At 39.0% G+C, this 121,158-nt stretch overlaps 4 protein-coding genes and 3 non-coding genes across 8 annotated transcripts; 1 reads left to right on the plus strand and 6 right to left on the minus strand.

Moving 5' to 3' along the window:
- Positions 1-19,133: 19,133 nt before the first annotated feature.
- On the minus strand, positions 19,134-32,581 carry ttc26 (tetratricopeptide repeat domain 26). Its single transcript, XM_036570616.1, has 17 exons — positions 32,110-32,581; positions 31,470-31,616; positions 29,480-29,572; positions 28,218-28,332; positions 28,061-28,110; positions 27,301-27,446; positions 26,102-26,273; positions 25,294-25,471; positions 24,523-24,578; positions 23,644-23,697; positions 22,907-22,970; positions 21,711-21,799; positions 21,195-21,278; positions 21,008-21,077; positions 20,694-20,800; positions 20,138-20,271; positions 19,134-19,592 (listed from the first exon to the last, which is right to left on the minus strand). The coding sequence occupies exons 1-17, from the start codon at positions 32,110-32,112 to the stop codon at positions 19,481-19,483; spliced, it is 1,674 nt and encodes a 557-aa protein (XP_036426509.1). The 5' UTR covers positions 32,113-32,581; the 3' UTR covers positions 19,134-19,480.
- Positions 32,582-32,712: 131 nt separating this feature from the next.
- On the plus strand, positions 32,713-32,785 carry trnar-ccu. The gene has a single exon. It is a non-coding gene; the product is annotated as a tRNA-Arg (tRNA).
- A 1,401-nt stretch (positions 32,786-34,186) lies between these two features.
- On the minus strand, positions 34,187-40,269 carry rpsa (ribosomal protein SA). The gene is made up of 8 exons (XM_036570617.1): positions 40,150-40,269; positions 38,225-38,396; positions 37,430-37,548; positions 35,959-36,204; positions 35,752-35,880; positions 34,923-35,091; positions 34,438-34,479; positions 34,187-34,344 (listed from the first exon to the last, which is right to left on the minus strand). The coding sequence occupies exons 2-8, from the start codon at positions 38,355-38,357 to the stop codon at positions 34,250-34,252; spliced, it is 933 nt and encodes a 310-aa protein (XP_036426510.1). The 5' UTR covers positions 38,358-38,396; positions 40,150-40,269; the 3' UTR covers positions 34,187-34,249.
- On the minus strand, positions 37,206-37,351 carry LOC118808740. Its single transcript, XR_005007302.1, has one exon. It is a non-coding gene; the product is annotated as a small nucleolar RNA SNORA62/SNORA6 family (small nucleolar RNA).
- On the minus strand, positions 38,533-38,678 carry LOC118808739. Its single transcript, XR_005007301.1, has one exon. It is a non-coding gene; the product is annotated as a small nucleolar RNA SNORA62/SNORA6 family (small nucleolar RNA).
- A 5,586-nt stretch (positions 40,270-45,855) lies between the features above and the next one.
- slc25a38b (solute carrier family 25 member 38b) lies at positions 45,856-60,231 on the minus strand. 2 transcript variants are annotated; one of them, XM_036570618.1, is made up of 10 exons: positions 60,006-60,231; positions 59,778-59,902; positions 59,094-59,224; positions 56,744-56,803; positions 54,458-54,582; positions 53,698-53,782; positions 51,984-52,163; positions 51,068-51,236; positions 49,186-49,352; positions 45,856-47,059 (listed from the first exon to the last, which is right to left on the minus strand). In XM_036570618.1, exons 4-10 carry the CDS (start codon positions 56,792-56,794, stop codon positions 46,937-46,939), a joined length of 900 nt encoding a protein of 299 aa, XP_036426511.1. In that variant the 5' UTR covers positions 56,795-56,803; positions 59,094-59,224; positions 59,778-59,902; positions 60,006-60,231; the 3' UTR covers positions 45,856-46,936. The 2 variants fall into 2 exon arrangements, with proteins under 2 accessions (XP_036426511.1, XP_036426512.1); XM_036570619.1 differs by lacking the exon at positions 56,744-56,803.
- Positions 60,232-63,192: 2,961 nt separating this feature from the next.
- myh9a (myosin, heavy chain 9a, non-muscle) lies at positions 63,193-116,022 on the minus strand. Its single transcript, XM_036570621.1, has 41 exons — positions 115,618-116,022; positions 107,570-107,901; positions 104,667-104,823; positions 103,113-103,140; positions 102,886-102,979; positions 100,091-100,111; positions 99,267-99,359; positions 99,036-99,099; positions 97,775-97,873; positions 96,502-96,645; positions 95,706-95,801; positions 95,157-95,428; positions 94,394-94,567; positions 93,501-93,674; positions 93,291-93,405; positions 90,995-91,185; positions 90,247-90,368; positions 89,991-90,060; positions 88,766-88,926; positions 87,876-87,984; positions 86,361-86,492; positions 85,538-85,744; positions 84,196-84,333; positions 83,209-83,332; positions 82,535-82,706; positions 80,802-81,014; positions 79,710-79,854; positions 78,572-78,778; positions 77,541-77,645; positions 76,558-76,710; positions 75,680-75,928; positions 74,603-74,815; positions 72,131-72,343; positions 71,290-71,451; positions 71,051-71,179; positions 69,568-69,656; positions 66,991-67,114; positions 66,496-66,704; positions 66,081-66,189; positions 64,830-65,002; positions 63,193-64,431 (listed from the first exon to the last, which is right to left on the minus strand). The coding sequence occupies exons 2-41, from the start codon at positions 107,894-107,896 to the stop codon at positions 64,320-64,322; spliced, it is 5,889 nt and encodes a 1,962-aa protein (XP_036426514.1). The 5' UTR covers positions 107,897-107,901; positions 115,618-116,022; the 3' UTR covers positions 63,193-64,319.
- Positions 116,023-121,158: the final 5,136 nt, after the last annotated feature.

The following is a 121,158-nucleotide window of genomic DNA, read 5'->3' on the forward strand; positions in this document are numbered from 1 at the left end:
TTTATCACAGTAAATTAATTCATGAACTAATATTTAATGCATCAGGAAATAATGAAGTGTATGTGCCAATAAAGAACTGAATCAAATATGAAAAACCATTAATAAAGGCAGTCATTAATTATTAACATAGTTCTAACTCAGTCTGTTAATTTACAATTGCAATTTACAAGACAAGGGCTGGACTCAGTTTCATGCCCTCGCAATGTAATGCTGATTAATAATGTAATAATGTGCCAGGAAAAAAGACAGTATGTAAGGATACATTTGATAATGATATATGATACAATTCATTGCTTAACATGTCTTAACATGTTACATTACATTACATTTATATATCATGTAACTTGTCTAAATTCATCATTAATTCATCATGATGTGCCCCGCCAAGTAAAGTCATGATGGAAATATGTATTTACAAATCATTAATTAATACATCCATCTATCATTCAATTACAGCGAGAAATTATTGATCAGTGAAATGACTGAAAAGCACTACACAGAATTATCAGCGAGGACATTTATTGAAACACAATTTTAAACGTCTTGCAGTAAAACTGAGCGTCATATGAGAAAAAAACAATATCGCTTAACTAACATTATGCATTTCATGTCAAATCAGCGCTGCTGAAACACCGAAACAGAGAAGTTTGAAAAAACTAAACCGGCTCCACAATCGTGCCGGACAAGCATAGACTAAAATTAGTCTGAATTTTTCGAGGTGAAGCGGGTGTACAGAGTGAAGCGGGTGTACAGAGTGTTTTAATACTGTCTATCCTTAAGTATTATTCTGATTTTCCCAGCGCGATTCACGTCACTAAGGCTACACAGCCCACAGAGTATTTATGTTCAGGCATAATTTCAGTCGCACACAGAGGGGCTGTCACTCGACACGTGCTCTGCAGCACCGTTCTTCTGTTGGATATGAGTAAAATGTTAGTTCAGTATTAGAAACAATTACTGAAACAGGCAGAACAAAAGAACGACAGTAAATAAGGTTGGATAGTATTGAATCAGCACAGACGCTAGTCTTTCTGGTTACATCCTGTCCACATTTAATTAATGATGTATTAATGTATTACTGACAATGTGTTAATATATATTTACACCATGACTTGGTGGGGCACATCATCATTACTTAATGCTGAATGTAGAACAAATAGGCTATATATTAATATGTTAACTAATGATATTAACTAATAGAATGTAATTCTAAGGTAAAGTATGACACAACACCAACAAAATTATACATTCTTCAATATTCTGAGTATGTTTAGTACCTTTTTTGATATTGTTTATATGCCTATAATGTGGATAATGTACAAATACGTTAAGCCATAAATTTGCTAATTTATCATTACATAGCCACTTTTGTCCTGTTGCATCATTATTGATTAAATAAATAAATAGCACATTGTGCGATTTTTCAATCTGAGCTCAGCCCCCAAACAATTTTAAAAATATGTAATATCGCATTTTGGTAACCATGTTTAACCTGCTGGATGCAGCCACTGATTTTCCTGCAGATGAGTTATTAGACTATTGTGTTATTTTAATTTGTGTTAACCTACATCATCTCCAAACAAACATTATGTGTTATAGAAAGGGCTTTAAATAATATATTAAGTCATGGTATTAATTAGTTAGAAATATGTTAGTACTTAATAATTACTTTTATTAATGACTATTAATGATTTATACCTGATACAGTTCTTTATTAATGTATACGCTTCATTATTTCCTGATGTATTAAGTATTAGTCCATGCATTAATTCACTGTGATGAAAGCATTAGTTTAGTATCATGCTTATTTGTGGATAAGCCAGTATTGTAAAGTGTTATCTATAATATTAACAGATATATAAGTATAATCTTAGCATTTACATTTCTGGCTGCCTCCTGACACAAAAATGTCACAACCCCCCCTAGGTTACTAGGTGTGACACCAATAACAGGAGAATTTTTTATATGTATAATAATATACCCAATTGCACATATGAATTTGAAATATGTTTTGATGTTGTGGTAAAAAAAAAGCAGAGGCTTCATTAATTATGAATTGAAACATTTTATTATTATTATTTTATTATGAATAACAAATTGAAAAAAATCTGTGTGAGAATAAAGACAAAAATAGTGAAATTTTGGCCTACTTATGTATAACTTTTATACTTTTTCTAACAAGTATCTCATTTTTTCTGATTTTAATTTTTCTACATCGTTTGGGGACACCAGCAAATGATGAATGGACCGACAGGAATGCTTCAAAATTGCTGTTTCAATTTAAGTCTGAGATCATGTCAAGAGAAGATGTTTTAAATGAAACCACAGGACAGCAGATCAGTAAACAATATGGATTTATTACATACATGTTGCTTTTACATTACATGATGGTTTTGTTTCACACTTGGACAAATACAAAATGTCCAGTAGGGTCAAATCATAAAATCATATTTTTTTCTCCCAGAACATTTCATTCACATTAACAAAAGTCAATATCGATTTGTTTTTGTAAAATTTACTACTTGCATTTACTTTAGAAATCAATAAGATAAACCATACAAGAAAGAAGCTCATACTCAATTTAACATCATGTGTTATAAATGCAGTGATTCGTGAGACAGTTTTAAAATCTAAATGAAAAAGAACTTAGAAAAAGAAGAAAAAAACATTGCTACAAACCATCAATCATCCCACAATTACTTCGTCATAATGTAGAAGTTATAAAACATTCGGAAAGTACAGAAGACTCACTTTATGATTAGAAAGTGAGGAACATTTGGAGTTTTTGTGATTTACACTTTTTTAATCAGAATTCCGTAAGGACGGATAGAAGCTTCCACGATCCTCTTCTCTTCTGCTGAGGTTCCCTCAGGAACCGGGATGAGCCAGTAGTCTTCCTCATCAGTGAATTTCCTCTTATTAGGGTTGATCCGGTTCTGCATGATGACTCTGTAGGTTTTTCCAGTTTTGCTGGAGGTGAATTTCTTGAACATTGCGTACGTATCTGCAGTCTCGATATCAGGTGTTGAGTAGATGCCTCGGCCATAAGTCTTGCCAGGTCCTGCTCTGTAATGGGATCTTGTGATGCCTTTAGCTCCTTCAATGCTGGTTCCATGGAAGGAAACTGGCCACTCACCAGGTGAAGAGTGACTCCTCCATCCGTCAGAACCCAGCCAGGCGTTTCCATCAGAATACTTATTTTTCACGTTCAGAGCGAAGCGGTACCACCCCCAGGGCCGGGTGTACAGTTCTCCACCACGGGAACACTGAGAGGAGTCGGAGCCATATCTGAAATCAAAATCAAATTGTGGGTCTAAGAAATTCTCCAAGTCCACGAACAGCTCCCTCCTCAAAGTTGAGGCTTCTGTCCGAGAGCTACGAAACAGCTTTTTCAAAAATGAAGGCAGTCGAGAAGAAGTTGGACCAGCAGTTACTGATGGCCAAGGGAGCATATATTCCTTTCCAAAGACATTGGACAGAAAATTATCAGTGGTCAGTTCATCAAGTGTGGTGTGCCATCCTTTGCATCCTTTGAGATGCCTCACCTTGGCTCCAGTGACAGCCGAGAGAGCTTCCAGAATAACTGTTCTGTCTATGTCAGGCATGGTTCATAGTTAGTTTCAGACTGAAACGAAAAATACCAAGTGCCACTTTTTATGCGATCTCTGAACTCCTGGAAGTGGTGCTAGTTATTTACAACAGGGTTATAAAACATCTAAAGTGTTTGCTTTCACTTTGATAACAAAATGAAAGTATGTTGTTGAAATTGCTTTTACAGGAACATGAACTACATAGATTCTCATTACAAAACTTATTTTAAAATTGATAAATCATTAAAATTAGGACTTTGTTACAGCTTTGAGACATCTACAATAAAACAGTCTTCATTTCCCCCAACATTACGAGGGTCCCTCTAATGGACTCGCAAGTTCAAAATCCTCCATAATTTTTCATTAGGATTTGGGGGCCATATTACAGAAACATCTTAACTCTGAGATCTGATCAGTTTAGTCTTCATGACGACTTCAGTACAGTCTAAATTTAGGACAGTAGCTATTACAGAAGTTCCTAACTTCATAATCTTATCATTAACTCCAGATAAGAAAACAGTATCACACAAACATCCTAACTAGACTAAATCTCCTAAATACTGTCCTAACTTTAGGATAAACCCCACCGGAGCCCTAACTTCTGTTTAAGAGTCTGTTTCCATCGTTTTTAGGCAGCATAGTTCACTACTAGCATAATGAGGCTACATTAATTTATACTGTAAAACGCTGCTTTCACTGTGAGATGTTTTTTTATTTTTTCTAACTCTGTTTTAAAAATCTCAGACACTGCAGACTCGACCTCCACCGTCCCTCTTATTACCTTTGTGTGTTAATGTTGATGATGAAATATTACAGTGATGGTGGTGAATAATGAGGAGACAGAGCTGAACGTGTGTCTGTTTATTAGGAGGAATAACGTTAGCGCACTCAGCTAAAGTGTTCGGGAAATGATGACTGAAACTAGGAAGCGGCGATGCTTCAATAGACAGCAGCAAGACTGTTGACTTTGATCGAGTAAGTTAAGATTTCCTAACTGGAGATAAGATGCTGTAAGATAAGATAAAATTCCTATATTAAGATCAGATTTGCTTCTGTAATCAGAATTTGTGTAAAATCTTATATTGACCTGTCAGATCTTAAGTTAGGAACGTAAAGAGAGGAAGTTTCTGTAAGGCTGCCGCTGGTCAGTAGACCAGTGAGCCCATACAAAAATCTTCACCTTCTTCGGAGACCAGTCTGGAGTTATTCAGCCTGCGTGTTTGTGTCTTGTTGAATCGTCCATCATCTCTACAGATTCAGTTTCTTAGGTATGAGATATCAGTTACGAGATAATCAATGTTATGCACTTCATCTGTGAGTGGCTCATCTTTGTATATTTAATGTACTTTTTCTTTATCAGTCTTGTTTTTTAAGCTTATCTTTTGTTTATGGATACACACTTTTTTGTTCGTATTTATAAGTACAAAGTCAAAAGTAATTCTCTATGTAAATTTGAATATACTGGAAGTTTACTGTTTATTGTATTGTGTGTCGGCTACAGCTCTGTGTTAAATCCAGCACTGTGTTCTGGACACACAACACATCTGTGACAAGAAGAAATGACAGTAAAGCTCATTTTGACTGTCGACTTTCAATAATAAAGTCACTCATTTTTCTCTGTACTTTAATCTGTACATGTCTGCACTCTTGACGACGTTTGTTTATGGTTCAGAGGATAAAGAACTGTCATCAGTAGCACTGATAATAATCTACACTACTGCTCAAAAGTTTGGGGTCACTTCTCATAATAATAACTGTTATTCATCATCATCATCATCGTTAACCGCTTAGTCCAGCTATGGTCGCGGTAACTGTTCAAGTAACTCATACAGTATAAATTGAAATGCTGTAAACTAATCACCAAAACAACACTTTATTCACAGTTTACAGTGTTTTGGGAGCAACATAAAGTTAAAATGTGGAAGATTTCATTAGGAGACCATCAAATGCATTTAGAACCATCCAGTGTTCACCTGTTAAACCATTAGCAGCCTTTACACTGTGATAGCAACTCATTAAAAACACATTACAAAACCATCAGGAACCAGCTGAAACACTTAATGGTTTCTATGTTTTTTTCAGCAGAGATCATTTTCTGTTTATTCACAAATCACTTTGAATATCTGTAATAGGTGAGATTTGGTTATAGGTTTTCAAATATGAGTCATTGTGGGTGTCGGTTTCTTCATCAGTTCATTCTCAATGCTGTACAGATTTATCAATTATCATAAAATCACTTACAGCTCGTTTATCATACAAAACATCTTCATTTTTACAGCTTCATACAAACTGACTGAACCTTGTAAGATATTATTTTCATCATGGAATCATTTTACACACACATCTTCAAAAAAACTGACTTAATATGAATGAAATCAGTGACAATAAACTTTTTAACAGTGGTGAACATGTACAGTGCTGCTGTAGACGGAGAGCTGGTTACTGTAAAGTTTATTGTACAGTGTTTGTGTAGTTTGTCTATGTTTATTGTATTTATTGCGTGTCGGCCACTGTTCTGTGTTAAAAACCTTTTGCTCCTCTCTCAACACAACTGTGATGAGAAAGAATGACAACAAATAACTGATTAAAGTATTAAAGTATTAAAGTAACAAGTAACAACTGTAAAAACCTTGTTAAGTAATTAACAAGGTTAATTACTTGCTTGTTAATTCTCTTCTTGTTACTTCTTTTCTTTTTTTTGAGTGCCTTGCTGTCCCTTTGCTGCTGTAACACTGAGAATTTCCCCATTGTGGGACTAATAAAGGATTATCTAATCTTATCTTATTTAAAAGAGTGTAAAGGTGAACATAAAGGTAGATTACGCGAAATGTGCACTTTTGTGCTTCTGGTAATCTACACAGATGATGGGAGGAGTTAAGAGGAAGAGCAGAGAGGATGAAGATTTGCTACAAACAAAAACATTCTCAAAATTCTCTTATGACTTTAGACAAACATCAAAGATCAGTAGATGCATTAAGCAGGTATTTGAATCAGTGATGAGACTCTTCTTTCCTGGAAATCTCAAATGAATGTTTGGGCAATTTAACTGAACCTGTTCTAGACCCTATATACTCATTACACTACCCAAAATGTTTCACTAGTGACTGTTTCAATGGTGACAATTTCAGCTCATTTTGAGCTCAAAAAGGCAGCCAGTTTATTTATTAGTTTATTTGTCCCATTTATAGGCCACCTTGTTGACACTTTGCACAGGTTGCTTTGGAAGAAAACATTAAAAAGGACTAGAACCAAGGTGTGAAATACAGGGGTCCTGAGGGGTCCAGAGTGTCTCAAAATTAAAATTTGGGGGGGTTCCTGAAAATAAACTGATTATGACGTTACGCTGTCCATTCAGGAAAAAAAGACACTCATGTACATCCAGGATGAACTCTGACTCTTCAGCTAGTCCAGGCTATTCATATACAAACACCATGTTGATGTATAGTGAGAGGAAACCAGTATTCAGATTCAGATTTTTGTTTTTGTTATTTAATAAACTTAAAGTGCATATATCTACTTCAAAGGAACGTTTGACCTTGTACTTACGATTATGAACAAAAAATTTATTCATAGGTATAAATAAAGATGTGCTTAAAAACACAAAAGCGATGGGGAAAACGGTATTTCAACACTATATATTAAATTATATTTCAGCACCCTGCTACTGACTGGCACTGCCATGGGAGTGGGAGGCATGGCCATGAAGAGCAACTGTACAAAGAGGCTCGTGGGAAGCACTGCATTTGTGGTAAATGAGACATTTAATGTAAATAAGCTGTTGTTAGCTTAATGATGTGTATTTGTGTGTGTGTGGTGGGGGGTGGGGGTGGCTGTCAGTGACATCCCCTCCAGTTAGGCCGTATGTTATGAGCCTTTCTGCCTGATGTTTAATAAAAGAGCATTCACTTTTAAAGTTTCCCAAGTCTTCTTGTTCGCTGATACCACACTGGTGTCAGAAGCAGAGGCAAGGTGAACCATGGAAAAATCCTAGCCCAGCCGAGGATGGAGGAAGAGGAAGGTTCAGCAGTGGACCATGGCCGGAGGATGGCGGCTGGTGAGGACCTGCCTGGGGAGCAGTGTGGCGGCCTGGTGGTTGCTCGCAAGCCTTCCAGCAATGCGCAATAAGTTGTTGACAGTTTAAAGGTGTGTACATGTGTTATTTGTTGGTGCAGTGTTAGTGCCTACCATCAGGAGAAAGCGTATGGCTAGAAATGTGCATGTGAGGAAAAGAGAAAGAAGAAATAAAAGAGTGCTGAAGTACAATAAAGTGAAGATCTTATAAACCAACAAAAAAACCTCAAAAGGAGCGCAGAGTGCAGTAGAACACATTTTAAACAAACTCAGCTAATTAATTATGACATCATTAGTTGTGGCATTTTGGAATTCGTGTTGCGGATTCCACCATACAATTAAAGCAATAGAACATGAGAGGCAGTGGGTTACGGCGATTTTATCACAGGGGAGGGTGTTCTTTGTGTAACGAGGTTAAAATATATCTTTGTTAAAATTCCACAAAAATCCTATTTTTCTGAATTATTTGTTTTCATGTTACATATTTTACGCATCTGTACTGGGGAATTTATTTAAATTTATTTTTAAGTTTTTGTTAATTGTGTACTGTCACTTTAAGAGTCACGGTATTGCTGTGCCTCAGCTGCAGCGCCTTCTGCGAAATGAGAGAAGGGGGCCTGTACTGGAGGGAGGGAGGGAGAGAGAGAGAGAGAGAGAGAGAGAGAGAAGAAAATAAGTTTTCAGCCCCTCAGTTGAAACAAAAACTGGTTCTTACTTCATCAGTACATTCGGTGCTGTGTTCGAGCAGCATTAGAGTCAAAGATGAAAAGATGAATCCATTAACAGCAGAAGGGTTTTTTTGTGCTGCCTAAATTTTAGGACCGGAACTATCCGTTTTATAAGAGTAAATCAATAACATTCACATAACATCACATTATAACCACCTCCTTGTTTTTACGCTCATTGTCCATTTTAACAGCTCCACTTACTATATAGGTTCTATAGGTTGTAGTTCTACAATTACAGACTGTAGTCCATCTGTTCTTCAGTGGTCAGGACCCCCATGGACCCTCAAAGAGCAGGTACTATTTGGGTGGTGGATCATTCTGAGCACTGCAGTAACACTGATGTGGTGGTGGTGTGTTAGTGTATGTTGCCCTTGTCAGACCACCTTGTAGATGTAAAGTCAGAGACGATAGCTCATCTGCTGCTGCACAGTTTGTGTTGCTTATCCTCTAGTCCTTCATCAGTGGTCACAGGACGCTGCCCACAGGACGTTGTTGGCTGGATATTTTTGGCTGGTGGACTATTCTCAGTCCAGCAGTGACACTAAGGTGTTTAAAAACTCCAGCAGCACTGCTGTCTGATCCACTCGTACCAGCACAACACACCCTAACACACCGCCACCAAGTCAATGTCACTGCAGTGCTGAGAATAGCTGAGAATAGCGGTTTCAAAAATACTTCACAAAACTAGTCACATTTCTGGAATGGAAAGATTAATGAATATGTTCTCTACACAGTTATTATAGATCATATATAAGAAAATAAGCTGGATCTAACAGGGCTGGCTGAGTAAATGCTGGGTCAGAGGGCGACTCTGTTGTCTTTGGCCCATTTCTTCATGATGTGGATGATGTACTCCACTTGCGGGTTCCCTGTGCTGCGCAGCATGGGCAGCACCTCCTTCAGAGACTCTCTGCAATAAATGAATACATGAACTAATTAAAAAAAATGAATTAAATCATGTGATTCATTCAAAGGTCCTTCATATGTATGCTTTCTCTGATAAGCAGATTTAAAAGAGGAGTCAAACTGACAATTTTAGCTACACTTCATGTCAAAAGTTTAGGGACTCCTAGCATTTTTCATCCAAATAATCATATTTTCCGTAATTTTAAGGAAAAAATGACAATATTAAAGTCTAATCGGGTTTATTTATTAGCGACAGTGCAAGCTTGGGAATAAAGTCAAATGCCACGCCCACTTATCCCCATGTTGTGATATCAGTACTCAAACCTTTTCAGCTTTGGACCAAAGAGCTTTGATATGAGCTTTGAACAACAGTTTAGGAAAGAAAACTATCACATTGTTTAAAACCTGCTCTTCATACCAAAAAATGACTCTGATGAACATGAAGATAAATATATATACAAAGTATTAGCACAGAGATGATCTATGATGAATTAAACCTGCACAGGCAGTTTCAGAAAGAGCACAAGCCTTACATTTTCTCAGTGTTTTCTCTACTCCTAACTTCGAAATCACAACAGATTAGTCCATGTTAGCGAGTTTCCCGTCTGCTCCCACTCCACAGTTGGCTGTGTGACTTGGCCAGTTCAAGTCCAGATATAACTTTGACTAGTAGTGTTAGCGTTACCTCTGTTGTATTTTAATTAAGAGCTCTATTTTGGGTTCAGCTGTAGCTTTACCTCCCTTGCTGTTCGTCGTTTAAGCTAAAATATGAACCCTTTACCTTACATACTTCACACAGCAATAGTAAAATATAGCTGGTCATCCACATAACAGCAGGATGCTCGTTCATAACATCCTTTACAGCTATTCATGTGGTAAACAGGTACTAATTTTTACAAACAAATGGGGGCAACATGAGACAAAGCGGTGCGGCAAGCAGCCCGGTAAGTGGTGAAGTCTTCTCTAAATGTAACTTATTCTGAATTTTTGTGGTATTTTATTTGTTTTCTCGTGATAAAGGATCACAAATAGCCTATAGTTTGCAGTTTAGGTCCATCAGTAACCATTTTTACAGTTTTTGGAGGACCAATCCATTAGCATGCATGCTAGCAGATTTTGATCAAGATCAAGCTGCTCTTCCAAATAAAATACATTTTTTTATTTTTCTACACCATTTGAGGACAACTGTTCTCCCTGTGTGAAAATAATATTATTATAATTAATATTTATTTTAAATATGTATTATTTTCAACATGAAACTCAGTTTAAAGTCTGAGAAACCACAGCACAGCAGATCAGTGAATAATTTATTACATACATTTAGCTTTTGCATTACAACATCTTTATGTTTCACACTTGGATAAATACAAAATGTCCAGTAGTGTCAAATCATGGTGTTGCTTTTCTCCCAGAACATTTAATTCACATTAACAAAAGTCAAAATTGTGATTAGTTTTTTTTTAAACAGTTTATAAATGCATATAATGAAGCCATAATAGAAAGAAGCTCACATTTAGTATGCAGCGACACATAAGATCTTTAAGATCTACATGAACAAGAAATAAAAAGTTCTTCTCAACCAACAATCATCAAAAATGATTATTATTTCTTCAGATAGAAACAGATTATAGAAGTTAGCTAACATGCTGAAAGTCCATAAAACTCAATTTATGATTATTACTTGTTTACAAGATTACAGATTTGCGGACTTGTTTACACTCACATATGTACCCTCAATTTGGCTTCCCTGTTTGTGACATCTCTGCTGAGCTTGTGCTTTGTTATCTGACTTTTATAGCACATATCACATGGGATAGAGCAGCAGCTACTTGTAGTTGGGAGGATGTATGCCTTGATTCAAAGACAGTAGAGAGAAAATTAAGAATGGTCAGCTCATCAGGTGTGGTATGCCATCCTTTGCGTTCAGCGAGAGGCCTCACTTTGGCCCCAGTGAGGGCCGAGAGAGCTTCCATCGACTGTTCTGTTGATGTCAGGCATGATTCACTGACACTAAAAATACTAAGTGCTGCTTTTTGTGGTCTGTGAACTCGTGGAAGTTGTGCTAGTTATTTACAACAGGGTTATAAAACATCCAAAGGCTTTTACTTTCACTTTGATAAGAAAAAAAGGGCATGTAGTTGAAATAAATATTACTGTAATATGAATGATACTATATATATCACAATACTTTGTTGCAAAACTGTTGTTTTACAGTTACAACTTTGAGATGTCTATAGTAAGAAGTAATGAGCTTTGTGGTCCAGTTTTTGCCCATTACTCTCAGCAAATAGTCTTTATTTCCCCCCATGGCTACGAGCGTCCCTCAGACGGCCCCTCAGTACCTGAGAGAACTTATCTCTCAATGCTTACTATTAGTACCTAGAATTAATGGTGTTACATCAGGGGGTAAATGTCCTTTTATACAAAGACCCCCAACTTTGGAATAATCTTCCAGTCAGTGTTCGGGACTCAGTCTCAGTCTTTAAGTCAAGTCTTTGTTAATTACTTTTTCCTGTTAGATAGAAGGTGCAGATCTATTGGTTCATGGTCATTATGGTAAACTGGGAGTGTTGGTTTGGTTTCATCACAATCTGAGTATCTTAACCTGGATTAATCAGAGTCTGAGTATCTAAACCTGGATTAATCTGAGCCTGAGTATCTAAATCTGGATTAATCACAGTCTGCGTATCTAAACCTGGATCAATCACAGCCTGAATATGAACACAGTTGTGTTCACAACTTGCAGGTGTTGCTGATGGAAGTGAACAAATCTTTTATATCGAAACATTTCAGCATTAATAAACTCAGATTTTGCTCAAACACTCCATTTTAACCATAGATATACATAGATGCTGGATTGGGTCCAGCCAGACACGTCAACAGTGCTGTCATTTTGGGACGGTGAGCATCACTGCCGGCCTGCATTCAGTACCATTACAGAGCGGCAGTTTAAGAAAGATACTGTCCACACTTACACTATTTTTAGAAATATTGCACTCAGAAAGTGGGATAGGATTATATAACAGAGAGAACGCAGCAATACACACTCATGTTTGTGTGATGTTTGTGTGTAGATATGGCCGTGTGGTTGGTGAACCAGAGAACCTGCGGTTGTGGCTCGTATGACTGTTTTTCCTCTGGTTTTATATTAAGCGTATTTCATTTAATAGCCTAAACAGGTAAAATCTGTGTAGATATTTATAATAGAGTAGCACCTTCTTACACATGGCTTCTCTGTTTGTGACGTCTCTGCTAAGCTTGTGCTTTGTTATCTGATTTTTATATCACATATCACATGGATTTGCCTCGTTTTGACCTGCCAGCCTGTGATGAGATGATTCTTGAATTGGCCCTAATAAAGCTATTATATATAGTAACATTACAGGAGAGAGCAAGAACATTCTTAACACTTACATTCTTAATTCTTCTTGTAAGTTAAAATAAAGAGGTTTTATTACAATAGATTTTGTAACATTTCTGTTGGTCCATCGTGAAATTTACACGCATGTAAAGGGCAGCCGGTGTCCTCAAATGATGTAGAAGATAAAAAATCAGAAATCAGATACTTGGGACAGCAACTAAACTGGCAGAAGTATCAGGACACATACACATCACACCTACAGGAGCTTTTATGAATCCCATTCTAAATCCATAGGCATTAATATGGAGTTCATTACGCTTTGCAGCTATAACAGCTTCCACTCTTCTGGGAAGCTTTCTACAAGATTTTGGAGTGTGTCTGTGGGAATTTTTGCCCATTCATCCAGAAGAGCATTTGTTGGCCCCATGACCGCTTCATGGCAGAGCTGTTGTTGCTCTGTATGCTTCCAGTTCACAATAATAGCACTTACAGTTTCACAAACTGACTTGTGGAAGAGGTGATATGTTTAAAGTCACTGAGCTCTTCAGTACAGCCCATCCTACTGCCAGTGTTTGCCTATGGAGACTGCAAGACTGTGTGCTTAACTCTATCCACCTGTTAGCATTGGGTGTGGCTGAAACACCTGAACTTAATAATTAGGAAAAGTGTCCCAATACTTTTTGTATACATATGTACATTATTTCTACATCACACTTACCTACAGTGCCACGCTCTCTGTTTATTACAGTCCATAGAGTCTTATAATAAATTAACTAAAATTATGAAACCTTCCTGAAACTGTAACAGAGCCATTAAAGTCTCACACTGTGATACGCTTATTTTGAAATATCCTTATTTTCCACCTGAAAAGCTGCTTCAATTAAAGTCTGAGATCAAGTCAAGAGAAGATGTTTTAGATGAAACCACAGGACAGCAGATCCATGAATAACATGGATTTATTATATACATGTTGCTTTTGCATTACATGATGGTTTTGTTTCACATTTGGACGAATACAAAATGTGCAGTAGGGTCAAATCATTATGTGTTGCTCACAGAATTCACATTAATTCACATTAATAAAAGTCAAAACTGTGATTTGTTTTTGTCAAAGATACTACTAATGTTCATTTTAAACAGTTTATATGTGCAGATGAAGCCATAAAAGAAAGAAGTTTGTGCTCAATGACATTGTGTTAAAAATGCAATGACATGTTAGAGTTTTAAAATCTAAATGAGATTAGAAGAAATTAGACAAAAAACAGTTCTCAACAAACAAACATCAAAAGTTTAAGTCCAATTATTTCTTCAGATAGAAACGTATTGGAGAAGTTATCAAACAAACTGAAAGTACATAAGACTCACTTTATGATTAAAAAGTGAGGAACAGTTGGAGGTTTTTAAATTACACCTCCTTAATCAGAATTCCATACGGACGGATAGATTCTTCCACGATCCTCTTCTCACGCGCTGCTGAGGTTCCCTCAGGAACCGGGATGAGCCAGTAGTCTTCCTCATCAGTGAAAACTCTCCTCTGAGGGTTGATCCGGTTCTGCATGATGACCCTGTAGGTTTTTCCGGTTTTGCTGGAGGTGAAATTCTTGAACATTGCGTACGTATCTGCAGTCTCGATATCAGGTGTTGAGTAGATGCCTCGGCCGTAAGTTTTGCCAGGTCCTGCTCTGTAATGGGATCTTGTGAGGCCTACAGCTCCCTCAATGCTGGTTCCATGGAAGGAAACTGGCCACTCACCAGGAGAAGAGTGACTCCTCCATCCGTTGGGACCCAGCCAGGTGTTTCCATCAGGATACTTATTCTTCACCTTCAGAGCGAAGCGGTACCACCCCCAGGGCCGGGTGTACGGTTCTCCACCACGAGAACATCAGGAGTGATGTCTGAAATCATAATCAAACTGTGGGCCTAAGAAATCCTCCAAGTCTACGAACAGCTCCTTCCGCAAAGCTGACACTCCTGTCTTGGGTTCTAGATCCTCCCACTGAGAGCTTAAAGACAGCTCATTCAACAGTGAAGGCAAAGACAGTAGAGCAGAAGCTACTTGTAGTTGGGAGGATGTATGCCTCGATTCAAAGACATTGGAGAGAAAATTAAGAATGGTCAGTTCATCAGGTGTGGTGTGCCGTCCTTTGCGTTCAGCAAGAGGCCTCACTTTGGCCCCAGTGAGGGCAGAAAGAGCTTCCAGAACAACTGTTCTGTCGATGTCAGGCATGGTTCACTCAGACTGACACTAAAAATACTAAGTGCTGCTTTTATGTGGTCTGTGAACTCGTGCAAGTGGTGCTAATTATTTACAACAGGTTATAAAACATCTAAAGTCTTTTGCTTTCACTTTGATAACAAAAGGGCACGTAGTGGAAGTAAACATTACTGTAATGTGAACAATACTATATATACAATAGTACTTTATTGCAAAACTGTTGTTGGCAGTTACAGCTTTGAGACGTCTACAGTAAGAAGTAGTGAGTTTTGTGGCCTAGTTTTTGCCCATTACTCTCAGCAAATAGTCTTTATTTCCCCCAATGGTTTGGGGAAATGGAAGATCCTTCTGATAGAGTCACAATTTCAGCTCTAAAAATTCGAAATTAAATCTTTAAATGGCCCCTCAGTACCTGGGAGAACTTCTCTCTTATTATGAACCATCATGCCTACACAAGGTGCTGGCTTTGTATTAGTACCTAGAATGAATAAAGCGACATCAGGAGGGAGAGGCTTCTCATACAAAGCCCCCCAGCTTTGGAATAATCTTCCAGTCAGTGTTCGAGACTCAGACACAGCCTCCGTCTTTAAGTCAAGGCTAAAAACCTTTGTTTAGTTGAGCCTTTGGTAATTAGTTTTAGATAAACGCCTGTCAGATAAAAGGTGCAGATCTGGGGGTTCATGGTCATAGAGTATTGTGGTAAACTGGGAGTGTTGGTGCTGTCGTCCTGCTGGTCTCACACACTCACTCAGGTTTGTTGATGGTGGAGTGGAGGGACGCTGACTGTTACCTTCTAGCTCACTCTTTACAGAACTAACTCTGTGTGTTTCTTTGCTGAGTTGAGCAACTTCCCATCCTGTGCGTCTGATGCTGTTCTTCTTCTGCCCTGATCGAGCACCCACTGCTCACCAGCCTTCTGGACCAGTCTGACCACCATGGAGTTTCCTGCTGAGCAACGTTGTACAAACCTTACCTGCATGAACTGACTCTCCTGATGCTGCTGCTGCATTTTTAATCGTAGACACTGCTTCTCCTGCTTTTCTCCTTTTTCCGTATCTTATACTTATGATCAAATCTCATTCTGTGCTGCCAGTGTCGACTGCTGCTTTGTACTAAATGTAGCACTGTGTTCTAGAGAAACTACATTTTGTTCCTCTCTCAACACATCTGTAATGAGAATAAATGACAGTAAAGCTCACTTTGACTTTGACTGTTATACAATAATAAAGTCTTTGATTTGTCTCTGTACTTTAATCTGTACACGTCTGTACTCTATGTTTGTTTATGGTGCCGAGGATAAAGGACTGTTATCAGTGGGCACTGATAACAATCTGCATCACCACTGAAAAGTTTGGGGTCACTTGTCATAATAATAACTGTTATTCAGTAATAACTCATACAGTGTAGATTAAAATTCTATAAACTAAACACCAAAACTTAAACCAAAACTTTATTCACAGTTAAGAGTGTTTTGGGAACAACATAAAGCTAGAATATGGAAGTCATATTAAATAATCAGCTATATTTTTCTGTTAATTTATAAAAACACTCTAAATATATGTTCAATTAGTGAAATTTGGTTATGATTTTTCAAATATGAGGGATTGTATGATCAGTTCAGTCTCAATGATTTACAGATTTAGCAGTTATCATGAAATCACTCACAGATATTCATTTTCACAGCTTCATACGAACTGACTGAAACTTGTAAGAAATTAGTTTCATCATAGAATCATTTTATACACACATCTTCAAAAAAATTGGTTTTGGTTTTATATGAACAAAATCACTGGGCCTCATTCACCAATGTCTCACTAAGTTTGTTCTTAAATGTGTTCTTGAGAAAGGTGCTACGTCAGATTCATGACATTTTCTTAAAGCAGAGAACTGTTCTCACCTTTGTGCTCTTGAGTGGGTGTAGATTCTGTTCTTCGGAGAAGGAACGACAGTAAAGCTGATTTTTGACTTTTGTACTTTTGTATTTTTATACTTTTGTACAGTTTGTCGATGTGTTGACTATGTTTACTTTCAATGCACATCCAGAACTGAGGCAGAAGAAATCTTCTTTATTTTCACCATTACACTCTTTTTAAGTGTTTTATATACTTCTGTTTTCTATGTTAGGGAGAACAGTCATCCTCTTTCTTACTGATGGAATTTCTTCTGCCTCAGTTCTGGATGTATGTTGAAATTAAATGTAGTTGACACGTCCACAAACTGAAAGTACAAACGTCAAAGTGAGCTTTACAGTCATTCCTTCTTGTCACAGATATATAATAAACTCTTCGCTACAATAACCAACTCTCAGGTGGGACTGCTGTACATGTTCACCACTGTTCAAAAGTTTGGGATCACTGGGCTTCATTTACCAACCATTCTCAAAAAGAAGTTTCTTCTTAAAACCTACTTGCGCAGTTTTGGCAAAGATTCTGACATTCACCAGTGTTTTCTTATTTGGGATTTGTTCTGTAAGAACAGAATCTACACACACTCAAGAGCACAAAGGAGAGAATAGTTCTGCGCTTTAAGAACAAAATATGACTCTTAAATAATCTTTTGGACCCCCTGAATGTCTCCTGATCAAAATTCTGGGGGGTTCCTGAAAATAAGCTTATTATGATGTTATGCTGTTCATTAAAGAAAAACAGACGCTCAAATCCAGATTCAGTGAAGCTCATTCTTTATCTACTTCACCCACAATCAGCTTCAGTCTTTGGTGTTCTTGACTAACTAGAGCTGCAGCACTGCTCTGCCTCAGGGTGGCGCTGTAGCAGACTGGTTCACTCAGTTGGTCCTTCATAGTCAAAAACTATAACTCTGCCCGGCATCCTCTTAAAAACTTTACAATGTGCTGCAGCAGATCTGTAAATCTGAGAACTCACCCAGCTTCCCAAGAGTTTGGTGTAAAGAGTGACTGTTCCTCATTTCTCACACTGAAGACAGAAGAGGAGATGAGTAAGATCTCAGTTAATGTGAGGAAGAGCACATCACCAAACTAGAACAGAGCATTTACAGAACAACTGATAAACTACACATTTTGTTGCGATTGAAGCATCAGTGCCGCTATGGTGAGTGAGTTAGCAGCCAGACAACATGGGACCCCCGAATACCAGGGGGATTTCACACACTGACTAGAACAGTGCGGAGTGAAGCAGGAGGTCTTTGTTTCAGATCTAAAGGTAAGCAAAGGACAGAAGAACAGAAGCGTTTGGGTGGCTGGTGACAATGTTCAGAAGAACTTTAAGTCACTACAGATATGAAATCTTTCGTTCTCCACAAATCCTTCTTATATTTACATTTTAATCAACAAATAGTTTCACTGGAAGACTCATGAATACAGTATCAGACCAAGCAAAAATGATCATGTACATCCAGGATGAACTCTTACTTTTCAACTAGTCAAGGCTGGTATACAAACATGGTTTTGATATATAGTGAGAGAAAACAAGTATACAGATTCAGATTTCTGTTTTTGTTATTTGTGGCCATGAAGAGCGACCATACAAAGAGGCTCTTGGAAAGCACTGTATTTGTGGTAAGAGAGAGACATTTAATGTAAATAAGTTGTTGTTAGCTTAAAGGTGTGCACAAATTTGTGTTATTTTATGTCTGGGATGAAGGTTGAGGGTGGCTGGTGACATTCCCTTCAGTTAGGCTGTATGTTATAAGCCTTTAAGCCTTTCGGCTTGTTGTTTAATAAAAGAGCATTCACTTTTAAAGCTCAATGTTTCCTGTGTATTCTTCTTTGCTGACACCACACTGGTGTCAGAAGTAGGACAGTGCTCCATCAGACTGGAGAGGAATTGTGCTTGCACAAACTCAAAGTGAACAGCGGAGAAGACAGAGCTTAGCCTAAGATGATGGAAGAGAAAGCAACGCGGCGAGGCACAGTAGCGCTGCGTGGCCAGAGGATGTTAGGCGGCATGGACTGCAATTGCCCGCAACCCTCCAGCGAAGTTGTTGTCAGTTTAAAGATGTGTACATGTGTTATTTGTGTCATACTTGTGGCACTGTGGAACTCAATCTGTTGCAGATTCCAACATACCCATTTATGGGTAAATTAAAGACTTAAACTAAAAAAATTGTTCAAAGCATAAATATTCTGAAAATGAAAAACAGATATCACATCTTTTCCTGAAATTATCTAAAAAGCGATGCATGAACGGAGTACGTTACGCGGTTCAAGCTGTATTAATTGTGAGAGAAAAAGAAAAACATAACAGGGATAATAACACCTCTGACTGATGACATGCACTAAGGATGTCCGTATCATCAGATGTCCAGAATATGAGGCCAGAATGCACAGAAACACTGTCCAAAGAGCAAAACAAATATTATTTGTATCTGCATTTAATGTGTAAAAACCTCCCACAGTCTTTCTGTTTTACAATACACAACCATAAATGTGCTTTTTTTGCAAAAATATGTGTGTTTATGCTGCTTTATAATAACAAAGTGCATGTAACGCATCTGTTTCATAAATACTTTTACAAAACTGGTCACATTTCTAGAATTGAAAGATTAATGAATATGTTCTCTACACAGTTATTATAGATCATATATAGGAAAATAAGCTGGATCTAACAGGGCTGGCTGTGTAAACATTGGGTCAGAGAGCAACTCTGTTGTCTTTGGCCCATTTCTTCATGATGCGGATGATGTACTCCACTTGCGGGTTCCCTGTGCTGCGCAGCATGGGCAGCACCTCCTTCAGAGACTCTCTGCAATAAATGAATACATGAACTAATTAAAAAAAATAAATTAAATAAACTAATTAATTCAAAAGACATTTATATGTATGCTTTCGCTGATAAGCAGGTTTAAAATCAAACTGACAATTTTAACCACATAAAAGTATCACAAAATCACCAGAGATACACAGCCTGTCAAAAAAAATTTCAAACTTTTTAATCCAAATTATTGTTTCTGTCAGAGGAAATTGACCATATTAAAGTTTAAACAGGCTTATTTAGAGGAAAACTATATCAAATGTGTAAATATCTGTGCCATTATCAGTGACAGTTTAGGAAGAACACATTATTTAAAACCTGCTCTTCACATCAGGAAGATATTTTGATGAACGTGAAGATAAATATATACACAAAGTATTAGCACAGAGCTGATTTATGATAAACTAAACCTGCACAGGGAGTTACAGTGTAAAAATCCTAATTTTAAAAGAAGGCAAACTGTCTGATATTCACTGTGAGTGGCTGATATGTGCTGTTTTTCATGTTCTGCTTTCTGAGTGTGGTCTCTCTCTAACCTGGGTTCTCTTCCTGCCAGGATTAGCTGGAATATTCCGACGCAGGCCCCCCGCTTCCCCTCCCAGTACTCAGGGTTCGGGTCCAGTCTCTCTAAAACATCAAACGCCTTCGCTGCATAATAGAACTGACCCATCTGCATAGAAACAACAAAGCACGGGTCAAAAACTCTGATACACCATTAACCTCCACTGCACATTACATCTGTTACATCATATACTGAGTCATATTGCTGTAAAATACCCTGTACAGTTTACATTCTGAGCACATTTATATCATGCAACACCTGCGCACAATTTCCTCTGTATCTATTATGTGTATATTCCCTGCACATCCAGTTTACATGGACATATCCAAGAAGTAATAACCAAAAGTAGTTATTGAATAATTTAGATTAAATACTGAAAAATTCATAGCAGATACTGAATAATTTATACTAAATACTGAATAATTCACAGTAGACTGAATCATTTATTGTAGATACTGGAATAAAAACTTGTAAGTTGTGTTTACAGCAGTTGGCTGTGTTACTGATGTCAGAGTTCAGCTGTACAGAACCTTGTAGCAGTCGTTTGCGATGAGCTGCAAGAGGCTGAAGGAGTCGGACGAAGTTTCCATCTTCAGGTAAAGTTCCCACGCCAGCCGGGCTTTCTGGTTCATTATATCTAAAAAATAGTGTACATATTTCTATATCAGAAGTGGACGATATGTTTTCATTATCATAAACAGTTTTGTCACAGTGCTCTTCCTAATTCATACTGTGAAACATGGTGTTAGGTTAGCAGTGCAGCCTTCAGAGTTTAATCAGAATTCAATAAATGTACAAAAATATCTATATAGAAAGAATAAAGACTTAGATAAACAAGACGTACAGCATCGGGCCAGCCAGCTCAGATACACATAATCATTCTTAATCTTTTCACTCTGGATCAGCAGGAACACCTGTTAACATTCAGAGGCAGGTTTAAGAAGGAATCACTCATGCACACTTAAACAGAACATTTTTAGTTTAAAGATTAATGTAGATTGGTTTCTGTGGTTGATTAGGGCCTACGTTACCTCCTCTGCCTCTTTGTAGCTCCCTAAAGCAGCTTTAGCCTGAGCGTAGTTGAAGTTAAAAGTGTCGTCAGTGTAGAAGTAACTCTAGAAACAGAAACAGGATCAATGTTTATAATTACTGACAAATTCCATCATTACTATTGATACAAAGGCTAATAACACTGATGCAGTAATATATTACTATTATCATTATTTTCATTAATTATACTATAATAGTAATATATTACTAATACTAATACAGAATTACAGTGAGAAAAAAATAAATAGGAAGTATGCACAAATGCATTCTTGCTGACGAATTAGGGCATACTTCTATTTCTGTTGCTCTATTAGGACGGTATTTTTTCATTTACATGGTTATAGTATGGTGTAGCTTATTTGTTATTTTGTTGATATGTTTTATTTTGAGCCAAAAAGGTGCTATGAAACTAAAACATGATTTGATATTGATTTAAAATATGATAAAGTATATCATTATTATTATTATTATTATTATTATTATTATTATGAGCTGACCTTGACTGAGTTGAGGTAGATGAGTACGTCCTCAAACTGTTTCAGTAAGAAGAAGCAGGAGGCCATACACTGCCGACCTGGGATCGTGTCTGGAACAAAACACCAACAGACAGGCTCAATAAACTCCGCTACTCCATCAGCATCAGGCTTTTTAATAAGCTGTAATTCAGATTCCACAGTTTATAGCCATAGTGTATATTTATTTTAAATTCATTTTTTATTACTTTCTTTATTTATTATCATTGCAATTATACTATTATACTACTTATTTCTTTTCTAATTATTTCACATTTAAATGCATATTTCTTTTTACTTTGTACACTTTCAACGTTATTTTGCAGCAATGTAGCAATTCACAAAAAAAATCTGAATTCAATTAGAATTCCATTTTGAATTCAATCTGAATTCAATTCCACAAGCTAATATGTTAGTCATGATCTAATGCACTAGTCATGACTTAATATTAGTCACATTCTAAGGCTCTAGCTAGCCACAAGCTGTGTTAGCCATGATCTAATGCACTGCCCATAGGCTAATATGTTAGCTTCGATGTAATGCAAAAGCCATGAGCTAATGCTTTTTGATCCATCGCACTAGCCACACTAATATGTTATCCATGACCTAGCCATTAGCCATGAGCTAATATGTTAGCTCCAATCTAATATTTTAGTACCAAGCAAACATTGAAGACACAAGCTAAGAAGCTAGTAACAATACGATGATACGATATGATGTGATGTGCTGCTTTTTAAATGTAAGTGGAGGAACTGTTTACAGCAGGAGTGGACAAAGGGCTGGAGTCCAGTACAGTTAGCTGGTTTCCCTGCTGTAGCGCTCCAACTGAAGCTGGTAATTAAACGCTGAGGTGAGTCAGGAAAATCACCAAACTGTGCAGGAATCCAGCCCTCCAGGACCACAGCTCCTCACCACTGACTTACACAGCAGTGTTACATTCAATAACAACACACAAGATTTTTATTTTAGCCAAAAAATGAGAATTATAATTGTTTCTAATGGTCCAAAATGGATGCAGTTAATCACCACCTTCAGACTGATGTATTTTCACACCCATAGAAACTACTGTTTGATCAGAGCTGTAAGGTGACCATACATGGCCATCAGAAATGTGCTTAACGCACAGAAAAGCCTGTTCAGTGGAGCAGCGCTAACGCTGCTATTGTTAAAGATGACATTACCACATTCACTAGCTGAACCGCCAACCAGCTGGAAAAACTGCTGGGCAATCTTTAAATGATCTCTCTGAAAGAGAAAACACAATAAGACTCAGATGAGAGTCCATCACAGTGTAAATACATATCAGTAAATCTCAAGTAAAGATGCAGAGCCTCCTCAATCCTCTCAGTACATCTGCACATTTTCCTTTTTCTTTTCTTTGCTATCAGCTCGTAAGTTCTGAATGATCAACAGTACTGCTGCGCTAATGAGGTGCTAATTCTCTCCTATATATGTTCAATTATTAATAAAGAAAATTACTCAAATGAGAATAAATAAATAAGTTAGTTTACTAAAAAACTAATAATCACTTTTAGTTACTTTAGGTTTCACCTAAGCTACCTGGTTAGCTACATGGGCTAACCTGTTAGCTTATCTAGACACATTAGCTTACAGTAGCCAAATTAGCTAGCTAGCTAACATAGCCCTCAAAACAGAACATATAAACAACAGCTTTAGGTTTCAAAAAAGAGCTGTAAACTGAAAAATTAGTAAAATAACACAGATAGCCAGCTAACCACTTCCTCAGGCTGAGATTTTACTTTTACTGTGAAAAGGTTTATACTTTTTATGAGGGATCTGTAAACACAAAATCAAATATCAGTGTTAAATATCATTTTAAATTCCAACATCTGTCTAATACTGATCATATTTTTAAGGAAATATCTTCTGATATCACTGTGCATCCATAATAACTCACAGATCCAATTTCCTGCCCCAGAGCAGCGTTCACCACTCCCTTCAGTATATACTCCTGCACCAGAGAGAGAAAACACACTCAGTTACACAATTACACACCACATACTGTACACACACATCACTCACACACACACACACTGGGGGTGTAAAAATATGTGCTTATTTGTTCCAAATTTAATTCTTAGGCCACTTTCACATGTAAAAATGCCCCAAAATGTTGATGTATTGTTTTATTATCGACATTCCACTCAGTGGTGTTAGTCCCATTAGATTTGAACTATAATTATGTGCATCATTATAATCAATAATCATGGTGAAATCTGAGATTTCATGATACACTAAATTGTTTCCTAAAAGGGCTGTGTCATGGAAAACTGAATTTTCCTTGAATTTGAAGTAGTATGGAAACATTGTTAAAGTTTCAAAATGTCTTTTTCTTCCCACTTCCATATATGGAAACTAAACTGAAAATTTTGAATTTTGAACTCATTTACATATCCACATATTCTGTCTACAGTAGTTTAGCCCCACCCATTCATGTTGAAGTAACAAGTAGTGTTTCATCCCAGCCTGCTTTTTGAATAAGGCTCAAAACAGAGTAGCCCATCAGAACAGAGCTCATTTACATATATCAGTCTTAAAGGCACAGTAACAAAAACAAACTGCTTAACTCTAAAGGATAAGGAGAGGTTGGAAGATGGTCATGTCATTGATTATGTGGTACATAAAATCCATTTTTTTGTTTGTTTGTTTGTTTTTTCCCCAATTCAGTCGTATCCAATTCCACCCACTAGTTAAGACTCCCCCAATCACATGATACCACCAGCTCTAGGACGGTAAACTATGCAGCTGAATCAGCAGTAATTGAGAGAGATGGTACCTGTGGAGTGGTGGGCTCCAGGTCTTTAATCAGATTATACGCTTCCTGAACATCATCTACAGCAAAAACAGACACAACAGAACAGAGTGAAACTGGAGGGGAAGAGTCTCCTCTTTAAAGCACACAACCCTTAATTGATACAATCCCTTTCTTATCTAACTCCAAATATAGCTCAGTGCCCATGTTTATAGATGACAGTGAGTTGTACAGTGTCATAAACCACATAATCAAGTCTACTTAAAAGGGCCTATTTCATAAAAATTACCCTCACTGTTTTGAATTAAAGCAGGCTGAATTAGTATGTGAACACTGTTAAACGTCACTCCCTAGCACAAACAGTCCATATATGGACACTAAACTCCAAAAAACAGCCTGTTTTGAAAGAAACTGTTTCTGTGATGCCACAAGAACTAATTCATTTGCACATATTCATCTATTCAGCCTATAGCAGTGTCAGTTTCGAAGTTTATAACTTCATACTTAAGTTATATGAAGTGTTTCAGCCCGGATTGCTTTTTGAATGAGGACAGCCAAGAGGATATTTACATATCAGTCTTAAAGGCAAGGTAACACAACCAGCCTGTGTAACTGTAAGGGATAAAGAGAGGTCGGAAAATGATCATGTATAAATTAATCATGACCGTTTTTCATACATAAACTTACACAAATGTAATAAGTGGATCTCAGGAGAAAAAATAAAATACAAGAAAATTTACAGGCCCTTTAAAGCTGCTCTCAGAGGCTGAGGCTGCAGTGGTAAAGCATGTGTACCTTGTCTGAGGTAGTAGATGACCAGGTTGAGTCGAGCCTCAGAGATGACGTCGATAAGGGGGGGCAGAACCTGCAGCGCTCCCTCCCCTCCCCGAAACACCACCAGGTTATGGCGGATCAGCTCCTTCGCAAACTCAAACGAGCTGGAGGAGATATCTATCAGGTTCTTCAGCTCCGCCTGCGGAAGAACAAAGAGGCTCAAACTGAAGCAACATACACTATCTGTCCAAAAGTATCCAGACAGTCATTCATATGAGTGAATTTAGCTACTTTAAGATCACCCATGGCTGTGAGGGGGATATAAAGGCCCCCAGCATTGGGCTGTGGAGCAGTGGAACTGTGTTCTCCATTCAATACCTTTGGGATGAGCTGGAGTGATCCAGAAGTGACCATCCAACATCAGTACCTGACCTCACTAATGCTCAATCAAATCCTCAAACATCTAGTGGAACATTGTATAAAATACTACGGTGATGTTTCTGAGCCGGCCGTTAGGGGTCTCCAAATCCTTCCTCAAAAATGAAAGCAAAGCCAACTTGCAAAATACATGACTCTTTTCAACCTGGTCTTTTGGCATCAACTTAGAATGTAATACCTCTAGTAGTAACAGATTTTTAGTTTTATGATCATAAATGTTTAAAATCTATTTCAAGACTTTTTAAGCATATGTTGAAACCCTGCATATTATTATCTGTATTGTGATCTAAGTATTGCCATCACAGATTCCAATTTGCACAGTTTAAGCAAACTCAACTAACATATTTAATTAATTTTGAGCTCTTTTTGTTGTGTATTTTATGGTGCTCACTTCAGCAGCTTTGCCGTTGTAGAGTCGGAAGTGGTTACAGGCTTTTAGGTTGAGCGCTATAGCAGAGTCTGGAACGTTCTGCAGGTAAACAGCCAGAACCTCCTGAGACACGTCGTAGTAATCCAGCTTATAGTAGCACAGAGCCACATACACGTTCAGCGCCAGAAACTCCCTACAAAACAACAAAAAACAAGAGACACACCAAAACAAAGTCCAAAAAAAGCAATATTATGGCAGAAAAAAATATTTTTAAAGGGCCCACATTTTAAAGGACACTTTGTGGAAAACATTTTATGAAAAAAAGGATTTTGATGTAGAATGCAAACTTTAAGGTTTAAGATGTTCACTCTCTGGTCCATACAGTCCATATATGGAAACTGCAAAGCTGCAAAAACAGCCCAGTTTAAATTCACTATTTCTGTGATGTCACAAAATACCCATTTACATACACCCACCTCTTCAGCCTACAGCAGTTTAATCCTGCCCACTCATACCAAAGTTATAAGGAGTGTTTTAGCCTAGTCTGCTTTTTAAATGTTGCACAAAACAGGGCAGCCAATCAGAACATTTAAATACATCAGTCTTAAAGGTGCAGTGACAAAAACATTCTAAGGGATAAAGAGAGGTTGTAGAAATTAATTACGTCTGTTTTTGGTGCATAGAACTGCACAAACATGATAAGTAGTTCACAGGGGGGAAAAATGATGCAGCTTTTAAACTTAATAAACTAAGCAACCGGTTTAAGTTGAAATTTTGAGTTTATTAAACTTGACTAATTGAATAATAACAGTAGAATACCTTGAATTTTACATTTGTTAAGTTTCTATATAATGTTCAGTGATTTCAAATTAACCAGGTTACTTCCTTTTATAAGTTTAAGAGCTGCATCATTTTTTTACAGTGCAGGCTTATAATGTCTGAGCAGAGAATTTACAGATGCGTCAAAAGCTTAGTCTATTTATTCACATCATTTAACTGCTGTTATGAATTCACTGTAAAATGTGAAACTTCAGCAGAGATCAAAAAAGGGTCATAACAGATAAGACACAATTAAGTCTATTAGAAATTACTTTGATGATTTAGGCATGCAGTTAGTACAAAGCTAAGGTGGTGACTATGAGGTTTCATTGTTTTTTTTCAGCCTTGTAGCTTCAGAACCTGTGTTTTCACTTGTGTATTAGGTATAATGTATTAGGTACCTGTTCTGCAGTAGAATGCGTTTGTAGATGTCAATGGCCTCCTGGTAGTGAGAGCGCATGTAGTGTATGGAGGCCAAGCTCAGCTGATCCTCCGTTACATCCTCCAAGTTCTGGTGGAACCCCATCAGCTTCTTCTCATCTCCAAACTACACACCAACACAGGGACAGAAACAATTACTGCTCTAGTTAAGGTGAACTCCACTGATTTTTCAAAATTTCTGCATAAATAAGTTGTTAAGATGTAAACCGAGTCATTCAGAGTGATTTGGTGTGAAACGCTCTGTTCTAGAAAAACTTGCAGAGTCAGAAATGTTCACAGTGATGGTGAAAGGAACCAGACGTTCCACTTCTAAAAGCTCCCTCACAGAAAGTTATTACATGAAATGGTTATGAATAAACTGCCTGATGTCTGAGACATTGGTGCTGTGAGGCAAAATAGTCCCCAAAGAGAACTTATCATCTTAGACGATTCACTATTTTCCCCATCATCAACATTCCATATACAACTCAGAAGACACGTGTAGGTTCACTGGTGGTTTTGGATAATAAATAAAATGTCTATATTTGTGTTGTAGTCATGGCGACCACTGGTTCCTATCACTACCACTGTAAAGAAATCTGAACCATTTCACACCAAACCACTCTGATTATAATCTCACACACTGAATTATACAGAAATGTTTTTAAAAAATGCTGGAATTATCACAAACATTGGTGATCATTAGTAATAAAGCCCTTCTGATGCTGAAACAGTACAGACCTTGTGTGCTAAGTGAAAGAGCAGCCGGTTCTGCAGCTGACTCTTTGGCCCTGAGAGACAGAACAGAACAGAACAGCGTAACAATACAGTGACATCATTCATTCCACTGAAAACACTGGAATGTCCAATCACAGCTTCTCAGAGGAGGTTTCCAAACCTTTGAGCGCCACCTCTTCTGCTTCTTTATAAAGGCCGAGGAAAAACAGAGAGCAGCCCAGATGAACCCAGACCTCAGCGGGACAGTCCGGTTTGAGAGTCAGAGACTTATATTCCTGAAACAAACACAAAAACACAGGACAGCAATTACAGCTGATTAACAGCTATATTTTAATATATGATTTAAAAAGCTAAGGATAAGTTATACTAGCCCTCTAGCAAACATGAAGTAAATACAGTGCTGTGTCGTAATATAGGTGGGGTCGGTTGGCACATTCATGTTGATTTTAGGGTTGGTTGGCACATGTGTCAGTTAGTGCAGGGCTACTGTCACAAATATATTTCATATTCTGTGCTGCACACATTCTAAATAGCACATTAACACAGCTAGAATGCAGTGCAGCACCACATCTCTGTTTATATTAAATTTACATCAAATATGTAAAAAGTTCTACTGTAAAAAGTTTTACTGTAAAGCACTTTGCATTTAATGTATGAAAGGTGCTACATAAATAAAGACTATTATTGTTATTATTATTATCATCTACCTAGATGAAAATAATGAACTTTTTCTCAACTAACATTCAAAATATGTATACATTTTTGTAGTGGTCAAAAAATGTTTTATACTTTATTATATTAGTATATGTCTAATGGAAATTGTGTGCCGATGGTGATATATGATGTTTTGCACCTGTATTTGGCTCTTTTGGAGTTCAACAATCTGTCCTAATCTGAACATCTGTCTCAGGCTGATAAGCAATTATCTGCTGATACCGATGTAATTTGATATCATCGTGCATCTCTATTTATTATACTAACAGTATACTGGTATATGAAGGACCAAAAAAAATTTTCAACACAGTGATGTTTTAGTGCCTCAATATGCAACGTTTATAATGTTATTATGTATTATTATATTTTGTTTTTAGAGTCACAGAGCAAAAAATAGACTAATCTACTTTGTGCACTGTTATTGCATGGCTTGTGTTAATACAGCTTACCATTGTAAAACATTCTATATTTCTTTTATATTTTTTCAGTTATTTTTTACCCATTTTTACGACAAAGTGCAATCGCTAGCCCACTACAGGCCACTGGCTCCCACTCAGTGCCGGCCCGAGAACCACCAGCCAAGTGGTTAGAAACCCTGTTTTATAATTTATTCCTGTAAAGCTAATCTAATAAAACATCAGCTGAGGACTTCTAAAAGTTTTTTATGGAGTTTTGTTTGGTCACTAAATAAATGTTTCTGTCCTTTACCTCCATAGATCTCTTGTGGTCTCCGAGGTGAAAGGCGCAGTAGCCAATCCACTGGTCAGTATTCTCTTCTGCTGCCCCTCCATTCCGCTGGAACTGAAATTACAGACAGTTTTTAGCTGTGTTCAGACCCCGACCAGCCTTATAAACAAATAAAAGGGCTGGCCGATATGACAGAAATATAACATCACAATACTTAAAGACACGTTTTCGATACACAATATGCATCACAATATTTAAAAAACTATAAAAAACTATGACAAAAAATATTGTCATGTTGTCCTGATAGCAAGTAATACAAAGGCTAATGGAGTGATACTGATACTTTTCTTCTTGTTCATATAAAAAAGGGAAACTATGACTTCAACAGTAAAAACCAGCAAAAATGTGCACATCAAAAATTTGTAAGCATTTGCATTAGTGTTATATAAACTCCATCATAAAGTGACTGTTTAGCCATTTCAAAACACTCACTGCATCTCATGCATTTGTAGGACAAAATTATTTGCTACAATCATCTTTTTTTTATTTTAAGGGGAATTCCACTGATTTTCCAAATGTTCTGCACAATTCAAACTATTCAGAATATTTTGCCTCACAGTGCCCTGCATGTATCTGACCACCATAAATGGAGTTTTAGGCCAAAATCTTCTCAAAACAATCATAAAACAATGTCTCGGACATCATTCATTAGCGTGTTCATAACCATTTCATGTAGTAATGTTCTGTGGCATATGTAGGTGATATAGTTTATTATATTATACTGCCCCCCCCTACTTCAAGTTCAGTATGGTTTCGAATCAGTTTTTGGTTAAGATTCAGTTATTTTTTGTATTTTTTTGTTTTAATATCTTGATCTGATTATGTACCACACAAACTGCTTTGGCTCAAGATACACATTAGATTTCATATTTTTGTGTCTGAAGTAGTTAACGTTAGGCCCTTTAGAGCCTTTAAAGATATCTGGTCCCTATCACAACCACTGTGAACAATTCTGACTTGGTAAGTTTCTCTAGAATGGAGCATTTTACACCAAACCACTCTGAATTACTCTGTTTACATCTGAATGACTTAATTATGCAGAAAATTAGAAAAAAATGTGGAGTTTACCTTTAATAAAAAGATATATTGCTTAAAGGGAACAGTAGCGCTTATATTTTCTTGTGACGGTCAGTTCTTAAAAGAACTGTCAGGATCTTAAGAATTAACACTTCAGCACTGATCTGCCTACCCCTCTAAAAGACCACTATGATTTAATTCACTGCAGCCTGTTCTCCATGGCAGTGGTCATCAACCCTGCTCCTGGAGATCTACCTGCTAGTAGAATTCAGCTCTAACACACCTGATCCAACAGAAGTCCAGAGAAGCCATGAGGTAGTTATAATAATAATAATAATAATAATAATAATTATATACATACATATATATATAATAATCTTGAGATTATCTTGAAATCACAAGACAATTAAGTCATGATCTCAAGATAATCTTGAGATCAAATAATAATTTGTCTGGTTCCTATCATCACCACCACTATGAACAATTCTGACTTTGTAAGTGTTTCTAGAATGAAGTACTCTCTGAAATTACTTAATTATCTCGTGATCTCAAGATAAAGTTATTATCTCGAGCTCACAACTTAATTATCTTGCAATCTCAAGATAACAAATGTTATCTTGAAATCACAAATTAATTATCTTGTGAACTTGAGATAATAAATATCTTGTAATCTGAAGATAACAGTCCAGAAAATTATAGCCACCTCATGGCCTTTGTGGATTTCTGTATGATCCAACTAATTAGGTGGACGGATGAACTGGATCAGATGTGTTCAATCAGGGTGGGAAGTGATCTCCTCAGGAAGGTAGATCTCCAAAGCGGGGTTAGTGACTTTTTGCATAGGGTTTGATGTGACAGACGTTAATTGATCAGTAATCGGACAGAGACAAAAATGATCACATGTAGAAGAAGCACAGAACTGCACTGTTTGCACCTCCAACAGTGTGAGGGCTCCCAAGTAATCTCTCTGGTTCAGATAGTCCTCTAACCGGGGGGTCTTCCTGCTTTTGTTTTTCCTTTTCTTCTCGCTGGAGTTCAGTGCTGTGTCTCCCCCAACCGCTGGCTTTACCCGAGACAGCAGCTGCAACATGAACACATGAGCAGAGAAATGTGGAAAAATCAGTTTAGTTTAGGATCTAAGAACCAAAGACCTCTATACTGACTCACAGCGCTGAACACAGCCATGAACACTCAAAAAACCCTTTTCATGATTAAAGGGTTCTCTGCATGGGGGAATAGTTCCACAGATTGCTGGAGAATGTGCTGTATATGGTTCTATATGAAAAGGGTTCTTTCATTGTTACAATGTTAAGACTGAAATAACAGAAGAAGCCTTTTCAAAAAGGTTCTATATAGAACCACCTACAGCACATAATCCATCAATCTGAAGAACCCTTTCATGATGCAGATAACCATTTAATTATGCAAAGGGTTCTTTGAGTGTTCATGGCTCGATTTAGAACTATTTTCTTTGCTAAAGAACCCTTGAAGAACCATATTTTTAAAGAGTGCAAGTTAGCTAACTACCTATGTTGTACATTAAATTGAGCTCCAGTCAGTTTTCCTGTACTCACCATGACTGGTAACTGATGCTTACTGAAGTCGAAGACAATGAACTGTAACCTATTGATCCGTTTCTCACACTGTAACAGCCATCCGCACAGAAATATGATGTAGAAAAGAGAAGTTAGCTACACCTTCTGCACCAGATCAGCTGCGCTTCTTAACTAGGTTACATAGCTTTAGCTCGCTAGCAACTAACGTTCACTGTTGTTCATGTTTCTGCTAACGAGCTTTTAAACGTGTTTGTTCAATTAACCGCATCCAAATCGGCCGCGAAACGTTTTTTACTTAGCTAGTTAGTTTAGCTAGTTATTATAAACAGCTCAATTATTTCCCTCCTGAGCAGCTATCACGACGCCATGGAAGCTCGAGTACCTGTGTTAGCTGCTAACAGGCTAGTGCTAACGCAACATATCGTTGCTAGGCAACCGTTTTTCTTCCCGCACACATAAGGCACATTTCGGTATTTTTTTTAAGAATAATTCTCATTCACACAGAGCACTAATAAGGCACAATCACCACATATTTCCACAATTTGATGTAAAAAAAAAAAACAGAAATGTATGAAGAAGTCCACATATAAAAAAAAATATTTTTCGCCTTCGTATTATCAAGCCCCAGTGGCCTAATGGATAAGGCACTGGCCTCCTAAGCCAGGGATTGTGGGTTCGAGTCCCATCTGGGGTGGACAGTCACTTTTTTTGACTTACGGTGATTTATTGTTTACACCACGGGAGGATGTACCCATTTAAACGCATTATATACTCACTAAAGTATGTATTCCCACTTTTAGTGTATTAGAACATTCTGCATCATAAAACACAAAGATTTGAGACTTCAGAGTTGCTTAGTGGAGTTCAGTCCATACATTTCTTACACAAATGCTAAACAAAAGCTGTGCTTTCTAGTGCCCCAACAGTTGTTTTCCATACAAATCTGTGCTTGCGTTCTAAATTGTTTTTTAGAAGGTTTCAATCAATGAGCACCATTTCAGTCACACATCTTTAAAGCCTTTAGAAGTGGCTTACGAACTTGCGTACAGCTCCTATAGGTCAACTGTTTTACCTGTGTTTTACCGATTTATTTTGGACCATCCATACAGCCCGAATAGATTTCACAAGCAGGTCAAGCCATTTGACTAAAAAGTAAACTTATCATTTGTCACTAAACTCAGTATTTTGGTCACATGGGACTATTGATTTTCAACAAATATCTAAATCTGATTGTAATTTAAACTATGAAAAAATAATTTACCATGTGGTATAACTGTACAAGAGTTAATTTCCTCAGATCATACTAAGTGTAGTTGTTGGACACAGACTAATGAAAGATACATACCACGAGCCCGTTTGAAACAGTAAGTCTCAGCATATCAAAAATATTCTTTATGCCTTTTATCAACTCTAACTGGAATGTGGAATTCTGTGTGCTAGATACACTACCTAAAACACATTACATAATAATATATCTACATTTCATATTAATAGCTAATAACACATTTAATATATAAACTCTAGTATTAAATATATATTTTAATATTACCAATATTATTTCACAACATTAATTTATAAATGCATGTATAAGCATATCTAAAATTATCCAACACTAAATCGCTAATCAGGTTTGATTCCATACATTTCTCAATAAAACAAAAACAGTGCACCTGAAACTACATTGCTTATGCTAATGTTGCTACTGTTTCCATTTTTAACTTATTAGAATTCAGCATTTTAAAATGCTAATATTTCACTGCTGTCAGAACAAAACCTTGTATCTCTAAAATGCTAACTTTACAGGAAAAGATTTTACTTTTAATGTAAGCCAATGGAACCAGAATTTTTTCCCCTCAAAGTAAAATTGGGTTTCTTTTGGTCCATTCATCATGAAAGGGCAACAGGCATTTTCAAATTGTCAAAAACTGAAAAAAAAATAGAGATACAAGGTTTTGTTCTGACAGCAGCAATTTGAGACTTCAGAACTGCTCAACAAAACAATACTTTATATTTGGTGTTACACCCCAAACGGCTATCAGTAAAAGATACTGTTGATGAGGAAAAAGAAAAAAAAAAAAAGACAAAAAAACAACACTTTAAACAAGCCATCATGTTTATTGACTCCTCAGCAACACAGCTGTGGGCTGCAGAAAGCTGTTTATGACCAGTCGGCAGTGGAGCCACCCCAGTCTCCAGCCTGAGCGGTGGGAGCAGCAGACCAGTCCTCAGTTGCAGGCTGGGCACTCCAATCATCTGAGGGTCACAAAAGACATTCACAATTACCTTCTGAGTCAAACGAGAATGCAAGTATTTACCCGTTAGGACAAAGAGGAAGAGGACACTCACCAGCATAAACCTCGGTGGTGGCAGCGGCGGGGGCAGGCTTGGCTGGAGGAGAAGAATACACAAGAGTCACCACCACAAAACTCACGTTTTTCCTCAGACAGATTTACTAAAAGGCTTGGAATTACTTATTTAATACACAATATTGACTCGCAGAACAGTATACTGTGACACTGACAAGCTGCCATATTGCAATTCTTCAAGTCTGAGTGAGTCTTTAAACCATTTGCTCCAAGCAGTTTCTTCTTAGATTGGTTCTATTTTGTGTGCAATACTCATGGTGCAGCACCCAGGAAGTATCTGCTCATTAACTTTAAAACTAAATAAAATATTTTATTTATATATATATATATATATATATATATATATAGGAAAAACTGATATTGAATGTTATTACTAGACAGTGCTATTTTAGATCATTAATTCTGCCTACTTAGTTTGATATATTACTATTAACAGATCGAAGGAGTATTTTGAAGATGGCTCACGCTCAATGCCAGCGGGGAACTGCTGGATGGGCACTGAAGGAACCTGCACTCCCTCGGACCAGTCGGCCACCTCCGGCTGAGCGAAATCGGCCACAGGTGCCGTCCATTCGCCCTGGAACTCCTCCTTACCCACGGCCTTCTCTGCTGCAGCCTGCTCCTCCTTCTCAATCTGCAGAGGACGTTCATATTACATTGTTTGCACTGAATGAGCACTTAAAACTACTGATATCAAAAAATACCGCCTAATATGAAAAACTTACTATATGCACTAATTGCACACAAACTTCCATCAAATATACATTCAACTACACAGTAAATCTTACTCACAGAACACGTCACTTCAATTCTTCAGTAAATTAACTAAATAAATATGTTTTACTGGTTAATATCTCATGAATGAGTTAACATCTGAAGAATACTGCGCTATCCAAACCCCTTTTAAATCCCTTGTACTTTCCAGGTGTGGGCAATACTGTACCTACCATAATAAAAACACTTCTCCCATATCATGAATATCCTTAGTACATAAAGAACATGCTTGTTTCATTGGATATTTAGCCCTGTTTAACTGATTTAGAGCATTACAATTTATAAAATGTGTAAAAATCATCGTGCCTAGATTTCTGATGGCAGATTTTAAATGTAACAATGCTAATACACTGGGTGTCAAAACACTGATATGTATTGTAAAAAGGTCTAAATATGACATTATCACCCTCTTCCGCATTTGTTTTTACTTTATTTTGTCTCCTCTTTCTTGGACCCCAGCAGGTGAAGCTTTACTGGACTTTTACTGAATATTAATTTGAATAATAATGTGGTGCCTCACCTCCTCTGGATCTCTGTAGAAGTACAGATCAGGCATGACCTCCCAGGGGTGTTCCCGAGAGATGGTGCCGCGCATCCTCAGAACCTCGCGGGCCAACATCCACCACATCAGACCCACAGAGTGAGGACCCTGAACACAGGGACAGAGTCTTAGTGATGCACACAAACATTCTGAACATTAATAGCTAACCGGAAACGGCTGCAGTACCTTGTTGTTGCAGGGGATGGCGATGTCAACGTATCTGAGGGGAGAGTCGGTGTTGCAAAGAGCAATGGTGGGAATGTTCACGTATGAAGCTTCGGTCAGCGGTTGGTGGTCAGCGCGGGGGTCGGTCACAATCAGGAGGCGGGGCTCCCTGAAGGCAGCCTGGATCTGATTGGTGAAGGTTCCAGGGGTGAAACGCCCAGCAAAGGTGGTGGCGCCAGTGGCAGCGGCGAATTTGAGCACAGCCCTCTGAAGGAGAAGTCGATTAAAAACATCATATTTATGGAAGATGGACTTTATTTTTTGGGGGGAAGTCTTCTTAAAAAATATATATATATATATATATATTTTCCTTTTCTGATCTTTGTATTAATAATACTGTCAATAACATTACCTTATGAAAATACACAAATTAAATTACTTAGGTACAAACAAAAAAACAACAAATATGGTTTCTTAACTAAATCTAACTAAATGTTTACATTACAAATGGGGAAGCAAATTCTTTAATACACGGGAGGTCATAAAACCTACATTAGGTCTGGTCTTATATAAACTAGCCATTTAGACCAAATCTGACCATTTGTCAACCTAAATTCTTAAGGTACAAGATGGCTTTTCCATAAATATACATTTCATGAACAATGTCATACCAACTGTGCAGTTGAGAGGGCTGGACTAAACACTTTATAATGCATTTGCCATGGGTGGGATGGGACTATGCGCAATAACATTGACATTAGTATCTGCATTTATTTAACATAATGCAACTTGTTATTTTTACCTACACTTTATTCTATTTCACCCTACTTTTGTTGCATTCCCATGACTGTTGTGCCTGCTGCCGAAGTTTCCCTTTTTATTAACAGAGTTTGTTTCCGTGCTTTAGATTTTGCACACTGCAGATTTGTATACATTGACAACTGCTAAACATCAACCAGAAGAGACCACTAGTGGATCAACAGCACACTAAGTTATGAGATGTTAATTAAAGCAAATAAAATCTAAATGCTTTTGGTTTAAAGGTTTAAATGCTTAAAAGGCTTAAACTAAAATGCATTAAAATTAATAATCAGAAATATTAAAATTAACTAAAAACTAAGGGGCTAACTTTCCAGAACCAGATTTAAGCCTAAACCTAGTTTCCGATGGTGACCGATAACTATTTTAGCAATTTAGTCTAGGATTAGGCTTAATCCAGGTCAGATAAACTGGCCCTAAAGATACTAAACTGCTATAAATTTAAAGGCCAGTGTGGCTCAGGTCACTATCAAACCCCAGTCATGGGGCCAGAGCCCTCATGGTGTTAGCGAAAACCCGGCCTGATTAATATAGCACACCTCCGACACCTGAGAACTGACAGCAGCAGCAGCACCAGGCTCTAACAGTGTGCACAAAACACAAACAGAGAAGCTAGAGACTGGACACAAACTTCTCTGAACTCATGACCAGCAATTGCAACGGTGGTGGTTACCTGGCCAGTGTTCCTGGAGGAAATTACGCAGACGTCAGCCGGGTTCTCAATAGCGACGATGGCCCGAGCAGCCAGCAGCAGCTTTTCCCATGTCTTCTTCAGGTTGATAATGTAAATGCCTGTCAGAAGAATTTACATTCATATTTAGATAAGAGAAACATTACACAAACGCTTAGAAACAACTGATTGCGTTGTAGATTCTCCTGTAATCAAATTTCTATGTTTCGAAATAGTGAACATAAACATTTTACAAGAAATTTATTTTTGACTTTTGTGTCTGAGGTCTGTTGTTTGGGGTGTTTTCACTTCACTGGCATCACAGCCCATGGAGGCTGATTGTTCTTTGAGAAAGTTATTGTGACATAAGATCAAGTTTGTGCCAATCTCCAAACACTCCTACCGGGCATGGCAGAGCGACCTATAGTTATGAGAGTTACTGTATATGACTCAGTCATGCTCATAAACAAATTAATGTCTTCATTATAATAGCTCTACTATGTAATAAACCAACGGAATGAATAGTTTTTTCTAATTTACAGTGAGTTCGATGTGCTGATCTTTCTTGAAAGTTTAATCCAATCTCCAAGCGTCTCATTTTCATGTTCCTGTAATTCTGAAAATCTTCCTATTTGAATTCCAAATTGTGGTCTCTTTACTCTTTGGACTAATCCACATCACAGAAATTTTGAACAGCCTACCAACTATAACATTAGCTGGCTACCATCCTTCTTAAGTTCAGACATTTGCCGCAAAAAAATAAAATGTGACGCCTCTAGCCCTTAGTGTGGTTCTTACCGTCACTCTTTCTCTTGTAGACGTACTGTTCCATCTGGAAGTCCAGGTTGGTTCCCCCAAGATGGGTTCCCGCAGCCAGGAACTTCAGCACATCCTCCTCCTTCATCTGAAGGACATCTAGACCTCCGGACATCGTGACCACTTTCCCTGCGCAACGAGTTTAGTGGGAGAGCTGGGCAACAGACAGAGATGAGTATTAGTGACCTAACTGGGTCCACAGAGCATTTACAAAAAACGATGTCTAAAGAGTAAAATAAGTCTAGTGGTAACTACTTTTTCAGCAGGTAAATATGTAGTGCTCTAAAGGGACATGTGGCTCAGGTCACTATCAAACCCCAGTCATGGGGCCAGAGCCCTCATGGTGTTAGCGAAAACCCGGCCTGATTAATATAGCACACTTCCGACACCTGAACACCGATGGCAGCAGCAGCGCCAGGCTTTAACAGTGTGCAATAAAAACATACTGAAACAAACTAAAGCATTAATTCAGTGCTCAAAAACTGTTTGCCAGTTATTGTCCGTTAGTTAATACTCACATTTCAAAAGTACATTTTAATTGTATTTTTACGTATTATTCATTTTTACTGCTTCAAAATTGGGTCATTCTTAGTAGTTTACACTTCATTTTGTCATTTTCTGGTTTGATATGGCCCTTTGTTTTACCTTATGTCAATGTTTACTACTCTTTTCAATCCCTTGTTCTATGTTCTAATGCTCGGCTACAATGCAGATGAGGGTCACCCTCCATGTACTAGTTTAGTTAAACTGTAGTAAGTAAGTAAAGTTTATTTATACAGCGCTTTTTACAACAGGTGTTGTCACAAAGCAGCTTTACAAGGAAATCAGCATTACAGAAAGAAATCCGGGTCCAAGCCCCCACGAGCAAGCCAGTGGCAACAGTGACAAGGAAAAACTCCCTAGGAACAGGAAGAAACCTTCAGAGGAACCAAGACTCAGAAGGGGAACCCATCCTCCTCTGGTCGACACCAGATAGTAAACATTGTTAGTACATAGTGTTTTATTCAGAGCTCAGGTTTATGGCCTACGTTGAACTTTAGAAAAAATGAAAGATTTACATTGCAAGCATACTAAAGCTGAGCTAAGACGCTCAACGTGCTGAGGCAGAAATTGTTTAAAGGAAATTTCATAAAACCTGGTGGTAAGAACCAGACCTGTTACATGAAACGGTTATGAATACGCTGTCTGATGGTCGAGACATTGTTTTATGATAGTTTTGAAAAGATTTTGGTTAAAAGGCAAAAGGATACATGCAGAGGCAAATAATCCCCAATAGTCACTATTTTCCCATCAACATTCCATGTAAAACTCAGAAGACACGTGTAGGTTCACTGGTGGTTTTAGGAAGTAAATATTCTATATTAGTGTTGTATTAGTGTCTATATTAGTGTTGTAGTCATGGCGACCCCTGGTTCCCATCACCACCACTAAAAAATCAAGTCTCCACAATCATTCATTTCACACCAAACCACTCTTAATCACTGTTTACGTCTCAACCACTGAATTTTAGAGGAATTTAGAAAACTTGGTGGACTTCCTTTTTCGTACGTCACAACCCGCAGTCTCCCATCTACCCAGTAACGCGTTAAAAACTGGTTTTTCACCGCCAGGTTGTGCAGAAATCAATTATTTTCATCTCTATCCGCGTAATAAGGTAAATACTCAGTATTTGATCTCAGTCTCTCGGTGCTGTTCTGTGTTAGCCGCTAACTGCTAACACTCAGCGTGGACGGCGCCAACCGGCCTACTCATCCCAACACTAAACCGAAGAAAAGACACCGTTTTCCACACTAATGTGAAACATTTGGACACAGTGACATTTAATTCAACACTTCATGCTGCATTTATACGATAATTGTTGCTAATAGGTGGGTTTTAAAGCGTTTAAATGTATAAACTCTGCTCACCACGAGACAACGCCGTATGGAGATCAGCGCACCACGGCAAAAAGAGGGCGGGAAATCCCGCTGACGTCAATTATATAGCCAGACGGTCAACCAATCAGATGCCAATCGGCACCGCGAACACCGCCCCCTGCTGTACAGGAGGACCCAACACATTCAGCACCGTTGGCTTGTTTCTAAAGTGAAGCTGCTTATCAAATCAAATCAAATCAGATTTATTGTCACATCACAAGAGTACAGGGACACAGGTGAGTGAAAAACTTGAGTGCGAGTTCCACAAATTATGCAGAGAACAGTATTTACACATAGATAAACAAAACTATAGATAGGATAGAAGAATAGATAAAACCAATTTAACTAAAATATATACATATAATCTTACACAATAACTTAAAAATAATAATATTGCACCGAGACATATAATATTGCACTGGGAATGTAGAGTGAGTGTAATCAACTATATACTATATATAGTAATGGATATTACAATGCTATGTAGATGTGCAAGTAATCACACTAGGTGTGGAGGTAGAAGATGGTACAGTAGGTGGCAGAGTATTTAGTAAAGTGCAAGGTACAGGAAGTTAAGTGGAAGCGCAGGGGGAGAGTATTGTCTTTGGATAGGTATTCAAAGTCCAGCTATGCAAGTAAAGTGCGGGAGTACAGTGGGTGCACGTACGTGTAATGGGAAGGGTTGGGCTGGGCAGAGCAGTGATTACTGGCTGTTCAATAGCCTGGTTGCATGGGGGAAGAAGCTGTCTTTGAGCCGACTGGTTCTGGCTTTTAAGCTTCTGAGCCTCCTACCACTCGGCAGCTGAGAGAACAGACAGTGACTAGGATGGGAGGGGTCCTTCATAATCCTTCTGGATTTCCTCAGGCAGCAACTGGTGTATAAATCCAATAGGTTAGGGAGCTGAACCCCGGTGATGGACTGTGCTGTCCGCACCACCCTCTGCAGAGATTTCCTCTCACGAACAGTACAGTTCCCGTACCAGGTGGTGATGCTGCCCGTCAGGATGCTTTCCACAGTGCAGGTGTAGAAGGTCTTAAGGATGCTGGGGTTCAGGCCAAACCTCCTCAGCCTTCTGAGGAAGTAGAGGCGCTGGTGGGCCTTCTTCACCACCTGTGAGGTGTGCACTGCCCATGTCAGGTCCTCGCTGATGTGAACACCGAGAAACTTAAAGCTGCTGACCCTCTCTACCGCAGTCCCATTGATGGAAATCGATGGGTGTACTGTCTCCTGCTTCCTGAAGTCCACGATCAGCTCCTTGGTCTTACTGACGTTTAGAGAGAGGTTATTCTCCTGGCACCAGTTTTCCAGGATTTTAACCTCCTCTCTGTAGGCCGATTCATCGTTGTTGGAGATCAGGCCCACAACTTATTTGGGCTCTTTCGTCATGTCTCTGTCTACTGAAGAGAAACTGTCCACAACCCCGTCCTCCTCCTCTTCCCCATACAAATCAATAACGCGCCATTGATGGTCCATCCATGATGGATTTTCTTTATCTGGCTGTTAGTTAATTTACAATTCCAGGGACTAAGTGGGTTCAACACAGCTAAGATATAATAAATACAAAAAAATACAGAGCTGATGACAAGATAAAGAGGACAAAAGACAGTTTTCCCTATACATTATTTGAGATGGCCGTCAAGGGTCCAGTTAGCTGTGAGTAGTTTTTTAGACATCTTTCTTGCCTTCACTGACATATTTGGCTAGTTTGTTATGTGCAGCGACTTTACTTTCATTTTCATTTTCATTTATTCATCCCTCATTTTTTGCCGGCCAGCTCGTTTTGTTCAATGTCTTTAAAAAAGAAGATTCTTTAAAAAGGAAAATGTAAAATTACAGTAAGCACTCACGCAACATTTTTATTGCACTTTTCCTCATTTATAATATTTATGTGAATTTATGCACAATTCATTTTAACATCACTCTCTATATACTTCACAATGAAATGAGCTGTTCTTGTTACTGTACCTTTAAGACCGCTATATGTAAATGAGCTCTGTTCTTATTGGCTGTCCTGTATTCATAACTTCAGCAAAAGTGGGTAGAGCTAATCTGCGGCAGGCTGAATAAGACTTTTTTGTGGCATCACAAACTCAAAACAGACAGTTTCGGTTTCCTTATATGGATTGTATGAAGTGGGAAGCAAACGATATGTTGTCAATCTTCAACCATGTTTAATTACTACATTCTCTTTTATGTGATATGGGCCTTTAAAATGAATAGACTGTAACAAAGAAAATGAGTCAAAAAGTGTTTATGAAAACAGGGCAAATTTATTCACATATAAACATAGGCACAGCATTCATCTGAGCGAAAAACATCCACACAAAATTTATTAATATCTACAGCAGTTGCACAAATACAAAATAAAAACCAATACTGAACAACAATACTGGTCATGAAAAGGCCAAAAAAGTCCATTTTCATTTTGTACGGCACAAATCATGGCACAGAGAGTAACATACACATACTGACCAGCTTTAGTGTGGATGGAGGCCTCGCTCCTGAATTAAAGTGCTTTCACAGACTATGAGGTGGATTAGGATGAGCGATTAAACCCAAACCCATCCAGTTCATATACACACTTTACATTAATTTATACATAAAATATCACACCGACAACCAGAAATATGTAGAGGAATTTGTGCCAGATTGAAAAGCACTGCAGTGGAAAAACGTGGAACAGCTATGCCACGTGTGCATCACATTTCACATTTTTCCACTGCAGCAATTGCTTTTCAATCTGGCACCAATTCCTCTCCATACAAAAACGCAGCATTTGGCTTCATATTGTTCATCCTATGTCCTCTTGATAACATGCACTGCATTCTGGCTTTCACTAAATAATTGCAGTCACTCCAGTGTTTTAATAAATGTAAGAAAAGCCTTTTTAAACACTCTTAAAAACGACAGTTCTGCCAAAAATCAGCCAATTTCCCCTTATTTACTCCAAATGTGGTCAATCTGCCAAGACATGTTTGGTGTCGGAAGTTTGCTTCTTAGGTTTTAGCACTGGAGCTATGAGCTAATGCAGCTAAGGTTATGTTTTAGCATAATTAGCATGGTGCTAACTGCATGCTAAATCATCACACACTTGCCTCGAAGCATGTGGAGTTCTTCAGTATGTCTATGACTTTACTATGTGGTGTCCAACACTGTATGACTCACTGTCATCTACATACATGGGCTAAAGTGTGTTAGCATAGCTAAAAACAGTTGCTTTAGTCCATGTTTATAGTTAAAAGCGTGTCATTCAGTTTCAGAAACCACATAATCAAGTCTATTAGAAATTAGTGAACAACTCCACATGCTTTGAGGTATGGCACTAATTAGCACCACGCTAATTAGTGCTAAGCTTACATTACTGTTAGCCACATTAGCTACAAAGCTCCAGAGGCAAACCTCAGGCACCAAACATATGTTGGCTGGTTGACTACATTTGGAGTAAGTTGGGGAAACTGGCTAAAAGTTATTTTTTCACCAAATTGCTTTAATTCTACTGACACCCTGAACTTAATCTAGCTTTACAAGTTTCCCGTTAGCGTTAGCGCTTCAAAACAGCCACAATGAGCTGAACAGCACTGTCCATGTATCTGTGGAAATAGTACCAACACCACAAACAGAGAAGCACAAAGCCTGATGCAGTAATGAAAAGTATTTCCATTCAGTCGCTGTGTTCACCACTGTGATTAGTCTATGGAGTTTCACATCACAGATGGGACTGTACAACAACACCCGTTTAAACAACAGGAAATGCTGGAGTGTGTTTATTCTCCGTAATGTAGCTGGGAAATAATTTATTTTTCCTGACTGGGTTGAAGCTAGCATGAAGATGACAGAACTGGACTGGCTGGAACCCGAAACTCTGTATTTACAGAAAGAGCTGATTACTGTTACAGTCAGAATATTTAGACACAGACAATATATTCCAGTTTCATGTTTTATCTGCACTTTAGTCCTATTACCCTCTCCATGTTGCACGCACAAATGTGTTTGTCTTTCACAGTTACTGTTGCGAGGTTGGATGAGCTTTATATAACGCTGGTAAAAATCCCATTCAACCCAAGGAGAAACTGTACACAGTTTTTGTCAACATACCTTTTCTGCATATAATCAAGGTTTTTAGGGATAAACGTCTGATTTATAAGCACACCCGAGTCTACACTGCAGCATGACTGAAGTTACTTTAAGGGATTTGCAAACATCGCTAGCTAGCAATGTTATACAGGCTACACTGCTAGCTACTATACCATGGCTTAAGTTACACAACGAGATTTGCTAACATTGCTAGCTAGCATAGTCATAAGCTACACTGCTAGCTACCATAGCAAGGCTGAGGTTACTCTAACAGATGCACTAGTGCTGCTAACTAGCTTAACATTCTAGCCTAAACTGCTATTTTCATTTGTTTTCAGTTATTTACATCACTATCACAACAAATTGTTGTCTCGAAATTTCAAGATATTTATGCCATTATCGCAACATAACGGATGTTATTTCAATAAAACAAATGTCTGTTATGTCATGATGATATCAATAACTCGAGAGCTCAAGAAAACAATACTCGTTTGGTGTAATAATAGTATAAATATCACAAATGAAAATAACTCATCACTGAAAAACGGAGCAAAAAAATGTGGCCCTTTAGAGCCTCTGGAACTCAATACCTTAGCATGGGGGAAGTTCCTCTTATGGATTAGATAACATTGCTAGCTACCAGAATTACTCCAAATCAGATGTTCTCAAACACGATCCTCAGGACGATCCATATTTTTGCTCCATTCATGTGTGCAGCAATGTTGGTTGGAGTAAAAATCTGGACTGTTCGGAGGTCACGGATGACTAGTCTGAGGAAATCACTGCTCTAAAAAAAATATGCTATCGTTTTCCCCATTGAACTTTTCTAACCTCACAGCAGTAACTATGGAAGAATGCATTTGTGGGCGGAGGCTGGAGAGACCAACTTATATATGATTAAGCTCTAAAAATCATGCACTGTATTACAGTGATGTCAGTTTCATCTGAGCAGGACAGACCAGCACACACAAATTCGAGCCCCTTTCACACATGAACTTACACAGGAATTTTACGGTAATTAAACGGGAAGATATTCAGCGTGAACCTGAGCCGGTGTCAAAATCCTGTAAAGTTGATGCAGAAATTTACCTGCACACGATCCAGTGCAACAACGAGAAATACAGCAATGTCTAAATTACAGCTGGCAAAGCTGAACGCTGCCTTTTTATTTTCAGCTAAATTTTTGGTTAAGTTTTGTAGAGGACATCACCTTCTGTTCACTGGGATTCTCGCGGCATATAGGAAAATGTGCATTCAGGTAAAATACTGCTGCACACATGTAAGCCCGAACATTACCAGTATAAAAGCATCTTGTTAATGTCCCGGCATTTGAGTGTGAAAGGGGCTAAACAGTCACACACAGCTGATCATTCTGTGTTAGTGTACATAAATAGACATCTGATCTGCTTCTGTGTTTGATTGTCGGAGCGTAGCGGCTAGGAGTCAGTATCACTCTTTTCCTTTGGAGTGTTTTATTAATTGACAAGCTTTACAGAACGCTGGTAAAATCCCCTTCAACCTAATGAGAAACTGTAGAAGAGACTTAGTTTATATCACAATACCTACATTTAGAACCAGTTATTCATTCAACCTAATGAGAAACTGTAGAACAGACTCAGTTTATATCACAATACCTACATTTAGAACCAGTTATTCATTCAACCTAATGAGAAACTGTAGAACAGACTCAGTTTATATCAATACCTACACTTTTCATTAACTCATTCAGTCATTCATTAAGTTATTCTTTCACTCTAAATGTAGATATTGTGATATAAACAGAGTCTGTTCTACAGTTTCTCATTAGGTCGAATGGGGGGTTTTACCAGCGTTCTGTAAAGCTTGTCCAACCTCACAACAGTTTCTATAATATGTGGGCAGAGCCTGAAGAGGACAGTTATGTTGTTCTCTATTCTGTTCAGGGAGTGCTTCTCTGAGAGAGTTACTTGTAATGGAGCTTTTTATGGATGTGTTTCAAGTGTGTGAGAGCTGAGTGTATCTATGTGTTTGGGAGTGTATGGCAATATACAGCACTGTGCAAAAGTCATAGACACTGAAGCAAACTATTTAAAACTATTTATAAGGGAAGCAAGTCTGTCCTGTACCTGACCAGTAAAAACTCCATAATATTAGAATAAATACAAAGATAAATACAGTAGTCAGTTAGAATGTGGTGTTGTCAGTAAAGTTATGAATATGTAAGTTTGAAGAATATATTGAGAAGAACAGGTTTCGCTCCTGACTTCTCACAGCACTCCAAACATCGCATTAATTTGTTCAAATATTAGCGCAAATAATTAAATAACTGCGATCAGGTGATAATGTAATAAAAAATTAATAAATGCAATTTGTGACCGGGATACTGACACACAATCAATACTTGTTATGTTAATAGTATTGTATTTGTTTTAATGTTGGTGTTTTTCTATGTGAATAAACAATTCGCAGATAAACAGCTTTTTAATTACAATTTTCTCAGGCGTCTAAAACTTTCGCACAGTGCTGTATCTAAGTGTGTGTGTGAGAGAGGAGTGTGTGGAGGTGGGAGTGTTGTATCTGCTGAGACGTGCTGCCAGAAATCGCGAGCGTCAGCGTTAAGAGGCCACACAGACATTTCCTTCGATTCCTCCTGAAGTGTCAGCTGCAATTGTGTCTTTTACAAAAAGAGCTCTCAGCACAGATAAACACTCCACACAACCACTCTCAGGATTTGAGCCCCATTCGCGCCATGAGCTGCTCGTAGACTGTCCAGGCCATAGCCGCCATCAGTGTCCTCCTCAACGACCGAGGAACAGCCCCTCGAAAAAAGCCCCGGAGACCATGCTCCTGAGAGAGAGTGGGAGACAGAGAGACAGAGAGACAGAGAGAGAGAGAGAGAGAGAGAGAGAGAGAGAGAGAGAGAGAGAGAGAGAGAGAAGTTAAGGAAAAAAAAAAGAGAGTTAATACATTCAACAAAAGCACAGACAAAATTCAGTTTCTATTTTTAGCTATGATCATGTACTTTAGTCCACGTTTACAGACAACAGTCAATCATACGGTGTCAGAAACCACAATGTTTATTAGAGATACTGAACAACTAATACACTTTGATGCGAGGCAATTAGTGCCCTTAGCACTACACTAATTTGGAGGGGTATAAGCTTCCACTGAAAACTTCTGCTAAAACTAAGGAATTCAAATTTAATAAAACATGTTCATATGGCGCTTTTTACAGTGGACATAGGCAGCTTTACACAAATCCAGGTTCCCAAATAAGCAAGACAAGCATAAGAGCAGCAAGGAAATTAACCATGGAACCAGAAGAAATGAACCAACACTCAAAAGAAAAAACTCCCAAAGAGCATGAGGAACCACTGAGAGAAACCAAGACTCAGAAAGAAACTGGGCCTACGCTACATGATTTTTTTGCCTGATTTTAAGCCTGATTTGCCCCTTTGCAACAAATTGTCACAATCTGAAGCGATTTTTCAGGTCAGGAGCTCGATCGTAAGCGACTAATGGCACGGATGATCTGTAGTGTGAGACGAGAAACGAGTGAATCTTTAGTTTTCAGATCGAACTCTGGAGTGATCAGAGGCCCTGCAATATTAACAAACATATTTGATATTCACGACTCCTGCAGTGTGAGACTGTCAACTCTGTGAGTGATTCAAGCAGCCCATCAGAGAGCTTGCGAACCTCCTGAACAGCAGAGCAGAGACAGAGGAACTGTGTGTAAAACACAGGTAGACAGCAGCCAATATCATGTTTATAATGTTTATCATGTTTATCATGCTGGATTCAGTCGTCAGCTCACTCTCTTTACACTTTCAGCTCAGCTGCCAGTGTGTAGTGGAATATTTCTCTAGCTCTCACTGTGATATCAGCGTTTCTCAGCCCCATTAATTTTCCCAGTTTGTGCTTTCGTTGGGCATAAAAGCACAAACAGGTCCAGCAATCTTAGTTTTATTTGTGTCATGTCATCTGAGGAGATCAGACAGTTTGAGTTGTTATTCATAACCCAAACTCGTTATGTGTGTTATTCTATCTCTTTGCCCAGTCATCTAGCACGAGTGCCCTCACGAAAAAAAGACAAGAAACTCTGCAACAAACTAACGTTAAATGCTCTCAGTTTTAAAAATCGAGGAAGAACCACTAAGGGGAACCAAGACTCAAAAGAGAAACTCCTCTGCTGGTCAACACCAGATAGCAAAACAGTAACACCTAAGCAATAACAGTTGTGAGAACAATGAATGAAGAGACAAAGAGAGTCTAATCATTAGAGTTCAGATTAATGCCTGGCTCGCACTACAGGATCATCAGGACGATTTTGAGGCTGATTTGCTCCTCCCTTCAATTGGAACCGGTCTCCCGATGTCAGGGTGATCTTAAACGATGATCTTCCCAGATTACCCTGTGCTGTGGGGTATCTATAATCCAATCTTTAATCCTCCAATCTACTCCTGATCCAGTTGGGGCCCTGACTGACCCTCATAAATATTAAACATATTCATTATTTGCATTGTTGTAAGCATGGTGGATAAGTCGAGAACTAAGTGGGCTACGGAGAAGGAGGGATAACATGAGTTGTGTCACCCGCATGTGACGTGAGCTGTCTGCGTAAAAAGCGACACCACCAGCACAGCAATAGCTTTGCTGTTATCTGTCATGTTTATTTAGATCTATTTAGATTCACATTAGTTTTCGAGAAACTTTCTCAGTGAAGCAGTTTGCGAAAAATCCCAGCTGTCACTGGTCAGGACTTTTGTTCGCATGCATAATCTAAAAGTGTGTGGTGTTTTATTCAGGGCAGACTGTCTAGTGTAAAGACTCTGATGACTAACAACGATCGAGGACGACATCAAAAATCAGGTCCAGGCATAAGCAATGAAAAGAAGAGAACTTCAAACACCAAAGATGACACACTTCATTCTGGGGGTTTATAACAGACCTCAGTGTGAAAGTGTACTTACGGAATAAACAAAGCGGATGGCGTCGCTGGTCCGGCGGTACAGCGCTGGGCTCACCTGCATGTGAGTTTTCACCACATCGGCCGGCTGCGTGACTAACGACGCTAAGATTCCCGCTAACACCCCACAACCGAAATTCACCACTGGGGCCAGGCCTGATGAGCTGATCTCTGATACACAGAACAGACAGGAGCAAACAATGTTTAAAACGCCACTACACTAAACACTGTCTACTTGGGGTGGGCAATATGTTAAAAAAATTATTTTGTGGTACTTCAAAACATTTTGACGATACATCACAATATTTATTTTTTCAGACACCTGATAAGCTGGAACAGAGAAGAAAGAGCCAGTAGTACTATCAAAAACTGGAACACAGTGATTTTTCTTCAATATTTGGCACTAAATCCAGTTAAACAGGACTAATTTTGCTTTCTTTATAATGAATCATGCAGTTGGTCAGTGTCTACAAGTACTGACGATACACACAATATGCTCAGAAAAGCATACTGTATTGTATGATGACATAATTTATCACAATAACAATATATACTGTCACACTGCTCAGCTCTGCTATAGCACTACAGGTAACCGTAAAAGCCAGAAATGTATGGAAGCATCACCAGATAAATCCTAACAAAAAAAAAATGGTACAAATAAATTTGTATATTTGTAATTAAATTCTTATTATGGATATATTAAAACCTATTTTTCTACACTATTTAAAACACTGCTCTTTAGATTGTATGAACATTATCATTATGAACGGGCCAATATAAAATGACTTTAGTGTTCATGTTAAGAATGTTTTATATTCTTCTCCCAGATATTATTTTAGGCATATTAGGTTTAACAACATGCACTTCATGGCTGAAAATGGAAACAAACTCATTAATGCCATTTGGTCTACTAATATTGACGTGCACTTATCCACTCAATATTTATACACAAATTACACAGTTGTCCTTATTTAATTTTGCATATTGTTGCAGTCGGATCTCCGTTGTGTCTTTACACCAGGTGTTCTTCACATTGTGTGCACATTTCATGATTAAATGCACCAACAGAAATGATCCAAACTGACTAAAATGTCAATACATCAAGTTACTTCAATGTCAGTGATGTTTTTTTCCTTCTCCTGCAAACTTACATTAAAGACACAAGGCTTTGCTCAGAGAGTGACAATATGTAGAGACTTAAAAAAAGAAATTATATATATATATATATATATATATATATATATATATATATATATATATATAGCTGCAGTCTCGACCTCCATTTTTGTAGTTTTTGACATTTTGAAAATGCCATTTTGGAATGAGTTTTTTTTCTGACAACAATATACAGCGTGATTCAAAAAGATTGATCCGATTTCAAAATGATTTATTTCACTAGTAAATCATTACAGAACAATGCAGTAAATTGTAAATGGTTTAAATGGGCATAAAGTTTATTATGTAATTTTACAAGTGCTCAATATGACGTCCTCCAGTTGTACGGACAACATCAACGCAATAGTCAAATTCATCCCATACTCGATTGAGCATGTCGGGTGTCGCTGCACTCACAGCTCTTTTAATGTGATTTCGCAGATCATCCAGTGTTGTGGGACCAACGACAAATGCTCTGAGCTGATGGAGGTTCACTGCTGACATAAATCAGATTCACTCTTATTGAAGTGGCGAAACGCTTTCTGCTGAGGGATCGCCATCTCCAGTGACAGTCAGAAGCTCTATGACCCCCTCTTTCGTATTGGTATGTGACTGGTTCCTAGGTGCCTCATGGTTGTAAAAATATGGCGCTTTGAAATCGGATTAATCTTTTTGAATCACCCATATAATAGACAATACATAACAATCTAATAAAAACAGTATGTTCTGACCATGTGGCAGAGCTCGTTTAGCCTGGCTGTAGAACATAACGTAGATTCCAGAGAATGGAGCGTCTCGGAGCAGTGTGGCTGTCAGGCCGGAGTAAAGCGCCCATGGACCCTCTGTCTGACACACACTTCTCAGAGCCCCGAAAACGCTCACATAGTTATACCGCCCACTCTGAAACACACAAACACATTTTATATGATTCAGAGCCTAAAACTAAACAAGTCTGTCCCAAAACATAAAACACAGAGAACAGACATTTAAACTACAACAAAGAAGAATCTACTGATCGGTAGTATATTGGTTAAAATCCTTTCTCAGGTTTGGGTTTGGTCATAACCGTTACGGTATGCCCAAAATGGGTATAGTCTGGTACTCCACTTTGCATCTGAGGCAGCAAACATGGCAAAGAAACTGAAGCTGAAGCTTTTGTGCCACCTTAAAATGGAAGAATCTAGCAGTTACAATCAGCTTATACAGGTGGCTGCTGCTCCATTTAAAGCCAGTGTTACACTACTTGACTTTTACCCTGATTTTAGCCCTGATTCTCAGTCTGGCTGAGTCTGGGCTGGTTGGCTCCAGTCTGCAGATTTTGGGTCAGTTGGAGTCAAGCAGTGTGTGAGCAGCACAGACTCAGATTTCAGGCCTCCCGAACGAGTGTGCGAGTCACAATATTTCAGTCACCCAAATAAATTTGCAGAAACCAGTCAGAAAGTGTGAGACACCAAGTCTGTTTATAATCTGTTACGACTTTAAAAGTCATGTAGTATACCTAAGATGGAGGTGGAATGGAAAATTCAAACAAAAAGATGCCAAATATTATTTGAACCACAGTGTTATGTGGAAATATATTCCTAATGATAAGTTAGTCTGGCAGTGATGGTCAGCTAGGAGATTAGCGTCAGAGACCTCAGTGCTCACCTCGAATCGGGTTTTGATGACGGTAACAGGCAGCATGGCGATTCCGGCCACGCAGCGCGCCCCGGCACCCAGCAGCACTGCCTCGCCTGCGTTCGGGGCTCGGTCCTCAAAAAAGTGCTGCTTCAGCGAATAAAACGTACTGAAATAAATACCCACACCTGGAATACAGCGCATAAACGACTGCAGAGGGGGAGAGGGGAAGGGAGAGAGAGAGAGAGAGAGAGAGAGAGAGAGAGAGAGAGAGAGAGAGAGAGAGAGAGAGATGGGTTAAGTCTTCATGTAGGTCAATTCGATTTATTTTACACCAACAACAAGGATGCATATTACACACTCATGTTACATAACAGCTGTTACATCACAAATCTTAGTAACATTAAAGGAATCATGCTTCCATTCCTGTTGCAGAACTTGTACATCTTAAAGTGATATGTACCTCAAATACAATCACTCAAGACACATTCGGTGTCTAAAGCTTGCTTCTTTAGTTTTAGTGCTGGAGCCAAGAGGCTAATGTAGTTAACAAATAATGGAAGCTTATAGCCCACCAATTAGCATGGTGCTAATTGCATGCCTAAATCATCACTCTTGCCTTGAAGTGTGACTAATAGACTTGATTATGTGGTTTCCAACACCATATGACTCACTAGCCATGTTTACATGGAGCCTAATAATCCGACTAATAGCTCAATCGGAATAGAATGCCTGTATCTGCTTACATCCCTAATCAGAAAGTTTAAGTACGCTCTGCTCATGTGTGTTCGTGTCATAGTGACGCGAACACACATGACAAGAGCAGAAACTGGTCTGCAGAGGAGACGAAGTTTATGCTTTGAGCTTGACGAACATGACGCTCTGAATAAGTACATGTGAAATACATTTTCCTGAATCTGACATAATTTTAAAGCAATTAAAAACACAAGCACTGCCTACTGCTGCTCGTCTCACTCTAACTGGATTCACGTGATGTTCGCTGTCATGGTAACGTGTACACGTGTACGTATGCACGTAATTCTGGATCGGATTTCTTGTAGTTTGCATGTAAACAGACATTTTCATCAGATTGTTGAGTAGAGTGAGATATAAACACCTCAGTCTGAATCTATAATCGCAATGAATTCAATCAGATTGGCAAAATTCTTTGCATGTAAACACAGCCAGTGTTATCTATAAACATAGACTAAAGTATGTTAACATAACATAGAAATAACATAAAATAGAGCAGCCATTGTTATTTTGTCTGTACTTTAGTCTGTTTTTTGTTTTTGTGGTGAATAGGTGATGATTAAGTCATGGAGTTAGCACTATGCTAACTGGTAACTGGTGGGGAAATATGCTTTACTAAGCATATTGTGGATATCGTCAGTACTTAAAAGACACTACCTATGTTTCATTACAAAGTGAGCATAATTAGGCCTGTTTAATTGAATTTAGAGCAGTGCAGTTTGTGAAACACTGAATAAGTTTCACTGGTTAATATTATTAATATTATTATGGCACTAAAGGTTTTATTTTGTCTGTTTCTACTATTATTAAATCTCAGAAAAAACAAAATATTGTAATGTATATTTTGTATCACAAAAACATCTTGAAATATCATTATATACGTTTTTGCCACATCGCCCAGCCCTACTACAGACACCAAACATTTCTTGGCTGATCGATGATGTTTGGGGTAAGACGAGAAATAAAAGGACAAGAGGTAACGGATACTCACTGGAGACACACCCTTCCACAGACCGAACAGCCTCTCTGTACGGACCACCGTAATGAACACACTCAGCATCCCCACCTTAGGAGACCTGAAAGAGAGAGAGAGAAAAACAGAGAGACAGAGAGAAGTAAGTGATAAGGTACTGATAATTAATACGTAACACATGCACATACTGCCTGTTATAGGTCTGGGGTTATCTAGAACTTATAAGAATTTCAGTAAAGTAAGAACAAACCGAAAGCACACGCTGAAATTGTGGCTCAAAGTTTTAAACATCTGAAAAGTGTGAGTACAGAGTTCAACAAAAACATTTGGTACACATCCCTAGATGTTTACAGACATTTCTAGACATGGGTAAATGTTTCTAGATATTTCCAGACATTTGTAAACAGGCACTGATATTTCCACACAGTAAACCATTCCAAGTGGTGTGTTTCTTTACACAGGTAGATGTTTTCAGATGTTTCTTAATGTTTGCTAACATGTGTAAATGTTTCTATATTCGAGTAGATGTTTCAAGATGTTTCTAGATGTTTCTAGATAAAGACAGACAACTGTAGATGTTTCTTGATGTTTGCTGGCAGATGTAGATGTTTCTAGATGTTTGCTGACAGGTTTAGATGTTTCTAGATATAGACAGATGTTTGTAGATAACTGTGTGTGTATTTCTAGATGTGTCTACATGTTGTGTTTAGATGTTCCTAGATGTTTGCACATGTTTCTAAAAGTTTCTAAATGTTTGTAGATGTTAGTGTGAGCTCACCCTGGACTGAGGCTGTTCTGCAGCGTCTGCAGGCGAGTCTTGACCAGGTCCAGAGGCTGGAACAGCAGTGTAGAACAGGTTCCACTAAGAGAACCACACATAAACGCCTTCAGAGCAGGGTGAGCCTGAGAGAGAGAGAGAGAGAGAGAGAGAGAGAGAGAGAGAGAGAGAGAGAGAGAGAGAAATAAGGGGATGAAAAGCAATTTTATCATTTAACAACAAAATTATGTGCATATGCATTCTAAATCACAGTAGTTCCATGAATGGACAGATAAGAAACGAATATATATTAATTAAACAAAATCTGCACAATCCCAGCACAACATTAAATAGAGATGGCACCGATCCAATACCAGCACCATCATAGGGCTGATATCTGATCCACTTTTTCTGCTGATATCAGAAAAAAAACCAAAACAAATCTGATTCTGTTAACAAAGCGAAGTAAAGTAGGTCACTGAAACCAGCAGCCAGCTATGAAGAGCTGGATAAATATTATACTACAATTACAATTACTCTAATTTTACTGTAAATTGTCTACTTTTGCACACATTTGCACTGTTCCTCTGATAGTTGTTTTTTTGGTAAAAAATGTACTGAATATAAAAACTTTCACACTGTTAACTATTCAGATTGAGTGGTTTCAAAAAGATACTTTTAGTTCTTCAAAACTGCTTAAAAAGCTATTTTTTCTTAACATAAGAAAAACACATCAGATCGGAATTGGTATCAACCAGTACCAGAGACGTTCACAAGTCCACAAGAGTCTTTGAGGTGTGAATCCCAGTCGTGAGTCTTTAAGGAGCAAGTCTGAGTCGAGTCTTTGAGGTGCGAGTGGAGCCTTTCAGTTGTGAGTCCAAGACGAATCTCTGGGGCACGAGTCAGAGTCAAGTCACAAGTCACTTAAGGGCAAGTCACAAGTTAGTAAGTTAGTTAAACGCAAGATGCGCAGCAACTCCGTGAATGTGAGTCTGAATAGCGAGTTAGTAAAAGAGACTCTGAGCAGCGAGTCAGTTAAGTGCGAGTCTGAGTAGCAAGTCAGTTAAGTGTGAGTCTGAGCAGCGAGTCAGCTGAGGTGAGACTAAGTCAAATTGCAAATAAGTTCAAAGCGAGTCTCTGAGTCAAGTTTCTGGAGTGCAAGTCAAAAGTCATTTAAGGGTGAGTCAATTTGTCAAAGTCAGTTAAGGGCGGATCATGTTGCCAGTCAGTTAAGTCAAGTTGTTGGTCGGTTAACAGTGAGTCTGGGTCGAGTAATGAGTTTGTCAGCATTCAACTTTTGTGCGATTCAAGGCTAAGTCACTGACTCGAGGCCCAACTTTGAGGTTTTTGTATCAGTAATGGAAAAAGAAAAATGGTCATTGTACCATCTCTAATAACAAACATGTAAAAAAAACAGATACTGACAACGAGTAAACAAAAACAAATAACACTGACCACCGAAGGGACACACACTTTACAAAAGCACAGTAAGCCATGATCGGCAAGATCACGAAACACTGACACACACACACACACACACCCTGAACCTATGTTTACACTGTCACATTTGCATAATCACACACAGGATAAATTTAGGAAGTGCAGCAAAAATCCTGATAACACTCAGTCTGGTTTTACTATACTTGTGAGGACTTCCACAGACTAACGACACCTACACCTAACCCCAACCTTTACCCTAACCTCAGTAACCAAACAGCAATCATTCTGGGGCCTAATGTATAAAACATCATTGAATTTAATTCTAAATGTGTTCAGAAGTAAAACATTTGTTGTAATGACTCTAGCAGACTGGCACTGCCATTTGCTATCACGATTTGTTTGTATGTAAAATTGGAAACTTTTTGACCAGCAAAAAGGTCCTCACTTGTACACAATCTTGTTATCCTACCATTGTGAGGACCTCACTTGGCTAACAAGACAGGCACATACACACACACACAGTAGACCTGATGAAGATGTGTGCAGACAGCTGCCTCACACACACAGGGCAGGATGTCACACTCCATCACACAGAGAGCAAAGCGCGCACACGCACACACACACACACACACACACACACACAAAAACAAACACAGTAAATCAATGTTTCTCCATCCGCTCCTCGGGCCTCAAGACGTTCCACGTTTTTGCTCCAACCAAACTCACAACGTACAGGGAGGAAGCAAATATACAGATCGTCTGAGGGCCCTGAGAGCGGACTGAGAGCCACAGCACTAAAAAAGACAATTCATATCTACACACGCAAATAAACAGAGAAGTGTGAGTGCGCACACTGGTCCCCCCTACCTTCCCCAGGCCGCTGGCTGATTTTGGCTGAGCGTCCTTTTTCTCCTGCATTCTCTACTGCTACAAACAGCATAATAAACAATAAACCCCCAATCACAGCAAAAAAACAACACAACAACACATCACACGGTAACCACCCGTCTGTCTCTTTTCCCTCTATCTCTGAATGATCAAGCCTGCTGAGCAATGCTCGCTCTCTCTCTCTCTCTCTCTCTCCCCTTATTTTTCTCTCTCACTCTGCCCTCTTTCTCTTTTAATCCTCTCTTTCCCTCCCATTCTTTCACCCTTTTTCCTCCAATGCTAAAGCCTGCTCAGCTCTGCTCTCTCTCCTCCGCTGCTCCTCTGTTCCTCTAACTCAATCCTCTCTCCCTCCTTACCTGCCTTTTCCCTCTCCTTTTTCTCCCTCTCTCCCCTTCATTCACTCCATCCCCTCTTTCTCCCCTCCTTTCTGCCTTTCTCTTAATTCTTCTCCTCCTCTCTCTTCTGCCTTCCACAGCAGCTTCAGCTGTTTTAATCCACAAGCCCCTCTCTCTCTCTCTCTCTGTTTTCCCCCAAACACCCTCTCTCTCTCTCTCTCTCTCTGTATATCTCATTCTGTCAGATCGTGTCTATTCAGATTCACCATGACTCATGTACTTGCCGAGGGTGTGTGTGTGTGAGTGTGTGTGTGTAAATGTGGGTCACTAAAAGAGAGAGTGTGTGTTTATGTGTGTGTATATATATATATATATATATATATATATATATATATATATATATATATATATATATATATATATATATATATGTATATGTGTGTGTGTGTGTGTGTGTGTGTGTGTGTGTGTGTAGCGGTGTAGGGCTCTTGCACCTTTAACTGCCAGAGAATTATAACACCCCCATCTTCTAAAACTGGGTTAAGCTTTGTGCTCCCAGCAGCCACTGCAGATTCAGCATGGTCTGCCAGAATTCATCTAGTATGATGAAGAGGATGGAGAAAATCACGACGGCCAACAAGACTAAAGGCTGGTACTCAAATAGTGCGAGCCCTAAAGGCTAGCACAAAAAAAAAGAAAAAAAGAAAAAAGGTGAGAGCCCTAAAGGCTGACACTAAAAGACTGAGTGCCCTAAAGCCTGGCACTAAGAGACTGAGAGCCCCTCCAGCTCATGCACTACACTGAACATGTTGTATATAAGCTGTACACATCTACAATCTGTATAGACCAGCAATATAACTGTATTTCTTTTGACACTCATCACAGAAAATCTTTGTATATCTTATATTTCAGAAATAAAATCTCAAAGGCTCATTTTGATTCTGACCGCAAACTCCGTCTCTGTCCACTTCACCCTCAGTCCAGCTGCTCTACTGCCTGGCAACAACCAATTATCACAAGAACCATCATTATCTCCACCAATGAGCGAACGACTGTGGTGTTTTTTCTAAGCCTGATGGTTTTGGAGTCTGCTTTAAAACTGACAGCGTACTGCTGACCCTGGTGACCTTAAAAAAAACCTAACTTATCCTGCTCACATATTCACTGCAGTGTCCAGTTAGTTTTATCTTTTTTTTTTTAATTTCCATTTCATTTATGCAGTTTGATGTCAAGCACACTGAGCTGCAATCCTGCCCGAACATAACCCTAATCAGATACAGTTTCACATAATTATTACTATTATTATGGTAATAATAATAATAATAATATTTTTATGATAATAATAATAATAATAAATGATAATAATATTCAGCCAATTGACTTAAAAATATTAAAGTTAACACTTTGAAGAAGTTTTATGGATTTTTATTAATGATATTTGTGTGATTGTGTACCAAAAATTATCATAATCATTTTATATGCATGCCCATTTTCCCACCTTACTTCAGAATTAAACAGGCTGTTTTTGTTGTGCCTTCAAGACCGATATAAGTAAATGAGCTTTGTTCTGACTGGCTGCTCAATACCTAAAGCAGGCCAGGCTGAAACACTTCATTTAACTTCAGCATGAATGGGTGGGCTAAACTGCCATAGGATGAATAGGTGGATGTATGTAAATGATTTGTTTTATGTGACATACAGTTAGTAGCTTTTGTACAAAATCATGGGTTGTAAATACTTAATCATTTTTATACAGATAAATGTGCTCGTTTACTCAACACAGAACAGCATACAATGTTTAAGCACTGCTGTTAAATTTTTTAACACCTTTGAACGCCAATATTTTAAATTGTTTCAGAATTAAAGTAGGCTCCTGTGTTAACAGCCAGAAACGTTCAGTTTTCCGTTTTTAGCCGTTTCATTCCATTCGTCTTCACTGTAACGTGAGATAAGGGCCTTTTAAAGCAAGTAATCTATATGTATGAATAACTCACCATCACGACCTCCATGATGGATAAAGAAGATGAAGATGTGGGTGGATGTTGTGGAGAGGAAGAACTGAACTCCCTCACTTCTCTCTCCTTTCTGGCCGTTGTGTTCTCTGTTACAGCAAGACTTTACCTTCCTGAGTGAAAGAAAAAAAAAATTGTATTATTAGGACACAACATCATAACAAATTCATGACACTGACATACAGTGGAGAACAGATGAAGACAGAAAATACAACCCTAATAATTACACAGGAATTCTTCATAATATTGCTGGAAAACGCATCATTTTAATCAAATAACATATGAGTTTGTAATAAAAACTGAAAGTGGCGAAGAGGACTAGCACTACCAAGAGTGAAAGCCTTAAAGGCTGGTACTACCAAGAGTTAAAGCCCTAAAAAACTGGCACCAGAAAGAAAGCTTAAAAGACTCGTACCACCATGAGTAAAACACCCTCAAGACTGACACTACCAAAAGAAAAAAAAACTAGACTAACACTAGCAACAGTCAAAGCCCTAAAGACTGCCATTACAATGAGCAACAGCACCCATAAAGTTCCTGACATTGACATACAGTGAAGGACAGCTAAAGATACAGAACACGACCGCAATAATTACAGAGGATTCTTTCATAATACGGGCCGGACACGTGCAATTTTGATTAAATAACATTTATGAGAGTTCGTACCTGAGTTAACGTTAGTCCACTATTAAGGACCGAAGATGGTGAAGATGACGAGGGGGTGTTTTGGTGCTGTGAGCATCATGCTGCAGTTTGGAGCTTCGAGCTCAGACTGATCTGGACAAAAACACCTAAAACAGAACCAAAAATACACAATAACAGCAGATTAACATAGAACTGAATGGAAAAAACAAGCAAAACAAATGACAGTGTTTAACTTGTTAGAGCTCCGACCTGCAGAGCCGGCTTTTCTAGAACATTCGCGGTTCCGTTAGCAGAGCACAGGCGTTGAGGACATAAGCTAAACGTTTATGTCCTGATTTTCACTACTGTTTATCTAACTTTTCTCTAAAAGTCCGTTTGTCACACACGCTGATGCAACCCTGTCACCTGCTAAACTAGCATGCCGGCTAACAGCGCTAGCGTGGTTGGTGTTTGACGCCGCTAACGACAGCCAGCCTCGCTGAAGTTGAAGTCCGGGCGCGTTTCAATCGACACGCATGTTCCCTGTTTAGGCCGCCTCGAAGGGAGCACGCTTACAGCCGCCATTTTGAAGGTTTTATTGCAGTCACTACGTGAATAAGCATAGCCACCAAAACAACCTGTATTTTTAAAAATATAAATACGGTTTACATTTACATAATTTACATTTTATTCATTTAAAGTCTCATGAACAAGCAAGTGTTTAAAAAGGGTGACAATGTCTAGAAATAAGCTAGATGATCTTGAAATAAGCGCACAACCATCTGAAAATAAGAAATATTACATAGATCGACTAGAATTAAGATAATTTCACTTGACAAGATACTATTTTTTGCAGTGTGCTCTGTGTTGAGCTGAATGATGAATAAAGTGACACCAACACATCAGCTTTATGTAAGGGGGCATTTATTTTCTACACAGGACGGAGGTCACCGTCAGGGTGGAGTGTGTGGGTAGTGGTGCAATAAAAAGCACTTTCTCTCAGCAGATCATGGCCTCCCCTTGTTTTACTCTCTGCTGGCGTGATGATGATGATGATGATGATGATGATATACATTCTCCCCATTTACTGAACCGTATGGAATGCACATATATATGAGAAGAGTGAACCAGTTTCATGGTGTATGTAGTGCACAGAGGTAGGGAGCACAGAGCCATTTGAGATCCAGCCAGAATGAACTCTGACCATAAATTAAAATAATGCATGGCCACAATGTATTAACGCATGGGAACAAGATGCTAATGAATGGCCACGGCTTAGTAAGGCGTGGGAACAAGATTATTAAGTCATGGCCACAAGTTAGTCAGACATGGTAACAAGGCTTAATTACCTCATTCCCATGCTACTAAGTTGTGGCCACTCAATAGGATCTTGTTCCCATGCCTTACTAAGTCATGGCCACAACTTAATTATCTCATTGCCACACTTTACTAAGTCATGGCCATGACTTAATTATCTTGTTCCCATGCTTTACTAAGTCATGGCCAGGCATTATTATTATTACTTATATGCTATGTCACCAGCAGGACTCTGTACCATTACAATTTAACAGGTGTCAGAAAATCCTGATATATCGTGCATCACGAAAACTTCTTGAAGTATCGTTATATTACATTTTTACCATATCGTTCAGGTTAAAAACGGACAGTATTCTTGACTTCTACAATCTGGTAGTGCATAAAAAACACATCTGTGCTAACACAACTCACAAGCTGGATTAGCGTTACAGAAATAACACAGTTGTATGCTAGCAAAGAATATATCTTCAAAGTGGTTTGTCAGCTATTTTGTAGTTAGAACTCTTGAGTAATAAGTCTTTCAGTCCTTCTTCAGTCAGTTCACTACACAGTGAACACTTTGTAGTGAGCCGTGAGTGAACTTTTCCTGAAGGGTTGTGTTCTTGTGTAGTCGACACAAGGATGCAGATTGGAACGCAGCCCCGGAACTCCTCTACGTGTTCAGCCTTGCAGCGTTCAGCGCAGACTCACTCATAAACAGACAGTAAGAGAGAAATGAGGCGTATAAAACTCACGCTCTCTTTTCTTAATCTGTCCTGTGAGTGAGAACAATACTGAAGAAATAAAATAGTAAACTGGACGCGACGCTGCTGCTCGTTTTCGGCGTTAGCAGTGATGACTTTGGGGTAGAAACGCAAGTAACTTTTTAACGTAAATTGCGCAACTAGAGAGGAACCGGTTTGAACTCGCTTCATCCGGCAGCGGCGCTGTGACTCACAGTGCTGCCCTCCAGCGGACAACCGAGGAAACACAACTGTTCCAGTCATTTCTACAGGATTTCTATAAGATTCTAATATTAAATACAGAAAATAGGAATCATGTAAATGTAGAACTGGATTACTGGATTCTGTAGACAGGGGTGTCATTTTTAATTTTTTTATTATTTTTATTGTATTTGATCTTTAATATTACATTGAGAGAATATATATTGTAGAAAATAACAGTTGGGGTATTATACAGATCAGACAATTTGATACATTATTACAGAGAATTACATTCTCAGCACTGCAGTCACACTGATGTGGAGGTGTTGTGTTAGTGTTTGTTGCAGTGCTGCTGGAGTTTTTAAACACCTCAGTGTGGCTGCTGGACTGAATGCCAAAAACATCCAGCCAACAACATCCTGTGGGCAGTGTCCTGTGACCACTAATGAAGGACTAGAAGATGACCAACACAAACTGTGCAGCAACAGATGAGCTATCGTCTCTGACTTTACATCTACAAGGTGGACCAACAAAGTACGAGTGTCTAATAGAGTGGACAGTGAGTGGACACAGTGTTTAAAAACTCCAGCAGCACTGCTGTGTTTGATCCACTCAGATCAGTGCAACACACACTAACACACCACCACCACCACCACATCAGTGTCACTGCAGTGCTGAGAATGATCCACCACCCAAATAATACCTGCTCTGTGGGGGTCCTGTGGGGGTCCAGACCATTGAAGAACAGGGTAACAAAGTATGCAGAGAAACAGATGGACTACAGTCTGTAACTGTAGAACTACAAAGTGAAACTATATGATCAGTGGAGCTGATACAATGGACAGCGAGTGTTCAGCCAGTGTATAAAAATAAAATGAGACATTATCTTTACTTTAGGATTATCAAGAACACAATGTGAGGGTTATATTTTAAGTTTTATCCATGGATGTTCTTTATTCCTGTTTCATTAACACAATAAGACCGCAGCATGCATTCCCAAGTAATGTTTAAGAGGATGCTTCCTGTTTTAAAAATAAAATTATTTATGTTTTCAGCATGAGTCTTTTATAGCCTTTCATTTTGCTAATGTTTAATCAGGCCATAAATAATTCCAGGCACACACCAAACTGTATATTATGCACTAGAAAAGAGTACATTATTAATAACTGCGTGATTCAAACATCAACACAGACTCACACAGCAGTAATGAATGACGCTCATGTTTTGGACGCATCTTTATTCCTCTGTGATCAAGTTCAGGTAAAAAGACAAAAGTACAAAAGTTATAAAGCTACAGTTCAGTACAAAAGTGGGTATGAAGTTGCATTAAAGTGAGACCTGCAGTCATAGAAATAGATCTGTTTATGCTGCAGTGCATTTAATAAAGGAGGAGAGGAAGAGGCTACAGACACAGACCACATGAACAAAGGCATTTCAATATAAATCCCTCCACCCAGAAACAAGCCCCCTGTTAATAACCTAGCTAAATATATTAGAGGCTTATATAAAGGAATAACAGTGCAGTGAAAAACGTTAAGGCTTAATTAGGAGTTGCGCTGCTGAGATCGTCAGACTCTCCTGGGTGAACGCTGATGCAACTTTAACACAAGATTACAAGGCAACTTTATAATAAATGATATAATGTGAAAATTCAAGTGATGTGTGAAAATGCAGTATGTCACCCTAGTGCTATCAAACAAAAACATTTTTGTGGGGAAAACAAACAAAAACAAAAATAAGTTTACATTTTTGTAGGACAAAGAAAAATAAGAACTGGGTGCTAACTTGGCAAAAATACGCTTTTCTTTCATCAAATACAAGAGAATAATGTAGAAAAATAGAAATCTCTGAAAGCAATTTGACTTTTTGGTCCATATTGTGGATCAAAGAGACTGTAAAGCCTTTTAGAGAAGAGCAGAATGAACCTCGATCAAAGGGAGAGTTAAAATTAACAGCACAGTCACGATTCTCTGTTATGCTGGAACAGCTGGATCTGCGCAGGTTTTAGCCACATAGAGGTGGAAAATATTGGTCTAGAGAACTTAACTGGGGCTTTAAATACGTTCTAATATATTTCCAAACTGCTGCCACTTTCATTCCGAGCAGTCAACAGAAATTTGAATGAATTTGCTTCATTTACACTCACAAGCACATCCACATTGAAGTGTAATCTGGTTTAGCACCACATGGAGGAGCACATTTCAGAATAGTAAGGTTAACTAAAAGTAAAGTGTGGTGAATGATCAGACTAATCAGATCGAGACTGAGTTGCAATAAAAGATCCAGGTCAGATTCAACTGTCGCAGCCTTGAGAAACCGACCGGCCAATTTTGATTTATTTTTGTTACTCTGGTGTTTCTGACGCTTCACTTGTGACGTCCAGGTCCTCTTCGCTCTCCGCACCGCCGCGTGTCCCAGTGCCACGGCGAACGTTCAAGGAGAAATCCGCACCGCGCCTGGGGGGGACTAAATGAATCATAATGCTATTAATTCTGCTTCAAAACAACCACCAGAGGGTGACATTTATACAATAATTTACAGAAACCCATACCTGCGAGTGAAACAGCTCAGAAACCAGAGACTCTGACTTTTACCTCAAAAACTTGAGACTCTACTCAGACTCTTACCTCAAAACCTAGAGACTCTACTCAAGACTCTCATCTCAGATTTGAGAATTAACCAGGACTCGCACCTCAGACACTCTAGACTCGACCGGGACTCACACCTCAGTTGACGTTACAGTGTCAGTAGTCTTACCTGAGCTAAATGTTACAGTGTCAGTAGTCGTACCCAAGTTATGTAACGTGTGTTGTGTTGTACTGTGTTACGGTGCAGGTTTGAGGAGCAGTCATACCTGAGTTTGCTCTTCAGGGTAGTGACCTCGCGGTTCATTACACTGCTCGCCTCTGTGGCGTCCTCCAGCTCTCTTTGCAGCTTCCTGCGGGAGGCATTAGCACGCTGAGCTTCTTCCTCCGCCTCCTCCAGCTGACGCTTCAGCAGCTTCACACGAGTGTTCGCCTTCTCCATCTAAACACACAGATTATGCACAGTATTGTATTGTGTCATTAAGAAGAGCATGTCTCCATGTTGGTAGGTGAGCTGTAACTCTGTGCTCTGATAGAGCTCGTCTCATTACTGTTACTGCAGATACAGCCCTGCACATGGACAAACAACAAAACAGACCAGAATGACCACGAAAAACATGGATATGTGGATGCTTTAGATGCATCTGCAGAAAACACTAAAAGAGAAGATTAGCTAGATTGGTGGATCCATATAACCTGCACATCTCCAGAGCCCAGAACTATTAATTTACCTTAATAAATATGTTAATTTACCTCAATACACATTAATTTACCTCAATAAATGCATCAATTTACCTCAAATGCTCCTTAAACAACAAACCCCCTCAAACTTTCTCTTGGAGGTGTTTAATGAGCAGCTATCGAGCAGCACAGCAGAGCAGCTGCTGAACATGTCTCACTGGCTGATCTAACGCCACGTCCCAAACCACACACTTCTTTACTTCACCTACTGCACTAATTAGTGCACTTCTAATGGGATATGCACTATTTTCACACACTATTTAGTGAGCTAGTATGCGGTTTGGTGCGGGGCGCTAGTAACGCAGCGGGAAATCTCAGCCGTTTAGATTTCAGCTATCATTTGTTATCATTACAGCAACAAATCAAATAAAATCAAGAAATACACTCACATATATCAGTTATGCTTTGAAAATTAGATAAAAGTGTTATAAATTGTGTTTTACTGTCTTTGCTGGATCGGTTATGGCTTTATCTCATTACAATCAGCCACAGTGCTGCTGAATGAACTTGACATTGTCTACCAAAATGGCGGCAGCACAATTGTGATGTCATCAGTATACAAATACATTCAGCTTCTTCAGCTGCTTTATAAATATGAAGAGGAAACAGCTCCATCAGCAAAGAAGAACATGTTAAAAATGTTTGATTCTTGTTGGTCACTGTGTTTTCTATGTAAGTATAGGTAATAAGCATAAATGGTTATAGGTATGGGTACCAGGTTATAGTTAAGGCTGTAACTAATGCTGTAGGTGATGCAGGTCCATGTAGGTGAGTCTCACCTGGTCTTTGTACTGATCACTGTTGCGTCTCTCATCCTCCACCTGCAGCAGAACCTCTTTCAGCTTCTTCTCTGTACGCCGCATCACCTTTACTGACTGCTGCTTGTCCCTGATGCACATTAAGGCAAAAAGCACTGCTAATTAGACACTGACTGATTGTTTAAACAGGCAATACTGTCACACGTGCTAATTTCTCATTAGGTTGAATGAATAACTGGCTCTAAATAAAGGTATTGTAATATTAACTGTTCTACAGTTTCTCATCAGGTTGAATTAAGCTGGTTCCCCATGTAAAGCCAGCCTAAGAGTGAGTGTACAAAAGAACACGTTTGTGGGCAGAGCATGAATGGGGGTATTGATCCACCACTGAAGACTGAATGCAGGCTGCATGTGGAGATGCTTCACGTTCACTCACTTGCTCTCGTTGTCCAGCTGCTCCTCCAGCTGTGCGATTTTGGCCTCCAGGGCGGTGATACTGGACTTGTACTTGCTCTTGACAGATCCCTCCAGCTCCTGCAGTTTGGCCTTCAGCTCCTTGTTCTGGCGGTCCAGCTGTGAGCGCGCCCCCTCCAAACGCTGGCTGTTACTGCGCTCAGCTGCCAGTTCGGTGCTTGACTGCTCAGCCTGAAGGGTCAGACGCACAGTTAGTCCTCTGTTAAAGTTCTAGTAACACTGTTTTAGTTTGGACCTGTAAACAGCATGCAGAGTGTTCATAAGGAGTGATGTGTGAGTGAGCAGTGCGTATGCAGTTGTGTGTCCAGTGTGCATATGTAGATTTGTGTGCAATGAGCAGGTGCACGTGTAGGTTTGTGTGCAGGTGCGATGTAGGTTGGTGAGCAATGTGCAGATGTATGGACAGGTTTATGGGCAGGTCCGCGGGCAGGTTCGCGTGCAGGTGTTTGTGCAGTACCTGCAACGTGGCCTTCCTCAGTCGGTCGTTGAGTAGCTCGATGTTGGACTGCTCCTCGTCCACCTCCTCCTCCAGCTGAGCGATACGAGCCTCCAGCTTTCTCCTCTCTTCACTCAGCAGAGACCTGCAGCACACACACAGTTTTAAAGTGACACTTCACAGAGGTCACACTGTGCTAATGGGGAAGTATAATGTCTTCCCTCTCTGTTGAATATCTCAAGCTTAAAATTAGGGTGTGGGCAATACGATATTTTAATCGATATCGCAATAAATTATGTCACAATTCGCATTTCTGAGTGTATCATGGACATTGTCTTAAAGAACATTCACTAAATGTAATGAAAACATGTAAAGTGAATATAATTAGACCCATTTCACTCGATTTAGTGCAGTTTGTAAAACACTGAACAAAAATCATTATAGCTGTAGGTTTATAATCATCATGATAGTATTTTAGAGGTTCCGTTGTGTGTTTCAACTTACTAAATCTCAAAAACTAAATATTATATTCCATATCATGTATCATGAGACGGTCTTCAATCATCATGACATAATATTTTTGCCATATCGCCCAAACCTACTTCAAATTCAAAGAAGACAGAGGTAACAGGGTGAGTAACGGTTGCTAAGCAGTGATTGGAGGAGGGGAAAAAAAAAGGGGCAAAGACCGTAAGGATTATAATAGGCCGTAACACAATGACATTTGTTAATTCTTTTGCTGTGCCACTATTAAACCCCCCACCAAAAGTCAAATCTGCTTAGGTTGTCTCATAATTGCTTGTGGGGTCCTTCTAGCACAGCGGTCACAACCCAGATATTAAAAAGCCATTTCAACCAAAATCAATCCACTTTTGGAGCCACAACATTTCATATCCATTTGATTGAAGTATCGTTTTACCATCTTGGCTGTAAATATGTCTCAGTATGTGCTAATGTACTAGTATAGAAAAAAAAAAAAGATAAACAAAAACACAGCTTTACTTTAGCTCAGCTAAAGCTGCTTTTCCTCACATCTCTGGCAGGAAACATTTCCACAAAAGTAAAATAGTTTCTGGTAAAATGTTTCTCAATGTTCAACTTTGGAGCAGCAGTTACAGTATGGAGCCTCAGGCACCACATAAGGTGGAACGGGAAAATTAGAAGAAGCTGGCTAATGAGAAACTGACCTTTCAGTGTTTGACAGTTTCTCATTACGGATTAAACGTATTAGGAAATCAGCTGGAGTGATTTTAAATGCAAATAAGTCCACTCATTTCTAAATGATCATGTTTGTCTTAAATCTTTCACTTTGCCGTTTCGTTACCTCCTAGCTAGGCGACATTGTTGTCTGTGTCACAGTGGTGACCAGCTGTGTGCACTGATATTCAGGGTTAAAGGGTGAATTAGCAGTCATACACTAACTCAAGTGCTTTAGACCATTTTTAAGACTATTTATTGTTAAAACTGTGTTTGAACGATTAGCAGAGCTTTATTTTACTGCAAAGAAGGATTATTTTATTTTTACCTAAAAATCTAATTCTGCTGTGAAGCCGCAACAAAATAGTTAAGAGCCACATGTTCCCACCCCTGTGCTAGTAGCTTGGGCCCTGGGCACACGCCATTAACACCAACTGGATGAGTGAGAAGATTAACAAATTTTTTGCCAAACATTCACTTTAATGATTATTTCATCTTATCTTCTTGATTTGATTTGCTTCAAACCTGCATTGAGACAAAAATAATAAAGAAAATGCCTCCTAAAGCCCTCTAATTTAGGCCCAATCCCATTTCAGCCCTTGCCCCTACCACTCAGCTCTACCCCTCCATTTTGCGTGTTCACATCTAGCGGTAAGATGTCCCGATTCTTGTTAAGATAAACGGGGATAGGATAAAGTGTTAGGGCTACATGGCCCTCCAAACAGAGGTTTTTCAGAGACACACTCCAAACAGAGCGTTATGACAAAATAAGAAAAGTATTTTCTCTGTTAAACATTACAATAACCATAGTATTATCTTAGTTTAATGTCATTTCAGTGTATTATGGTCCTTTTCTTAATTACAAGCATAAAAATCTAGCAGCAGCTGATGTCTCAGTAGCTAGCTAGCTAAATTTCTCATTCCACCTGCAGCAGTTACATTCTGGCTCCTCATGAGTCAGAACTGCTGCTCCATTTAAGGTGGAACAGGAAGAATTAGGGGTGGGCAATAATAAATAATTGTTCTCTTTGAAGGCATATGATTCCCTAAATGTAACTGAAGCCCAGCAGTGAGGTTGCTGAACTTTACCCTCCTTTGCTATCACTGCAGACCGGCAGGGCTGCCTAGAGAGCACTACTAGTAGCCTCTTAATGAAAAAATGCCCTTTTTAATTTGAAGGTCCCATTTCGTAGGAAAGATTTCAACCACTACTCTTGTTCCAAGGGGCAAGGGGGCACTCGAAAACAAGGGGTAGGGCTAAAAATAAGAAATGGGATTGGGCCTTACTTTATCCTAAATTTATTTCACCCTCCCTGTCCTCTTACTGTACTGTTCGGTTGTTTAGTTCTGTTTAGTTGTCAGTCTGTGCTGAATGCCCAGTAAAGAGAGAGAGATCCTCACGTCTTGGAGTTGTGGCTGTTCAGCTCGTCTTGCAGTTCGTCTCTCTCCTGCTGGATCTGTTTCTTGGCGCGGTCAGCAGACGCCAGGTCCTACAGAGAGAGGGTCAGAACAGCAGTCAGCACACAGACCACAGAACCAGGAACGGAATTAGCTCACAAAGGCACACAGTTGAGATTAAGCAGATTACAGTAAAACGCATAAATAATCTGATATAATCTGTTGTAAATGTAGGTTTTCTGCCACAAAATGTAGTTTGAGCAACTTGAAGTGAAAGCCTGTTGTTCAGAACATTTTTTGTCCAATCAGTGTGTGGGCGGAGCTAACTATAGATAGATTAGGTTTACAGACTGATGGGCTGCACTGAGAGGAGAAATTTGGGAGCTACAGCATCAGCACACAAACAAGACCAAGACATACTTGAAAACAGAAAATGCAGACAGAGAAATAAACTGAGACAAAAAGAGACAGAGAGAGACTGAGAGAGACTGAGAGAGACTGAGAGATGTAGACAGACAGACAGACAGACAGAGAGAGAGCGAGAGGTGGAGAACGAGAGGGAGACAGATGTATACAGACCGAGACAGAAGGAGACCAATATATAGAGAAAGAGAGGGAGACTGAGAAAGCGCTCAATCAGAGTGTGTGGGCGGAGCTAACTATATATATATATATATATATGTATATATATATATATATATATATATATATATATATATATATATATATATATATATATATATATATATGTATATGACACACACAGTTTAGTTTAGGCTAAACAATATAAACGAAAACGCGGACTTAATCTGCTCTGCTTTAAGTTTTAACCGCTTTCCTCCCATCTCCACCAGAAAACTTTTCCTCAAAAGTTGAATAGTTTCTTGTAAAATGTCTCTCAGCTTTCGGTTGTTTTACGAGGCTGAAGTCGCTTCTCATTCTCCAGCTTCTTGCTGAACTTTCCAGTTCCACCTTAAATTCTGACTGAGACGCCGAATGTAATTGCGGCACCATTTAAGGTGGACCGGGAAACGACTTCATCTTCGCAACTTTTTAGTGTTTGACAGTCTCTCGTTGCAGATTGAACGTATCACGAAACCAACTGCGCTGCTTATAAATGCGAAGTCCATTCATCTCCAAATGTTCGTCTGTCTTTCTCTTTTCCTTTTCGTTCGCGACTAGCCAGGCGAAACCTCGTTGCTACGTGACCTGCAGTCTTTCGCGTTGTCATCCATTACCACTAGACCTTATTTCACCGTAACTGCGCATTTTATCGCAGATGAGTGGCAGCAGCGTCTCATGTGCTCCAAACCAGAGCAGTGAATGAGAGCCTTCCAGTTCACTTGCCACATCACTTCCATTTGATTTATTAATAAAAGATATTGAACGTAAATGCATTATGGGTCATTACAAATGCTTTGTTTTAAAACTACCAAGTCCTCAGACAGTAAGAAAATAGAAATCATGTGTAGAAAAAAAAGATGACCTCGTGCAGCTGTATGTTTTCAGCCTCCAGACTCTTCAGTTTGCGTTCGTTCTCCTTTGCCTCACTCAGCATCGCGTCCCGCGACACATGCGCTTCATCCAGCTCACGCAGCTGCTCCTTCAGCTGAGCCTGCACACGCAGAGAGAGAGAGAGAGAGAGAGAGAGAGAGAGATATGAGATGGGACCTGAACTCCTGCTGTGCTGATCCTCTCTGTACAGACGTATGTGTGTCTGTGTACCTGTAGTTTTTTGAGCTGTCTCAGCGCTTCATCTCTGGCTTTGTTAGCAAGCTCGATCTGAGCTCCCAGGTCAGACAGGTCCATCTCCAGCTTCTTCCTCACCGACACGGCCTGAGAGCGCTGCTTCTTTTCATCCTCCAGTTCCGCCTCCATCTCACGCACCTGACACGCACAGTCACACAAGTGAGTGCAGCTTCAGATCACAGGGAGGGCGACAGTCAGTCTCACAGCTCTAATTAGGGTTAATTCGAGTCTAACGGGTTCTCTTATTGCAGGCTGACTCACTAGCATCTTTGTTTAAACCATTCAGGTTTCACTGCTGATCAAGCCTGGGCAATAAAACAATAAGTAAAATTTTTCACATTTGAGGTAATTTAAATAAAATGACTCTTTCTGTTCCTTAATCCAGTAAAGGGGCTGAAGCTATTTCAGGACACTAGGTGGTGTTGTGTGCCTCCTGTAGACAGGGAGGGAGAAGTCTAGCCATTCACTCACAACAGCACAAACCAGAGCTGTGTCCAAACCCTCCCTATTCACTATTTAGTGCACTACTTTACATAGAACCAATGCTTTTACTACAGAACCCTTGAAGAACCATCTTTAAGAGTGCATTTTTTATCCTAGCATTAGCCATGCTCGATAAACAAAGTTATCTAGTGTTATCTTTTTCTTTTTTTAGTTAAAAGAGTTAGACATCATTAGCTTTCAGCTCTACCGCCGTCAAGTTCAAGCCAAATATGCACGCGAAAATTAAGTATTATTAAACACACCAATATTACTGATATCAAATTATATAAAGAACAGTGATAAGATTATTAGCCATAATCGCTCAGTCTCTCACCTGTTTGACTAGCTGCTTCCTCTTCTCCTCACCCTGTTCATCTCTGCCCTGAAGATCACGGTCAAACTGAGCTTTAAGGGCCTGCAGGTTGACTTCCAGACGCAGTTTGGCATCTTCAGTGAGCTGCAGCTCATCCTCCAACTCCTCCAGCTGTGTCTTCATCTCTTCCACCTGCTGCTCCAGCGCACGCTTAGCACGCTCCAGCTCATGAACCTGCACCAGAAGAAACACACAATTCCTCATTCCATCTGATCTGTTTGGTCTCCATGATGACTTCAGTACAGACTGAATTTAGGACAGTAGCTGTTACAGAATAACAGTTCCTAACTTCATAATCTCATCATTAACTCCAGATAAGAAAACAGTATTACACAAACATCCTAACTAGACTAAACCTCCTAAATACTGTCCTAACTTTAGGATAAACCCCAACAGTGTCCTAACTTCTGTTTAAGCATCCGTTTCTATCATTTTTAGGCAGCTATGTCAGGCAGCATAGTTCACTACTAGTATAATGATGCTACATTTATTTATACTGTAAAACGCTGCTTTCACTGTGAGATGTTTTTCTTTTCTAACTCTGTTTTAAAAATCTCAGACAACGCAGACTCGATCTCCAACGCCCCCTCTTATTACCTTTGTGTGTTAATGTTGATGATAAAATATCACAGTGATGGTGGTGAATAATGAGGAGAGAGAGCAGAACGTGTGTGTTTATTAGGAGGAATAACGTTAGCGTGCGGGACTATTAGTAACATCAGATGTAACTTGCAGTTTTAACATTATTTTGATTGTGTGTTTACATTTCAGCCATGCATGGATGGTTGGTTATGGACTTCGATCGACTAGTTTAGGATTCCCTAACTTAAGATTCTGTGAGATAAGATTAAAATTCTAAAATCAAGATCAGATTTGCTTGTAATACGAACTTGTGAAAGATCTGATCTTGAGCTTGTCAGACATTAACTTAGGACAACAGATAGGAGGTTTGCGCAATACAGCCACAGTTCTCCTTTTTCCTCCATTACTGTGAAGGAGTTAACTTGTTGAAAAAGGGTGGGGGGCAGTAAATTTAATGGAATGAACTAACATATACATAGACACAAACATGGAATCACAGCAGACTGTCGCTGTAACAGTTAGCGTGTAGGACATGAACATAACTAAACTTGACAAACAGCAAAATTACACTTGGACAAACAGCAGTTGAACTCTGCTATCATTCACTTTAGCATCAAAAGATTATAGTTTATTGCAATCGGCATGTATAGACAACTGTAAAATGATCACACATCGTTACCCATACTAGCAGAAAGTACTCCGTCCTCAATGCAATTAATAATATCAACATTCCATTAGAATACATAAAAAGTTATATAGAATACATATGGACGAGGCAGATGGTAAAAAACTTTTCACACCGTTTCTTGCTGTTACTGGTTGCCAGTTGTCTTCCTGTAACTGTTCTGTTAATATACATACATCATCTAAACCGCTTATCCTTCTGGGTCGCGGTGGGGTGCTGGAGCCTATCCCAGCTGTCATTGGGCGGAAGGCAGGATACACCCTGGACAGGTCGCCAGTCCATCGCAGGGCAGACAGACATACACAATCACACACACACTCACACCTAGGGGCAATTTAGCATGTCCAATTCGCTTAACTGCATGTTTTTGGACTGTGGGAGGAAACCGGAGTACCCGGAGGAAACCCACACAGACACGGGGAGAACAGGCAAACTCCACACAGAAACGACCCTGGTCGCCCGGCTGGGAATCGAACCCAGGCCATTCTCGCTGTGAGGCAACAGCGCTACCCACTGCGCCACCGTGCTGCCCCGTTCTGTTAATATGTTTCATGAAAAATTTATTTAACTAAAATCAAGCTCTAAAAATCTCAAACAGCTAAAAAACTCTAATTATCTTACCGCCTGCTTCAGTTCACTGCTGCCCCCATAACGCCACCCAAAAGAACTTAAATGTTAATTGTTATTCATTTCAGCAACAATAACACACTGTCTACTCCGTCTACTCAGGCTTTAGCAGAGCTCAGTGACACAGATTAATAACTGATCACATTGACTGATCAGTCTACTCAGGCTTTAGCAGGGACCTTGGTGTTTAAAGAAGCAGTTATTCTCGTTAGAATTTGTGTAGTGAGCATGTTTGCTAATGCCATGCACCAATTTTAAAATAGTTAATTGATTGTGGCTTTGTCTTTATTTAGTGGGTAAGTATTTTAAAAGTATTCTCCTAAAAATGTAAAAAGTTACTGTATTATAAATACTGCCTTTACTAAATGTAAGTATCTGTATTCAGTCCAAGTTAATGTGTGTATTCTGAATATGTATTCCCAATACTTCTTTACTTCATTGCCTACATTAACAACGTAATTTCATCTGAAATCTTTATTTTCATTTAGCATGTACAACAATAGGAAACAGTAACTCAGAGTTTGGAGAGTTATACGTACGCTCTTGCCGACATCGTCCTTAGATGAGACTAGGTCCTCCATCTCTGTTTTGAGTAGCTTATTGGCGCGGTCCAGTTCATTACGCTGATCAGTCATGGCCTCCAGGTCACGGGCCAGAGACAGAGCCTTTGTCTCTTTTTCCCGGGCTTCGGCCTCCGCTCGGTCGCGTTCCTCAGCGTAACGCGCTGACACGCTCTTCTCCTCTGCCAGCATCTACACACAGTTACAGGACAGCAGCACTGCTTTCACATGGACTGACTGTACAAACATGTTCGCATCCTATTTCTCCCATTATATCAAAAACATGACTGCAAAACACTAGAGGGTGCTAGAGAGAGTCATCAATGAGGGTGAGAGGAACTAAACAGCTAAAAACTGTAAATGTTTCTAGCCATTTGTGCGTGAACTTCCTTTAATTTTGGAGAAAAAAAAAATGTAATACACCGCATTAAGTATCTCCTCATCCTCTTTCATTTGCTTTTTCACACCTTGGTTTTCTGCAGTTCTTGCCGTTGCTGTCCATCTTCACATAATTCACATATTAAAAGCAGAACCACACAGTCACGCTGAATTTGATAATCTCAACAGTGACGTTATCTTCTTATTGGAATTTCCATTCCACCTTAAAAAGTGCAGCAGTTCCGAGTCGGCGCCTGAACAGGCGTGAGTTTATTCATTAGCTCACAGTAACCGGCCCACCAGGACCGCCCAACTCTTCCGATTACCCACTCCGGCACTGATGCTAACATTACTGCTACTGAATTCACCGTGTTCACTCACATCATGAACGTACTTAAGACACTGTTATAAAGTTCTATAACTGGAGTTCAGAAGTGATCAAAAATATAACAGCAGTGCTTAAATACTGTATGCTGTTCTGTGTTAAGTAAACGAGCACATTTATGAATAGAACAATGATTATGTTTGCACAAACTACGATTTATACATAAGCTCCATAGGAACCCATTAATTTTGGAGTTGCTCAGGAGCGCCTTCTACTGTCTGACGAACCTTGAAGACATTACAAAGTGGCAGTTCTCCTAACCAGAAATTTCACCAAAACCTTGTTTTTCATACCTGGTCAAATTTCTTCTGCTTCCTCTCAAGCTCCTGGGTGGTCTGTCTCAGGTGGTCCTGTCCCACCAGCACGTCGTCCAGCTCTCGCTGCAGGCGGACCTTCGTCTTCTCCAGCTTATCATAAGCAGAGGTCTTCTCCTCCAGCCGCTGGTTCAGGGCTTCCAGTTCGCGCTGCAGCTTCTTCTTTCCCTCCTCAGAACTCTCCAGAGACTGAGCCTCGGCCTCTATCTTCTTCTTCAGCTCCGCCAACTGAGGAGGAGATCAGAGGGATCAGAGATGAAAACCAAATAAACAAACAGCAACCATTACAAACAAAAACTGTTCTAAACCAAAAAAAGCTACTCTAAACTAAAAACGTTAAACAAAAAGCTAATTACAAAAATTGTAAACGTAAAAAAACTATACTCATACTCAAAGAAAGCTATTCTACACTACTCTACTAGTACTAAAAAAATACTCCAAACAAAAGAGACTGTTGTAAAAGCCACGATACACAAAAAAGCTGATCTAAAAGCTACTCACAAAAAACTTATTCCAAACAAAAGTACAAGGAAAAAGCTATAAAACTAACCTCAAAAAGCTACTGTAAAATTCTGTTTCAAAAAACTATTCCGAACATTCAAATAACAGATAAATAAAAATAGAAAAATATTCCATGACATTATGCTTTGTTGCAAATGCTGGGAAATGCAAATTAAATATTTTCTGTTTAAGTGAAAATTCTGGTTTAACGTATAAGAGAGTCCTACAGTTCAACATTCAACAGGTTGAAAATCTGTTTATATACTTCAATTAGTATGTAACTTAGTACACTAACTACAGAGAATTGTGATTGATACTCAGGTTTAAAGTGCGCCCTCTGCTGGTGTGGGTCTGACCTGCGCCTGAGTGGAGCTGAGCTGTTTCTCAATGCTCTTCTTGCTCTCTTCCTCCTCCTCCAGCTGCTCCTTCAGGCGGTTCTGCTCCTCCTCCAGCTGCCGCAGACGCGTGTTCAGAGCCAGTTTCTGACGAGTTTCCTCCTGCAGTGAACCCTGAACAACACACACACACCGTTAATCTAAGAGAGAGAGAAAGCACTGATCACACCGGCCATTTTTACTATATTAGCCATGGTTATTTATTTATTTTTTAGGACAGTTTTAAACCTTTTTTTTAAATTATTTACAGATAATTACAGATAATTATTACAGAACTGTATGCACCTTTGTACTAGAGTGCGTGTAAGTTCTGTTCAGAAAATATTGGTTAATGTCAGAATCATCATGAAAACTGCATAAGTGGGTTTTAAGAAGAAATTTCTTCTTAAGAATGGTTGGTGAACAAGGCCTAGTGGTCCTACATAGAGCCATAAATAAGCAAAGAATTGCATGATTACATGGTTCTTTGCATGGTGAAATGGTTCTTCAGATTGATGGAGAATGTGTTGTATATAGTTTTATTCAGATCCTTTTTGGAAATAGCTCTATGTACAAAGAACCATTTAAGCATTAAATGTTTCATACAGATCTCATGATTCTAAATGGTACCATTGCCTTTATTAAAGAACCCTTGAGCCATCTTTAAGTGTGTTCGTTGTCAACTTGAGTTCTGTACTTTTACTGGATTCAGTGATTAACAAACTGTTGGTGGGGGGGGGGGTCAAATTTGTAAGTAGTTCTGCAGTTTGTCTCATCCCAACTAGATGGGAGTAATTCTCTTTACAGAAACAGCTGCTTAGCATAATTTTTTTATACACATCTGTCACACATACAGCTCTGATCAGTGCCATCTCTAATTATTAACATTATTATTATTAATAATAATAATAATATATCTACTACTACTACTACTACTACTACTACTATAGGTGTAGGTGAATTACCTGTGTGTCCTGCAGTTGAGACTCGACGGAGGAGTAGTCTTTTGCTGCTTTGATGGATTTACTCTCCACCTCAGAGAGAGTGCTGCTCAAACTATCCATCTCAGACTGAACACGCAGAGAGAAACAAACAAAAACATAAGAACAGGCTGAAAGACTGAAAAGCTTTAAGCTTTAAAAAGCTTTTTTTTTCTCCCCCAACTACCAATGACTCAATTCAAGAGAACAATGTAATTTAACCCTAATGTGTTGACAGCAGGCCTGAGTGAGTAGTTTAAGCATCATTGAGTTACTTGTCAATCATTTGCGATATCCATTAGCATCGCCCCAGCAGTACAGTAACAGTCATGTTGTGGGCTGGATTTCTTTCTTTAGGGGAGTAAAATATTTGTTGCACAGTTTAAGCACGATGTTATGTAGAGGCTAGTTTAAGCAAAGTACCTCCAGACAAGTATTAACAGTTTAGTTGTTTAAGAGAGAGGAAAAAAACGGTATCGGCAAGTTGCGGCCTCAGCACACCCACACTCACACCCACAACGTAAAAATCAAACCCATCCTTAAATTTCTTTGATTTGAAACAAATTTATGGATTATTTTGAATATAAGTAGAATCTGTGGTTGTTTTTAATTTGTCTAGCACCCCAAATAGAGCACAAGAGTTTAGAAAAAACGCTTTATCATTATTTCTTTTATCACTATTGTTCATTTTTAAATTTCATTTTGTTATGCTTTTGAAATAAGTTGCTTTCAAATCTGCTTTCAATGGGACAAATCTGAGCTGACCAATAAACACTTAACATTAAAATACAATGTGCTAAAAGTATAACAGGATGTGCCATAAAATCCAGTTTCCACAACAAAGAAGAACTGGTTATCAATAACTTTCACTGTATGTTAATTATTCTCTGCACTTTGGCTGGAAGTTATTAGGATGTAGAATTATTCGGATCACAGCTGGTTTGGGGTTCTCAGAGAGGCCATGTTGGGGTTCTACTGATCCAGGAACAGTGAAGTGTGCTGGTTAACCCTCGTACCTGCATCTTGGCAACTTTATCGCTGAGCTCCTTCTTCTGGCGCTCGCTCTCGGCATGTTTCAGCTGCAGCTCCTGGAGCTGAGCCTCCGCCTTCTTCCTGCGGTGCTCCGAGTCATTCTTACTCTGAGTGAGCGACTGCAGCTCGATCTGTAGCTCGCTGCGCTCGCTCTCCAGAGCCTGCTTAGCCTTCTCCACCGACGCCTTGTTCTGCAGGACAGACAGACGGACGGGCAGCAATGTTACAACCCAAACAACCCAACAGTGCAGGAAGGATGACAGGAAACTCACTGACCTATAGTCCACATACAGAAGTGACAGTGAATGTCCTTCAAGCCCAACTACATCTCATGAATAAATGCATGAATAAATGGTTCTTTGCATCATGAAAGTGTTCTCCAGATTGATGGAGAATGTGCTGTAGATGCTTCTATATAGAACCTTTTCGAAAAAGGTTCTATGTAACACCCAAAATGGTTCTTCTATTGTTACAAGCTTGACAGCATAACAATAGAAGAACCCTTCTGGGTGCTATATAGAATCTCTTTGAAAAGTGTTCTATGTAGAACCATCTACAACACATTCTGAAGAACACCTTCATGATGCCAAAAACATTTAATCGTGCAAAAGGTTCTTTAAGTGTTCATGGTTCTGAATAGAACCGTTTTCTTTACTAAGAAACATCTTCAAGAGTGTAGGAGAACAATTTTTTGGTTCCCCAAAGAACCTTTCGATGAGTGTTTGTTTAATAAAGAACCCTTTCCCAAGTTCAAAAAAAGCCTCCACATAATGAAAGGTTCTAGGAAGAAACTAAACTGGTCAAGACACTTTTGTGGAGATTCTTTATACCTTTGAAAGGTTCTTCTCACTCATGTCATTTATTCTAGCTAACTAAAAAGGGTATTATATGTTAACACTTTGTGGCATAATGGTGTGCTCTTATTATTATTATTAAATCTCAATTTTGAATAGAAATTTAGAAATCATTGCAGAAATAAAACGTCATCAAAACTCCATCCTCACCACTAGAGGGTGCTGTAGTGTTAGCACACCTGTGGACTACAAATCTGGCTAAATTGAGCTCTTATTACATTTTTGTAAATAGTGGCGCTGAATAAAGAGCTTGTATGCTATGCTTTACCCTCTTGGCCTGTTCCAGCTGCTCGTTGAGCTCCTCGAAGGCCTGCGTGTGTTTCTGCCTCACTTCAGCCAGGAGCTGCTCGTGAGTCTGAGCTTCCTCCTCCAGAGTCTTCCTCAGATGAGCCACCTCAGTCTCCCTCTTCGCTCTGCACAAAGAGAATGACACCTTTAGCAGCTGCCATTCACTTTCTGTTCCAAATCTGCCCTGAAAACTGAACGCTATTACCACTCAAGTTAAAACTGAAAACCGCTCAAAGCAGATGGGATGTGATGTCAGTGATGCTATTAAAAACATACTTTAAAACTTAATTACAATAAAAGGTCAATTTGTGGATTAAAATACAAAAATGATGTGAGATGCACACACTATGAGAGTTCTTCATATAAAGCGAGCGTATTATAATCAGCACCTACAGAAGAGGTGATTTTGGGGAATTGGACGTTTTCGCTATACACTGGTTATGCAGTAGAATATACGTGCCACTGTCAGGGTTGGCAGGTGCACAGTTTTCTCACCTAAGTGGGCCAGTTAGAAAATGCAGTAATTAGAGAAAATCATAAAAACTTAAAGTTTCAGCTTTTGGTGAGCAGGTTTTAAGCAAACATTGGGCTGGAGATTTTATAATATAAATATAATATAAAATGAATGAATGAATGAATGAATAAATAAATAAATAAATAAATAAATAAATAAATAAAGTGGACTACCTTAAAAAAGAAAAAAAAGTTAAGCAGTGACAAATGTTTCAATAAAACTAAAAACTGAAGAGTAAAACCATTAAAATTCATGTTTTCAATATTTAATAAAATAAAAGGCCTGGCCACACTGCCAGCTGTGTCTCCATGAATGAGAATTGATAAACTAACTTTTCCCTCACCAACCCCCCCACCCCACCGCCAGTGTTCAGGCTGAATACCCAACCGAGCCTTTTTTTTACTAGACGACTGATTACAGTAGTGCAATATCTCCTCTGTTAACGATTTTATTAAAAAAATGAATAATTTTTATTTATAGAGCTCCTTCAAATATTAATCATGGCTGCTCTTTAGTCCTTCAGCTGTAGTAGCACACATCCTCATCATGGTGGCGTACCTGAGCTCTTGCTGAGTGGCGGTTGAGTCCAGTGTGTCCTCCAGCTCGGTCTTCAGGGCCTCCAGCTCCTCGCTAAGGTCTCGTTTTTGTTTATCAGCTTTAGCTCGAGCGGCTTTCTCGATCTCCAGGTCCTCCTGCAGCTCAGCTACCTGCGCCTCTAGCTCGCGGACGCTCTTCTGAGCTGCGTTTTTCAGTGCACTCTCCTGCTCCACCCTGCAGGGGGCGACAGAGGAGATGAAAATTAGCAATTTGGCCACATCAGGCACTTTCACAACATAAAATAATGCTGATTAGTGTGTTCTGTTAAACAATGTAATATGAAAAGAGAGGAAACAAACAAGAAAAGCTCTGCAAACACTGACCACCAGCTTCTTTCTGTGCTGACTTTCTCTTCTGAACGTCATTTACATGCAACAACTAACTACACGCTTATAGATGGTTCTAGAAGGGTTCTATATAAAACACCTTCTTCAATCTGATGAACCATTTTACCATGCAGATACCATTTAAGCACGAAATGGTTTTACTGTCATGTTAGTGGTTAACTTGCTAGGTAGCTAACTAATGTGCTAACAGCCAACACTAGCATACCACTAGTCAATATTAGCTAGCATTTACTGAAATCTTAATATTAATCAGTGATCTTAGTATAATTTTACTTAGAACTGTTTGAGACAACTGTGTTATGCAGCTAACACAGACTAAATGTGCAGTTAACACAAGCTAATTGGAAGCTTCCATTATTACTTTATCGTGGTAATCTGATCTCAAAATATGACGTAAGAGAGACAATTAGCGTTGCAGATCTTCTAACGCATATCAAAAAAATCTGAAATGGTTCAAAGGTTGTTGCTCACTCTGACTGGACAGAAGCTCAAAGTTCTACGTTCTGAATTGTTGCTGTGGTCAGAGTGTGCGGCTGTATTTACTGTCTCGCTGCTCCACTGCTTTCAGAAACAGAATGGGTTGCCAGCTATTCAGAACTAGGATCAATATGCGTTCATAAGACGATTTGTTTTCGTTTTCAAACCTTTTTCTGCCAGAAAACAAAAGCTTCAAAAAGAGGGAAAAAAAGGTTGCTATCATGAGGCTGTTTACGTTGCCATAGCTATGCTACTGTCCATCACTGAGCGATCTGAAACGGCCATACCCCCCAATTTCCTGCGGTGCGGGACTAATTTTCAGCGTTGTGTGCAAGAGCAAGATGAAGCTTGCTGAAGAGAAATCCTGAATATTATTGAACAGTCTACATAAAGTAGAACGATCACTAAATCATATATATAAAAACAATAAAAAAAATTACAAAAACAGTAAAAATGAAAAGTCATTCTAAAGAGCTGTGAAGCAGCCGATCACGTGAACAACACGCAGATTCTCGTAGCTCACAGAGATGGTCTGACAGCCACAGCTGCCCAGACACCAAAAATAAAACACCAAAAATAACTGCTCTATGGTTTAATTCCTGCTCTGTGTTTACTGGGTATAAATGGCATTTGGTGAAGTTACTCACTCTGAACCTGATGACCGTGACTGTTGTGTTATTTCAGTAGAGAATAATGTGTTCGTAAATGGACTGTATCAGACACTGGACGTCAGTTTGCCTTAACAGAACTGACAACCTCGGTGATTCCGATTTTCTGCAGGGGTAGGATTTAAAAAAGAGCTGCAGAGTGCAGAGCTCTACGGTCCTGAACAGGTGACATTTTCTCCATTTGAATTATTGGTCACTCCACCTGGCCAGTGCAGCCTGTAGCTCCTCCTCTTTCTTGGCCAGTTGGGCGCGGAGCTCAGCGACTTGGGCCTGTAGCTCAGCGATCTGATCATGGAGCTCTGTGGAGTCACTCTCCAACTTTCTCCGGTTCTTCTCTAGTTCCTGCCTGGACTTCTCCTCACGTCGCAAACGATCTGGGAGATGAGAGATACACCAGGCATTCACTTGTTTAGCAACACCTACCTTGGGCTTTCACCAACTGGCTATTTTATTAGAAACACCCCTTGTGCTTTCACTCACTGGCCACTTCATTAGAAACACCTACTTTGTGCTCTTAGTCATGGGCCACTAGAGAATTTCCCCATTGTGGGACTAATAAATGATTATCTTATTAGAAACACCCACTAACTGGCCAGTTATACCATTTAGGTGCAAAAGTATAGTCAGTTCTGAATGAAATTACAATTATACATACTATATAAGGGTGATATTTCTAGTTAGGCTAACACAGCAACTGTTTTCTAATCCCAAAATCTTAAAGAAATATTTGTTCATTTTTAAGAAAATGTAACTTTCATCACAAATATTTCGTTGGAACAGATTCTGATGAACATGTGTCATAGGCACTAGGATGCCCACTTGTGTGTATTTGTGGGCCTCTGGAAAAGACAGCCAATACAAACTGTCTCCACTCACCCTCCAGGTCAGTGATCATGGCCTCGTGTTTGTTCTTCAGTTTCTGTAAACTCTTGGATTTCTCCTCCTCCTCGGTGAGGTTAGAGCTGAACTCCGCAATCCTCTCCTCCATCTGCTTCTTGTCCTGCACGTACAAATTTAGAAACTGTTAGCATTTGCTATCATTCACGCATATTTTATTTACAAACTTTGAACAACCTTGAGCTGCACATCCATTTTTCAAAGATGCCAAACAACCACAACAACGGAATCGATGCAATAAAAACAGTATGTGTGAGATTTTCTTGTGAAGTTCATATAAGCACGGTATGGCATTTTTTGGTTACCTGTATTTAAAACAAAAAGGGTCACTGAAATGTGAATAAAGCATAGATTGGCTTTTTAATGTAAAAGCCAAATTTAAAAACACAAAATAACTGATAATCCAAAAAATGAAATGGTTAAAGATATTTGTTTTATTGGAGTGGCTCAACTTTTAATGTTACTGTTATTAACGTTACAACACTAGAAAAACTAGTGACGTAAGGCCAATTTATAGTTCAAGCGACATTGTCATTCGACAAAATACGACAAGAGACATAATTTGTGTCTATTCAGAACTAGGATCAATATGCGTTAAGAAGACTATTTGTTTTCGTTTTCAGACCTTATTCTGCGACTGCGATTACTTTAAAATTTTGTTCAAGCAGTAAACGCACCCACGACAGTGTAATTCTTCTTTGCCCACCGAACCTTGTCTGTCGCAGTGCACTTTAAATGTGCCTTTACCAATAAACCATTAAGGTGCATTTGCCATCTATGCAGCTTCAGTTTCTGGTGCAGGAAGCCATCCAAATCCACAGAGTAGAATGCGAAAGAACATTTAAGCAGTTTTATAAATCTCCTATCTGTCTCTGGGTGATTCAGAGCACTGCAGTGGGACGCTCTGGAGGTTTTATGGTCATTGGTGCTGTTGTGCTCATAAAAAGTAACTGAATGGACCCTAACCTTGTTGAGTTTAGCGTTCTGGTCATCCAGCACCATGACGTCCTCCTCCAGCTTCTTCAGCTTAGCGTCCAGTGTGACCTTCTCCAGCTGCAGCTTCTGACGCGCTGCCTCCTCCTCATCCAGCTGCTGCTCCAGATCCTGAGGAGAAGACACAGAGAGGTTATGAGAAGTTTTCCAGGCGGCCCACTGGGGGTTAAGCAGAGTTTCAGACAAAATGCCAGATCTAATATTGTATTAATGAAGCAACAGTGATTTCTGAATTCTCTCCTCACAAGAACAGTGATCAACATCAGCATTTTTCTGTAAGATGTTCTGAGAAAGCCTGAGTTCTCTTTCTACACTGAGACGGAGTTCTGTGATCTAGAACAGCGCTGTATAAGAAAACGATTAAATTGCACACTTTTTTTATGGGCATATTATTCAGCTCAGACTCTAAAGAAGTTGATCCAAATGTGTGACAGTATGTTGACCAAAGTAAAAATCTCTGGAGTTTTATTTCTCAGGAGCCAAATTTCAGAAACAGGAGAAAACGGCTTCAGTCTCGCTGTGATTTCAAAGAGGACTTGAACTCAGGTTCTTCTGCTTGGCCTGCATTTACAATATTTCTTTACAGAGTTAGCTAGCGGTAGCCATTTTCAGACGTTAACTATTTTCAGGTAGCAGCGTTAGCTATCTGTCGCTAACTAATTTCAGTTAACAGCGTTTGCTATCTGTCGCTAACTATTTTCAGTTAGCAGCTTTAGCTATCCATCATTAACTATACTTAATACCATATTCAGTTAGCAGTATTATCTATCAATAATTATTCCCAGTTATCAGAGTTAGCTAGTAGTAGCTATTTTTAGAAAGCAGAGTTAACGCTAGCTATCTATCGTTTACCATTTTCATTTAGCGTTATTTTTATTATTAAAATTATAAAAGGTAAAAATTTCAGTGATTTTCAGTAAAATGTCTCGGAACAGAAGGAGACGTGGAGGGAAGGCTACACATCTGCTGCAGCCTCTTTTTATTCTTATGTTTGTGGATTTTTAAGACCAGTGTTGCATGTTAAACCTTGAATGTGAAATCCTGATAACAGTGCAAAGTACTTGAAAAGGTGCACTTATAATTACTTATTTTATACTCTGCAATGAAAAAAAAATGAAAAAAATGTTATTACACTGGTATAAGCTTTGTTTCCTTCAGGGTTCAAACTACTATAAGGAGTTAAACTGGTACAGTTACAAACAATTATCTACAGTTAATGTTACTTATGTGAACCAATGTGGAAAAATATACTGTGCTAAGTTTTTCGGCCATGTTGCCCAGCCCTGGTACCCAGCGTTCATCTCCTCAATCTCACCGTGATATTCTGCTGCATCTTCTTCTTCTCAGCCTGCAGATGCGTGACCCGCTCCTCCTCCTCCTCCACACGGGCTTCCAGGTCATGCAGGATGTCCTCCAGCTCCTGCTGTCGGGCGACCAGGCGGGCCCTCATTTCCTCAGCCTCTGCGCACAGCTCCATCTCCGCCTGCAGCTGGTCCTGCAGGGCCTGCTTCTCTGCACTCAGCTGGGAAAACACAGGATGAGTAGAGAACATTCAGGTGTTTTCAGGTGAGAATGAAATGTAATGGTTCCAACATAAAGCTGTTTGGAGATCAGTATCTGTAATAGTCTTGATTATGTGGTTTCTGACTCTGTATGACTTACTGTTAACTATAAATGTGGACTAAAGTACATTAGCATAGCAAAAAAATCCACCTGGAAAAATGAAATTAAGTTTTGTCCATTTTTATGGATCTCCAGGTCAATTTGACATACATCTGATACAAATCCCCTTCAGTTTAAGGACAAAACATTGTAAGTAAGATTTTTCACCACATTACCTGTACCAGGGTGGCCCAAGGTGTGGTGCATCTGGTTTGGCATGCCAGTTGATATTTATTTCCCTTTTAAAATTTTATTTTTGATATTCTAACAACAAAATCTATTGAAAAGTTGTTTTTTTTATTCAATTTGAGGCCTACCTTCTTTAATTGAATATTTGTTTTGTCTTTTTGGCTCACAGTCCACCACAAAAATTAAACTGCATAGCCCAAAGACAAAAGGTTTGGGCACCTGTGACCTGCGCAAACATTTTATGCATATTTCAGTCAGTGTGGCATGAGCTCCAGGTGAGTGTGTACCTGTTGGTGTTTGTCCACGTACTCCTTGAGCTGCTGCTCAGCCTGCTGCTGTTTGTCCTTCACCTTTTCCAGCTCCTCATCTTTAGCTTGCATTTCCTCCTCCTGTCGGGTCACCTGCAGCAGAGGCTTCACCTGAGGACACACACACACAGCGTGCTTGGTGAACACAAAGCGGTCTTAGTGCAGAGTACCAGCAGCTTCACTCCACCGTCTAGTACAGGGGTTGGCAACCCAAATGTTAAGAGCCATTTTGTCCTCTCAGCAAAAACCAAACCACCTTGAGAGCTACAACATTGTGTCCTTTTTATCATCTTGACTGTAAATATGTCTCAGTATACGCTAATGTACTAGTGTGGACTAAAAATATAAAATAGATGCAGACTTGTTTTGCTCTGCTTTGAGCTTTAGCTTAGCTATAGGCACTTTTTTCACATCTCTGGCAGGAACTTTATCAAAAGTAGAACAGTTTCTTGTAAAATGTTTCTCAGTGTTATTTTTTTTTTACTAGGCTGAAGTCAGCTTCTCATTCACCAGCCTCATGTGAAAATTCGAATGACAAACTGACTTTGGCCTCGCAACTTTAGTGTTTGTCAGTTTCTTGTTGCAGATTAAATGTATCAGGAAACCAGCTGGACTGATTATAAACGTAAGTCCATTCATCTCCAAATGATCAATGTTCGTCTTAAATCTTTCTCTTTTCTTTTTCGTTAGCTACTAGCTAGGCGACAGTGTTGTCTGCGTTTCTATGGTGACCAGCAGTCTGTGTGCTGATCTTCAGGGTTAAAGGGTGAATTAGCAGTTATACATTAACTCCAGCGTTTAAGACCTTTTTAACATTTACTGTTAAAACTGTACTAGAACGATTAGCAGAGCTTTATTTTACTGCAAAGAAGGATTATTTTATTTTTACCTAAAAATCTAATTCTGAGCCTGAGCCAGAGCCCCTGATTTAATATCTGTGTCAGTGGACGTAATGTCAATAAATTCCCAAAAATCTTCCACAAGTGCTGAGGTGTTCTACGTCTTCTTGCAACAATACACGATTTACACACTGTATAGTATGAATGTTGGCTCAGTTAGCAAGCTGCAATGATTAGCTGAACAACAAAATAAGCTAACATTATTAAATATGAATAGAACTTGGGATCTCATGAATGCATATTCTGAAAAGCTGAAATACCTTCGCACTAATTAGCATTTCCTCTTCCATGTGAATGGCATTTTTTTTTTTACTAGAATTTTTATACCCGATTTTTGGCATTTTTCAGTTTTTTACCTAAACTGAAAATGCCTGTTGCCCTGTACATTGTATGCAAATTTCATAATGAAAGGACCAAGAGAAAAGGCCCAAAATTCCTTGAAAAAAAAGTCTGGTTCTACTGGCTTACATTAAAAGCAAAGTATGTTTTTTCCTTCTCCTGTAAAGTTATCACTTTGGACATATGAGGTCATTGCTGTGAGTGCGCTGTTCGGGTTTGGGAAATCAAAGAGGACTTTTATGAAGGGAAATGAAACCTTAGTGAAGAGTCTCCACCACTGCCAGTTCCTGAGTTTGAGGTACGCAGCACAGTTCCTCTGGATCACCCTCATCGCTGTCAGCTGCTGCTGCCGCTTAGCGAAGGCCCTACACACACAAAACACACACGGCTGAGCTTGAAATCACACTTAACCACACACTTAACTTTATAAACACTTCTCTGTCCGGATTACATTCAAAACTGTCAGGGATTTTTAGAAAACTGATTTCTGATTTTTAGAAAATGTTCACTGCTGGACAACAAACAAGGAGCTCAATTTTAGGCAGCAAATCAGGAGACAAGAACTTTGCAGACTGTAAGATTCTAAACAAACACACAGCAGGTTTAATACAATCTGACGTGCATTACTGACCCTTAACAAATACATACAAACTGCTCATAAACATTAACACAATTTCCACTGCATGTACATGTTCTTTATGACTGTACACAACTTCAGTATTTAAAACACATCTGTAAATACTGTAACATCCACTGCAAACTGTGTCATTTGTAAATTTATAGTGGTGTGTAAAAGTTTGTACATGGTTTTTATTGATTTTCTAAGCTTTTCTAACTACAGAAAACATACTGCACATTTTAATGCACAAGTACTGTTTACTTGCTGAATTTAATATATTAGGGGTAAAATATTAACTATAAAATATGTCCTGTCCACACTTTAATATCATTCGTTAAAAATGTTAAACTGTTAACAAAAAAGAAAAATGTTAAAAGCAAATAAATAAATTGCGCATGAAAATGTGTCATATTCAAGTGTGTTCTCTGTGGACGATGTGTTAACTTATTTTCACGTGTGGTTTGACCAGGGGTGTTCAAATTTTTGCACACAACTTCTAACAGAAGCATGCAGAAACACTGTCTTACTTCCGTGCGACGTGTCCCCGACACCAGGCCTGGAATTTGATGATGACGTCGGTGATCTTCATGTCTCGCTCCTCTTCCAGGTGAGCCAAGACTCCGGCCCGGAAGAATACCTTACTCTGTCCGATCCGGAACAAGTTAGAGTCCAGCTCCAGGGCTTTGATCTGATCACAGAAAAGAAGGTGATTAACATAAGTGTTACGAAATGAGCTTCAAACACTTATTTTCACGCTACCAGGCTGAAGTGGGGCAAATCTGACTTTTACCCTAATGACAGATGTTTTCTGAGTGGTGTGATTTTTTTCAAATCAGACCTGAGCCACTTTGGCTGTGTTCACATTACAAGCCTCCTTGCTAAATTCTGATTTTTTGCTTAGATCTTATCTTTCTGACTTGGTTCACCTTCGTATAAGCAAGGCTACATTCACACAGCAGGTAAAAGTGGTCAAAGTTTTTCTTTTAATGTGACAGATGTGTCTGAATCTGACATTTTCAGCTCAGATTTAGTACACTTTCGTACATGGTACTGAAATCTAATGCATATCCGACACACTCCGAGCACTCGAGAATTCATGCAATGTTGTGGAGCTTCACATGTCTCGGACAAAGCCTGTGTTTGCCTTCACCCGCCTAGTGCTGGTGGTATTGTGTGATTGGAGGAGTCCAAAACAGTGAGTGAACTTGGATATGACTAAATTGGAGAGAAAACTGGGAGAAAATAACCAACACATGAATTTGCTATTGAGCGTTCTCATTGAGGATGCATGGCCACAAATTTAACAGGTATCTGATCTAAAACCACATATGAAAGTGGCTCAGATCTAATTTGAAAAGATCAGATGTGTGTTCACACAGCTCCGGGGGGGGAAAAAAAAAAAAAACAAACACAATGAAAGATTTCACTGAAGAATTAGGGGTGGGCGATAATAAATAATTACCCCCCCCCCTTGAAGGCATATGAACTAAATGTAACTAAAGCCCAGCAGCGAGGTTGTTGAACTTTACCCTCCTCTGCTATGACTCCAGACTGACAGGGTCGCCTACAGAGTTAATGAAGTAATGCTCTTTTTTTTTTTATTTGAGGGTCCCATTTCGTACGGAAGATTTCAACAACTACCCCTTGTAACTCAGTTCCAAGGGGCAAAGTGACACTCGAAAACAAGTGGCAGGGGTAAAAATAAGAAATGGGATTGGACCTTAATCATACTGTTACTGCAGCAGCTCTTACCATCAGGACACAGGCCTGCTTTCCATCCATGAAACCCTTAGGGATGGCATTAGGGGTGAGTAGCTCGTACCTGGGAACGAATGGATGCTTGAATTAATATATTAATGCAGAAATTTCTGCATGAATGAATGCATGCATGAATATTTTAAACACATGAAAGTGTGCAAAAATAAACACACAAATAAATGCATGAATACATCAATGTACGTATGTATGAAAGCACGCAAACCCACGTGATTGTGACTGTTGTTCATACCTCTGTCTGAATTCCTGGAAGACGATGCGGTTGGGAAAGCCCTGCCTGCAGATCCGGATTCCCTCCAGAACTCCGTTACACTTCAGCTGGTCCAGAACCAGATGGGGCTCCAGTTTACCAGCCTGCCGGAGGGGAGGGGGAAGGAAGGAAAAGAGAGAGAGAGAGAGAGAGAGAGAGAGAGAGAGAGAGAGAGAGAGAGAGAGAGAGAGAGAGAGATGAACACACACATAGGCAGGCAGTTCTAGTCTGATTTGTGCAGCTGAAATTTTCAGAAACTTTAATTTTGATCTGAATCACAGTAGTATTTCAGCAAGTAAAAAAGCTTTGAATACAGAGCCCCTCCAGTTCAGCACTTTTACTGGTACTAACACTAGTGCCAGACTGGAGCTGTGAGCAGTATTAATGTAACAGGTTTTATTGATTAGCAATTCATAATTCACATGAGAGAACTTTTCAGTTTTGTTAAAAGTTAAAAGTGGGTGATTGTTGGCTGATCACTCAGTGTCATGTCAGTGTAACTGTTACTGTATTATTTGGCTGGGAAAAAAAAAAAATGCTGTAAAAGGTTTTCCATCCACATATTTTATGCTGATTTAAAAAAAAGCCAGAACCTCTTAAACACGCATAAATAAATGTTTTATGATAAATACAATAAAATTATTATATAATAGCAACAAAAAGCCATCCATTTATATTAAATGTAAGAGCTCAGCAGAAGCATTGAGTCAGCTGACGTTTCCTCTCTTACCTTCTTCTCATGGTTGGGGATGATGCAGCGGACAAAGTTGGGGTTGGTGTTTCTGAGTGTGGTCATCAGATTGGTCAGCTGCTCTTTGTAAAGCTGCCCCACGGTCCGGAACATTCCCTTACGTGTTTTGAAAGCTCCGTGTGCAGAATCTGCCATTCCTGCCACTTTATCCAATCCCACAATCCTGTCCACTGCAGAGAGAGAGGAGCACATCAGGATCAGAAACTCCAGTTTCTCAGACATGCATGTATTCTTGGACTAAACTGTAGCACTAACAGTAATCACTATTTAAAAATATATATATTATTATTATTATTATTATTATTATTATTATTATTTATATATTTAAGTTTTTAATCAGGGTTTGGGAATCTGGCCCCAATTTAATAATGAGAAATGTGTATATTAGATATTAGACAACAACAACAACCTTTACTTATAGAGCACTTTTCATGCTGGTAGCAGCTCAGAGTGCTTTACAGTCAGGTGATAAAGCTTAACAGTAACAGCAGAAACTATGAGTATTCATTTAAAATCATGTAAGACAACAACAGATTAGATTAAACAGATAAACACCATAGAGACATAGAGTTAAAGAGCTGCGTTTTCAGATGTTTATTAAAAGTGAGCTCTGAGCTTGACTGTCTACTACTAATAAAACGTGAACTGAGCTCCACAGTTTAGAAGAGGAATAACAGAAAGAGTCTCTCCACATTTTCTGTATTTTATGGAAGGTGTTTGCAGAAGGTCAGTATCTGCAGATCTAAGATCATTCAGGAACTTTAAGGTCATTTAGAGCTTTAAAAACCAGCAGCAGAGCTTTAAAATTTCTCTAAAAGAATCAGTTAGTGTAGTTTTTTTTAGAATATGAGTGATGTAATCTCTGTTTAATCTTTGATAACCACGTGCCAGACAGTATCAGAAACCACCCAGACTTGATTAGAGATTACTGAATAACTAGACACAGTCCGGGTTTTCTATTTTGAACTCATCCGCTCCGCTCCAGAGGATTCATTCTATTCTGTTCATTCTATTAATATTTCATACTCTTAACATAAGACACTACACACTTTATTTTATTAATTATACAATTTAAGGCTGTTTAAATCGTTGCCTTGGATCTATAAGGTTCTGAGCAGCTTTGAGCTATTGAGCTTCAGAGAATCCCATCAAATTTGCAGTTTTTTGGAACAGGTTTCTAATCCTAAGAACTCACTTTCTGCTTGGAGTAATAAGGTTCTATCTATCTGACAAAACATGAAAAGAAGCAACGATTTTCAAGGAACAGAAACAGTTTATACTCAATTTATTTTAAAACATAAAATTAGTGTAACAGAGTGTCCACATGTATCAGAAAGTTACATTTAATTCATTATGTCTTTTTATGACGTTTATTCCTTGTTTTAGGACAAATCATCTTTTTCGTATTCAAAAAATCGTTGACCGATAAATGTAGTATAAAGGTCAGTGCTAAATATTCTGTCCTGTGCAGAGGTCAGTTTTAAGGAGAAACCATTAGTTTAAGTTTCCTTTAGTCAGACAGAAATCAGCTACTGTAATAAACTGTCCCATCAGGTCAGTGTAGCAAGTCAGTAAAAAGGGCGTGTAAGGTTTTGTTTTATATCAGAAATGTGACAGTAACCAAAATTCCTTATTTAGGGAGAGGAAAAATAAAAAAGATGAATGAATGAAATTAATGTTTATGTTGTAATTAAGATACCATCAATTCAAATGTTCACTATTTAATTGCCTTTAATCCTAATAGTTTAGAGATGGAACATTTGGTTTCAGAAAAAGAGTCCAAAATGCACACACTTACAAAAAAAACACCTCACATATTGTTAAGAAGTTGTCACAGCATAACAATATATGAATAACTCAATTTTGAAAAAATGTCAGACAGAATCTTATAATTCCAAGGGGACAAAACCTAAACTAGTTAAACATTGGGCCGTCGCTTTAAGCCTTAACTTCCTGAAAAAGCACACAATCACAATGTAGAAACCCGCTGAGGGTAAACAAACACAAGTGCTTTCAACACAATCTCCTCTACCTTTCGCACAGCAAATTGAATGACACAAGACAGACTGTGTGCAATATCTGTAGCGCTTTGTTGCACTACAGCGTCGTGTTGCGCCATCAGCGTCGTGCTGCGCTATCAGCGTCGTGAGGAAAAAGATTGCTCACGTGAGCTGGTTAGCATCATGCTAATTGGTGGGGAATAAGCTTCCATTACATATTAGCTTAACCTGATTTATCTGCTAGCCATGTTTACACACAAAACATAACATCTTACCATCTTTCCAGAGTTCAGACACAAATTTATCTGATGACTGGTTGAGCAGAGTGGTCACGTTATCGTTTAGAGGGTCCATGTTCTTCATCAGCCACTCATTTGCTTTGTAATCCACCTGCAAAAGATGAGGAGGAGGAGGAAGATTGGAAAAAGTACCTTTCAGAATAAAGTCATGGTTTTCCTGGTTCCCTTTGAGGTCATTGCTCCTACCTTGCCGGCGTAGTGGATGACGCAGAAGTCTGCGTCATCTTTAAGTTTCTTTGGTTTCTGGAATTTGGGGTGGTTCCCCTGCTCCTGAACCAGCTTGTCCACGAAGGTTTTGTCCGTGGCTTTGGGGAACCAGCACTCCTCATCCAGCAGAGCCAGAATGCCTGGAGGACCAGCCTAAAGAGGTGAAGGATAAAGGACTGAGAAGCAGGAACAGCAGAGGATGTTCATGCAACACCAAAGTAGCTTATCAGCCAAGATATTAGCTTCGATGCTAATGTAGCCAACGAGTAATAGAGCTTATATTCCACTGATTAGCACTGCACAAACTGCAGACCTTAATCACATTTACAGCTTCCTTCTTTAGCTTTAGCATTGGAGCTAATAGGCTAATGTGGCTAAGAAGTAAATGTTAATGTTTACAGTCACCTGTTAATATTGTACCAACTGCAATGAGTAATAAAAAAAAAACAAAAAAAAGACTCTTACTGATCTAAAGTATGGACAAAATTCATTCTTCCAGGTAGTTGTTAGTTTTAGCTATGTTAACCTACTTTCATCCATGTTTATAGATAAGTGTGTCATACAGTCTCAGAAACCACAAATTCAATACTATTAGTGATAATTGGATGCTTTTTGAAGCAAGTATTATGATGTAGGTGAGTAGGTAAGCACCATGCTAATTGTAAGCTCCCACAGCTTGTTAGCTACACTAGCCACATAGCTCTAGTGGTGAAACTGGCTGATCAACTATATTTAGTTGTTGGAGTCTGTAACTTGTTTTTTTTGTCTGAACTTTAATCTTTTATCTGTGCTTACAAAAATGTACAAGCTGGTTTCAGTTTCACTGAATAGCTGTTTAAAACTATCAAAGCAGTGAAGAAAACTGGCTTTACCGGCCTCTCGATGAGGTCAATGCAGGGCTGCAGGTCAAGGCCGAAATCGATGAAGCTCCACTCAATGCCCTCGCGCTGGTACTCCTCCTGCTCCAGGATGAACATGGTGTGGTTGAAGAGCTGCTGGAGCTTCTCGTTGGTGTAGTTGATGCACAGCTGCTCAAACGAGTTCAGCTGGAAAGAACAGAAATTAGTTTTGAATTTAAATTTTGTTTGTATAGTGCACTCTACAGAAAAAAAAAAAAAATAAATAAATAAATAAATAAATAATGTAATACAAATGTACCAGAATGCAAAAGAACATCCTATAGTAAGTAGATGTTTGGTAGCTACATTATGCAAAAACGCATGCAGTTTGTTGACATTATTCCTTATTTTCTATATCTGATGCCATTTTTGCTTATTCAATATAGGTCTGCATAACTGAAATTCATTCATGTCAATTAATGTAAATATTCTGTACTGATCTTCATACTGACTCTGTGGATGCTTTTTAAATGAAACAATAGAAGCCATATCGCCCCTACACTTCCTGTAGTGTATTACAGTCTGTCAGAAGGACTGTGTGAATCATATAGGGTTTTTTTTGCCTTTGTTCAAAGCACGCCGCGGCCCCCCCAACACTAATGACCAAGTGACTTTGTAAACTTATTTTAACATTGTCTTATATTCTCACCAAAAGTCTAACACAAATACATTTACAAATTAATTAATGAATAAATAAACAAATACATAAATACATGTTTCTTTCCTTCAGACATACCTCGAAGATCTCGAAGCCGGCGATGTCAAGGATGCCAATGAAGGACGCTCCCTGACGTTTGGTTTTGTCGAGCGCTTTGTTGATGCGAGCGACGAGCCAGCGGAACATCCTCTCATACGTGGCTTTGGCCAGAGCTTCAACCGCAAACTCAGCCTGCTCCTGAGTCTGGGCCTTCTGCACGTAATCCCGGCCCACTTTGATCCTTGGGGACAGGATGGCGCGCGTGAAGTCAGTCACGCTCATGCCCAGCAGGTGGCAGACTTTCTGTGCCGCTGAACGAGAAGAGAGTGTCATTACACACAGCAGTGCAGCAGAACACAGTGAGTCCAGAGTCTATATTCACTACATTAAAGTAATTCTGGTACAGAAACCCAAGAGTGGAAAAAGCCTTTAATATTAATTTTGTTTGCTAAATTGGTAATATTTAAGCTTTTTTGTACAGCAAAGTGCTGAATGAAGTATATTTAATTATTTGTGATTTATATTTATTAAAAAAATGCATTTAACCACATTATAATTATTATAGACTTAATTTTTATTTCTTATTACCTGTGTCGTCAGGCATGGAGGCCTGGTCAGAGTTCCTCTCTTTCTTAAAGCTCATATTACCCAACTGGAGCACTGCAGAAACCACCTTCAACAGACCTGTGAGAGAGAGAGAGAGAGAGAGAGAGAGAGAGAGAGAGAGAGAGAGAGAGAGAGAGAGAGAGAGAGAGAGAAATCAAATAGAAAAAGACAGAAAAAGAAAGAAAGACACAATAAGAAAGACGAGAAAGAGAAGAAGAAAGAGGAAAAAAGGAAATTATTCATAAAGTGTTTTACTGCTGGTCAGTTTTCTAATTTTGTCCTAAAGGGCTCATATTCTATTTACTGTACTTCACTCGTCTTTCTGAGCTCCACTGACAACATTCATTTAGTTTTATGAACCAAAAACCATCATAACTCATCTTTACATGATCATTTCCAGCCTCTCTCTATCCCTTACAATTAAACAGACTGTTCTTGCTACTGAGCCTTTAAAACTGATATGTAAGTGAGCTCTGTTCTGATTGGCTGTGCCTCAGAGAGCAGTCCCTGCTGAAACACTCCTTATAACTTCAGCATGAGTGGGCAGAGCTAAACTGCTGTAGGCTGAACAGATGAGTGTGCATGTGTTGGTTTTTGTGACAAACAACAAATTTAAAATCAGCTTAGTTTCCATATATGGACGGTATTGACTGTGGAGTGAAACTAGGTGTTTACTGACTACATTAAATTTTTTATATGATTTAAACTGTAAATTAGCATCTATAATAATATCTGATTGTGATTAAAGGTGCTGTATCAGTGCAGTCAGCTCTCAAACCTGTCTGCTCGTCCTCAGGGATGCTCATGATCCCGAAGGCATCCATGGTCTCTGTGAATAGGTCTCGGTCCTGCTGACCCGGGATGGTCACTTTACCGTTGGACAGGAAGCGGTATTTACTAAAGTCCTCAAGACACAGCTCAGCTGGACGAAACATGGCACAGAAACAACACTGGTCAGTGATGAGACACTAAGGTTGAACAATATTACAACATATATTGCTATCATGATAAATTATGTCAGAATACAATACAGTATGCTTTTCTGAACATATTGTGTATATCGTCAGTACTTATAGACACTGACCAACTAAATATCGTGATATTTTGCGCATCTTTACATTTTCTGAAGTATCACAATATTATATTTTTGCCTTATTGCCCAGCTTTGAGACACTCATATTTGTACAGTTAGTCCTCAGAACTACAAGGACTGAAATAGAGGCAACAAGCATCAGCACAAAATGCAGAAATGACCTTTAAAAACACCACTGAAGTCTCTTAAACCATGCAATTAGCTGTGTCAATCTCTGACCTCATTACAACACGATTACGAGGCATTACAGTGCTTTATGAAATTTAAATATAACACGTTTAAACAAAGTTGTTATATTTATATATTTACATATTTTACAATTAAGGATTATTTGAATATGCTAAACATTAAAAGGTGTTACAAAATATCGATACACTTGCGTATTGCAATACTATGTTTTGTGATACTGTATCGCACAGTATTGATTTTTAATTAATAGCTTACGTGCAACGATCTATGCAAGCGTTTTATTTTGTATAGTGTTTACGTTTAAACTGCAGTTGGCATCTTCAGCCGTTAGACTTGCACTCCAACGTAAACAAGTAGTATAAGAGCGGACTGGTAATGTTAGCATTAGCAAACTAAGCTTTAAAAATAAATAAATAAATAAATAAATGAACTGCGATGTATCACAATATATATGAATTACTGGCGACCTCTTTGATATGCTCAGAAAAGCATATTGTTAAATAGAGTGATGTAACTGATCACAATAATGATATTGCTATACAGCCTAGCACTAAATAGACAAAAATACAGAACACGGAATACAATAATACTGAATATTACAATAACCAATTGTAAACAATTCTAACATTTCAAAATCAATGTCATTGAACAGATCGACACACTTTTACATCCCTATTGATTAATGATGATTTTAATGTTCCTCTGTTGAGCATTGATCATGTTTGATTGGTAGTCAGTGATTAACGATGCAGTAGTGGAGGTTAATTACAGCGCAGTTTGTCTCCGGCTCCAATCAGCAGGTAGTAGAAGATGTGGAAGGTTCTCTCCTCTTTAGCCTGTCTGATAGCACGCGACTTCTCCAGCAGGTCTGACCAGCGCAGCGTTAAGGACCCCAGAGTGGACGTTTCTACTGCTTTGCTTACAAGAGATCATCACCACCACAATCATCATCCCCACCAAAGATATGGAATAATTTCCACACCCTTAAAAACGATGGTTCTAGGCTTCTTTAGTAAACAAAATGGTTCTATATAGAACACCTAAAGAACCCATTGCATGATTAAAGGGTTCTCGAGAATGATAAATATGTTGTAAATGGTTCTATATGGCACCAAAAAGTGTTCTGCTATTGTGATGATGTCAAGCCTGTAACAATAGAAGAACTCTTTTGGTGCTATATAGAACCCTTCAAAAAAGTTATGTGTAGAACCATATAAAACACATTCATCAATCTGAAGAACTATTTCACAATGCAAAGAGCCATTTAATCACACAACAGGTTTGTTTGAGTGTTCATGGTTCTATATAGAACAGATTATTACCAAGAACCTTTGAAGAACCATCTTTTTTTAGGTTATGTGTAGATTACAAATGTATTTTTAAATCCAGGTGTCTGTCTAATCCAGATCTGAAGAAAAAACAAAACAACAAACCACACATACACACACACACACCCTAGCCTTTTATCCGTACAATAATTTATTGATCACTAAACATTACCAGCTTTAAAAAGCACCCAAAATCATTTTAGTTTAACACCTGCAGTTTTGTATTTATTATTTATTCCTTTTTATAATAATATATGTTTCTATATAGTTTTCTCCTTTTTTTCATCTTTTAATAATTTGGAAATGTCAGCTGCTGTTTACATTGTGTCAAAGTTTCAGAACAGAAACGGCCCAAAGTGACCTACATCTTCCACTGAAGATAAAGAATGTTACTTCCTTTTTCCTGTTAAGATACTTTTTGGCGATATGAGGTTTTGTTCTGACAGCAATGATTTAATCCTATATATATATATATATATATATATATATATATATATATATATATAGTAGTATTATATATCTAATGCTTTCATGGTTTTCCTCATGCTTTACTCTTAATAATAGTTTTTGCTATATGTAGGTTTATTTCTATACACTGAGTCTATATACGGTCACTGAGTCTATATACGGTCCTTTTGCCCAATGCATTATTGCTGCATAAATGTGTAAATGTAATCAATTTCTCCCAGTATAAAAGGATACAAGTCTCAATGTTCGCTCCAACGATGTAGCCATTGACATCGAAGTTGATCCTGATGAATTTGCCCTGCAGGAGGAAGTGAGATGTTTTGAGGAACAGGTTGGTGCACCGACCTCTGGTAACAGTAATGAAGGAGGTGTGGCTTAAAACCAGCTCTAAGCATCAGTAACGTTCTAGCCAATGATTGTGGCTATCTAGCTCAGGTTAGGGTCAGACTCTAAAGCAGTCCTTACAAAGCGAGATGAGTTGTCATTCTTCACTGTCTTGGCATTTCCGAAGGCCTCCAGAATGGGGTTAGCCTGCAGCAGCTGCCTCTCCAGCTCCCCCTGGTGGATTAACAGCAAGTACACGAGTAAGTAGAGATCACATGTACTTAACAACGCACACACCAGAACTGTTAGTAAAGTGGCTTTAGTTAGAAAGGAACAGTCTTTCTGATTACAACCTTAAAGGGGAACTCCACTGATTTCCCAACAGTTCTGCATAATTAAATGGTTAAGATGTAAGAGGCGTTCAGAGTGGTTTGGTGTGAAATGCTCTGTTCTAGAGAAACTTACAGAGTAAGAATCGTTCACAGTGGTGGTGATAGGAACCAGACATCCACCTCTAAAAGCTCCCTCACAAAATGTTGCCTGATGACTGAGACATTGTTTTATGATAGTTTTGCTAACTTAAACTCCAATCATGGTGGAGGGATACATAATATGCAGAGTGTTGTGAGGCAAAATAGTCCCCAAATAAAACTTTTCAGATTTTCCAATATTTTCCCCAACTTAACATTCCATATATAAACTCAGACACGTGTAGGTTCACTGGTGGTTTTGGACAATAAATAAAATGTCTATATTTGTGTTGTAGTCATGGTGATAGGAACCAGAGGTCGCCATCACTGGAAAGACATCTGAACCATTTCACACCAAACCACTCTGAATGAGTCTCTTTACATGGAAAGCATGGAAAGATAAATGCTCAGTTCAGTGAACGTAGGGAGAAGAAAGTTTGCAGGACTGAAATGATGGAAGGAGAGGAATACGAAGGAGAGGAGAGGATAACTCACGTGGGACAGACTGCTACTGCTCTACAGGGACGAAGAGAAAGAGGAGAGAGAGGTGAGGGAGATCAAAAGACATTTTTACTACACAGTTTTGTTTCCCTGCTGAATCAGAGGAAATTGATAGCTCAGTGTTAACAATTTACAGTCAGAAATACAAAGATGTGACCAAACCTGTCTCAATAAGAACATAAATAAGAAATAATTCTGATTAATAATTTGTCTATTTACTTGCAACTGTTCAGTGGGGAACCCTCAGCACCTTATAGGCCTTCAGTGAAGGCTTAATGATTTGTCAAATAAGAAACATATGCCTGTAATTTTAGTTCATTTTTATTTAATATGATTATCTTGCTTGTTTTATTTAACCTTTAGAAAGTACTGTAATAATACTCTTATTTAAATTTTAAGTTTTGTTTAGAAACTAAAGACTTCAAATCTTGAAATGGCCAACAGAAAATGATCCAATCAGGATTGTTTTCTCTGTGGTATCTAGGAAGATATAGCCGATCTGCTCTCCTATTGGTTAGGACTTCAGGAGCTGGACTGAAGGCCTCACACGTTAGATTAACTAACAACATAATTAGGAAATGACCAAGAAATCAACCAATAACCAACTAATTTTGTGAAAAAATACCTTCTGGTGGTTCCAGACACATCAATGATTGTGAATACGAGCTGTAGTCTAGGCAGGTTCCGTTTAGTTGTTAGGAATGGAAACCAGCAGCGGCAGCTCTATGCAGGACTCTTTACTGAAAGAGTCACTGTGAAACTGATACATACAAGCTCAGATATCTGATAATGTCTGTTACAAGCCTCAGATAAAACATTCAGACTGACTTTTACAGCTTTAAATGTCTGTGTATAATCTAGAATGGCCAAAAAAGGATCACACGAATCGCAATTAGCTTAGCACTAACATGCTACTAGAATCTCACAGGGGCTAGCAGAAATTAGCAATGTGCTAATTTGCCATTCAATGCTAAATTTTGACATTTATGGCCCAACCTGAAGGCCAAACTCTGATAGTCACGATTCGCCACTGCAAATGTTAAAGTAGAAACCCACTGATTAACCATCCTGCTTCCCAGTTCCCGCTATTTGTTAGCCTCAAACTGACAAATAAACAAACATTGCTCAGCACTACCCTTTAAACGTGTTACAGTACCAGGCCAACCTATGTCCTGTCTCAATACATGCATTTAAATGTTATGTACTTGTCTCTTTAACCTAACTGATGTAGATGCACCCCATTCACACTGTATTTATTGCAACAAACTTAAGACTGTGAAACCAAACGACCGCGGAAGATGATTGCGATCAGCTCACATAATTGCAATCACATGATTATGTAATATTCGTGACTCGCCTACTAAAGACTTATAGGGATAAAGTTTTCCTAAAGGAAGTGATGAGGCATGAGCTGCGGGCCTGCAGGTTGGGGCCTGAGTCAGGAATGTGGATTACAGATTACAGCACGCTAACCTGCACACCATGGAATTAACCATTTTTGGGAATTTTGTACCATAATATCACAGGATAATCTAAAATATGGCCTATTTTTATTGCACATACAGCAAAAATGGCAGCACTTCTTGTAACTGTTGTGGAGATTGTGTTGTACTAACTAAAAAGCAGCCCTAAATAAGCTGAAATATTATGCTCATCATCTCTGAAAATAGTCTTTTTGGTAAAGCTTCTCACAGCAGTTACAACATCTTATGTATCCAAAGTCATGTTCCTATTTAGATTTCATGTCATGTAAAATTATATTACAAATTATGCAAACTGACATTAAAATTCATACAAATAAGGCTGTCACGATCATGAAATTTTAGCTGACGACAGTGATACAAATAATTCTGATTAACTTGAATTATATTTGTTTTTTTTTTTATTCATTGTGTGCAACCATTACAACACAAGCCTAAAATGGTCAAATTGGCTGATTAGTTCCACTCTTCAGGATGGTTCTTCAAGGATTCTTTGGTAAACAACAGTTCTACAAAAGAACCATGAATACTGAAAGAACCATTCACACACATAGTGATTACTGCATGGTGAAATGGTTCTTCAGATTGACAGAGAATGCATTCTACGCTTGTTGAAAAGCGTTCTATGCAACACCAAAAAGGTTTCTGCCATTGTTACGATTTCAAGCTTGTGGCAATAGAACATTTTTGGTGCTATGTAGACCCACATACAACACGTCTAAAAAAAAACATTTCATCATGCAAAGAATCATTTAAGCATGCAAAAGGTTCTTTGAGTGTTCATGGTTCTATACAGGCCTATCGTCTTTACTAAAGAACCTCTGAAGAACCATGTTTAAGAGTGTACCTCACTCACTAGCTATGTTTACTGTAGCTAACACAGGTTGTGTTGTTGAGCTGTTGAATCATACTGCGCAGTCACAAATGACTACAATTACAGATTTATGAGTTAAGTGTCATCATTTTTAAATATATATATATATATATATATATATATATATATATATATATATACATACACACACACAACACACACACACACACACACACACATAATACATACATACACACACACACACACACACACACACACATATACACACACATACACACACACACACACACATATATACATACATACACACACACACACACACACACACACACACACACACACACATATATACACACACATACACACACACACACACACACACACACACACACACACACACACAGACCATTAATCACCACCAAGAAGGTGTTAATGAATTTTACTCCAGATGAAAGTGTACGAGTGAGACTCACTGGGTCTTTCTTGGTCTTTGAGGATGACGCAACGTGCGCCAGATACTGGATCACTTTCTTTGTGTTCTCCGTTTTTCCTGCTCCAGATTCACCGCTGGGAATAAAAACAAAAATGATCAGAGAGAGAGAGATAAAGAAATTTCTCAGAAAATACCAAAAAAGAGAACAAATATTTTAATCTGTTAGCTTATTTATTCTTGTTTTGTTTTAGAGAATCACAGGCTTACGTGCAGAGGATTGACTGATCCTCACGATCTGTAGAGAAAAAAAGAAAAAGAGGAGGAGATTAGCATCCAAAAGACAAGCTAATGCGAGAATCAGCATTGACTATCTATATGCTCTGTATGTTCTGTATGTGTATGTAGCAGCAGTTCATATGCTGTTAGCTTTAGGGACTAAAGGCCTGTGTTATATTGCTAACAGGCATGTTTGTGTAGTAGAAAAGTGATACTTTTTATATTTGAGTATCAGAGTTAACGAACAGATTTTGCTTACCATAGGAAGACAAAGCTGAAAAACACATACAATTTACACAAGACTGTAGGTGTACCATTTTAGCTTAAGGCTGACGAACTGAAAAGCACAAAAATATAGCCTTACAGAGAAACACAATTAAATATGCTGTCTTATTTAAAAATAGCCATGAAAAATTTGTAGGTTTTCTTGTTGGATGAGTTAGTTAGTGGAGACTGCCTCTTCAGATGAGCTAAAAGGCTAATGCAATGCTAACGCTACAGCTAACTGGTACAGTACTGGATGCTGTTGGGTACTTGTCTTCTATACAAGCTCTTTTCTCCTCATTGGACAATAACATGTTAGTTTATCAGGGAAAATAGTTTTATAGCTTTTTTTTTAGCTGTGTCTGTAAGATACTCTCAAAGTGAGGCTGATTTAACATTAAAAATGCAATAAAACATTAGAAAAACATTGCTATACTGCACTAATGATGTGTGCATGCTTGGTAGGATAGATCGCTAGAACACCAGCTGTACTTATGGTAGCAAAGTGTAATTTGATACACATACATTACATGCATGAAAGTGTGGTAGAATGTGTGTCAATAATTGCTTAATTTAACTTCATTGCAACACCAGTGGTTCCAGTTTAGAACACAAAAAAAATTACCCAAACATAACATACATAAGTTGTGTTTATTTATTCCTAATGAATAAATAATTTTATAAAAGCACAATATACGTTTTTTGTTAACTCTCCAAGTGTGTTTAGAAATATTGAAACCTAATTTAAAAGCAGTCAAGTGCATTTTAGTTGCTGTATAACTCAGTACATCCAGTATATATATAGCACATGTAATAAGTTGTGTCTACAAATTACATACTTAAATCAAGAGTGTAGCTTAAGTATTAAAAAAAAAAAGCATTTTGCATTAAACGCACATTTAAATATTTAAAATTAAAGCTTACTCACAATTTATATACACCTCATATGTCCAGTTCCGTACACGTATTTAGTACATAATGACGCATGTTTAAAGTGTGGACTTAACTAGGGAAGTCCTGTTTAACTGGATTTGGTGCAGCATAATGTGTGGTACGCTAAATGTATCTAAAAACAAAATTAAAAGAAATCCACTGTTCCTGTTTTTGACAGTATGTACTTAAAATGTGGCACACAAATGTTTTGTCTATACTAAATATAGTAACACTTGCTGTTTAATGTGAAAACATCTCTAAGTATTGTGATATTCTGCTGTATTTCCCCATCTCTAATATTGGGTTCTGCTCCTGCATGCAGTGTCTAATGAGCGTGCATTTACTAACCCTGCATCATGCTCCTGTAGGCCGTATCTGTAATGGCGTAGATGTGTGGGGGCATCTCATGTCTTTTCTTGCCCTTATACATCTCCACTATAGCCTCAGTGTAGATAGGCAGGTTTTTATAGGGGTTAATAACCACACAGAACAAGCCAGAGTACGTCTGAACAGGAAAGAGAGACAAAATCAAACTACATTATATTATTCTTTAAATCACCAGCATTAACATTAGATATTTATCATTGTCTACATACGTTTTCTTAACCTCTGATTGTGCTTTTAAGGCAGGATTGCCCAACCTGTGGAGCTCAGGTGTGTTAAACTTCCGGCCCTGATCCAGGTGTTCAGTCATTTCAATACAACAGACTACAAAAATAGAGTACAAAATATAGGCTCTGCTGCCTTAAAACAGTGACTCCACTGTACTACATTATTTAAAAATAAGGTTCTTCAAAGGGTTCTTTTAGTAAGACAATGATTCTATATAGAACCATGAACACTCAAAGAACCATGTGCATGCTTAAAATGCTTCTCTGCATGGTGAATTGGTTCTTTAGCTTGAAGGAGAATGTGTTGTATACAGTTCTATAGAGCACAGAAAAGGTCTGTTACAAAGTCAACCTTGTAACAGTAAAGACCCCTTTTGGTGCTATAGAGAACCATTTGCAAAACGTTCCAAATAAAATCATGTAACTTATTCTACATCAATCTGAAGAGCCATTTCACCATGCAGAGAACCATTTAAGCATACAAATGAGTGTTTATGGGTCCATATAGAACCATCGTCTTCACTAAATAAACCATTTTTAGTGTACCTTTCAATTAAAAGTTCAACTCTAAAAACCTGATTAGGTGACAATATTAATTACCATACTAAAGCCCCACCCACGTTTTGTTTTTTTTTTTGTAGCTACTGTCACGAGGTTGAACAAATTTTAGGTCAAGTAGGATTTTTACTAGCATTCTCTTATGAGAAACTGTGGAACAGACTGTAGAAGGTTTATATCACAATACCTCCATTTAGAGCCAGTTATTCATTTCTAATTTGTATTCATTTCTAACTGTATGTGGTAAAGTTTGTTGTGTAAATTGAGGAACGGAAAGTATCTGATCCTCAAATTATATCAATAATATCTATAAAGTCTGGTGATGATTCAGCTGTAACTGTAAGTCAGAGAGAGATTACACAACAAAAACTCCTGATCTACCCCAACAGTGCAACTTTTCACACGTACAAAGTAAACAGCGGTTTAAATAAACAAATCACTCTAAATACAGGTATTTGCACAAAATCTTTTCTGTTAACCTGGCTACCAGTTTGGGGTGTTTACAGGTCTCTCCTCTTGTAGAGGAGCCTAGTCTGCATGTGTGGAAGTAACTTCCAGCTTGTTCAACCTTGCAACAGTAGCTAGGCAGGATTTTAAAAAGTGGATAGATAAATAAAGTGGATAGATACATAGATAAATTAATAAATAATCATGAGGAGATCTTCCCATTATTCTCGCAAGACAGAGTCCTGACTATTGGCAATAAGTCTGGTTGCTTTAATTGCTTAGCATGGCTAAGAAACGGCTACTTTAACAGGAAGGGGCCGTTTTACGGCCATGCAAAGCGGCTGATCTGTAATTGCTGGACGTAGGCAAGTCTCTTGACTTTTCTTGCCTTTATACATCGCCACCATGTCCTTCAAAAAGGTGCTACAACAAAAAACAGACCTGCAAAGATGTACATCAGCAAACATGATGAGATCTCATTAATGCTTAAAATAAAACTCCTGAATAACCTAAAAATGTGATATCATTAACTTTTTTAATCCAGTGATTCTTGGTCTGAAAAGGTCATCTGTCACCCAGAAGAAAAGGCAACTGCTTGTTTCTGGTGTTACCCAGAATTTAGCTTAATAATGATTTGTTCCTCATTGAACTGATAGAAGTTGGTGCACGAAGCATGTACGCATGTGTGTATGGACAGCCAATCAAAAGGTTTGAACACCCTCCAGTTAAATTCCATGTTATTGATTTTCTAGGTAAAAATAAGCTAACACATCCTCTACAGAGAACACACTTCTGCACAATTTTAAGGCAAGTTATTATGCTTTTCCGTTTTTTCTCTTTCCATTAGCATACTGCAGCTTTTTTTTGCATGTAAACGTTCTGCAAACTCAAAGCTCAGCGTTCCCTCCAGAGGGAGAAACTCTCTCCTACAGAAACCACTTTTCTCAGCTGCCTGAAATGCCTTGTTGGAATTCCAGCCCTTTTCCTTTGTTACAAGACGATGCAATCTTGTAACACAGTTCTTAGTGCCCGCCTCCCGGCGAGCTCGGCACGCCTCACACAGCGCACAGCAGCTACTGGAGGAGGAAGAGTGAGTTCAGGGGCAGAACGTATAAGGGGGGAACCAATCTCTTGATTGACCAAATCAGAACAGAGTGGGCAAGCTGCCCAATAAAAGCACGCTGGGCTTATCGGGAGGTGGAGCTTAAAGACACCGGAGCTCTAACATTGTTTCAGATAGAGGGTGAATAGAGATGTATAGTATGAGAAAAATTGGATTTTTGGCACACTGAAGCCGTAAACGTATTCTAGTAGAGCCCAAAAATAAAATTATGAACACTGAAAATGCGCATAATAGATTCCCCTAAATACACAGTTGCTGTTTATTTGCTGAACTGATATTTTTTCCGGTATATTAAAGAAATCAAAATAGAAAATGTGCCCTAAATTTTGCCAAAAAATGTCATGACTGTGAATGTGTGGGCAGAGCTTCTAAGCCTGACACTATGGCCCCGTCATCGCTGGCATAAATAACACTTATGAAAAAATGCACCTGTGGGCAGAGCATGGATGTCAATGATTACACTATCAGCCTGTAATACAGATGTGCAGTGCGGTCAGCAATTGGTCACTCACATAAATGAGGCCGGAGTAGTATCGGTCCTTCAGGTTGTGCAGTACAGAGGCTTCGTTCAGACAGGTCAGCTCCGCCATGTCCTCCACCTTGTTGAATTTGGGGGGGTTCATCTTCTGGATGTCATCTTTGTTCACTTTGATCTTCTTGCCGGAGTCAGAAAGCTCCACGAGGCACTCGTCTCCTTTCTCCTCTTTAACGGAGCCGGCCTCAAAGCCCAGTTTCTCCGACGGGACCCACACCAGCTTCTTGGAGGCCCAGTCGGCCTGGGCCAGCGGGTCGCTGACCGCGCTGCGGTCGCCAAACAGGTACCTTTCTGCATCCGACATGGTGGCTGGAAGAGGAGAAGGAAAACTGTTATGGAACATCGGGGAGCCAGTCATTACTTTTGCACTGGAGCTACGAGGATAATCTAGCTAACCATGCTTGGCCCTAGCAGTTTACACACTCAGCACACACTTACCTCAGAGTTCAGTTATCTTGATTATGTGGTTTCTGACACTATGACAAACTTATCTAGAAACATGGACTAAAACAATGTTAGCATAGCTGAAAACAGTAGTAGCCAAGTGAAAGCCTGAATTTAGTCCATATTTACAGATAACAGTGAGTCATACAATGTGAGAAACCACATAATCCAAGTTTCTTAGAGATACTGAACAAATCCACACAATTTGAGGTGAGCGTGTGCTGATTTAGGAACATTAGCACCATGCTAATTATGCTAATGTGCTAGCTTCGATGACCTACATTAGCCTCACAGCTAACACCAGTGCTAAAGCTAAAGCAGCCAACTTCAAACAACAAATGTTTTGGGCAAAACTGGGTAAATTTGAAAGATTCTGGCAATATACTAAAAGTAAACACACAAAACAGAAAAAGTTAACTTCCAAGAACTCAGCTGAAAGGAAAACACATTAAAAGCATTAGGATTAAAACCAGTGGCATTTTGGTTGCACTACGAGGGGTTTTGGTTGTCAAATGCATCTCGGAGAGACAGATGTGTTTACGCTGCTATAACATGTGGCTCAAAAGCATCACAGTCCACCACCTGAAGTGGTTTGAGTAATCGGATTGGTATCTTTTAAATGTGTCTTGGGTGCGTTTACACTTGCATTTTTCTGTGGCCTCATCCAGATATAATCCTGATACTCAAGATGTCTGAAGTGACCAGGTGTAAACGGGAACTTAAAAGGCACCGTGTAAAGCAGCCCATCAGGAAAACAGAAATTCCTTTACTGACTATTGGACAACATAAAACCAGCAGCAAACAACACAATCCTTTAACAGTTTATTATTTTCAGCAGAAACGTCTTCCTAACTGTGTGAAAGCTTCTACAACATCTACACAGCTACACTGTCATTAACAAACAAACCAGTCATTGGTTCACCTCTACAGGTGAGACAGGGCTCGCTCTGTCATTAGCGGAATTCCACACATTCCCCCCATCCTCCAAATCCCATCCTATCAGTCCCTGCTCAAGCTCTCCCACCATCACTCCCTCACAGCCTCGTCCAAAACAAAAGACCTGCTAATCAAACACAACCACAGCTCAGGATCTACACTACCAGCATTAAAGTGACAGTTTATTAATTACTTTCCCCACTTAAATGTAGTCAGTCAGCAATGACTTGTTTGTCAGAAGTTTGCTGAAGTTAGTTGTAGCACAGGAGCTAATGTAGCTAACAAGTAAGTAAAGAAGCATGCACTAGTCTTGGCTGATGGATCAGTATAAAGAAGCATTTAAAGGGGTATTACACCGATTTTTCTAAACCCCTGCATAATTAAATTGTTAAGATGTAAACATTGTTTTTCAGAGTGGTTTGGTGTGAAACACTCCGTTCTAGAGAAACTTACAGACTCAGTGATGGTGATGGGAACCAGACGTCCACCTCTAAAAGCTCCCTCACAGAAAGTTATTACATGAAATGGCTATAAATACACTGCCTGATGACTGACATTGTTTACGATAGTTTTGAGAAGATTTTGGCCTTAAACTCCAATGATGGTGGAGGGATACATAATATGCAGGGTGCTGTGAGGCCAAAGAACACTTTTCAGATTTTCCACTGTTTTCCCATCATCAACATTCCATATAAAACTCAGAAGACACATGTAGGTTCACTGGTGGTTTTGGATAGTAAATAAAATGTCTATATTTGTGTTGTAGTCATGGCGACCCCCGGTTCCTATCACTACCACTGTAAAGAAATCACAACCATTTCACACCAAACCACTCTGAATCACTCTGTTTACATCTCACACACTAAGTTATGCAGAAATTATGAAAAATAGGTGGAGTTATCCTTTTAAATATTTTCTAATTCTTCTTCCTAACTGATAGTAAGGGAAGTGTTCAGCAGTGCAGGACTGAAAGCATTATTCCGGGGGGAAAATTCCTGGGCAAGTTTAGACAGAGTGAAAAATCTCATTACCCACCCACACCTCGAACACAGACGCCATGCTGCCTTTAAACCAAGCTTTAAAAGGAAAATCTACATTCTTGAATGTATGTATGATGCACTGCGCAATATAAATTGCATGACATGATCAGACAAGAGTTTGTTATATGCATAGAGAAACAGCAGCACTGCACAATGAAATTCTTATGTGGATGACAAGTTACTATATACAGTCACTCCACTGACCATATAGTTTCACTTTGTAGTTCTACAGTTACAGGCTGTAGTCCATCTGTTTCTCTGCACACTTTGTGAGAAGAGAAGCGAGAGAAAGAAGAGAACAAAAGAGACAGAGAGAAAAGAAAGAAAAGAGAAAGAAAAAGAGGAGAAAGAACAAGAGAGAGAAAGTAAAGAGACAGAGAGAAAGAAAAGAGAGGGAGAAAAGAGAGAAAAGAAAGAGAGAAGACACACACACACACACACACACACACACACACACACACACAATTAAACCGAGAGATGGACAACAGGCTAAAAGGTCAACGTCAGAGAGCAGCGTTTGGCCAAGAATAGGCCTGAAACCGCTTTGGAGAGAGAGGGAAGAGGGATAGAGAGATAAAGGAATGGAGGGATGCACGTGTGAGAGAGAGATAAAGAGATTAAATGAATGCAGAGTCATGTGTGCGTCTGTAAGTTCATTAGCAGCTCAGTCTGGAGCGCTGTGAGGACGGCCTCGCGCACGCTGGGATAAAGCAGCTGCTCTGCTGAAGACCTCAGGCCGCACCCTCACTAACCCAAACGTGAGGAAACGACACGAAAAAACACGAAGTAAAAAGCATGACAACACCAACAAGGAAGGAGAAGTTTCTTAACAAATGTTGACACACTTCCTCTAAAAATCTATCAAGTCAAACAGACCTCAACCTGTTCAGTCCTGACTGTAAATGCATACAGGAACTCAACACTGCATGAACAGGCACGCAACTAAAGCGAGAGCTCAGGGAAAGTTACATTTATCCAGTCCCCCTCCCCCACCCAAAGGAAAGTCCACAGAAATTTCAAATTTTCTGCATAATCAAATGGCTGAGCTGTTTACAGTGGCGGTGATAGGAACCAGACGTCCACCTCTAAAAGCTCCCTCACAGAAAGTTTTTGCACTAAACGGTTATGAATAAACTGCCTGATGACAGATAATGTTTTACGATAGTTTTGAGGAGGTTTTGGCCTTAAAATCCATTCATGGTGGAGGGATACATGCAGGGTGTCAACTTATTATTTCAGATTTTCCCCATCATCAACATTCCATATAAAACTCAGAAGACACGTGTAGGTTCACTGGTGGTTTCGGTTAGTAAATAAAATGTCTATATGTGTGTTGTAGTCACGGCGACACCTGGTTCCTATCACCACCACTGTAAAGGCATCTGAATCACTTCGTTTACATCTCACACAGTGAATTAGGCAGAAATTTAAAAAAAAACTCCCCTTCATCACAAACACAGATCAGCAAGACAAGCGTGCTTCTTTAGTTTTAGCTCTGGAGCTATGAGGCTAACATGGCTAACAAGTAATGAAAGCTGAAAGTGCACAAAAAGCACACTCTGCAGTAACAGTACCCATTTAGTCCATATTTATAGATAACAGTGTGTAACAAATACTACACATGGTCTGAGGTGAGGCATGTAGTTAGCGCCATGCTAGGTAGGACATACGCAGAGAACTTGTGGAGAGCAGAATTGCCGCTCTGTCTTTCAGGTTTCTTAAACGCTAGAGGGAGCTTCTAAGCTGGATGAATGGGTTAAGATGGAGCGTTTGAGCAAAATCATAGTTTAAAAGTGCTTAAAAACATTTTTAATATAAAAGAATACATTCATTTCTTGAACACAGAACAGCATGAAACATTTAAGCCAATAAGCTGATCTGCTCACCAACCAATCAGCACTCAGTAGCAGAAATGCTAACCAGTCAGCACTCAGTAGGAGTAAATGTTAGCGTCCTGCCGCCCAAAACCTGTTTGGTGTAGAAAAGAAGGACAGATACAGGCAAGTTTTCTTTGCTTATTTAATGAAATACATCCTTCTGCTTTCTAAAATTAAAGAAAAAGTCCAGACAAGTGATTAGAAACTATGTTAACTTTTCATTTTTAGCCATTTAGCTTCATTTACTCCCATTCATTGAGGACTCGTTCACGGCTTCCTCTGATGTTTTGAGGTTTTTGATATAATGCAGGAAAAAGAAGACTCCTCCTATACCGGCTCTGATATAGACCACTCCACTCCACTACTTGCTATCTACATTAGCCTTGCAGCTCCAGTGCTAAAAATAAAGTGGGGAGAAACTGAACAAATCTGATTTTTCACCAAACTATCACTTTATCTGCAGGTGAAAGGAGCACAACTTGTGGGGGAAGGAACATGCCCGCACTCCTCTGTCCTTCACTGTGGTTCATCCCTCGCTCTTGGCTGCATTTCAATCCTGCCTGAGAGTGAAGAGGCACGAAACATCCCACACCACAAAAACTCATATCAAAGAGCATGAAGCTAGCATAATATACTGGGACACTAAAGGAACACTGCAGCGTTTTTCAACCTCATCCTTATCTGATGTATCTGTTCTGTATGGGCGATTACCACAGACAGTCATTTCAACATGTTTCCTTGAACAAAGAACAGAAAACCTGTTTACTCACTCACAATAGAAAACTATGGGCAGTTGCTGCTCAGCTGGAGTATTCCTTTAAAGGCCTGTTGGTCAGACAGTCTTGGACTGAATGATATCAGTAGTGATTCACCATAGAAAATGCATTTTAGTCTAGATTTATGACTGATCTTGTCTGAGAAATGAAGGCCTCCAGACTAATTTTAGGGGCGTGTTCATACTTGGCAGGTTAGGTTCTATTAAAACAAACCCTCTGTTAACACAGTTTGTTAGAACAAGTGAGAACACTCATTAAAACTCTGGAGCACAAATACCTGCTAAGTAGGTCAGTCTGGGCCTGCTTTTAAGCAAACTCTGGTGCGGTTCATTCAAAACATGGACAAAATACAGACCAAAGATGTCTAAAACAGCACAAAAATGGTCATGCACACCTCTGATAGGTGCAAAACTAATTTCTTATGCTATTTTCACACGTGGATGCATTTATCATCCCACCAGCTCTGAATCGGTACTAAAATGGATACATTTATTGATTTGGAATATCACAAGACAGATAAACAATACCTATAAACAGTACAGCGTGGTTCAGGAAGTATAGTGACCATTATTCTATTTGTTATCCCAGTCAGGTGTCAAACATGCTAGTGTGAATGATAAAAAGGGAACCAGAACTAAAATGCAACAATGTATCATGTTCTGCTTTGGTCTGGACCAAGAGAACCAAACTACAAATGTAAACACACCCTAAGATCAGAGTACAAGTACAGAACGTTTAGCGAAGTTCAGCTGAGAAGCCAGTGTGCTGAATGTGTATCCTGAGGGCTCAGCAAAGCAGGGCGTGTCCTTTACTTCAAACACCGAGCTCATTACACAACAACCCAGCCATCTGACAGCCACAGCTACAAAACTCACCACCAGCACAGAAGGGTCAGCAGTCAGGAGTAAAATAAGTGGTCAGTAGCACAAGACTTCAGTAGTCAGTAGTGAAGCAGTCAGTGGTGAGTAGTGAAGTGGAGGTCAGGTCAGTAGCAAAAGAAGCAAGTTGTTTTCAGGGATCAGTACTCTAATGGAAGAAGCAGTCAGTAACAAGTGGGGTCGCAAAGGGTGTGGTCACAAGTCAGTTGTGACTGAGTTCAGCAGTCAGTACCGAAAGGAGTCGTCAGCAGGGAAAGGGGTAGTTGTAAAATGATTATGAGTCAGTACTTGGTAGTAGGATGTTCAGTAAAGACTGCAATCAGTAGTAAGTTGTGGGCAGTGCCAAAGGTCAGTAGTGAAGGAAGGTAAGTGTGAAAGGAGGTCAGTAGACAGTAGTGAGGGGAGTGGTCAGTAGTGATTACTGAAGGAAGCAGTCAGTGGTACAGGTAATGGTCAGCAGTCACACTGAAGGAGTTCAGTGACCAGTAGTGATAGATGTGTGCAGTAATTAATGGGGGTCAGTAGTCAGTAAAAGGTGGGTTCAGCTGTCAGTAATGAAGTGAGTAATCAGGGAGCAGTCAGTAGTCAGTAATGAAACGGGGTTCAGTAACAAGGTTTGGAAGTCAGTAATTAAATAAGTGGTCAGCAGCCAGTAGTGTAGGAACAGTAGTCAGTAATTAAAGAAGCCAGTATTGACCTGCCAGTGGTCAGTAATTACAGAAGGTAAGTAGTGAAGGGCTAGTTGGCAGTAGTGAAAGCTGTGGTCAGTAATCAGAAGTGAACGGTTTCAGCGAAGGTCGATTAATAGTCAGTAGTTAGAGAGCAGTGGTCAGTAGCGAAACCCCCTTACTGACTACAAAGCTGTCTGTGGTCATTAGTGAATAGCATGTCAGAGGTCAGTAGTGAATGTAATGGTTGGTAGTGATAGTAAGTCTAGTCAGCAGTGATGGGAGTGGTGAAGGGTCAGTACTTATGGGGAGCCAGTCAGTAGTCAAGTGAGTGGTCAGTTGTCAGGAATTGGGTCAGTCAGTAGTGAAGGGGTATAGTCGGCAGTACTAAAGGAAGTGGTCAGTAGTCAGCAGTTGGGCTTGTAAGTAATAAAGGTCAGTCGTTAAGCTTCTGAGTAATAATGGGGAATAGTCGGTAGTAGTAAAGGGAGTGGTCAGTAGTCAGCAGCTGGGCTTGTCAGTAATGGAGAATAGTCAGTAGTTCTAAAAGGAGTAGTCAGTAGTTAGCAGTTGGGCTTGTCAGTAATAATGGTGAATAGTCAGTAGTAATAAAGGGAGCAGTCAGTAGTCAGCCAGGGGCTTGTCAGAAATAAAGGGGAACAGTCGGTAGTAGTAATAGTAGTGGTCAGTCATTGGGCTTGTCAGTAATAAAGGGGAACAGTCAGTAGTAGTAAAAGGAGTGGTCAGTCATTGGACCTGTCAGTAATAAAGGGGAACAGTCAGTAGTAGTAACAGTAGTGGTCAGTCTTTGGGCTTGTCAGTAATAAAAGGGGAACAATCAGTAGTAGTAAAGGAAGTGGTCGGTAGTTGCAATGGTAAGTAGTGAGGGGCAACGGTCAGTAGCCAGCAGCGAAAGGAACAGCCAGTAATGATAGAAAGTCTAGTAATTAGTGATGGCAGTGGTGATAGGGAGTCAGCAGCCACTACGAAAGAGGTCAGTAGAGAAAAGAATGGTCAGTAAAGGTGCAGCTTTTGTAAAGTGGAGCTCAATTTGCGTCACAGCCAGACGAGCAGTAGTGTCTGCAGTTTACAGTCACATATTTAATTTATCCGCCCGTTTCAGGGCCGCCCAGCTGAGCCAATCACAAAAATCACAACCCCGCCGCCCTGCTGTCCACTCACTCATTCACCCACCCACCCATTCACTCACCCAACCACTAGCACGCGAGTTACAGACGCTCAGGAGACGCCGAGGAAGTTCAGTCGCAGAACCCTGGAGAGTCTCACAGCAGGACATTCAAACATTCGAGCACAGACTAACGAGAGGAGAAAGCGCGCTCGCGGAGGAGAACGGCGCGTATAAAAGAGTATGTGTGTGTGTGTGTGTGTGTGTGTTTTGTACTCACCTCCTGCTCTCAGTCTGATCTGCTCATCTAAAGCGAGAGAACCGGTGGAAGAGCTGCACTTTAAACCCCCTTCAGCTTCAGTTTCTCTCTCTTCTTCCTCTTTCCTTCAGCCTCTCTCACTCTCCAGCTGGATGGGCGGAGCTGGAGTTCATTAGGCACGCCCACTTTTTTATAGACACCCGCGTTCAGACGACGCTTAATCACTTAAACGGACGGATCTGATTGGACGATTTATCAACCTGAACTGAGTCAACAGATGTTAAACTTAATATTTTTACAATAACATTCACCAATTACAGTTTTAGATTAAGACACTATATTAAGACGTATAATCCCTATTATCTTTAGGTCCTCTTTCCTCACTCTTTTCCTTCAGCCTCTCTCTCTCTCTCTCTCTCTCTCTCTCTCTCTCTCTCTCTCTCTCACACACACACACACACTCACACACACGCTCCAGCTCGATGGGTGGGGCTACTAACACGTGGGTCCGCCTACTTCGTTTTGTTTATACACTCTTGAAAAGATGGTTCTTCAGGGATTCAAACAGGGGTTCTATATAGAGCCATGAACACTTAAAGAACCATTTCCATGCTTAAATGGTTCTGCATGGTGAAATGGTTCTTGCTATTCTAAGTGTTCTGCTATTGTATGCAAGCTTCACATTATAACAATAGCAGAACTTTTTTTTGGGGGGCTATATAGAACCATTTCCAAAAAGGTTCTATATATAACCATATACAACAGACTCTCCATCAATCTAGTGAATGATTTCACCATACAGAGAACCATTCAAGCATCCAGATGGTTCTTTGAGTGTTCATGGTCTGTCTTTACTGAAGAACCCTTGAAAAACATCTTTTTTGAGAGTACGAGAGAATCAGGAAACATTTGTTTATATCTTTTTTACCATCAATTTTTTGTTTTATTTTATTTTTTACAAACCACAGCATTTAACCAACACTGACTCACCAACGTATGGATCTGATTGGATGATTGATCAGTGTGAGTGGACTAAATTTTAAAGAGTGTTTTTGTAAATGCTGTTTTTATATTTAAAGACTGGAGAGATATGTTAGTAAACAGGCCTGCGTATTAAACTGTTACCTTTTGGGATTAAATTGATTCAGTGCGGGAATTTTAGCAGATTATGAAATGCAGTAGCACAGAAAGAGGTGATTCATGGTTAGAGGTTAAGTGTTTGAGGAATGCAGTGATGTGTCTGTACCTGCAGCAATGACTTTCCTTCTTGCAGTGTGTGTAGGGATGTGTGTGTGTGTGAGAGAGAGAGTGTGTGTGCGTGCATCTTGTAAATCTGTGTCTTGGCATTATATCTATATATATCTATCTATATATATATATACATATATATATATATATATAAATAATATGTATAAATAGATATATGTATAACACACATGTGCATATATACATCGCTGTTGTCGGAACAAAACCTCTCCAAATTGGTAACTTTACAGCAGAAGGAAAAACACACTTTACTTTTAATGTAAATCAATAGAACTAGAATTTTGTCCAAGTAATTTTTGGCTGTCCATTCATCGAGAAGTTAACGAACAATGTAAAGGGCACCAAGTATTTTCAAATTATGTCAAAAACTGAAAAACAACAAAAATGGAGATATATATATATATATATATATATATATATATATATATATATATATATATATATATATATTCAAGACATGGAGAATTGATTGAAGTGCCCATATCTGACATTTTTCTTGTCGGAACGATACCGGATACCAGTTTGGTATTGATGCATCCTTAGTGATCATTATTAGTTATGATTTGTTGAATGTGTGTATTTTATCATATTTTATGTTTATGCATATATGCTGTCGAATTTCACTTATAATGTTTGTTTGGGTCAGTCATACTTCATTTCTACATGACCGTTTTCCAGTATATGGGCCCTTCAAAGGGGAACTCCTAACAACCACCAGGAAGACCTGGTAGACACCAAAACTGCCCCCATCAGATAAACAGCAGCTTTCATCTTCGAGAGACAGGAGAAAATCAAGCTGCTTCAGATCTGAAAACATCCACAGGTGTTTCTGTCCATCCTTCCACTGTGAGAAGACAACTCAGCACTATGGGTCTGAAAGGATGGGTAAACCAAGTCATTCAGAGTGGTTTGGTGTGAAATGCTGTGTTTCTCCTAGTTTCTCCAAGAGAAACTAACCGAGTCAGAATTGTTCACAGTGGTGGTGATAGGAGCCAGACGTCCACCTCTAAAAGCTCTCTCACAGAAAGATATTACATGAAATGGTTATGAATACACTGCCTCATGTCTGAGACACTGTTTTATGTTTAAGTTTAGAAGATTAAAATCCATTTATGGTGGAGGGATACATAATATGCAAGGTGTTGTGAGGCAAAGAAAACTTATTTATGCTATTTCAGACTTTCCATGTTTTTATCATCATCAACATTCCATATGTCTTATAGTACCATGTCTGGAAGTATCTTCACCTGCAGCCAGGTGGGACCATCCTGCCTTATAAGGTAAAAGCATGAGCAGAAGAAAGTTAGACAGACGAGGAGTGCACCATTGTCTGAGGTATTGGGTTTCACCTATACATACCCAACCTCTCTCACCCCTTCTCTCTCTCTCTCTCTCTCTCTGGAATCAGAGATAGAGGTGATAAAATGCCTCAGGTAGGCCTGCCCACACAAGACTGCACACATGATTAAGAATGAAAGGATGAACTTAAAGATTTCATCTCTATAAGCTCACCACACCAACCGCCTGTCAAACATGTTAGCATAAAGCAGTTCGGTGCTAATGATTTGTAAACATTAATATTCAACAATTTCTGTTCACTTTATTTTCATCAAAGTGTCTTTCTTTGTTTAAAGAGCAGGTTTAAAATACTGATCTGGCAGCTTTCTTTTCCAAGCTGTTGTTAAAAGCACTTTTATAAAAATTCTTGTCCTAAAATCTGATTAGCTGAGCCAAAGTTAGCCATAATTTTATAGTACCTGACTAAAACACACTGTACTGTGAATGGACTGCTATTCTGCTCATGTGGTGCACTGAGAGAAGAAGTAAGAACCCAGTTCTGTTTAAATTGAGGAGCTGAGAGCTTATTTTATTAACAACTAGACCAAAAGGCAGCAAGCTAAACAGGCTAAATGTGAGCTGCAAGCTAAACTGCTACTCATTAGTATTTACATTGATTCACTGCAGAATAAAAATTAAAGAATATATTACCTGAATGTCTTACACATTCCAAATATTCTTTTTTTGGTGCTTCTCTGCTTTAAAAAGTATCAAACAAATGTGACACCATTAGCGTGATGCTAATACAGTATTGGAGCGATACCGGATACCAGTATTGGTATTGATGCATCCCTAGTGATCATTAGTAGTTATGATTTGTTGAATGTGTGTATTTTATCATATTTTATGTTTATGCTTATATGCTGTTTTATCAAAGCAATAATTCACATGAGGCTGATTTTAATTAGTAAAGAGGGGCGCTGTGCATCGTACATGCCGTACCTGTGATAAAATTACAGTAATGCATGGTCTCTTGGTGATTTAATTAAAACTCTTTTGGCCCAAAGGTGGTTTAAACACCTGCCGCCTGTTTCAATACCGGGTTTAAGAAGCATTTGACCATTGGTGTCATCATGCACCTCCAGAAAATCACCAGCCCCACCTAAAGGGCTGTTCTGTTACTGTATTTGCTGAAGTGAAGGGTGTTAGATGAGGCCTCGGAGGAGAGAGGGATCGAGTGATCACGTGTCGATTTTGGGAGCAGAATTTACCCAGAAATCATTGTGATTCATTGCCTTTTTCAAAGCTGAAAATAATGGCAAACAAATCTGTTTCTAAGCTTCAGCAACAAATTACTTTAAAGTGCTTAACACTTAGAAACCAGAACATTCAATTTGCTGGGCGTTCCAAACTGCTCCGTTTGTTCCACACGACTGCTGATACAACTTTGCTTTACTCTGCTAGCTTGCTTGTTAGCATGCTAAATGCTACACGGCTAACAAGAACACAAATAAAGGCACTACAGCACGCCTCTATTTCAAGTAGCCAGACGAAGCAATTGCTCACACACTTTATGTATATTATGCTCAAATGTCTTAAAAAACATTTTGCATTGCAAAGTCTGCATGGCTAGCTGATTAGCTTGCTGAGGCTAACATAGCTGAGGGAGAGTGCGTTCCGTTTGAACACTCCACTCCTCATTGTGCCCTCCTCCACTTCTGCGCCAGGTGGACACTTGTGTAACGCAGGTGTAATGCACATCTGAGCAGTGAGCAAGGGCAAGTTCAAAAGAATTGAAACAGGGCCCTGAAAGGTTTGAGTGCTGACATCACAACAAGGGGATGAAGTGGGCGTGGTCTTAGGCTCTATTCACAAGCTTGCACTGTCGCTAATATCTACATGTGATGTTGTTTTCCTCTAAATCACATGATTAGACATAAATAAGGTCAGTCATTTCAAACCCTCACAGAAAACAAGTTAAAAACAGTTGTTCCCAAACCTGTGACAGCGTTCTGTGTTTCTGAGCTGTGTAGATGAATATTTCAGCCTGTGTGCTGAACAGCAGCGGTGTTTGTGTTGCCTGCAGCGGGTCAGTGGAGAAAAGCGGTCAGGCAGGTCTAGTTAAAGGTAGGCCTACCTCCAGATAGTGTATCAATGAAGAAAATCCGGTTTTCTCACTTCTAATGTAGAAAACCTCCCGTCTCTACTGCCACAGGGCCACATCAGCGAAGAAAGGAATTAAAGGAACAGTTTGGTAAAAAAATCAAATATAGCCAGTTCTGCCTTTACCTCAAATGTAGTTGATCAGCCCACACGTTTGGTGGTTTCTGCAGTTTTAGCACTGGAGCTACAAAGCTAATGTAGCTAATAAATAATGGCAGTTAACACCATTTAGCATGGTGCTAACTGCATGTCTTTACCTTCACTGTGTCGACAGGCCCAGTTCTTAAGAGCAGTATACTCTTATCAAATACGGTTCTTCAACGTTTCTTTAGTAATCTATATAGAACTATAGAACTAGTAATCTATATAGAACTATGAACACTTAAAGAACCATTTACATGCTTAAATGGTTCTTTGCATTTTGTGTTGTATATGGTTCTATATAGCACCAAAAAGGGTTCTGCAATTGCTATGATGTCAAGCTGATGATGTCAAACAATAGAATGCTTTTTGGTTCTATATAGAACTATATGCAACACATTCTCCATCAATCTGAAGGACAAGTGCAAAGAACCCTTTACACATGCAAATGATTCTTGAGTGTTCATGATTCTATATATAACCATTATCTTTTCTTAAGTACCTTTGAAAAACCATCTTTTTTAAGAGTGCAGCGTAGTGCTAAGATAACTCTGTAGGTGTGTAGAACAGCACTGTTAGTCCAGTATAAAGATCACTTAAACGACATACCGCTTGCCATTAGCATAATCGATGCCCAGTTTTGTTGAGTAAATCAAATTACATGCCCTGATGCAGTTAACACCACGCTAATTGGTGAAACTACGTTAACCTTTT

This window comes from Colossoma macropomum, unplaced genomic scaffold (assembly GCF_904425465.1).
Source record: "Colossoma macropomum unplaced genomic scaffold, Colossoma_macropomum, whole genome shotgun sequence".
NCBI lineage: Eukaryota > Metazoa > Chordata > Actinopteri > Characiformes > Serrasalmidae > Colossoma > Colossoma macropomum.

What these genes read in the sequence shown, in the direction of transcription:
- ttc26 (XM_036570616.1), bottom strand. An exon ending in GCTACAAAGAGGCAGAGGAG is followed by an intron (nt 21,078 to 21,194) that starts GTAACGTAGGCC and finishes GAATGTTAACAG; the next exon opens with GTGTTCCTGCTGATCCAGAG. An exon ending in CTGGCAGGAAGAGAACCCAG is followed by an intron (nt 19,593 to 20,137) that starts GTTAGAGAGAGA and finishes CATTTATTGCAG; the next exon opens with AGAGTCTCTGAAGGAGGTGC.
- rpsa (XM_036570617.1), bottom strand. Translation starts at nt 38,357, where the DNA reads ATGTCCGGAGGTCTAGATGTCCTTCAGATGAAGGAGGAGGATGTGCTG. An exon ending in CTACAAGAGAAAGAGTGACG is followed by an intron (nt 37,549 to 38,224) that starts GTAAGAACCACA and finishes TTCTTCTGACAG; the next exon opens with GCATTTACATTATCAACCTG. An exon ending in CCATCCCCTGCAACAACAAG is followed by an intron (nt 35,881 to 35,958) that starts GTACTGCAGCCG and finishes CCCTGTGTTCAG; the next exon opens with GGTCCTCACTCTGTGGGTCT.
- slc25a38b (XM_036570618.1), bottom strand. Translation starts at nt 56,794, where the DNA reads ATGCAGGAGAAAAAGGACGCTCAGCCAAAATCAGCCAGCGGCCTGGGG. An exon ending in CAGCCAGCGGCCTGGGGAAG is followed by an intron (nt 54,583 to 56,743) that starts GTAGGGGGGACC and finishes TCTCTCTCTCAG; the next exon opens with GCTCACCCTGCTCTGAAGGC. An exon ending in CAGAACAGCCTCAGTCCAGG is followed by an intron (nt 53,783 to 54,457) that starts GTGAGCTCACAC and finishes TCTCTCTTTCAG; the next exon opens with GTCTCCTAAGGTGGGGATGC.
- myh9a (XM_036570621.1), bottom strand. Translation starts at nt 107,896, where the DNA reads ATGTCGGATGCAGAAAGGTACCTGTTTGGCGACCGCAGCGCGGTCAGC. An exon ending in AGCCGGAGACAAACTGCGCT is followed by an intron (nt 96,646 to 97,774) that starts GTAATTAACCTC and finishes TGTTTCGTCCAG; the next exon opens with CTGAGCTGTGTCTTGAGGAC. An exon ending in TCAGCTCCACTCAGGCGCAG is followed by an intron (nt 75,929 to 76,557) that starts GTCAGACCCACA and finishes TCTCCTCCTCAG; the next exon opens with TTGGCGGAGCTGAAGAAGAA.